We start from the raw sequence: 144,179 nt of genomic DNA on the forward strand, positions 1-144,179 counted from the left end.
GGGAAAGCCTATTCCCCACCCCCAATCCTTACACGGCTTTTCCATTGGGGAATAATTTTGGATGAACCCAGCAGGTTAGGAAGAGGAAGGGAGCTCCAGCCAGGTGCCTTCTCCCTGCAGGGTGCATTCAGTCTTTCTCTTTACAGGGATGGATTCCTATCTCATGCTTAACAGATGAGGAACCTGAGGCTTGAATAAGTGGCCCAAAGCCCAAATTCTTAGAAAAGAACGGTGGGGAGACACTGGAGAGGGAGGGCGGTGTTCCTGGATCTTACCTCCCTCCCAGCTGACAGCTGCACTTCTGAGTCCCTGGGTCTCTCTGCGGGTGTTAAGCTCAGCGGAAGGCAGCTGGCGAGAGGAGCTCGCAGCTCCTCCTGCCGCTGGAGGAGGCGGCAGCATGCTGCTCGGGCTCATCTAAGACCCCCTGACCTGTACACCCACCCTGTGTTGGGGTCTAGAAACGGGGGCTGGACTCTCAACTCCTCCCTAGTCTCTCTCTGCACTCTGACCCACCTGCCCCATTCGCCCTGAGCCCCACCTGTACCCTGGTCCCACAGCTGCAAGTGAAGCAGCTTCTCAGACCCAGCCTGCTCAGCCCTACATAGCCTCTCCCACCGCAAACCATCTCCCCCTTCAGTGCTTTATGCTGCCAGAGATGACAAGACCACCTGTCCAGGTGTCTATGCCTAAAACGGGGGAGTCACACTTACACCTGTCTCTCCCCACCTCCTAGGAGCTGGACCACCCCTCTCTCCACGGATGTCCCTGTCCAGGACTTTTCCTTCTCCAAGCTGTTTTATGGTGACGCTACCCTAGCCTCCAGGTTCTGTCCACCCTCCACTCAGTGGCAGGCAGAGTGATCTTTCTCAAATATAACTATGATCATGCCTCTCCCCAGATGAAAGACTGTGATCCTTGATCCTGAGGCAAGCGCGGTCTTTTAAGTCTTTTAATCATTGTGCTCTTGCTCAGTGCCCCAACTTCTACTGCTGCTCCTCTATATGCAGCCTGGATTCAAACCACTATCAACACACACACACAAATTGTAATTTCCCTAATGAGTCATATGGTAATTCTTCACCCTGAAATGACCTCCCTCCCATTTTGTCCTCCTGGGGAACACCAACACATGATGTTAGCAAAGAACTTGGGTTTTAGAGATAGGGGTTTGAATTTCAGTTTCTTATTCACTTATTCAGCAAATATTTATTGAGCACCTATTACATCCCAGATGCTGTTTTGTTTGCTGGGAATACAAGGGTATATAAATATATACATATTGCCCTTTCCCTCCACAAGGTTATAGTCTAGTGTTGGAGAGAGCCTTTAATCCAAGAACCACCCAGAGAAATGTACCATTACAACTGTGACAAGTACTATGAAGGAAAAGTACACAGCCTTATGAAAGTGTACAATAGGTTGGTTTGACCAAGACAAAATGTCTAGAGAAGACTTCCCTGGGGAAGTCTCTCTTTGGGTTGAAATCACAGTTAAGAAGGCAAAAGAGAAGATACGAGAAGGAAAGCATGGCAGGCAGGAGCAGGTATTTACTAGCTGTGGGATCTTGGGCAAGTTATTTGATCTCTCTGAGCCTCAGTTTCCTCATCTTCAAAATGGGTTGATCATAGTAGTTTAAAAGATAAATGTGATAATACCAAAATCATTCCTGTATGAGTGACTCTGAGCCTCCCCTTTTCCTCTGGCTGTACCGGGGCAGTTCCTTGCCCTAGGCTGCTCTCCAAGGAGATTTCTGCCCTGAGTTTTGTGAAAGAGAGTCAGAAAGTGGATGCATTATTGGACCTGAGAGGCTGGAGGAAGAAGGAATGGTCCCAGAGGAAGAGATTATGTTTGTCTTCATAATAAAGAGCAGAAGGAGAAAAGTGGGAAGAAGGATTGAAAGCTCAAGGTGGGGTTTCCCAGGGAAGTTTGATGTGAATGAGGTGAGGGAACTGGGGTCTGTAGGGAAGTGGATAGTAAGGGACAGGGAAGTTTAGAGGATTACCTGTTGCCTTCACAGAACTTAAGAAATGCAAGAAAAGTTTGAGTTAAGAAATTATCTTCTTGAACATAACACTGCTTGGAGACTGAAACACACGGATCATGGCTTTATATGTTGTATGGAGCACTTACCAATGTTCGTACCTTTCCCTCCTTTTAGATCTGACTTAAACTGCACCCCTCCAGGAAGCCTTCCTGGCTCCTCTGGACTGAGTCGGTATCCTGAGCTCCAGTGGAGCCCTGGGTTGGCTCATAAGGCAGCAGTTGTGACACTATATTGTCACCATTCATTTACATGGCTATCTGACCCTCTAGCCTCTGAACTTCTTAAATCAACAAACTGCATCTTATTTGTGTCTGACTTCCCCAAACCAACACAATGAGTGGGTGCTTGACAAATCTTTGTTGGTGGAGGAATAATAAAAGGGGGGGCTCGCATAGCACAGGGAGATCAGCTCAGTGCTTTGTGACCACCTAGAGGGGTGGGATGGGGAGGGTGGGAGGGAGGGAGATGCAAGAGGGAAGAGATATGGGAACATATGTATATGTATAACTGATTCACTTTGTTATAAAGCAGAAACTAACACACCATTGTAAAGCAATTATACTTCAATAAAGATGTTTAAAAAAAGGGGTGGGGGGGGCTCTGTGCCCAACACTCTGACACTAATGGACAATTCAATCAGCAAAGGTACACACGAGCTCACCACACAGTTTTGCATTGGTTTTTCAGATAGTTCTGACTCCCTGAATTTCATCCATTCATTCATCCAGCAAGCATTTATTAAGGACTTACTACATGGGAGATGGAGGGGAGGCTGTATGGGGTATACAAGTCATAGCCAGGGTAGGTTTGTATAGTGATTATTTAAAACTTCCAGCAAAAGGCAGTAAATTATATTGAGAAAGGGGCATCTTTTTCTAATTAACACAAAATTGTTGTTTGAGCCAGGCTCAAACGTAACTACATCCCAGGCTCTGCCCTAAGCTGGGGGATACAAGAAGAATCAAATATACATTCCTGTCCTCCTGGGGCTTACATTCCCGAAGAAGGAGGAGGTGGAGGAGGAGGAGGAAGGAGGGGAAGGGGAAAAGGAAGCGGAAAGAGAGAGAGTGTGTGAGAGAGAATGACACCTTTGAGCCTCTACCCTGGTCTTTGCAGTTACAAAAGCCTTTTGCTAACACATATCTGAGTTGAGTTTCAGTTGTCACCTACGACTGAAAAAGCCCTGCCCAGAGCAGGGAATAAACAAGGTTCAGTGGTGACCTGAGAACAGGGGAATGAACTGCCCGTTTGGGTGGGCAGCACGGAGAAGGGCAGCATGGAAGAGAGGACACTCAAGCTGGAGGGCGGAACGGAGTCCACCAGCATTCCTAGCAGAGGGAACAGCATGTGCAAAGGCTCAGAGGCATGAAGCTTCGTGTGTGAAAGGACAGATTTCAGAACTCCAAGACTCTTTCCTTTGTTATCCAAAATATCAGGTTTCTCATCATTTTGGGAAACTGACAGTTTTCTCTCTATCCATAAGACCTTGGGCAAGCAAAGTAAATTAATATGCTGCCAGGGTGCTACAGCCCTTGTCTCTTGCATCTTCACAGGGAGCAGTCTGCCTGGTAGGGATGATGGTTTTGTGTAGGCAGTGGCTGCTCTCTCTCACCCAAGCTCTTTCCCACATATTTCAAAAGAGCTGGTTAACAGCTGAAAACCAAGGAGTCTCTTGGGTCAGCCTCAGAACCCAGCCACGTCTGCACAGACTCTAACCAACTAAGCAGCTAATAAATTCCTTCTCTTATTTTATCCCAGCCAGAGCCCTGCCCTCAGAGGATGACAGCAAGTAAGTGATCCTCTCACACTTTTGGCTCCTGCAAAATTGTACTAAGAGGATTTTCTTAGAACATTTTAGCACAAAGGGGGTTTTCCTAATCTGGTTAGCAAATAGTCCTCTATTTAAACTCTTTGATCCTTCTTTTTCTGAAGATATATTTTAAATTGGATTCGCTTCGCTGAGACAAATGGCTAAATCAATGGGCCAACAGCCAGGATTTTGCTGCTGCTGCTGCTGCCGCCGCCTGTTGATGATATCAAAAGAGTCAACTCTGTTTTACACCAAGACGGGCTTAGTTCCTTGGCTATAGGGTACACCCAGGCTGTCAATGTACTCAGCTTGGCTCAGCGGAGCCCAGGCAGAAAGGTAGAGATGAAACATCAGCCTCCATCCCTGAGGCTGGAGAAGCCCCCTCAAGCACACATCCACTGATGGTGACCTGGAGTCCTCTTCAAACCCAAAGGCTGGTCCCCAGGCCCCCACCCCTCTCCCAACTCAGAAACACAGGAAGCTGAAAGCAGCCATTTCTGGCAGGAAAAAATAGCTATCCCAGAAGTTAGCATATTCATGTAGATAGAGGATGGAAGAGGGGTTTGCAAGTCAGACAGTCCCATGTTCAAATCCCTCTTCTCTGACTTACTAGCTGTGGGACCTTGAGCAAGTTACTTAACTTCTCTGAGCCTCAGTTTCCTCATCTTTAAAATGGTAGCACTAATACCTACTATGCAGAGATATTACCATTAAACAACATGCCGTACTTAGGAAATGGTAAGCCCCTGTATTAGTCAGGTTTTGTTACCATAATGCTGTGTAACAAACAGCCCCAGGATCTCAGTGGCTTAAAATAATGAACTTTTATTTGTCGCTAATGGTCTGTGGTCAGCTGGGGAAGCTTTGCCCCGAAATGTGGGTCAGGTTCAGTTTGCTCTTCCACTCTCTCATTCCCAGGCCACTGATATCCCTGGGGCTTGCCTTCTCAGGATGCAGGGTGGGAGCCAAGAGGGTTGCCCCAGCCATTCACATACTTGGAGCTTCTGGTTGGATGGAGCATATGTTAACTCAACTCATGCACCCAGGACCAAAGCAGGTCAGCGGGCGAGCAAGAGCTACGTCCTGTCCACAGGGAAGCCACAGCAATGTGAGGAGGCCAGGAACAATTGTGAGCAAATAATATCAGCCACACGGTCTGCAATAAAGGAAACCACTATAGTTTCATTGTCCTCAAATGGCTCCAACAGCCAACCCCTTCTACCTGTCCCCTCTGCTACCCCCAGTTCAGGTCCTCATCGCTTCATACCTACATGGTTGCCAGAGCCTCCCAACAGGTCCATGTGTCTTGGTGTCTTCTCTCCCCTCCATCTCATGCTCTACCATCGAGATGATCCTCCTAAAACACAGATGAGATGTCTTTCATCAGCTTAAACACACCCCACGATGCCTTGTGACCCACATTATTAATTATTCACCCAACTAACAAAGTTAATCTGTTAATTCCAAACTTCTTAGCACAGACCTTCCCACCTGGTTATCAGCCTCATCACTTGCCTCCCAAGCCTTTCCCAGTAGACCCCACCTTCTACCCACCTCAAATTGTTCCCTCTTCTCCTGGCATGCCTAGTTCTTTCAGGTCTTCTGCCCTTGCCCTGGCTCTCTCCTCTGCCTGAGATGTCCCCACCCTTTTCTGAGTGGGAGCGAACTCCCATTCACGTTTCAAACCCAGTGCCAATGGACCATCCAGATGGTTCTTCCTCAAGACCCCAGGGAGGTAACCATTCAGTGTCGGCGCAGCGCACAGCACCTACCCCTGCTACAGTTCGCAAGCCCACTGTCATGTGATGGTCTGTTCACTTACTGTTTACTTACCTTTCTCCCCCTGCTGTGAACCACCTGAGGTGAAGTCATCTCAGCCTCTTGGAGTCAGCTTGGCTACGAGGAACTGAGTTGACATTTGTTGCATGAATGAACATACTGTGGTTAGAAGGGGTAAGGGCGCACCAACTACCTGTGTGTTCTCTGTGCTGCCCAGACTCCCTTGGACTTCTGGCAAATGGCAATGTGAGCAAAAGTGATGCAGACTTCCTTCCTGGAAGTATCTTAAGAACGGGCATGACTCCTCGGCCTTCTCTTCAGCAATGACCTCGTGAGGGGACGTCAGGGCTGCAAAGATGGAATCTCCCAGGATCCACTAATCTGCATCAGACTCTCCATGAGTGACACATATGCTTCTTTCTCCAGGTGACACTAGTTAGCATGACTAATACACAGACGAGTAAGTGCTGCTCCATTTCTCATGGCTTCAGACTAAATGTTGCTCAGTACCCACAGGGTACCCAGAGTTTGGTTTATAAATACCAGCCTTCACCAGAAGGACTCAGAGTGTCTCAGAGAAATGGTTGATGCCAGAGCTGGGCAGAGAAGGTACCACGCAAGCCTGGGACATCTTGTGGTGCCAGAAAACAAGAGAGTGCTCAAAGAATGATGGAGACATGTGAAAAGGGCACAGCAACCAAGTTAAAGGGGCTCCCACTTGCTAAACCTGGGACAATGTGAGCATCAGACTTGATAATAATAATGGATTATAACCTATTGAATAAAATGAAAATCCATGAATCCATAGTGATAAGAATAAAAAGGAAGGAAGGAAGAAAAGAGGGAGAGAGGGAAGAAGGAAGGAAGGAAGGAGGAAGGAAGGAAGGGAGGGAGGGAGAAGGGGAGGAAGATAGGGAGGAAGATAGGGAGGAAGGATGGGAGGGAGGGAGGGAGGGGGAAGGAGGCTTCCTTACGGTAGAATGACAATTAATAAACATCAAAGGTGGAGAACAGTATGGAGGTTCCTTAAAAAACTAAAAATAGAACTACCATACGACCCAGCAATCCCACTACTGGGCATATACTCCGAGAAAACCATAATTCAAAAAGAGTCATGTACCACAGTGTTTATTGCAGCTCTATTTACAATAGCCAGGACATGGAAGCAACCTAAGTGTCCATCGACAGATGAATGGATAAAGAAGATGTGGCACATATATACAATGGAATATTACTCGGCCATAAAAGGAAACGAAATTGAGTTATTTGTAGTGAGATGGGTGGACCTAGAGTCTGTCATACAGAGTGAAGTAAGTCAGAAAGAGAAAAACAAATACCATATGCTAACACATATATATGGAATCTAAAAAAAAAAAAAAAAGTTCTGAAGAACCTAGGGGCAGGACAGGAAAAAAGACTCAGACATAGAGAATGGACTTGAGGACACAGGGAGGGAGATGGGTAAGCTGGGACGAAGTGAGAGAGTGGCATGGACATATATACACTACCAAATGTAAAATAGATAGCTAGTGGGAAGCAGCCGCATAGCACAGGGAGATCAGCTCGGTGCTTTGTCTCCACCTAGAGGGGAGGGATAGGGAGGGTGGGAGGGAGACACAAGAGGGAGGAGATATGGGGATGTAGGTATATGTATAGCTGATTCACTTTGTTATAAAGCAGAAACTAATACACCATTGTGAAGGAATTATACTCCAATAAAGATGTTAAAAAAGAAAGAAAGAAAAGAAAAGAAAATTTAAAAAAAAAACAAGCCATGGCTAAGAAAAAATAAAATAAAATAAATAAACATCAAAGGAATAAGAGAATTAAAAAATCGCATCTTGTGAATGGATAAAGAAGATATGGTACCTATATACAATGGAATGCTACTCAGCCATAAAACAGAATAAAATAATGCCACTTGCAGCAACATGGATGCAACAGATCATCATACTAAGTGAAGTAAGTCAGACAGAGAAAGACAAATATCATATGATATCACTTATATGTGGAATCTAAAATATGACACAAATGAACTTATCTACGAAACAGAAATAGGCTCACAGACATAGAGAACAAACTTGTGGTTGCCAAGGGGGAGTGGAGGGGAGGGAGGGATGGACTGGGAGTTTGAGGTTAGTAGATGCAAACTATTACACATAGAATGGATAAACAAGATCCTGCTCTACAGCACAGGAAACTATATGCAATCTCCTGGGATAAACCATAATGGAAAAGAATATGAAAAAGAATGTATATATGTGTATAACTGAGTCACTTTACTGTACAGCAGAAATTAACACAATATTGTAAATCAACTATACTTCAATAAAAAATTTAAAAATTTAAAAAAGATGAAAAGAAAATCACATCTTATAACCATAATAGTAATAATTGATTTAGACAAGAATCATCACTAAGTAAAAGTTTGGAGAGGAACAGGATATTTGCATGGTCTCAAAGCACCTCCACTCATATTATTTATTAATTACAAAGAGAAAAAATGGTAACTTCACTGTAGAGAAACCTTAATGAGGTGAACAAAGTTAACACCCCCCGGAGTGGGACAAACAGACACCAAGTGGCCCTCGATGTGATGCACCAAGGACACAGCATCTTCATGTAGCATCCCTGTTCCCCGAGGAAACATCAGACAAACCCACACTGGGGACCTTGAACAACTGACCTGAACTCTTCAGAAGTATCAATGTCACCACAGACAAAGAAGGGCCAAGGGACTGTTCCAGATTAAAGAAGACCGTGGAAGCATGCCAGGGATCGGGGGAGACCCTTTAAAAGATGTTATTGCGACAGTTGGCAAAATGGTCATGTGGACACTACATCAGACAATCATTGACAAGTAGACCATTGACAATCAACAATTATTGACAATTAAGACAGTTGTATGGCAGCAACCTTAAATTTCCTGAATTTGATCATTGGACCGCCCTTGTTCTTAGAGAATACCTGCTGAAATGTTTAAGGGAAAAGGAGCCAGATGCCTAAACTAAACTTCACATGCTCCAGGAGAGGATCCATAACAGATCACATCAGATCAGGCCATATAGGCAGTAGAGACATGATCAAGAACAACTGGTGAATCTGGGTAAAGGGTAGATGAAAGTTCTTTGTCTTACTACTCTTCTGTAAGCTTGAAATGATTTCAAAATAAAAAAAAATTTATGGAAGCAACCTAAACGTCCATCAACAGATGAATGGATAAAGAAGATGTGGTACATATACACAATGGAATATTACTCAGCCATAAAAAAGAATGAAATTATGCCATTTGTAGCAACATGGAGGGACCTAGAGATTATCATACTAAGTGAAGTAAATCAGACAGAGAAAGACAAATATCATATGATATTGCTTATATGTGGAATCTAAAAAAAAAATGATACAAATGAACTTATTTACAAAACAGAAATAGACCCACATATAAAACAAACTTATTACCAAAGGGGAAAGGGGGTGGGGGAGGGATAAATTGGGAATTGGGGTTTAACAGATACACACTACTATATATAAAATTGATAAACAACAAGGACCTACTGTATAGCACAAGGAACTGTATTCGATATTTTATAATAACCTATAATGGAAAAGAATCCGAAAAAGAATATATATATGTATGTATGTATGTATAACTGAATCACTTTGCTGTATACCTGAAACACTGAAAATCTACTATACTTCAATTAAATGTTTAATTAATTAATTGTTTTAAAAAGAAATTTTAAATAAATATATTGATTAAGGGTGCTATCAGCTGTGCATAACAGAAAGCCTGACTATTCGTGGTTTATGCACTAAAGACATGCATAACAGGAAATTCAGAGGGAGCCGGCAAGGGCTGGTGCAAAAGCTCAGTGATACAACTGAGGACCCAGAATCTTTTCATCTTTTCATCCAAACGCTCCACCTTCTCAATGCTGTGGCTTTGTGCCCTTGAGTGTCATGGTCACAGGATGGCTGTTACAGCTTTAGGCATCATCACCAAGTTCAAACTCCAGGAGAAAAATGGGGGGAGACTATGTCAGGGGGACTTTTCTTGATGTGTCTCTCACCTGTCACCAGTGAAGAAAATCTTCTTAGAAGGACCTTATGTCTCCTTAGCCAGAAGGGAACCACGTGGCCACCCCTAGCTACAAGGCAGACTGCAAAATGTTTCCAGTATCAGGGAAAAGGGAACAAACTGCCCATGCTTGGCTTCAACAGACCGTGAGTCATCACCTGAGACTGGGCACTTTGCGTCCCCAACCAAAGTCAGGGTTTTCTTAGCAAGCAAAGGAATCGTTCTGGGAAAGCAATTAGCAGTGTGTGTCATCACTGATATTTGCTAAATACCTCCTTGGTCGACATTGTACTGAACATCAGAGATGAATTAAAGAGATGAAGACTCAGTCCCCATCCCTGGAGCTCACAGTCTGTAATTCCCCCATCACAGCCCTCCATCTGGAGTGTGGAAGCCCCTTCACAGTTCAATTAGGAAGTGGTACCAAGAAAAGGTGACCTCACAAAGTTTATCTGAGTTTTTCCAATAGGAAATAAATAAATAACTTTTTAACCTTCTTAGCCAAATATCAAACAAATACATGTTTTCTTACTGAGTTTTCCATAGTATTGAAACTATCTTCCAGTTCCCCATTTTTGTCTTACAAGATCTTTAAGCATTCATTCATTTATTTTTTTCATTAGACAATGATTATAGAGCTCCTCCTCTCCTGGGACTGAGGACACAGTCCTCAGGAAAAAAAAAACATACATTGTCTCTCCCTCTTGAGGCTTACAGTTAAGTAGTTTTAAAAAAAGGACCACTATTCAAACAATCTGACTCATAATTGTATGATTAAAAGGTACAATAGACACAGTGAAGGAAAGCTTCACTGTGTTGCAAAAGTTCATAGGGACACCAGACCTGGTCTAGGGGTGAGTGAAGACTTCCCTGAGAAACCATTGTTTGGATGGAGATCTGAAAGATGAGTAGGAATTAACTAACTGAAAGGAAGAGGAAGCAGCAAGTGCAAAGGTCCTGGGGCAAGAGGGAACATAACACATTAAAAAAACTAAAGAAGCTGGTCAGTGTGATGGAGCACAGAGGAAAAGTGAAGCACAAGGAAAGTGATATGAGATCAGGCTGGAGAGGTGGTCAAGAAAGACCATGCAGGACCCGGGGCCAAGGTAAGTTTCTCTGTCTCAGCAGTGAGGGGAGGCCACCGGAGGATGTTGGGCAGGGGAGGGATAGGAGCATCTTGGCCTTTCTCAAACACCACTCCAGCCATAGCATGAAGGACAGACTGGTAGAGGCAAGGGATGCACTGGAGAAATGAGTGAGGAAGCTACTTTGGAAGACCAAGATGGAGATGATGGTGGCTTGGAGTAGGTGGTGGGGTTGGAAGTGGAGAGAAGTGGATGGAACCAAGGTATTTGGGGGTAGAAGTGACAGGTGTGGCCACTGATTGGAAATGAGGCATAAAGGCAGTGTAAAGACAGCCCTTGTATGTCTGACTTGAATAACAGACAGAGGCTGGCACAATCTGTGGGGATGGAAAATATGAAGGGAGAAGTGGCCAGAGGAGTGGGATATCTTGAGTTTGGTGTCGGACACATTCAGTATAAAGTGCCTTTGAGACATCCAAGTATGCTGCTGGAAATAACCAGCCTGCAGTTGAGAGGTCAGGCTTAAAATGCAAATTTCAGAGCCAACAGTATCTGTACAGTAGGCAAGCCCTTGGCCATGAACTAGACCACCAAGAAGAGCAGTGAGAAGCCAAGAGGACCCAGTATAGCCCCCCAGAAATTCCAACACCAAATGGCCAAGAAGAGGGCCATAAGCCTGCAAACAGCTCTGAGAAGGGAGGCCAGAGAAATAGAACCAGCCCGGAGGGAGTGTGTCACTGAAGCCAAGACCCGATTCATGCTGTTCACCCGCTCCATCTGCAGACGGGGAAACCAAGACACAGACGGCTTGGTAGTGCCCTGGACCATCCCGCTTTTTCCGGCGTAAAGGGAAAAAGCATTTCCTATGCATGCTATAACAAACTGCCACAAACTTTGTGGCTTAAAACATAAATTTATTATCTTACCGTTCTGGACATCAAAAGATCAAAATGAGTCTTACTGGACTGAAATGAAGGCGTTGGCAGAGCCATCAACAGAGGCCTGAAGGAGACTCCCATCCCTGCCTCTTCCAGCTTCTGGTGGCTGCTCGCACTCCTTGGCTTGTGGCCACATCACGTCAATCTGTGTAATCACATTGCCTCCTCCTCTTCCATAGTCAAATCTTCCTTTTCTAAGGACATTTGTGATTACATGGAGGGCCTGCCCTGATACTCCAGGAGAATCTCCCACCTTAATATCCTTGACTTAATCATATCTGCAAAATCCCTTTTGCCTTCTAAGGTGACCTATTCACAGGTTCCAGGGATTAGGACATGTGGACATCTTTAGGGGGCATTGTCTTTCCTCCTGCGGGCTCTCTGGGCCATGTAGAGGACCAGCGATCTGAGAATTCTCGGAGCAGCACTTGTCGTATGCAAAGAGAGACATCTGGTCCACACTCGGCAGCATCCCTGGAGGCAGAGACCTGAAATTGTCCGTGTAGCCGTAATAAGAGCTTGCTGCCCGCCAGGCTCTATGGTTCCAGCTTTACATGCATCATCTCAGTTCATGCCTTCAGTGACCCTTTAAGGTGTGTCAGGCTATCCCCACTGTCTTATAGAGGAGAAAACCAAGGCTCAGTGAGCGGACGGTAACTTGCAGCAGAGACCTGAACCTGGACTCAAAGCCTGTCCATCTCCCCAAACCACACTTCTGCCACGGAAGTACCATTCGTCAGGGACACATTAAGGGGCAGCCCCGGCTCTCTGTGCACCTGGGAGGGTAGAATCAGGGCCCTTTCCTGGAAGGCCCCACCCCTAACTCTTGCTGGGATCTTGTCCTTTCTTCAGGGTCCAGCATAGCACTCAAGGAACACCCGGATTCTAACATCAAGGACAGAGCCCTCACCTGTTTCTGCAGTTCACCTGTGACCACAGTGCTGGCCATGGTCTTAAACACCGTCATGCCATCATATCACCTTTAAATTGTAGGAGAAATTGCACTTTCGGGGACGGTGCTCAGTCCAGGAAGGTGATCTGCCCTGTTCCTCCTTTGGCTACTCTTTGGCTCTGTGACCTGGTGGACACAGCTGTGGAGCTCAGTCCTGCCGTGAGCAGGCCACGCCATCCCCTGCCAGGCAGGGTGGGTGAAGGGCTGACCGCGGCCGGAGTGGAGCATGGAGGGGAAGCAGGAGCACCTTTCATTCCCTGGATCACATCCCTGGAAAAGGTGAAACCGTTTTTGTTAAGGTCATGTGCTCCCAGGACAGTTGTTAGGACTACGAGAAGATATTGGAGGAAACAGTGGGAAGCATGAGGTGGACATGGAGAAAAGGACATATCAGCGGGTGGGCTTTTTGTGCTAATCCCCCAGCACCAACCAGCACTGCAGCACCTCCCCACTCTCAGGCTTACCCCTCCATGCTAGAGCCCAGGGGCACTTCTGAGCTGAGACTGACTTCAGAGAATACTAGTTAGGGTGGGTCAGCTGCAAGTAACAAAATACCCAATGCACAGCAGGCATCAGCAAACTCCCAGGGTCAGATCCAGCCCACTGCCTGTTTGGGTCAATAAAGTTTTATTGGCACAGCCCCGTCCATTCATTGATGAATCACCTGTGGGTGCTTTCATGCTACAGGGGCAGAGGTAAGTAGTTGCAACAGAGAGCTTATGGTCCACCAAACCTAAAATATTTTCTACCTGGCCCTCTACAGAAAATGTTTGTCCACCGTTTGCTTAAACAACAATAACGTTTACCTCCCATAAGAAGGAGTTCAGAGGACGACAGTTCCAGGATCAGACAGGGGCTCAGCAGTGTATTCAAGGACTCAGCCTCCTTCCATCTCCTTCCTCTGCATATTGGGCTCTTATTCTTGGGCTGCTTGCTTCCTGGTCACAAACTGGCTGCCACAGCTCCAGGCTTGACTTCCTTCCACAACCACATTTAGGCAGGAAAAAAGGCAAACCTCCTCCTCGTCTCTTCCCTATTAGGGATCCAAATCCTTCCAGGGCTATCCTGCAGAGCCCTCTTACCTCTCATGGTCAAGACCAGGGGTCAGCAAACGTTTTCTGTAAAGGACCAGATAGTAAATATGGTAGGTTCTTATGGGCCATAAGAACCTTATGGTCTGTGCAGCATATTCTTTTTTGAATGTGGCTTTTTTAAAAACAACCTTTCAAAAATGTAAAAACCATTCTTAGCTCACAGGCATAGGTTACCCCCACTTGGTCTAGAGCTATTCACATGCCCACCTCCATACCGTCCATACCGATGCCCAGCGAAGGGGAGGAGGGTGTCACTATGCTTGGCTTAGACCAATCACCCAAGACGGGTGTTCTAGAAACATCTGCAAGACATGTAGGCAGCCCTTGCGGCTGTCAGTGTGTCGGGGAGACGGTCAGATCACTTCCTGTCCCGGCGGGAAGAAGCGATTGGCCGCTGGTTCCTCCCTACGGAGGAGAACAGACCCCACCTACAGACCTCCGTAGAACTGGGTGCCCCTGCTTAGCTCCTGATGCAGAGCAGGAAGAGGGGAGCACATTCTAATGCACGGTCTTGTCTGGACTCTTTATTAAGCACCAGGCTTAAAGCGCCCTCTTGTGCCTTAAAGGCGAACGAGGGTCCGCAGATGTGGACGAGAAGCGGGCAGAGAAGTTCTGCCAGGTCTGAAACAGGCCAATCACAAGCCTTCCCGGCGTCTCCCCAACGCCCTGCAATAGTCTGGGGTCGAGAGGGCAGCACATGTGGTCATGCAACCCACGTGGTGAGGCCCTGGGGGAGAAAGAGGCAAAGCCCCACCCTCCCAAGAGAAAAGGATAAGAAAACAAGTAAATAACTACGCAAGTAACGGTAAAGGGCGCCGAGGTGAAGCACAACAGAGGGTCTGTTTAGACGGATGATCAAGGAGGGGTGGGAAGCACTGCAAAAGTCCTGAGGAGCAGAAGAGCTTGGAATATTCAAGGACGTGCACTGGGAGGCGGCTGTGTCTGCAGCAGTGCAGGCGGGGTGGCCGGGGGAGGGGGAGGCCGGGGGAGGGCCTGGCTTGGGAAGAAGATGGAGCTGCAGGGGCCAGATCCTGAAGATCCCAGCAGACCACGGTTAGGAGTCTGTACATTCTTCTAAAAGCAACGGGAAGCTGTTGAAGGGTTTTTAGCAGGTGACTTGATTTGATTTACTTTCTTTAGACAATTAACATACCGTCATCACTGTGGTGTTTCCTATGTTATTAATGCGGCTGAAACACCACACGGGAACTACCATCCCTTTTGAGCATTAAAACACTACACTCATCATTCTCCTGTCTCCTCACCACGGTCCCCTCGGCTCTGCTTTTAGGACAAGCTAATGTCTCGGTCATTCCCCATCAGACCCCACGGAGTGCCCTCCCGTCAGCTGCCCTGACCAAGTTCCACCCCAGCCTCATAACACCCTGCATACACCCTGTTCCTCCAAACCTCCCCCAGGAAGTGGGAGGTGGTGAGGGCACGGGGAAGGAGCATCCTTGTTGAAACTAACTGGTTCTCAGCTTCCCTGTGAGAACTCAGAATTTTCCCAACCCTCCGCTGGGATGGTGACAGCCACATCCTGACACATCGCAGGAACCCAGAGCTATGGATAGAGTACAATCGGGGCATTTTTACCCTTAGGCTACTACCACAACATCTCCCCTCACTTTGGCCTGAAAGTGCAAGTGGACTCAGAAGGAAAGGCACCGGCGCCCCCTGCTGGTCATGCTCTTCCACAGCAACGCTCATAATCCCAGGGAAGAACCAGCTGTTTGCAGCAGTTTCCGCTCGCTCTTCACCCTGTGAAGCTAAGTGTAGCAATTTACAACTGGGAGAAAAGGGAGACGTTCTGTCCGTGGATGCATTGGCCTGTACACACATCCTCAAGCAATTGTTTGAATGATATTTTTACCGAATTGGCTTTCTTTTTAAGATGATATGTCTAATAGAGAGGAAAGGCAATGGGTTTTTAAAAGGCTCAGTGGTCCAGATGCTACAACTTCCTCGTGATGTAGGCGTGGTTAAAGGTTCCCCGCATTTTTTTTCACCGCACCGCGCAGCATGCGGGATCTCAGTTCCCCGAACGGGGATCGAACCCCGTGTCCTCTGCAGTGGAAGCACAGATTCTTAACCACTGGACTGCCAGGGAAGTTCCACCCCCCCCCCCCCCCCATTCTAATAGAGTAGTAACACTTATCCAGTGAGGTCAGCTGGGAGCTGAGACTTCATAGAGACAGACACGAGGAGCTTGGTGAATTTGAAGGATTACGCAGTAAGGCAGGCGAGAGTAGTAATTACTCCAGCTGGGCTTCATGACCTATGTTCCCTGTGGGGAGACAAAGGAGGCTAATCTGACCTCCAGGCAAGGACGACTAGGCAGATGCTGGTGCGGTTTAGTCCAGCAGTTCATAAAAGGTCTTGTGGAAGGGAAATCTTTTCTAAGGCACACCCAGGTGCCACGGGGCTAGTTGTGACCCTGGGTGTCCAGCTCCAAAGGTTTTGCCCTTCCATTCAGCCTCACCAAGAGCCATGGTACCCAAAAATCACGAGCTCAGATCCTGCCTTGACCAGGGTCAGGGATGAATGAGCTCAAGCTGCCAAATGCATAGGCTCTTCCCTGATCAGGTTGCCACAGGTGAGAACAGATGAGAAAGAGATTATCCTGGTAACTTGAGTGCCAAGGGCATCGGTCCCCACAGTAGAGAACCACATGGGAAAACAAATCCATGTCGGGTTTCCTGATGAGCACGGAATCATCCCTGGGGAGCGAGTCGGGTGATGTTTACAGCTAATGGCATTGAGTTACTCCACCTCCGGGATCTACCTGCCGAGGAGGCCACACAGCAGTAGCCTTGACACCCTCCTCCCAACAATGGTGGATGAATATTGCAAGTTCACCTTCTCTGATGACTCTGAGTTCATCTTCCTTATGTTGACTTTCTTTTCTCTTTCTTTCAAATGTTTTATTATGAAATATCTTGTGTATATCAAAAAAGCACAGAAGAAACTATAATGAATACTTTTATACCAATCACTTTGTCTAAGACATCAAACATTTCAGACACTGCATGCACTCAGCTGTTTGTCTCCACTCCAGTCCTGCCCCTGCCTCCCTCCCAGCCCACAGGTAACCACTACACTGAACTTGGGGTGCATCCTATCTTCATGTGTGTTTATAATTTTACTGTGTATGGATGTATCACCTAAATATCAGGAATTGTTTTGCCTGTTTTGAAACATTATATTAATGGTATCATACCAATTATACCTTCATGCTACTTCATTCTTAATTCAGCGTTGTCTTGAGGGATTACCCAGGTTGATACATGTTGTTCTGGCCCATTCATTTTTTTCACTCCTGTGAAAAAATATTCCATTGTAGGAATCGTCCATAATTTACCTATTTATACTCCTAACTGATGGACATTTAGGCTGTTTTCAGTTTTTCCCAATGACAAGCACTATTGCTGTAGACATTTCTGAACACATCTCCTATGTGTGATGAACACACCTCCTATGTGTGATGAACACATGTGAGTGAGGGTACCTCTGGGGCACACACCAAGTGGTATTGCTAGGTCTTAAGGAATATGCACCTTTAGCCCTAGTCAATATTGCCAATTGTTCTTCCATGTGGCTTTATCAATATACTCTCCTACCACCCGTGTATGTGAATTCCCTTTCTTTCACATCTTGCCAACCAACCCTTGCCAATCTGATGAATGGGAAATAGTATCTCATTGTTATTTTAATTTGTATTGCTCTTATTCTAGCCCTGAGATCTGGACACTTGTTAATTGCACACTCTGGTTCCTCTTCTGTGAATTGCATTGATATTAAGGTAATAAATTTTCCTTGGTGCCTAAACTGGTTGAGTCAGGATGCTTAACTACTTGTGGGTCGAAGCTGCCTGGCTGGAATAGCCACCCCTGAGGCTGTGGGCTCTTCTTGTTTAGGGACATCTTTAAGATCACTCCTCAAAAGCCCTGAGCCCAGCAAGGCTATGCTGACTTTTCTGAGCTCTGATGGTGCCCCATGCCCACCCCAAAACCACCACGCCTGGACCAGTTGTTCCCAGCATTACTGTGATTCCCTATATCTCTTTGGCAGGGCCTAAAACCCACAGGCTGAGGCCCTAGGGCTGTACTGATGTGCTTAGAACAGGGGGAAATTAATAATGACCAAAATGGGATCTTTTGGAGAAACTGGCATTCACATGTAGTCATCTCACACAGTGTCGTTTACCAATGTGCACAAAGACTCAGCAGAAGATGCTTGCCATGGTGTCATTTATAATACCAAACAAACAAACAAGCAAGCCACTTAAATGTCTCTAAATGTCCAACATCAGGGTTTCACTACATCAGGAATGGTACCTCCCTCCAAGGAATGTACTTTGAAGCCACGCAAAGTCACATTGCAGAAGAGAACACAATGTCGAGGAATGTCCTTCAGGAGTCTTAACTTGAGGTGCGTGGACTCCTGAGATGCTTCTGGAAGGGAGTTGGCATCACCTGAGATGCTTATTTAAGCATCCAGGACCCCACTGTAGACCAACGGAAGCTGACCTTCTAGCTGGGAAGGCAGGAATCCTAACAGGCTCCCTAAATGATTCTAATGCATTCAGAAGTGTGAGAATCAATGTCGGGGGACCCTAAAATAGTTACAAAGCGTGCTGATGTATTAAGATTTAAAAAGCAAGTTACATGCAAATACAATATATATAAAAGCAATCCCATTTGTGCCTGTGTAAGTGTGTATGTGTCTGTGTGTGTACTAATAGGTACCAAAAATTAACAGCAGTAACCTCTAGATTGCAATTTCTCAACCTAGGCACTGTTAACATTTGGAGCAGAATAATTCTTTGGAGCACAATAATTTGTGGTGGAAACAGTCCCGTCCTGTGTACTGGAGGATGTTTAGCAGCTTCCCTGGCCTCTACCCATTAGATGCCAGTAACGCCCCCTAGCGGTAACAAAAATGTCTCCAGACGTTGCCGAAAGTCCCCTGGAAGACAAGATCACCCACGGTTGAGAACCACTGCCCTAGATGGAAGGTATGATAGATAATGTTTTACTTTGCTTTTAGTCTATCTGCCCATTTCCTACTTTTTCCAAAAATGAATATCAAGTATTTCAGTTATGTAAAAATTTTGGTGTTTCTTAATGTCCCTCTGTCTGTGCTGTCAATAATAATAATAATTATTATTATTATTTTATATATATATATATATATATATATATACACACTGAGATGAAAAGATGTTCACATTAGTACTTACAGTAAGTTAACTAATTTTATTATGATTTTAAAAGAATTAAGAAAAAGCATATACAAAGCGATCCCAAATGTCAATATTCCTTCAGAGGCTTTAAACTTTATAACCTTTGGATATGGCATCCTGATTTTAAGGATATATCTTAAGAAGCAATTCTAAATATAAAAAATGTTTTACATATATGGTGGATTTTTGCAGAGTCACTGATTAAAAACAAAAAGTTATAAACACTCTAAAACCAACAATAGGAAGCAAAGTTAATTACGGTACTCAAAAGAATATAATATAGTATGAAAATGATATTTACAAAGAGTTTATAACAATGTGGGTGGGAAGGTTTGTGCCATATTGTTGAGGGGAAAATGCATACAAAATTGAATATGTTGCATCATCACTGGCAAGTATAACAAAACAACAATGAAAAGAATCCTGTGTGTCCAACACGGTTAAAAGAAACACATCAAGATGTTTAAAAAATGACTGTCAAGATCCTTATCTTTAATTTTGTATCTAAAAAATGACTGTCAAGATCCTTATCTTTAATTTTGTATCTAAAAAATGACTGTCAAGATCCTTATCTTTAATTTTGTATCTATATAAGATGGCCAGTGTTCACGAAGCTTATTGTGATAATCATTTCATGATGTAAGCCAAATCATTAATGTACACCTTAAACTTATACAGTGCTATATGTCAATTACATCTCAATTAAACTGGAAGAAAAAGATGATTGTCAATTAAACAATGGCATCTTAGGGGATTTTTCTCTCTCTTCTGAAATGTCCTAATTTTCTAAAATAAGCATATATATGTTTATAGTGAAAGATACTAAAAATGTATTAAAAAAAACTTTACAAATGAAAATATGCCAAAATTTCAGGTGAGAAATATGTCTTTATATTGATCTATACACAAATTTCCATCCAGACGATAAAAATAACTTTGTTCAAAAAAATGAAATGTATTCAGAATGTACAATATAAACTAAATGTGATTTTAGCTACATTCATCAGCTCTGGGAAAGAAAAAATTTAAAGGTGATTAGACTATGCAGATGGTCAGGAAAAGGTTATATATAGTAACATGATAACAGAAAATATTTTAATGAAAAACAAACTGGATATATTTTTTTCCAACCTGAAATCACATTATTCTAAAACAGAGGATCTCATTTCGAAGGAGATCAAATAATTTAGGTTCGATTAGAATTAACTAACCAAGGGCAGACTTCAGCCATCTCAGATTTTGATCTAACTTGTTTACACTCATCCAGGGTGATGGGCAATTCCAGCTCATGGGAAAAACAATTATCGCAGACAAAAGGCGGCCCTTCTCACATTTGTAAGGCAGTATTTGCCCGACCTCAACATTCCCAGGTGGCTTCAATGAATTCTCTTGTTAGCGCTCTCCTCAGTCTTTGATGTGGACACAGATTATATCTTACAATAGACCTCAAAGAGGGAGGCAGCTGCGTGCATTCGGTAGAAAATAGAAAAAGGCATGGCCAGGTTGACCACTATTATCCAGGGTTCAAAGCCAAAGACAATTTCCTCCAATCCGTTGTCGTACTCGGGGCGGCAGCCAAAGGCGGGAGGGATCCAGAGCTGGAAGAGAAGAGGAGGTGGTCCTAGCAGCCGCCCGGGGGTCCCCCACAAACCCAGGCGCTGACCTGGACTCAGGGAGACCGAGTCACACCTGTCACAGGAATAAGCAGCCCCTGCATGTTTCCCATCTCTATGGAGCGCGTCAGTCCACTGAGCCCCGATCCTGCACGAATGCTCTTCACACCTACCTGGTTCTCTCCATCCCCACAGCCCTCACCTTGGTCTGGTCCTCCGTCTCCCCCTCCCCGGACTGCTGCAATGCCTCCCATGATCCCCTCCACTCCAGTGGGCTCCTTCGATTCCCCTCCTCCAGCCCATCACGTGGCTTCAGAGTGATCTTTACAAAGCGCACATCTGACCTTGTCACTCCTCTGCTGACCACTCACCAGGGCTCCAAATGCCTTCAGGAGACAGTCAAAATTCCCTCAGTGATCGGGAACACGTCCACGTCTCCACATCCCTCATCACGCCCTTCACTCTGGCCCTCCCAGGCTGTGCACAGCTCCCAAATGTGCCTTTCCCCAGCCTTCAGGGTTTTGCTCCTGCCTCTTCCTCTATCAGGGACTCCCTGTCTTCCTTCTTCTGCTAAGTCCTACCTTCTTCCAAGTCCTGAGACACCTCCCCTTCCAGGAAGCCCTCCTTGATCTAACCAGTCAGGCAGGAACTCCCTGTGTGTTCCCATAGCCCCCAGTGTTTTCCTACAGTGGTGCTCCCTGTTTCCCACACCCGTCTTTACATTTCACCATTGGTGCTTGGGGGTCCCAGCCACGTGGGTCTGGGCTGGTGAGTTCTGTGGTCCTTTTTATGGCTTGTCCTTGGCTTAGAGAGGCAGCCCAGGCCCTGCCCACATCCCCCTGATCAGGAGGAGAAGCACATGCCATGGAACCAGCCCTGGGTTCCTGCCACTTACAGACTACAATTTAACATCTCCAAGCCACAGTTTCCTCACCTATAAGATGGGAATACTAACACCTGTCTCAGAGGGCTCAGATGAGAATAAAATGGCAACTAAGTCTGCAAAACATAAAGCAATAACCTATTATTTTTGTTGCTCATGGAACCTACACAGTGGTTCCCCCTTCTCAGCCTCCCTGTCCCAGCTCCTCCTCCTCTACCTCCCCTTAAATTGTTGGGCTCCTAGACCTGCTTCCCTCTCACACTGACATTTCTACAACTTTCTCCACCCCTACACTGTGGCAGGCAGCCTCTCGGGTGACTCCCAGTGGTCCCACCTCCTGGGAATCTTGTGGAGCCCTGTCCCCTTGAGTTGGACTGAATCTAGTGACTCTCTTCTAACCAACAGAATATGACACAAGTCATGGGATGTCACTTCTGAGATTAGGTTACAAAAGGACTCTGGAGTCCATCTTGCTCACCCCCTCTTGCAAGAGAAGAAGCTGGCTGCCATGTGAGCCAGCCTATGGAGAGGCCACATGGCCAGGAACTGAGGGGGATCTCAGGCCCGCAGCCAGCAAGGAAATCAAACCCTCAGCCCAGCAGCCCACCAGGAACCGAATCCTTCCAACAGCCACATAAGTGAGTTTAGAAACAGACCCCCTTCCCCTCCAAAATCAAGCCATGAAATGACTGCAGCCCCAGTGGGCAGTTTGGCCACAGCCTGCAAGGGACCCTGAGAAGAGCCACCCAGCTAAGTCACACTCAGATTCCTGACCCAGAGAAACTGTGAAATAAGAAATGTCTGGGGCTTCCCTGGTGGCGCAGTGGTTGAGAGTCTGCCTGCCAATGCAGGGGACGCGGGTTCAAGCCCTGGTCTAGGAAGATCCCACATGCCGCGGAGCAACTGGGCCCGTGAACCACAACTACTGAGCCTGCGCATCTGGAGCCTGTGCTCCGCAACAAGAGAGGCCGTGATAGTGAGAGGCCCGCGCACCGCGATGAAGAGTGGCCCCCGCTTGCCGCAACTAGAGAAAGCCCTTGCACAGAAACAAAGACCCAACACAGCTAAAAATAAATAAATAAATAAATAATAATAAATAAATAAATAATAATAAATAAATAAATAAAAAATAAAGGAATTCCTTTTTTTAAAAAAAAAAGAAATGTCTGTTGTTTTAAGTTGCCAAGTTTAGGGGTCATTTCTTACGCAGCAATGGGTAACTGATACACGTGGCTTTCATTAACATCTCCATATAGAACACTCGTGGCCTTATATTTCTAGCCCACTGTGTTCTCTGTGTTCTGGGTCCTTAAGGGTCATCCTCCCACGCCAGCTGGTTCTTCCCGCCCTCCTTAGCTGGTTCCTCCTCCTTTGCTCAGTCTCTTAATATTGGCTGGTCCCAGGGCTCATTCATTCCTGGGTCCTCTTCTCTACCCTATACCCATGACCTCTGATGATCTCACCCAGTCCTGGTTGTAAATACCAGCTATGGGCCTACGACTTCCCAATCTAAATCACCAGCCTGGTCTACCCTTGAGAATTGCAGGCTCGTATATCCCACTGGCTACTTGGTTGTCTAAAATGCATCTCAAACTCAACATTACATTCCCATTTCTCCCCGTCTCCTCAGCAACATCTTCCTCCCAGAGGCTCAATCAAAATTTCAGGCATCATCCTCATCTTCTCATTCATTCTCACAACAATCCACCTGCCACCCAATCCATCAATTCTCAATCCACCCGTTTCTCTCCACTCCACCAGCCAGGCCACCACCCCCATCTCTCACCTGGACCATTGCAGTGGCTCCCTGCTTAAGCTCTCAGCCTATAGTCTATTCACCACTCATCACCAGATTAATTATTTATGTAAGATGGTGTCCCTTTCCTGGTTAAACACCCAAGGGCTTCACAGCACATTTAAAATAAAATCTACCTGCTACACGGGATGGCAGAGCCCTCTGTTAGATGATCCCTTACCACCCTCCAACCCAGCTCCCCAGATTGTCCCCCACCCACCCACCCCAGTCACATGCCCTTCCTCCTCTTCTCAAAGGAGGCAAGCTCCTCCCATCCAGGGTTTTGCACTGGGTACTTCCTCTGCCTGGAGCATCCATGGCTCCTTCTGCCATCCAGCTCTGGTCTCTAATCCCACCGCCTGAGAAAGCCCTTCCCACCAACTTGGCCATGTGATCTACCATGGCCATCCAAGCACCAGCTCACGCACCATCCTTTCTTACTTCCCTGCAGGGCACACATCACTATAGGCATTTCTCCTGTTTGATTTTTTGTTGCTAGTCCTGGCATCTGGTTTATAAGCCCCATAGGAGGAAGACCAGAGCTCTGGGGCATGTTGCACCCTCATCACTCACAGCACTGCTGGCCCTCAGTGGGCACACAGAGGATATATTGTCAGGAAGGGAGGGAAAATGAGAAGAAAAGGAAGAGACCTTCAAGATGGCAGAAGAGTAAGACGTGGAGATCACCTTCCTCCCCATAAATACATCAAAAACACATCTGCATGTGGAACAACTTCTACAGAACACCTACTGAATGCTGACAGAAGACCTCAGACTTCCCAAAAGGCAAGAAAATCCCCACATACTGGGGTAGGGCAAAAGAAAAAAGAAAAAACAGAGACAAAAGAATAGGGACAGGACCTGCACCTCTGGGAGGAAGCTGTTAAGGAGGAAATGTTTCCACACACTAGGAAGACCCTTCACTGGTAGGGATGGGGGGTGGGCGGGGGGGAAGCTTTGGAGCCACGGAGGAGAGCACAGCAACAGGGGTGCGGAGGGCAAAGCGAAGAGATCCCTGGACAGAGGATCGGTGCCGACCAGCACTCACCAGCCGGAGAGGCTTGTCTGCTCACCCGCTGGGGCAGGTGGGGGCTGGGAGCTGAGGCTGGGGCTTTGGAGGTCGGATCCCAGAGAGAGGACTGGGGTTGGCTGTGTGAACACAGCCTGAAGGGGGCTAGTGCGCCACAGCTAGCCAAGAGGGAGTCCAGGAAAAAGTCTGGAGCTGCCGGAGAGGCAAGAGACCATTGTTTCAGGGTGCACGAGGAGAGGGGATTCCTCCCCTGTCTGCCCACAGGGGGCAGAGCGCCGCCTAAATGAGCTCCAGATACGGGCGCAATCCGCGGCTAACAGCTCATACACCAGAGACAGGCATGAATCACTAACGCTGCTGCTGCTGCCACCAAGAATCCTGTGTGCAAGCACAGGTCACTACCCATACCCACCCTGGGAGCCTGTGCAGCCTGCCACTGCCCGGGTCCCGTGATCCAGGGACAAGTTCCCCGGGAGAACACACAGCACACCTCAGGCTGTTGTAACGTCATGCCAGCCTCTGCTGCCTCAGGCTCGCCCCGCATTCCAATTATGACTACCATACCCCTGCCTCTCCCCGGCCTGAGTAAGAGCCCCCTAATCAGCTGCTGCTTTAACCCCCTCCTGTCTGGGCGGGTAACAGACTCCTAAGGGCAGCCTACACGCAGAGGCAGGGCCTAAACCAAAGCTGAACCCCAGGAGCTGTGCTAATAAAGAAGAGAAAGGAAAATTTCTCCATGCAGCCTCAGAGCAGCAGATTAAATCCCCACAATCAACTTGATAAACCCTGCATCTGAAGAATACCTGAATAGACAACGAATGTTCCCAAAATTGAGGCAGTGGACTTTGGGAGCAACTGTAGACTTGGAGTTTGCTTTCTGCATCTAATTTGTTTTTGGTTTTATGTTTATCTTAGTTTAGTATTTAGTGCTTATTATCATTGGTGGATTTGTTTATTGGTTTGGTTGTTCTCTTCCTTTTTTAAAAAATATATATATATTTTTCCTTTTTCTCTTTTTGTGAGTGTGTATGTGTATGCTTCTTTGTGTGATTTTGTCTGTATAGGTTTGATTTTACCATTTGTCCTAGGGATCTGTCTGTTCATGTTTTGTTTGTTTTTGTTTTTGTTTTTTTTCTCTCTTCCTTTTCTTCTGAGCCATGTGGCTGGCAGGGTCTTGCTGCTCCGGCCAGGTGTTGGGCCTGAGCCTCCGAGGTGGGAGGACCAAGTCCAGGACATTGGACCACCAGAAACCTCCCAGCCCCATGTAATATCAATCAGCAAGAGCTCTCCCAGAAAACTTCATCTCAACACTAAGACCCAGCTCCACCCAACGGCCAGCAAATTCCAGTGCTGGACACCCCATGCCAAACAACTAGCAAGACAGGAACACAACCCCACCTTTTAGGCAGAGAGGCTGCCTAAAGTCATACTAAGTTTACAGACACTCCAAAACACACCACTGGACATGGCCCTGCCCACCAGAAGCACAAGATACAGCCCCACCCACCAGAACACAGGCACCAGTCCCCCCCACCAGGAAGCCTACACAGCCACTGAACCAACCTCACCCATTGGGGGAAGACACCAAAAATAATGCGAACTATGGACTTGCAGCCTGCGAAAAGGAGACCCCAAACACAGTAAGTTAAACAAAATGAGAAAACAGAGAAATATGCAGCATGAAGGAGCAAGGTAAAAACCCACCAGACCAAACAAATGAAGAGGAAATAGGTAGTCTACCTGAAAAAGAATTCAGAGTAATGATAGTAAAGATGATCCAAAATCTCGGAAATAGAATGGAGAAAATACAAGAAATGTTTAACAAGGACCTAGAAGCACTAAAGAGCAAACAAACAGTGAGGAACAACATAATAAATGAAATTAAAAATACTCTAGAAGGAATCAGTAGCAGAATAACTGAGGTAGAAAAACGGATAAGTGACCTGGAAAATAAAATAGTGGAAATAACTACCGCAGAGCAGAATAAAGAAAAAAGAATGAAAAGAATTGAGGACAGTCTCAGAGACCTCTGGGACAACATTAAATGCAACAACATTTGAATTTTAGGGGCCCCAGAAGAAGAGAAAAAGAAAGGGCCTGAGAAAATATTTGAAGAGATTATAGTTGAAAACTTCCCTAACATGAGAAAAGAAATAGTCAATCAAGTCCAAGAAGTGCAGAGAGTCCCATACAGGATAAATCCAAGGAGAAACATGCCAAGACACATATTAATCAAACTATCAAAAATTAAATTCAAAGAAAAAATATTAAAAGCAGCAAGGGAAAAGTGACAAATAACATAAAAGGGAAACCCAATAAGGTTAACAGCTGATCTTTAAGCAGAAACTCTGCAAGCCAGAAGACAGTGGCAGGACATATTTAAAGTGATGAAAGGGAACAACCTACAACCAAGATTACTCTACCAACAAGAATCACATTCAGATTCGATGGAGAAATTAAAACCTTTACAGATAAGCAAAAGTTAAAAGAATTCAGTACCACCAAAACCAGCTTTATAACAAATGCTAAAGGAACTTCTCTAGGCAGGAAACACAAGAGAAGGAAAAGACCTACAATAACAAACCCAAAACAATTAAGAAAATGGTAATAGGAACATACATATCAATAATTACCTTAAATGTAAATGGATTAAGTGCTCCAACCAAAAGACATAGACTGGCTGAATGGATACAAAAACAAGACCTGTATATATGCTGTCTAAAAAACACCACACTTCAGACCTAGGGACACATACAGACTGAAAGTGAGGGGATGGAAAAAGATATTCCATGCAAATGGAAATCAAAAGAAAGCTGGAGTAGCAATTCTCATATCAGACAAAATAGACTTTAAAACAAAGACTATTACAAGAGACACAGAAGGACACTACATAATGATCAAGGGATCAATCCAAGAAGAAGATATAACAATGTAAATATTTATGCACTCAACGTAGGTGCACCTCAATACATAAGGCAAATGCTAACAGCCATAAAAGGGGAAATCAACAGTAACACAATCATAGTAGGGGACTTTAACACCCTACTTTCACCAATGGACAGATCATCCAAAATGAAAATAAATAAGGAAACACAAGCTTTAAAAGACATATTAGACCAGACAGACTTAATTGATATTTATAGGACATTCCATCCAAAAACAACAGAATACACTTTCTTCTCAAGTGCTCATGGAACATTCTCCAGGATAGATCATATCTTGGGTCACAAATCAAGCCTTGGTAAATTTAAGAAAATTGAAATTGTATCAAGTATCTTTCCCAACCACAACGTTATGAGACTAGATATCAATTACAGGAAAAAAAAGCTGTAAAAAATACAAACACATGGAGGCTACACAATACGCTACTAAATAACCAAGAGATCACTGAAGAAATCAAAGAGGAAATCAAAAACTACCTAGAAACAAATGACAATGAAAACAGGATGACCCAAAACCTATGGGATGCAGCAAAAGCAGTTCTAAGAGGGAAGTTTATAGCAATACAATCCTACCTCAAGAAAGAAGAAACATCTCAAATAAACAACCTAACCTTACACCTAAAGCAATTAGAGAAAGAAGGACAAAAAAAACCCCAAAGTTAGCAGAAGGAAAGAAATCATAAAGATCAGGTCAGAAATAAATGAAAAAGAAACGAAGAAAACAATAACAAAGATCAATAAAATTAAAAGCTGGGTCTTTGAGAAGATAAACAAAATTGATAAACCATTAGCCAGAATCATCAAGAAAAAAAAAGGGAGAGGACTCAAATCAACAGAATTAGAAATGAAAAAGGAGAAGTAACAACTGATACTGCAGAAATACAAAGGATCATGAGAGACAACTACAAGCAACTATATGCCAATAAAATGGACAACCTGGAAGAAATGGACAAATTCTTAGAAAGGTGCAAACTTCCAAGACTAAACCAGGAAGAAATAGAAAATATGAACAGACCAATCACAAGCACTGAAATTGAAACTGTGATTAAAAATCTTCCAACAAACCAAAGCCCAGGACCAGATGGCTTCACAGGTGAATTCTATCAAACATTTAGAGAAGAGCTAACACCCATCCTTCTCAAACTCTTCCAAAATATAGCAGAGGGAGGAACACTCCCAAACTCATTCTATGAGGCCACCATCATCCTGATACCAAAACCAGACAAAGATACTACAAAAAAAGAAAATTACAGACTAATATCACTGATGAATATAGATGCAAAAATCCTCAACAAAATACTAGCAAACAGAATCCAACAGCACATTAAAAAGATCATAGACCATGATCAAGTGGGGTTTATCCCATGGATGCAAGGATTCTTCAATATACACAAATCAATATGATACACCATATTAACAAAGTGAAGGCTAAAAACCATATGATCATCTTAATAGATGCAGAAAAAGCTTTCAAGAAAATGCAACACCAATTTATGATAAAAACTCTCCAGAAAGTAGGCATAGAGGGAACTTACCTCAACATAATAAAGGCCATATATGACAAACCCACAGCCAACATCATTCTCAATGGTGAAAAATTAAAACCATTTCCTCTAAAATCAGGAACAAGACAAGGATGCCCACTCTCACCACTATTATTCAACGTAGTTTTGGAAGTTTTAGCCACAGCAATCAGAGAAGAAAAAGAAATAAAAGAAATCCAAATCAGAAAAGAAATAAAGCTGTCACTGTTTGCAGATGACATGATACTATGCATAGAGAATCCTAAAGATGCTACTAGAAAACTATTAGAGCTAATCAATGAATTTGGTTAAGTAGCAGGATACAAAATTAATGCACAGAAATCTCTTGCATTCCTATACACTAATGATAAAAAATCTGAAAAATAAATTAAGGAAACCCTCCCATTTACCACTGCAACAAAAAGAATAAAATACCTAGGAATAAACCTACCTAAGGAGACAAAAGACCTGTATGCAGATAGACACTGACGAAGGAAATTAAAGATGATACAACCAGATGGAGAGATATAACATGTTCTTCGATTGGAAGAATCAACATTGTGAAAATGACTATACTACCCAAAGCAATCTACAGATTCAGTGCAATCCCTATCATGCTACCAATGGCATTTTTCATAGAACTAGAATAAAAAATTTTACAATTTGTATGGAAACACAAAAGACCCCAAATAGCCAAAGCGATCTTGAGAAAGAAAAACGGAGCTGGAGGAATCAGGCTCCCGGACTTCAGACTATACTACAAAGCTACAGTAATCAAGACAGTATAGTACTGGCACAAAAACAGAAATATAGATCAATGGAACAGAATAGAAAGCCCAGAGATAAACCCATGCACATATGGTCACCTTATCTGTGACAAAGGAGGCAAGAATATACAATGGAGAAAAGACAGTCTCTTCAATAAGTGGTGCTGGGAAAACTGGACAGCTACATGTAAAAGAATGAAATTAGAACACTCCCTAACACCATACTCAAAAATAAACTCAAAATGGATTAAAGACCTAAATGTAAGGCCATACACTATAAAACTCCCAGAGGAAAACAGAGGCAGAACACTCTATGACATAAATCACAGCAAGATCCTTTTTGACACAGCTCCTAGAAAAATGGAAAGAAAAACAAAAATAAACAAATGGGACCTAATGAAACTTAAAAGCTTTTGCACAGCAAAGGAAACCATAAACAAGGTGAAAAGACAACCCTCAGAATGGGAGAAAATATTTGCAAATGAAGCAACTGACAAAGGATTAATCTCCAAAATATACAAGCAGCTCATGCAGCTCAATATCAAAAAAACAAACAACCCAATCCAAAAATGGGCAGAACACCTAAACAGACATTTCTCCAAAGAAGATACACAGATTGCCAACAAACACATGAAAGGATGCTCAACATCACTAACCATTAGAGAAATGCAAATCAAAACCACAATGAGGTATCACCTCACACTGGTCAGAATGGCCATCATCAAAAAATCTACAAACAATAAATGCTGGAGAGGGTGTGGAGAAAAGGGAACCCTCTTGCACTGTTGGTGGGAATACTGATACAGCCACTATGGAGAACAGTATGGAGGTTCCTTAAAAAACTAAAAATAGGGCTTCCCTGGTGGCGCAGTGGTTGAGAGTCCGCCTGCCGGTGCAGGGAACACGGGTTCGAGCCCTGGTCTGGGAGGATCCCACATGCTGCGGAGCGGCTGGGCCCGTGAGCCGCAATTGCTGAGCCTGCGCGTCTGGAGCCTGTGCTCCGCAGCGAGAGAGGCCGCAATGGTGAGGGGCCTGCGCACTGCGATGGAGAGTGGCCCCCGCTTGCTGCAGCTGGGGGGAGCCCTCGCACAGAAGCGAGGACCCAACACAGCCATAAATAAAAAAACAAAAAAAACAAAAAAAACAAAAAAACTAAAAATAGAACTACCATATGACCCAGCAACCCCACTACTGGGCATATACTCCGAGAAAACCATAATTCAAAAAGAGTCATGTACCACAGTGTTCATTGCAGCTCTATTTACAATAGCCAGGACATGGATACAACCTAAGTGCCCATCGACAGATGAATGGATAAAGAAGATGTGGCACATATATACAATGGAATATTACTCGGCCATAAAAGGAAACGAAATTGAGTTATTTGTAGTGAGATGGGTGGACCTAGAGTCTGTCATACAGAGTGAAGTAAGTCAGAAAGAGAAAAACAAATACCATATGCTAACAGATATATATGGAATCTAAAAAAAAAATAAAATAAAATGGCTCTGATGAACCTAGGGGCAGGGCAGGAATAAAGACACAGACATAGAGAATGGACTTGAGGACACGGGGAGGGGAAAGGGTACGCTGGGATGAAGTGAAAGAGTAGCATTGGCATATATACACTACCAAATGTAAAACAGATAGCTATTGGGAAGTAGCTGCATAGCACAGGGAGATCAGCTTGGTACTTTGTGACCACCTAGAGGGGTGGGATAGGGAGGGTGGGAGGGAGACGCAAGAGGGAGGAGATATGGGGATATATGTATATGTATAGCTGATTCACTTTGTTATACAGCAGAAACTAACCCAACATTGTAAAGCAAATTATACTCCATTAAATATGTTAAAAAGAAAGAAAATGAGAATAAAAGAAGAAGAGATTATGGACCTCTTTCCTGAAATCCAGATCTTTCCATCTGCTGTGAAGTTGGCTATAATTCTTGCTACTCAGCCCCTTGAAAGGCGAACTATGCCCCCTTCCTTTGAATCTGGGTGGACGCTATCACTGCTGGACCCATAAAATATGTCAGAAATGGTGCCGTGCAATGTCCACACCCAGACCTTAAGAGACTGGCACTTCCAGTCCTTTGGAAGCCTGGCTCTGGGTCCTGAGCCATCACCTAAGAAGTCCACCTCCCCTGAGACCGCCGTGCTGGAGAGTCCCCACGAATACGCTGCAGCCAGAGTCCCCGCCGAGTCCAGCCTTTCAGCCTCCCCAACCCAAGGCACCAGATCGTGGACTTTCCAATCCAAGCAGCCCATCCAGTAGCTTCAGTCAGTTTCATTAGGAATAGAATTGTCCAGCCAAGCCCTGCCAGAATTCCTAACCCACAAGGTCCTGAGACATAATAAAATGGTTGTTGTTTTTGTCATGCATTTGGGGTCACTGGTTACACAGCAATAGAAAACCAAAATATCTGCCTGTTGGTTATGTCCACTTGGATGTCCCAAAGACCTTACCACTGAATGTGTCCAGTACTAAACTCACGTGCTTCCTTCCACCTGAGCCCCCTCCCAAGCCTGCTCCCCCTCCAGAGACCCCAATCTCCATAAATAGCATCACCATGTACCAGGAACTCAAGGCGGAACCTGGGAGCCGCTCTTGGCATCCCTCTCCCTTCACAGGCTACAACATGGGTGAACCTGAAGGTCCTTGCACCACGTGAGATAAATCCCGTATGATTCCACTTATATGAGATACCCAGAGTCAAACTCATAGAGAAAGAGAGTAGGACGGTGGTTGCCAGGGGATGGGGTGGAGAGGAAATGGAGAGTTGTTTCATGAGTACAAAATTTCAGTTTTACAAAGTGAAAAAGCTTTAGAGGTGAGTGGCGGTGATGGTAGCACAATCATGTGAATGCACTAAATGCTACAGAATTGTACACTGGAAAATGGTTAAAATGGTAAATTTTAGGTTATGTGTTCATTACCACCATTAAAATTTAACTTAATTTAAAAGAATAAAAACACGAATCAGATCTTGTCACTCAGAGCATAAAACCCTTAGATGGTTTTCTGTTGCATTTAGGATTAAGTCCTGGCTTGTGGCCATGGCTTACCAGGCCACGCCTCTCTCCTCTTGCTCTCCAAGTTCTAGCCACGTGGGTTTCCTTCCAGGTCTTGAGCGCATCCAGCAAGCCCTGCCTTGCTCTGCATCCGTGCCTTCCCCATACCTGCTGCTCCGCCCAGACTGCCCCACTCCACGAAGAGGAGGCCTCCCCTGAACCCCAGTGTTCCCACAGCACCCAAACGCTTCCGTCATCACACCCACCACCCTTTACTGTCCACCCCACAGCTGCCAATTGCCCCACGTGGTCGTGCACACCAGCACCTCCAGCCGCTGCCTCTGTGCCAGCTCCTGGTCCCGGACAGAAACAGTTCCTGCCTCTTGTCAGATGCCTTTAGCACAACATGGGGTGAAGTGCAGGGTTTCAAAGTGCTGCCCGTGGAGTTGGCTCAGGTCATCCTAAGACATCAGCCTGCAATGATTTCCGTCCTCTGGCTCACTCCCCAGGGAACGGAGGCAGTGCCTGGGGCCATCAGGGGCAGAGCACAGAGATGAAGAGATAAAACGTGTCCTTCTCCTGGTCCAGAGCCCTGGACCTGGCCTTCGGGTCCCAAGAGACCATCAGTTGCCACTCGATTCTAGTAGAGCAGTACTATTCTCGGTCAAGCTGGTCCAAAAAAGCAAGCCAAGTGTATCACCTGGTGATCAAGCAAAAAACCAACACAGGGAAAGTGGTCTTTCTGAACTCACTGAAAAGAGAGATCTTCATACCTTGGGGTGCATAAAAAACAATACGCGTTAGGGGCTTTCTAGAACCGACTCTGACTTTATAAGAATCTAAGCTGATACACCCCTCTCTGGAATGTAAGCCTTACATAAAATGCAGCCCCATTGTAGTTATTAATATCTCTCTCTCTTGTTTTCCTGTTTTAAGTCCTTTGTTCACTGCTGTACCCACATAGCTCCTGACACAGAGCAGGTGCCCCATAAATGTCTATAAGATGAAAGAAGAGGGCGCACCTAGAGCCACACTCTTCTGGAACCCCTTCTCCCTTCAGAACTCCCCATATCTGTCTGCCGACCTGGAGGGGGACCAAGGTCCAGGTGACCCAAAGCAAGAATCAGATGTTGTTGGCAGACACATGGTCCTTTCAGCTTCAGATGGACCCTCCCAATTTTGTGGCCTTAGGGTAATATCAAAAGTTGCAGTCCCTGGGCACGCACCAACTGATATTAGGGAGAGGAAGCAAAAAAGCCAGTAAGCTTCTGGGGAAACAGAGCAGCCCTGATGATACGGAGGCTGGTAGCAGAGAGTTGGCTGTGATGATGGGCGGGCCCCGTGGGCTGGGGCGTCGTCCCCGTTCCACCAGCCACAGTCACTGCAGATGCCTGTGTGCACCAAAGGCTGCTTCTCCCTCCTTTTTACCCAGACCTGCCATCCTTCTATGTACCTCTAGAACAAATCCCAACAACGCCCAATGCTTTGTATTCCTTTTCCTTCTCCCCATCCCCACCAGCACTGCCCTGGTTCAAGTTCCCAGCATTTCCTACCTGGGCAGCTGTGTGGGGCTTCTGTTCCAGTTTCCCTGACTTTGATCTTACCTCCCTCCATCCTTCCTGCACGTTGCTGCTAGAAGATCATTCTAAAACACAAATCTGAGAGGGTCCTCTACTGCCCTCAGAGTGAAGACCAGACTCAGCCAGGCTTATGAAGCTCTGAGCAAGCCAGACCCGTCTAACTAGACCCTCCATCCTGTTTCCTGCCATCCTGCTTCACGTGTATGGAATTCATGACAAGCTGCTGGTGCTACTCAACTAGGCCATGGTGTCCTTTGCCTCTGTGTCTTTGCACACTGTGTGCCCTCTGCCCCAAGGCTTTCTTTTTCTTGACTTGACCACAGTTGGTAAACTTCCAACTGTTCCTTGAGGCTGAGGCAGACAATATTGAGTGGCTGATTATACATCTTTTTCTACCTTGTTACCGTCTATTATAGAGGCTAGAAAGCAAACCATCCACTTCCCCCTCCTCCCTTGCAGTTAGGGGCGGTCACATCAATTGCAGACATTGCCTGGCACCAATCCTTCCCTCTGTCTTCCTGTCTTGAACCCAGACGTGATGCCTGGTGCTGCTGCAGCCATCCTATGACCATGTGCCAACCACATTCAGTAGAAAGGTGAACAGTGCCTGGATCCTTGATGATAGGGTTCAGCTGCCAGGCCAACCCTGAACAGCCAACTTCCAGAATTCTTGTCTTTAAGACTGAAGATACTGCTGATCAAGCGTTCTGTTATTTGCAGCCAAAAGCACTCCTAATGGAGTCTCTGTCTCACCTCAAGCATCCCCTACTTATTGAAGTCCCTCTTTGAATCCATGCTCCCATTCCACCTTGCAGATAGCCCTGTCCCAGCATTTGCCATATTCACTGTACTATATTTTTTCCTTGTCTCCCTCTCCCACTAATACTGTGATCTTTTTGAGGAAAGAGATTACGTCTTCTCACCTTTAATTCTTAGTTCCCACCCCAGTCCACGGCACACAGATACTCAGTAAGCGGATTTGTAGAATATAAGCCTACGTTCCAGTCTAATATTTTAACCTTACGTTTCAATTATTTTGATTAAAAGCTGCCTTCATTCCTTATTTGAAAATGGCAAGGAAAATAGATTAATCAATATTTTTAAATAAAGAAATAACTTGCAGATTACCGAAATATTGCAGAGGAACAAAAAGGCTGCAATATTCCTTAAGACTCTTCTCTGGGCATTGCCCTGCAGGAAATGGGGGTGGCAGGCTGGGCCCAGGGCCCCTTCCCAGCTCTTCTCCTCTTCCTCTTTGCTACCAACTTCTCTCAGACACATATTTCCATTGGCCGCATGTGGCATCTCGCTGCCCTGGGGAGCCACGTCCCCAGCTGCAGGTCTGCTCTCAAAGCAAGAAGAAGGGAGGGATGTGGCATTGCCATTGCAGACTGTGACCACCTGCAGGGTTCTGATGTCCTTGGAGAGCTTCTCCGGCTCTCGGTGAATGGACTCAATGATGAAGAGGTTCTGGATGTATTTCTCAACAACCACCAGGATGGAGTAGGGCAGGTTGTACCAGGTGTACGGGGGGCGGGACTCGGCACAGAGGATGGCCAGGATGGAGCCCCAGGAGATGAGCCAGGAGCCGGAGGCAGTGCCCACCAACAGGTCTGCGTCCAGTTTGCGGGCCGGATTTTTGGACTCATCTAGTGATTGCTCATCTAGCCTGTAAATCCGGATCCCAGCCAGCCCTGCCGCCCCCATGAGCATGAGCAAGATGATGGCATACAGGTAGAACATGATGAGTGCTGACTCGCTCCTGGTTTTGGAACGCCCGATCCAAATCAGATACACCACCACGACCCCAATGGTGGCAGCCAGTGCGGTCAGGCCCAGTACCGAGCCCAGCATGACCCCGTGAGACCTGAACTGCATCTTCTGATGCTGATGACTGTCAACTTTGCGCCCGATGTTTTTCCACAGGACGTAGAGCATCGTGGAGGCCAGTATCTGATACTCTATGTTGAAAGGGTAGAGGTAGTAGATCCCGTGGGAGATGGCAGAGCAGAGGGTCGGGGGTGTGCAGTTACACAGAGGCGTGTGGTCATCTAAAACTAGGGGGGAGACAGACCACAGGGGAGGGCAATTAGCACATTCAGTGGCAAAGCAGAAAACCACAAAAAAAAATATTCTCACTGTGGATTCATGCTTGGGTTTGCCATTGGATTAAAAGCTTTATTTCATGGCTTTTTGTCATGTTTAATATCATGGCTAAATTGACAGCCATGAATACTCCCCAAAGAGTACTAATTACACGAATTAGATCTTATCCATACATCAGAATATTGTCCAGCCATTGCAAATGGTATTTTAGAAATTTACTTATCAACATATAAAGACGTTCAGAAGATATTGTTGAACAAAAAGCAGCTTGCCAAAGAGGCGAGAGTATGGCTCCGTTTTTATAAATTATAGATATCTTGGTGATATATATATACAGAGAGAGAGAGATAGGGAGATAGACAGACATAGAAGAAAATACGGAAGGACATAAACTAAAATGTTAACAATGGTTATCTCTGGGCGGAAAAATGGCAGGTGATTTTTTTTTTTTTTCAGTAAAAGAAACTTCTATTGAGATATAATTGACATACAACCTTATGTAAGTTTTCCTCTAGATTTGGCTTTGCTGTATTTTCTAAACCTTCTATATGAATATGATTGACCTGTGTGATTTTTAAATTACTTTTTAAAAACAACTTTGTGAGGGAAAATGCCCCTTATCAGCAAAAATTTTCCTCTTGAGAATATCCAAAGCCAGCAAGTGTGGCACGGGACAGCCCCCACCTTCTGAAAGACACTTGGCAATGGTATAAAGGACCATTTCATAACAAGGAGGGGAAAAGCTGTAAGTAAATAATGAAATATGCAACAAAAGCCTTAAAGATGATATAAAGTCTCTGGCCTATAATTCCAATCTATTCTAAGGGACAAGTCAAAAATATAGTCAAAGCATTAGATAAAATTTTGTTGTGTGTTTTTGAGAAAGAAAGAGAAACACCTCAATGTGTAACAATTTAGAAAGTGTTAAATGAATTTTGGTACCTCCTTACAACAGAATAGTAGGCAGCCATAAAAATTATAATTGTGTTTTAACGATACAAGAAAATAATTGTTACAATAACAATGGGAAAAAAGTAAGAACAAATTGTATATCCAGTATTTGTAAATGCATACCACAACCCAGAACTCAGTTGTGAAATCGATTTAGAGGGTAGCAACCAATATTTTTTTTAATGGAATTGCAATGGAATAAAACAGGATTGAATGAATGGAATCAAATACAATAGAAATTTGAGTGTCTCTGATATAGTAAGATTATTATTTCATGTGTACACACATACAGGTATGTATGCATTTGAGCTGCAATGTAAAATCTATTTCTTATTGTATGTTGTAGAAAAAACTGATTGAATATGTACAGTATGACCTCAACTATAAATAAATAAATTGCACAAGACCAAAAAATAACCAGATGTTAACAGCATTTAAGTGCACTTCTGGGTAGGTGCTATTGTGGATTTTTTCTTTACGTTTTGTCATTGTTTTAATTTATGATATATTTTAATTTATGTGATACTACTTATAAAATCAGACAAAGAAGCTTGGTAGTAGCATTAATTACCCTCACTTTTGCAGAACACTGCAATTTTCAATTCATAAGGAGTTTCCCCAACACTTGTAACACAATACAATACAATGCAAAAGACAAGGGAAGTACTCAGGAGAAAAGGTTCAGATTAACAGAATGTTAGAGCTGACAGAGTCCTTTTTTATAAATTAATCTAATCCCATCTTCACCAAGGTCTGTGGAGCCAGATTGCTGGAATTCAAATCCCGGCTCAATCGTCCATTTGCTTTGTGATCTTGGGTTAGTCACTTAACTTCTCTGTGGCTCAATGGCTTCATCCATATAATGAGGTCACTGTTGCCTACCTCAGAGTGTTGGGACAAGAGTTTAATGTGCCAGCCACTCAGAAAATGCTTAACAAAACTTTTTGTTATTGTTGTCACTGCTGTTACTGTTATTGATACCAATGAGGAACTGCGGCCCAAAGAGAATGGCCTTCCCAAGAGTGGGCTGCTGGTTAGGGGTGGTGAAGAAATGTGAGTGTGTCCCCCTGATTTTGTCATCCCCACCCCACTGGTAAGGAAACGGGTTTAAAGTTGCTCTCTGGGACTGAACTGGGTTTGTACAGAGAGGATAGATGTGCATTGCATTAAAGCTGGAAGAACTCATGGAAAGTACATGGTTCAAGTCCCCTCACGTCATAAAAGAGAAAAGGGAGGCTCAGAGTGGTTGAATGGTTTCCAAAGGTCACACAGCTAGAATGTGATGGGAACAAGACCCAAACCTGAGACATCAGTCCCCTGTACATTGCACCTTCCTCTACCCCATGTTCTTCTCAACCCCAGTGTTCTAATATAGAAGCAACAGGTCACAAATGCTAAAGAATTTTGGAAGAAAATGAAGAGTCATGAGACAGGCACTCCAATAGGAACAAGGGGGAATAAAGATGGACCAAAATTATAAACTAAGTAGAGTTAAATAAAAACTTCAAATGAACAAAAAGCAATTAACCACAACATACCATTAGACTTCTATGGATTTTTTAAAGCTATACTTTTAGTAGAAAGAACTGGTAATAGAGGTTTAATTAAAAACACAAACAGAAACAACCACCAATCTTCCACAGTTGTGAACAAAGACATTCATTTCCATACCAAACTGGACCGTGAGAAATGGTGATCAAAATGATGACCCCTGGATCTGACAAGTCCCTGAGTCACTGAAGAAACCTTTAATTATGCTCAGCACACCCTACTTATGGAAGCAGGATGAGAGACTTAGGAGGTTTTGAAAGACTTTCAACAACAGAGGATTGTCTGGCCGATGTTGAACTGGGTGGACCCTGCAGGTCTTTGAAACCCGTACCTCCATCTATGGACATTCTGGTCTCTGCAGGTTTCCAAGCTGTTCCAAGACGGCAGCTGGGCAACTCTTACCACTCACCTATTGTTATGTTCCCAAAGCCCAGGGTGATGAGCCGCTCCTTGTGTTCGTTAAGCTGGTGCTTTGATTCATTCAGGACGCTGTTCGCCCAAAGAAGCAGGTTGGTGAACACTGAGTGGATCACCCCAAACCTGAAAAACACAAGGACTCACTTCCTGAGCAGCCCTGGGAAGCTCCTAGCCCCGTGAGGTGAGATGGAGACATTGCACACATGTACACGGGCACACGCACAAGCTTCCTTCTTAGCAGTGATTGTGATTTCATCTGGCAGCTCAGGCTCTGGGTGGGTCCCCTGTCTGGCTGGGAGAAGCAGTTCCATGGGACCTTCCAAAACCACAGCCTTGGCATTCTGCCTTAATCTTGAACCTGCCAGTACTCAACTCATTGTCTACGGGACAAAACAAAACAAAAAAAATCTGGGTCTTGGAAGCAGGGGTACAGGGATGGAAATTTACTAAAAACAGGCAACCAACCCCACCATACCCCAAACCCTTTCTTCCAAAAGGGAAGAGAACAATGAAGGAAAGATGAAAGGGCTACATCAGAAATCTGGAGAACTGGGTATGCCTTTACTGTTGGGTTGCCAACCCAATGATCATTATCCACCCCCTCTGTCTTACCACTTACTTCTAAAGACACCAAAACAAACCAGAAGCTCACAATCTGGCCTCCCTTGAAGTTAGGCATGGCCACTGTGGCCAGTAGGATGTGAGATGAGGTCTACTGGGCACTACTGAAAAGCTTTTGCTTTCTTGATGGAAGAGATCAGAATGAGAAAAGCCTACTTATTCTCCTTCTCCCCGTTTTTTCCAGCCTTCAATACAGACATGAAGGCTGGAGTTGTGGCAGCTATCTTGTGACCATGAAGCAACAAGCATGGGATGAAACCCTCACCCACTGAGGGTGGCAGAGTGGAAACATAGAAAGATCCTGCTCTGTGACGACACTGTTGAGCTGCTGGAGTCTTGGATAGGTTCAGGAATTAGGCCATATTATTTACAAATAGAATAAGTAGCTGCATTTGGGGTTTGAAAGTTAGGAAGCGATAAGGCTGTTCTAGTCTGACCTCAGAGTTCTGTCCCTGCCTCTGACCACACTGCCTCCTAAAGAAGAAGAAAAGAAATGACATAGAGGGTGGACTCTGGACTCTGGAGAACAGAGGAGGGATCTGGGAGAATATGGTTCCAATGGAGTCACTGTCTGTTTCAAAACCTCCAAAGACTCCCCATGGCTGCCAGTTTAAGATGTATTCACTTTGGTAGCTTCCAGGGTGCTTAACAATGGGCCTTGCATGGAGCAGGTGCAGCAAATACAGGTGATTTGAGAGAGGAATTCCTTGAAACCTGTGTGTAACTGATCACTTCTCAGTTGGAGAGCAGAGGCCCAGAGGATGTAAGCCCCCTCCCCGTGTAACCAAGAGCACCCTTGTCCATAATCTCCCTACAGGAAGAATGGTACAGTTGGGTCCTCAACCCTGACCTTGCCTCTCCTCTGAGTTTTAACCCCAGATGACCCCCTGGGGTTCCCATGAGCAACTGCAAGCAAAGTCTTTCCTCATTTGAACTCCAGCTTCCTTTGGCAGCTTCCCAGTGTCCAGGCACAAGTGGAGAAGGAAACAGCACCTGGGGGTGTCTGACTCAGCTGTTTGCCCATCTGCTTGCCCCTCATGCTTGCCCAGTTGCTATAGATTGTGGCCAGCCTTCCCCGGGACATCTGGGAGGCATTGTATAGAGCCTTTGACAAATGCAGACAATGCTGTTTGCCTCCGGCTGGCTGGCTTTTCTTTTACTTATAATGCACACAGCTCCCCTTTCTTCTCCTCTTTCCTGGTCCAAATGGCGTTGTCTAATCCCAGGTCCACTGAACCTGAGCAGGTAATACCAATGCCGCCCACAGCTGCAGGATGTTCTGCCACAAACGCTCCCTGCGAGCTGGCAGCCTCCTGTTGATTTGATCTGGAAATTGTCCTACAAACTAAAGGCAGGCGTTGTTTCCTCATGCCAAGCTGCCTTTCTCACACTTGGATCCGATAACCCCAGACCACAATAAAGAAGGGTTCTGTGAGCCATTTTCTAATCTCAATTTATGTTTCCAGCTCTCTTTTCAGAACTGCTGCTCCTCGAAACTTCACTCTTGAGAAAAGAAAAGGACTCAAACCTGTAAGAGGAATTCTCACACAGGAGAAAAGTCCTTGTATGCACTAAAAGCACGGATGGTGGAATAGTGGCTCGAAAGATCAGAAAAAAGGGTAAGTCCAGGAGAGGGAAGTTTTGAAAACTCCAGGGCATGGCAAGAAATGTCAATGAATAAAGCAGGCCTGGGATAACATTAGGGAGTGCTGGGGACTGTAGCTAACTGCGCAGCCACCCCCCCATCTGGAGGGAACAACCCCAACTTGGCTCTAGCTCTTTGTTGCCATGCACATTTTGGATTATCAAACCTCCCAATTTTTCTAGAGACATCTAAATCTAAAACTGAAAGGTGGGATTTCCCTGGTGGCGCAGTGGTTAAGAATCCACCTGCCAATGCAGGAGACATGGGTTCGAGCCCTGGTCCAGGAAGATCCCACATGCCTCGGAGCAACTAAGCCCATGCACCACAACTGCTGAACCTGCGCTCTAGAGCCCACAAGCCACAATTACTGAGCCCATGTGCCACAACTACTGAAGCCCAGGTGCCTAGAGCCCGTGCTCTGCAACAAGAGAAGCCACTTTGATGAGAAGCCCACGCACCACAACGAAGAGTAGACCCCACTCACCACAACTAGAGAAAGCTTGCGCACAACAACAAAGACCCAATGCAACGAGAAAACAAATTAAAAAAAAAAAAAAACTGAAAGGTGGTAACTCAAAAATGGTTAACACTTTGCCCTATTTAAAAAAAACAAAAACAAAAACAAAAGAAAACAAAAAACAGGCTAAATCAAGCTATAAGCATATCTAGTTCAAACCACTCACTATCCAGTTTAGGAAAGAGGCCCAGAGACAGGGAGAGACTTGTCTCCAATTGCTCAACAAGCAAGGCCAAGGCAGGACTAGGCCCCAGACCTATAGGGTTCCCTCAGATGAAAAATCCTGGTGGGAAATGTCTGCATACATGGCCTAGAACAGCATTATCCCCCAAAAGATAATGCAAGACACTGATGTGAGCCACATATGTAATTTTAAATTTCTTAGTAGCCACATTTAAAGAATAGTAAAAAGGAACAGGTGAAAATAATTTTAATGATATTTTGTTAATCCCAATATATCTAATATACTGTGATGTCAACTAATCAAAGAGAAAGATTTCACCCAGCAAACCCTGCTGGCCACTGCAGCCACTGTAATGCCATGGAAATAGCAGTAGATTTAAAGTCAGCATTCAGATCCCGCCCAGCTATGCACAGGCGGGCTGCCTGACCTTGGACATTTACTTCATTTCTCAGTTTCCTCGTCTCTAAGTGGGATCATGATCATACCTACTGTCCCTGACAGGACTACTGTGAGAGGTTCTCATAAGTAACACGTGTAAAAGAAAATGCTTTATGAATGGGAAAGCCCATTTCATTCAGCCAGGAGTTCCCAGTAGGTCAAACTACCCAATATACATTTGTTGAAAACATCTCACCCTTTATCCCCACAATCCTACTTCTAGGAATTTAACTCAAGAAAATAACCAGAGGATAAACAGCAAGGTCCTACTGTATAGCACAGGAACTATGTTCAATCTCCTGCAATAAATTGTAATGGAAAAGAAATATACACAACTGAATCACTTTCCTAGACAGCAGAAATTAACACAACATTGTAAATCAACTATACTGCAATAAAATAAATTTTAAAAAAGAAAATCAGAGATGTTCAAAAATATTTTTAGCCAAAGATGTTCATCACAGTACTATTTATGATAACAACAAAAACTTTCAGACAAATTCGATGTCCGACAAGAGGTGTTATGGACTGGATTGTGGCCCCTCAAAATGTATATGTTGAAGCCCTAACCCCCAATGTGACTGTACTTGGATGGAGTATAAGGAGGTAATTAAGGTTAAATGAGGTCATACGGGTGGGGCCCTGATCCAATAAGACTGGTGTCCTTATAAGAAGAGGAGGAGACACCAGAGAGGTCTCTCTCTCCCTGCCCAGAGAAAAGGCCATGTGAGGACATGGCAAGAAGGCAGCACCTGAAAGTCAGGAAGAGAGCCTCACCAGGACCACAACTGTAAAAAGAAAAAAAGAAAAAAATATATATCTATTCACCGAAAAAAGACTGGAAGAAAACAGACCAAAATGTGAATAGTAGTGACCTCTGGGTAGCGGCTGTCTTAGCTGTGGTTGCTATAACAAAACAACAGACATTTATTTCTCACAGTTCTAGAGGCTCAAAGTCCAAGAGCAAGGTGCCAGCAGAGCTGGTCTCTGGTGATGCCTCTCTTCTTAGCTTGCAGATGGTTGCCTGTCACTGTGTCTTCAGGTGGCCTTTCCCCTGGGTGCGCTCAGTGCAGGGGTTGAGGAGGGGGGAGATCTGGTGTCTCTTCCTCTTCTATAAGAACACTAATCCCATCATGGGGAATTAGTGGGACCTAATGACCCTCATGACCTAACTACTTCCCAAAGGCACCACCTAATACCATCACATTGGGGGTTAGGGCTTCAACATATGCATTTGGGGGGGGCACAAACATTCAGTCCATAACAGCGGCATTATGATGATTTTTAATTCCACTGTACCCTTACAAGTTTTATCAGGAAAAAAAGTGATATTTTTTAAAGAATGTCTATGGAATACATGAAGTGAAACCCATGCCCCAGAACAAAATCAGCAAGTGTTCTCCTCAAGCTGTGAGTGGAGCCCAGGCTCACTGATGGAAGGAGGACCAGGTGACCTGGTCCAGCACACAAAATGGGAGAAACTGGATGGAAATCCCCAGCTGGCCACTTGCACTCTGGAGACCCAGGTAAGTCCCCTAAACTGCCACATCCATTTAATGCAGAGAAGAATGGTTACCATAGTTACCCTAGCAGAGCCTAGATTAAATGTGAGGATGGATGTAGAAGTCTTTGTCCTGCCCAAAGGGACAATTAAAGCTGCCTTTGCTGGGTCATCGGGGCCTAGACTTCATTTGTCCCTGACTTATCCATTGGACCCCGTTTGTCCATTCTCCTCCCCTGGAGGCAGAGCAGTGGCGCCTTCTGTCAGGAGGCGTGGCTTCTCGTGTTAAGATGGGACTTAAAGATCACTGCCAAGGCCACTGCTTGGGGCTGCACAGAGGAGAACACAGGCTGCACATTCCTGGAATGACGCTCAGATGCCTGGATATCTCGGCCCATTACCTCTGCATATCACCACCAGTGCCTGGCAGCAGGCTCTGCACACAGTAGGAGCTCAATAGATGCCTCACTCCTTGTCGAAGCTGATCCTTTTTGCCTAATGAGGTTGGTGAAAGTTATTTCTAATTCAATAGTCTATTAAAATAGTTCCAGGGGCTTCCCTGGTGGCGCAGTTGTTGAGAGTCTGCCTGCCAATGCGGGTGACACGGGTTCGAGCCCTGGTCTGGGAGGATCCCACGTGCCGCGGAGCGGCTGGGCCCGTGGGCCACAACTGCTGAGCCTGCGCGTCTGGAGCCTGTGCTCCGCAACAAGAGAGGCCGCGACAGTGAGAGGCCCGCGCACCGCGATGAGGAGTGGCCCCCACTTGCCACAACTGGAGAAAGCCCTCGCACGGAAACGAAGACCCAGCGCAGCCAAAAATAAATAAATAAATTTACAAAAAAAAAAAAATAGTTCCAACCAGTGGTCTTACATAAGTCACTCTCTTAAATAGCAGTTTTCATTTCAAATGGTACTGGGGGACTTTTCTGTTCCTCACTGACAGTTTATATAATGAGGGATCTTTCTAGAAACCAAATAGTGATCCCTTGATTCCTCTGTATGTGTGCACAGAGGCTTTCTTACATGATAATCATACCATGCATTTAGGTAATTCACCCTCTTATCCTATAGATTCTCTCCCTTGACCCTCACAGTCATCTCGAGAGAGAGGTGGGCAGAGATAATAATAGAGCCAACACTTACTGAGTCCTTGTTCTATGCCAGGAACAAGCTCTACATCAATTATTTCATCCAGTCCCCACCAGCCAGAGGCTGGCTATGCTATTATCTCCATTTTACAGATGAGAAAAACTGAAGCTCATAAAGGGGAAGTTTCTAAGACAGCAGAAGTGAAATCCAACCCAAAACACCCTACTTCCAGAGCTGTCCCAGAGAGGCCAAAGCGGAGGGTCCCCTTCCCAGGCCACAAATGAAGGCTTTGCTTGTCAGGATGGAGAGGAGACTCGGTCTCATTTAAAACCCAAGCAAGCTAGTCAGAGTCCAGACTGTTGCTTTTTCGCCACGGCTGACACCGTATCATAACTCAGAAGACACAACGTCCGCCAGCGACCAGGAAACCGAGGGCTTGCAGTGCGCTCAGAGCCGTTTCAGGAGGTGAAATCCGTTACAAACAAACAAAAGGATGTGATCGTTCATTGTAAAGCGCTTTGTAAAATTCACATTTACAGAATAATAAAGTCAGTTCAAACACACACACACAAAAAAAACCCCAATCAAGATGGCAGTGATGAGTTTTGTTCGTTCCAAATGAACATTAAATTCAACACGTAAGCAATTACCCAAGATCTTTACCTTTCCAGTGTTTTGAAAGATTGGATGATATCCTTTGCGTGTCCCCAAAGAAAGTACACCTAAACGGAAATAAAGGAAGAAAAGAAAGATACATCAATGGGAAAGCCATCACTGTATTTGCACCCTTGAGAAGCTATAAAACCTAAGGGAAAGGTGTGAAAAATTTTGGGGAAGTCAGTGCAGTGACCTCCCCCGCCCAAAAATGGCAAGTCACTATCCTCACCTCTGGTGGCAGTGCCATTCCCAGGGGTGTGGGGGGGAACAGTGCTGCAGGGGCACTGCCGTGAGAATCAGAGGGAGGCCTCCGGGTTTAGGAGGAAATAGTGCTGAGTCTGCCGTGGGGCGGGGCTTGGGGAGTGGCAGCATGCCTACCGTAACCCTTGTTCACGTGTTTATGTCATCCTTATCGGGCTTCATTTGAGAAATATTCACTGAACTGTTACTACGCCAGTGGCCGGAAACCAGATTTTGAGTGCTTTAAATGAGGAACAGAATTAATTCAAGCTGGTCTTTTATTTCACTCTGTTATATACGCTGCCCAGGCCCCTGGCCAAGCAGTCACTAGAAGCAACTCAGGATGGGGGCTGTATCGGACCCGTGTGCAAATCCTGGCTCCCTCGGCCTTGGGCAGGTCGGTTTTCCCATCTATGAAATGGGTATAATAGTGAACCTACCTTGGAGGGTGTTGTGAGCAGTGAAATAGGATAATCCATGTCAACTACTTAGAACAGTGCCTGGAGCAGGTACCTTTTCAGTTAAATCTCTCTGCTCTCAACTCGCTCATTTGTGGACATTGAATGAGCACCTCCTCTGTCCCAGGCACTTTCTGAGCTCTAAAAGCATTTGGGGCCTCATTTAAACACAAACGCATGTTGAGCACCTACTGCGTGCCAAACACAGCTGGGCACTTTATAAATTTGTCTCATTTAGCCTTCATTTTCAATTAAGTGCTATAAAAAAGAAAATCAAACAACACACAAGAAATTACACTTACACATACTCTCTCTTCCACATCATTTCACCTAAGATTTACTATCCTGCTCTAGAAAACACTTTCAGGCATGATTCTCGAAACACCTAACAATTTAAAAAACAGATAGCAGTGACTCCTGGTAAAGAGGACATTCAACCCAACAATAGGGAAACACTGAAGTAAATTAGCTTTTATCTATGAATTCTAAGTTAAAGGACCACTTAACTGATGCTTAATAAAGACTACACAGCAACACAAAAATGTTTATGATTTTTTAAGTGAAACACTCAAAACAGTAAATTCTGCACCTTACATGTAAAACTTTGCCAAGAATGTACCCTTGAGTACAAAGAATGGAGGGAACACATAAAAACAGCAACAAATATTTCAGTTAATGGGCTTACAGACACATTTTTAGTCTCTTTTTCAATTTTTTCAGTAATGTTATACTATATTTTTTAAATAAATATTTTTTAATTACCATACAACCCAGCAATCCCACTTCTGGGTACAAATCCAAAAGAATTGAAAGCAGGGTCTCAAAAAGATATTTGTACACCCATGTTCACAGCAGCATTATTCACAATGGTCAAAAGATGGAAGTAACCCAAGTGTCCAACAGTGGATGAACAGATACACAACACGTGGTCCATCCACACAACGGAATAGTATTCAGCCTTAACAAGGAAGAAAATTCTGACACGTTAAGACATGGATGAACCTTGAGGACATTATGCTAAGTGAAGTAAGCCAGTCACAGAAGGACAGATCCTGTATGATTCCACTTGTCTGATTCAAAGAAACAGAAAGTAGTCAAATTCATACAGATGGAAAGTTGAATGGCAGTTGCCAGGGGCTAGGGGTGGTGGGAATCAGGAGTTAGTGTTTAAAAAGGACAGAATTTCCTTTGCAAGATGAAAGAGTTCTGCTGATTGGTTGCGCAGCAATGTGAATATACTTAACACTGCTGAACCAGACACATAAAAATGGCTAAGGTGGCAAATGTTATGGTATGTGTACTCTATCACAATTTAAAAATAAATAGTATGTTTTAGAAAGTAATGTTTTTTATTCTCCCATCATCTAATGTCGCAAATGCACGTAGTAAGTGTCCAATAGGTATAGAAAGATTGATTAATTGACCTACTGACCAAATGCCTTAAATGAGGAAGAAAGAGATCCCCAACCCACCAAGTAACAGTTTTTGAAAACTCACATCTGTCCAGGTCTTTCCTCTGCCCAGAACATTCAATGGCTCCCCATTGCCCTCAAGGTAAAGTCAAAGCTCCTAAGCGGCTGTCAGCCTTGACCAAGCGCTCACTGCAAAGTGTTCTACACACAGCACCTTAATCCTCACAACAACCCCATGAAGGAGGCATTTTTAGATGAGAACCATGAGGCCTAGAGAGGTTAAGACATTTGCCCGAGGTCACACTGCTGGTGTGAGCCAAAGCCAGGTCCATGCTTATAAGCCCTACACTAAACCATGGCTCCAGTCCGGGCCCGTCACCCCTGCTCACCTCCCCCCACGGGCCACACATCTTCTCCCCATCGGGTGGAGAGACTTCACAATCCCAAATGTCCTTTGTAATGGTGTCTGACACACCACACCCCTCTCTCCTTGACAACCACCCCGCACCCCAAAGCTAGTGAGAGGCCCTCCCTGGCGCCCCCTCTGGGCGATTATGTCAAAGCATTGACAGTGCTGACAGAGTCTGTTTTGGTGACTGTCTCCCGCTCTGACACCTCCACAGGGCACAGACCACAGCTTTTCAACCCTGGACTCACAGTACTGAACACAGGGTTTTGCCCCGTGTGGAAGGAAGGGAGGGAGAGCAGAGTGGAAGGAGGGAGGAAGGGGTGCGGGGAGGGAGGAGGAAGGGAGGGAGGGAGGGAGAGAGAGAGAGAAGAGTGGAAGGAGGGGGGGGGGAGGGGGGAGGAAGGAAGTTCTTTCTGGTCCTCTCAGGCTTTCCATATTGTCACTGGCATCACTATAAGACTGTCATCATGGGATTGGACGCCCCTGGAATAAATAGCCAATTAACTCTTGTATTCCTTTACTGGCATTTCCAGAACAAAGTACCACAGACTGGGTGGCTTAAAACAACCAAAATTAATTTTCCCATAGTTCTAGAAGCCGTAAGTCCGAGATCAAGGTATTGGCAGGCTGGCTCCTCCTGAGGCCCCTCTCCTTGCCCTGCAGACGGCCACCTCCCTTCAGCGTCTTCACACTGTGTGTCTGTCCTCCTCTCCTCTGCTCATAAGGATGCCAGTCCTATTGGAATAGGGCCCACCCTCATGACCTTATTTAGCCTTAATTACCTCTGTCAAGACCCTATCTCCACACAGTCACATTCTGAGGTCCTGGAGGTTAGGACTTCAACATATGAATGCAGGGGACACAATTCAGCCCTTAACAACTCTCAAAACACAAGGCGACCCGTTCAAACAAGTCTCCCTGGAAGCTGCCACCCTGTTCCACCGATGTTGCCACCCTGTTCCTCCCGCGGAGGCAAACTGCTGCCAGGCACGTCTCTCACAGATCTTCACTTGTGACAGTGTGTTTGATCTCAAGAAACACCGTAAGGTCACCAAGAGCTGACTGGCAGTCACCTGGGTGCAGAGCGGAGACCACTTTCTTATAAAAGACTGAGATTAAAAATGGCATCCTTGGCATTCGGAGGTGAGAAATAGGTCCTGAAGGATGTTCCTAAATCGGGAATGCAGAAATATTCTGAGCAATAACAGTATCCCTGGACCAAGTTCATGGTCTTTCTGGGTGACTTCTGTGGAGAAGAATCATGGAGAATGTAATATATATATATGCATAAGATTGTGTGTGTATGTATATATATATATATATATATATATATATATATATATATATAAATAAAGAATGTATTCAATATATCTGTAAAAGAATGTGTGTATATATATGTATAACTGAATCACTTTCCTGTACAGCAGAAATTAACACAACATTGTAAATCAACCATACTTCAATTAAAAAAAAGAATCATGGCATCTTGGCTGTGACTTAGGGCAAGTCATTTGTCCCCTTTTCTTCCTTAGTGTGACAATCCGACAGTTGTTCTCGTGGAGTTGTTGAAAGCATTACACGAAGTGAAAATGAAAAGTACTTTGCAAAAGTCCTATAGACCTACTACTTATTACTTTTACTGTTATCTCAACTCTGATAGCCATTTCCAGGGATTTCTGCCAAGGATGGAAGCTACATTGGAGATCCATCTAAGGTTTTTTTCAAACATGAGATTTTTCTGATTCTAAGCTATAGGTTTAAATTATATATCAAATCCTTACTTCTTACCCACACCAAGTTGACCAAGGCTGAGAATGAACCTCTCATTCATTTCTAAAGAATTTAATCCACAAGTAAGCAAACAAACAAACGAACAAAGAAAAGGTCTCAGTGACTCAGAGGAGTGACTGTAATGGCACAAAGTTTCTTTTGGGGGTGAGGAAAATGCTCTAAAATGGATTGTGGTAATGGTTGCACAAACCTATGAATATACTAAACCACTGAAATGTACACTTTAATCAGTGAATTCTATAGTATGTGAATTATATCTCAATAAAACTGTTAATTAGAATTCCCCGGAGCCTTTTCTGGTGGACTCTGACTTGGCAGAGTTTCCTGATTCTTCATCAGTGTAAGTTCTGCCACTTAAGATTCCTATAAAAATGGCCAAGAGGACACAGTCCCACTTTACAGTGGAGGCAGCTGAAGGACTGTTTTATATACCCTGGAATACACTTAACAGGAATCAAGGCAACAAGCAACAAGCAACAAGCATCGTGTGGTTTACCTGCAACAGAGTATGTACCGCGTGGGTAACAGGGAAAACTCCTTCTGTGGCTGATAAACATTCAGAAAATCCAACGAAGTACCCAATTTTAAGGCATCCCAGGATGATGGTAATGACTGCAAACAATGTGATACTACCTAAATTGGGGGAGGGGGAAGGGTAGAAATACACACATATAAGTGTTAATATGCACTAATATCATTTCAAAATAAATTATATTAAACCTTCACATAAATGGTCAAATGATTTTTGACAAGAGTGCCAAGACAATTCAACGGGGAAAGTACATTTGTTTCAACAACTAGTGCTAGGAAACTGGGTATCCACATGCAAAAGAATGAAGCTGGTTGCTTACCTTACAGTATATCAAAAATTACCTCAAAATGAATCAAAGACTTAAATGTAAAACCTAAATCTATAAAAATCTTAAACGAAAACATAGGGGGAAATCTTTATAATGTTGGATTTGGCAATGACTTATTGGATATGACACCAAAAGCACAAGCCACAAAAGTAAGAAATAGGTAACTCGGGCTACATCAAAATGAAAAAAAAAATTATGCATCAGAGGACACTATCAACCCACAGAATGGAGAAAATATTCACAAATCGTATATCTGATAAAGTGTGAGTGTCCATACTCTATACAGAACTACAATTTAACCATTAATAAAAAAATAAAAAATAAACAAAGGACTTGAATAGATATTTCTCCAAAGAACATATGTAAATGGATAATTAATACATGAAAAGATGCTCAACATCACTAATCATTAGGGAAATGAAAATGTAAATCACTATGAAATACCACCTCAGGGACTTCCCCGGTGGTCCAGTGGTTAAGACTCCACGCTTCCACTGCAGGGGGTGTGGTTCGATCCCTGGTCAGGGAACTAAGATCCCACATGCTGTGTGCCATGGCCAAAAAAAAAGAAAAGAAATACCACTTCACATGCATTAGGATGGCTGCTACCCAAAAAAGAGAAAGAAAAGGGGTGGGGGGAGGGGGGAAGGAGAGGGGGAGGGGAGCGAGGGGAAGGGGGAAAGGAAGGAAGGAAGGGAGGGAGAGAGGGAGGGAGGGAGAGAGGGAGGGAGGGAGAGAAGGAGTGGGGAGAGAAGTAAAATAATAACAAATGCTGGCAAAGATGTGGAGAAATTGGAACCCTTATACACTGTTGATGGAATGTAAAATGCTGTAGCCGCTATGGAAAACAGTATGGCAGTTTCTCAAAAATTTAAAAACAGTAACTCCACATGGTCCAGCAATATACCCAAGAGGATCAAAAGCAGGTACACAAAGCATGTACACCCATGTTCAGGGCAGCATTATTCACAATAGCCTAAACGTGAAAGCAACCCAAGTGTCCATCAATGGATGAATGGATAAAGTGTGGCAGGGACTTCCCTGGTGGTACAGTGGTTGAGAATCCGCCTGCCAATGCAGGGGGCAAGGTTCGAGTCCTGGTCAGGGAAGATCCCACATGCCGCGGAGCAACAAAGCCCCTAAGCCACAACTACTGAGCCTGTGCTCTAGAGCCCGCGAGCCACAACTACTGAGCCCTTGTGCCACAACTACTGAAGCCCGCACACCTAAAGCCCATGCTCTGCAACAACAGAAGCCACCGCAATGAGAAGCCTGCGCACTGCAACAAAGAGTAGCCCCTGCTTGCCGCAACTAGAGAAAGCCCACGTGCAGCAACGAAGACCCAATGCAGCCAAAAATAAATAAATAAATATTTAACAAATAAATAATTTTATTTTGTTAATTGCCCTGTTTTTTTTTTTTTTAAAAAGTGTGGCATATCTGTGCAATGGAATATGATTCCGTTTTAAAAAGGAAAGGCATTCTGACCCTTGCTACACCGTGGATGAACCTTGAGGACATTATGCCAAGTGAAATAAGCCAGTCACAGAAGGACAGATGCTGCATGACTGTGCTCCTATGAGATGCCTTAGAATAGCTCAATTCATAGGGAGAAAAAGCAAAATGGTGGCCGCCAGGGGCTGGGGTGAGGGGGAAATGGGGAGTTATTTAATGATACAGACTTTTAGTGTTACAAGATGAAAGAGTGTTGGACATTACAATTGTAATGAATTCACAATATGAATGTACTTAACACCACTGAACTGTACACCTAAATGATTAAGTTGGTAAGTTGTATGTTATGTTTATTTTATCACAATTTTAAAAGTTTTAAATATATATAAAGCAAATTCTACTATTGGCCTCACAAGCTGAAAGTAGACGACAATATTATGTCTTGTTTATCATTGTACTGACCTCATGCATATTCCAGGGTCTGATAAGGGACGTACATTCAACAAAGTTTGGCCAAAACAACACAAGTCCTCTAGAAGGTTTCCCCCCAAAATGATCCATCTAAAAGTGTCACTGTTCTGCTCAAAAATCTCAGTTCTCTGATCCTAAATTCCTGCTCTAAATAATAAAAGTAAGGGGTATAAGGTATACAGGAACTTTTGTACTATCTTTGCAATTCGTCTGTAAAATAGAAAGTTTATTTTTTCAAAATGATAGGGAGGGGTCTAGAGCAGTGGCATGAAAAGGGCTGTGCTAGTGAAGTGAAGTAAGGCAAGCTCTCTGATGGTACATCCAGCATAGTTGACAACAAATAAAACAAACAAAAATATGCATATGAATAAGACTGGGAAGGAATATGCAAAATACATTAAAAAGAAACTCGTAACCAAATGAAAAACAATAGCAAGAAAACCATAATGATGGTGGGGACTTGATCAATGTCACAATCCCTAATCCCCCTTCTGGGCCAACATTAACCACCATTCATACATTCTCTCCCACGAACAGAGGAAACTGGGTCGTGTTTGACATGAGTTTTGGCAAGAGAAGAGAGAAGGGCATGAGCCATAACAGGGAGCTATAATATTACAGCTCTGGCCTAAGAAGCCTCCAGTGAAGAGTAATGCAATCGCCTGGCTCCTTTCCATTGCTCAAAGCATTATAGAAACAACTCTAAGTCACATTTTCTTATATCCTGGAAATGCCCCAGTGAAATCAGAAACTTCGTAAGAGTGGAGAATCAATCCCAGGGCTTTGAAATGGTTTGACAAATGCATGGTTCGTTCTGATTACAAAGAGAAATAGCAAGATGAGGTGAGGCAGCCTGGTTGGGTGGCAAGGGCACAGGCTGTAACTCTGGGAACCTGGCTGTGCCACCAATGGAACATGGGAGCTCAGACAGGTCACTTCCATGCTCCCGGCCTTGGTTTTCCCATCTATAAAATGAGATTGGTCCACAGCAGTGGCTCACAAACTGCAACAGAATCACCTGGAGGGCTTGTTAAAACACGGAGTGCTGGGCTGCACCCCCAGAGTTTCTGATTCAATAGATCTGGGATGGAGTCCCCAAATTTGCATCTCTAACAAGTTCACAGGTGGGGTGATGCTGGTGATCTGGGACCCCACCTTGAGAACCACTGATCTTTGCTACTGACATTTCAAGAGTTGTGACAAACACATCACGTGCCTTCTCACGCTCTTAAAGCCCTTCCTTCCTTCATCCATCCTTCCATCCATTTATTTGTACAACAAATATTTTAGGGACTCATACTATGCATGAGGCATTTTGCCAGGGGCTCAAAGGTAAACAAGACTGCTGGAGAAACAAAAATACACACATATAGTATTGCATAAATTGTGGAGTACACAAAATGTAGAGCGATGAGCTGGCATCAGACTTCTCATCTGCATCGTGGGAAACCAGAAGCCAGTGGAAGAGTAGCTAGAGTCCACTGCAAGGAAAGGACTGCATCTCAAGAACCCTATTCCCAGCCAAGATGGCACCCACTTGTCAGGGCAAAAGACAGAAAGATATTTGAAGGTATGCCAAATATAATTGTTTGACAACTATTTGTTGTTCAACTATGATCCAGGTACTTGGGATATAAAAATGTCAATAAAATAAAGTATCTGTCCTTGATGAGTTTAACATTGAGTGGGGAGGCAGAAAAATAAACAAATAAATAATAAACATAGAAGAACTGTCAGGAAGTGCTAAGCGCATGAAGGAAAGTAAAGCAGGGAAGAGGACTGAGGTTGATGGTGGTGGTCAAAAAAGGATTCTCTGAGAAGGTGACAGTTGAACAGACAAAAAAGGACAGGAGAAAAATATCATCCACATAACTCACCTGAAAAAGGGCTTTAACCAAACAACCAGTGAATTAGGAGAGAGTCCTCTTAATGAGAGAAGACGAAGGGGAGAGGCAACGATAGTGAGCAACAAACTTTGCAACAGAATGAAGAGGTAGATGGACATATAATGGAAGGAAGGAGAGAAGGAAGGGAGGGAGGGTGTAAATGAATGTATGATGGATGGATGGATAGATGGAAGGATGATGGATGGATGGATGGAGGATGAATGGATGATGGATAGAGAATGGTTGGATGGATGGATGGATGATGGATGGATGAATGAGTGAATGGGTGAATAGTCCAGTAGATAAACAGATTAATAGAAAATAAAGCAAGATAAGAGAGGTTAAATCCGAATGGATGAAGATAAACTGTCTGGAAATGTGTAATTTACATGCTATATAAAGACTTGTGATACAGAATAAAATCGGGGATGACTGAGTAGGGAGCAGAGATGAAAAACCTTTCAAAGTTCTCATGGTAAAAGATGGGTACTAGGGGAAAAGAGGGAAACAAATGTATACTCTAAAGGTCTTGTCTCACTGGAATAGAGAGTGGGTGGGAGGATCTTGGAGTGGGAAGCCATGTGTCTTGCTGGGGGAAATGTTGCGTATTTTGTTTTCAGGTAAGAATGGAGTAACATGTGTCTGGTTATGAGAATGAGAAAAGGGAATCTAGCCATTAATGGAATAGAAAAACACAATAAAATGTTCAAAGTGCTCCAAAAAGCAAACATGCGGAAAAGGCAAATGAGGCAACAATATGTAAAATAAATCATTATAATCAACATAAAGAAAAATAGAAATAATAAAGTCTGCGATATAAGTCATTACAATTAGAATGATCTAAGTCTCGCATTAATTAAGGGATGGGAATATTGAATTAAAAACAAAACCTAGCTATATGTTCTTTATACGAAACACACTTTTAACTAAGTGATAATAGTGGAAAATAGAGGGATGGGCAAAGAGGAAGTAGCAATGAAAACAAATAGAAAGGAGGAGCAGCAATATTAATATCAGACCACGTGGGATTTAGGGTTCAATGTAATAAATAGGATAAAGAATCCATCCACCCTTATCACTACACATGAAAAAAAAACATAATGTATGAGGAAGATATAATAATCAAATAACACATATAAAATCATTTTTGTTTTGCATATTTAACTGCTACTTTAAAAAGAGTGGAAGATTTCAGAACTAGACAGATCTAGTAGACATAAGATATGACACAGAAGAATTGAATCACACAATTGATAAACTTGGTTTTATAATACCACCTTGCATATTGATAAAAATCAATTATGCTATAAAAACACAGTACACAGAGTATAGAGGTCAGTACTGACTGCCTGGCTTCAAATCCTTTTTCTACCACTTATTATAGTTGATGACCTTGAGCAATTATTTAACTTCTCTGTGCCTCAGTTTCCTCATCTGTAAAATGTGGATAATAAGATTGACTATCTCCTAGGGATGTAGCAGAGATTAAATGAGTCATAACATGAAAAGCTCCTAGAACAGTGCCCCACAAATAGAAAATTCTGTAAACGAGATGTTATCATCATCATCATCCCTCAACCACAAAGAAACACTTAACGAATTAGAACCAATTAGAAAGTTCCCCAGCCACATTCCTTGAGAATAATCCTAAAATGTCTAGTGTTGGCAGAGGGGAGACTCGTCCTCTGTGTTAGGCTCCCAGATCCCTTCTAGGAGTCTAGAATCTTGAACCATAGGCTCTTAGAGGTGGAAGGTTCCACAAAGTTAGTTTACATCTCCCATCTCATGCAAGGATGCTTCCCAGTGCATCGTGACCAGCGGCCATCTGGTCTCCACCTGGACATGCCCAGGGCTAGGAGTTTCACCCTTCCATCACCAGCTGGTGCTTAGATTACAAAGCTCTTCCCCGCACTGAACTGCAGTCAGCCTCCCAGAACTGCCATCCTCTTCCCTGGAGATTCTGCCATGGTTCACTCATTCCTTCATCCATGCATTCATCCATTTGATGATTCAGTAAATATCAGCTGGCACTTGTTACATGTTAGGCACTGTGCCAGGAGCTCAGGTTATAATGGTAATTACATTCGGACAGGGTCTTTGCCTTCAAGAGCTCACCATCTGGTCAGATCAACAAACAAACTGAATGACACAATCTCCTGCTTGAGAAGTGCTAGGAAGAAAACAGGGTGTTATGAGAACATACAACCCGGAAGCCACACCTGGTCTGAAGGCATCGGGAAAGGCTTCCCTGAAGAAGTGACTCTCGTTTGCTGACCCGGAGCTGAGGGGGGTGGGGCTGCAGCATTTTCCACCCCACCATCTCCGCATCCTCTCTCTCCTGGACTAGACATCCTTTCGCTCCTCCTGGGGCCGCCCTCCTGCAGGCACCCATGTGATGCACAAAGGGGGACGTGACACTCCACGTGCAGCCTGACTTCCTTTCCAATCAATGCCCGACCAGCATCGGCTTTTTGGGCAGCTACATCATGAGGCTGAAATCCTGACATCAGGTTTACATTTTCTACTAGAGCAGAAATCCCATCCCAAAACCCCAAATATGCATGATAATGCATGCAGTTAGGCAAGACTCTCTCACAGTGACCCCAGGCTGGACCTTGGGGATCACCGCTCCCCTTCCTGAGGGAATTGCTCAAAACTCCCTGCATCTTGATCTGCTCCAGAATTTTGCTGGGGGTTGCTGTTATGCTCAGTTCTCTATATTCTGTGTATTCTTTTATCATTTTTAAAATTCAGGGTAGCTTCCTGAGACCCTACATATTCTCCCTAAGTCCACTTAATTCCTAACTGACCTCTCAGCCTCCTGTTTTACTCCTCTGAAAACCAGGTCCCACCCTGCAGATGGAGTGATCATTCTGAAATACAAGTAGGATCACATCATTTCCTTTGTTCAAAACCTTCAATGGCTCCCCACTACCCACTGGACAAAACCAAGACCTGAAGCCTGCAGATAGGGTCCCAGCTAACTCAGATCTTGCTGATATCTCTGGACTCACTTCCAGACTCCAGCAAAAGCAGAAGGTCCTCCTCTGGGATCTTTCCCTAAACCCCCAAACCCTTGCCCCAGGCTACCCTTCTGCCTACCCACCCATCCCCTGCACATCATAACACTGAATCATTTAATTAATAGTAATAATGTATTTCTCTTACTACATGCCACAGGTTTCTCTAAGCATTTTATATGTACAAACTCACTGATTCTCATACAACCCTATGTGATGGTTGGGGGGGGTATCATCCTCCCCATTTTACAGATGAGGAAACCGGGGCAGAAAAGTGAGGCTACATGGGGTGGGGTGGGGTTTGGTGGGGAGCTCTTAGCCATCGTGCTCTGCTGCCCCTCATTGTCTGCACCATCTTTGCCCCCTCCTGCAGCCCTCCATGCAGGGCCAAACCTGAGCATCCTGCTGTCCCCAGGGCCCAGCCAGCGCCTGGCACAGAATGGGAGCTCAGTCCAGACTGCTGAACAAAACCAGACCAAAGTTTCTGCCCCGACATCACAAAAGTTGTCCCCATGCAGTGGGCTTGGCCACCTTCTCTGTTGTTCCCTGCAAGTTCCAAAGATCCCTCTGCTTGATGAAGAGGACACAGACCAAATGGAAGTTAGAGGTTTTGCCTTCTCTGTCGCCTGCTAATATCACACCCTCTGTCCCGAAGCCAGGAACTTATCCCTCTTCTCTTTCTCACTCTGTCCGAATATTTCTGGTGACAGGGGCTCAACCCTCCCTCCTCCTGATGCCCTTTCAGCTTCCTGGTCTAGAAAATAAGGGTGATAAAACCCACCCCAAGAACCGCTGGGAGACTGAAAACATTACGCTAAGTGAAAGAAGCCAGTCGCCAAGATGACTTATTATGTGATTCCATTTATAAAAATGTCCAGTCCAGGTGAGTCTAGAGACATAAAGTAGATCCATGGTTGTCTATTCCTGGGGAGGGTCTGGGGGATGATAGGTAAAGGGCACAGTGTTTCTTTTTGAGATGATAAAATGTTCTAAAAATTGACTGTGGTGATGGTTGCACATCTCTGTGAATATCCTACAAACCATCGGCTTGTGCACCTTAAATGGGTGAGCTGTAGACTATGTGGACTACATCTCAAGAAAACTATTGTTTTAAAGAAAGGAGGAGAATTGCTAGGCACACTGACATGGGCTCACTATACCCATAGCAGGGACAGAGCCCAAGGAAACGAGGAGTATCTGGAGAGGCTGTGTCTGCAGAGGAGTGAGGTGATCAAACTGAGATGAGCGTGCATTCTGAGGAGGGAAACAAGGTGAAGCCCAGACCCGTGTTCATGAACTTGCTGCATCTGCCCCGAACTCAGCAGGGTAGGCTGGAATACCACGGTGACCCACCCTGACCACCCCCTCCTTGGCCACACCAGACGCTGCCCCAGGACTGCACACCAGGTTTTGCCATCCTGTCAATCATCCTCCAGTGGCTTCTGTGAGTCCTGGCTGCACTCCTAGACTGTGGGCTCCCCTGGGTGCAGGGGCGGTTGCATCCTCGTGTCCTGCAGGCTTCATCCTTCCCCTCTCCCTCCTCTCCTGCTCTCCGCCACCATCCCGCATGGCACCCCGCCTCTCTTCACACGTGCACTTGGAACCATTTCTTTTAGCAACCTTCACTTTCTCACACGTTGGACCGCCTGTTTCTAAAACCCATCACTGTGTCCCAACCTTTCTCTCTACAGCCTGTACAGCCACCTGTCCTGGGCAGATCTTACATAAGCAGCTCACTGTCTGCCCCTTTACTTGCAGCCCCTCACTGTGTTCCTTAACACAGTGCTCTGAGCAGCCCTTTTCCAAGGATGGTGCACTGGACAGAGATGTAATGTGTCGTATACATGAATGTGCCTCATTTTAAGTAAAAAGCACTTTGTAAAAATCTGATCTCATAAAAGTAGATTTGGGGGTGATTATTCACAAGCACAAAGAAAGCCTCACTGTGACAAACAACTGGGACAATGCGTCTAATGTACCAGCATTCCAAACGCACTCAATAAATGTGGCTATTAGTCTTACTGTTGTCATTGCCATGATTTTGTGTTAATAACACTTCTCTGGGCTTGAGACAGGCCAGAAACAAGGAAAAAGACTACCTTCACCACTGCGGTCTTTTAAGAGACCAGAAACAGAACAGAAACAGGACCCTGGTAATTAACAGGAAGAAATGGCTATTCATTAGGTTTTCCTGTCACTGGACACACGGGACTGGCATGAGATATCCCAGCTGCTGCCATCTCTTCCAGAAGAAATCAATCTCTTTACTTAGCAAACAGAGGATCTGGATGAATAATCCATCACTTCCACTCATTTTTAAAAATTGGTCAATATTTTTTGTTCCAAAGAAAGTCTTCACTTTCTCACACCCAGTAGGTGGGACAGAATGTTTTCCTGCTCAAAGAAATGCCTCACAGCCCGTAACAAGACCCAAAAACTTTCTCTGGAAAACCTCAGTGCCCAGAATTCCACAGGTTGGCTCTTTCTCAGAGCCCCAGACTTCTAAGACATCACAGAAGCCAGGGCAGAGCTAAGTCAAACCTGTTTTTTCAGCTAGGATTCCAGGGAAATCCTCAGTCCCTGCTGGGGCTGAAGGCACTTCCCTTGGCATTATGGCCTCCTGGTGTACTTTGGGGATAATTAGGCTCTTGCTTCTTTGATAAACTGCAGCTTATTTACAGGGATAGACAGTGCTTTGCAAACAGCTTTCACTCGACCTCTCCCAGCTCCTCCCTGAGAGGTGGCCAGGATTCTTATTTTACTGATGAGGAAACCAGGACTCAGAAAGGCGAAGGTAGCAGAGCTGAGACATCAAGCCAAGACTTCCAGGGTCAGCACCACTTCCATGATCCACATAGCTCACTTGAATAGTTATATTATTATGTGGTAACCTGCTGAGTGTCTAAACAGCCACACCCTTTACTGAACACCTACTATGTGCTCTCCTACACTGCCTCATTTACTCCAGCTCTACCTGGTGTCTAATGGACATCTCAAATGTAACACGTCCACCAGAGGAATCCTGATTCTGCATCCCCAGCCTTACTCCTCCTTTTGTCTCCCCAGTCTTGGGAAATGGCACCACCATTCACCCATTGACTGGGGTCCCAGTGCTTAGAGTCTTCCTGGGAAGAGGGAGAGAGAGAGGAGGGAAGAGTGAGGAAGAACAGGGTGGGGGAGGGAGAGAGGAAGGAAGGGAGAAAGGAGGGAGGGAGAGAGGAAGGAAGGATGAGGGGAGGGCAGGAGAGAGAAAAAGAGGAAGGAGGGAGAGAGGGAGGGAGGGCAAGAGAAAGGAAAGGAGGGAGGAGGGGGAGGATGGAACAGGGAAGGGTAACAGAGAAAGGAAGGGATGGATGAGGAGAGAAGAAGAAGGGAAGAAGAGAAGAAAGAAGGAAGAACAGAAGGATGGAGTAGGAAGGAAGTGAGGGAAAGACCAAGGAAGGATCCTGCCACTACAGGAAAGCATAGGTCAAAAGCCTCTGTATGCAATATTTTTTTAGCCTGTTTAAGTCAACAACCTCAAAATAACATTTTATTCTTGTTTCCTTGCTTGTTTGTTTGCTTGTTTGTTATGACACTGGATTCACTGTCATTTATAGGGTCACAAAACCACGAACCTCCCTGAAACAACCACTTTCAGAGCAGGAATCTGGGCCACGCTGCAGTTGTGTGCAGTTTTTCCAAAGGCAAGATGAACTAGACACAGTCCCTGAGCCTAAGAAACCTAAAATCTCATCCAGATGACAAGGCTTATATCCACTAGTCGTAAGACAAGGCAGAAATTGACAAGCGCCAAAGAGCTCCACACAGAGAGAGCCGTGGCAGCCCATGGGAGTGAGGAGTACTTCCTGCCAGGTGTGTAGAGAAGGTGTCATCAGGGCAGACCTTTGAAGGGAGTATGGGTGGGAGGGAGAGTGACTGTGTGCTGGGCGCCCACCCTGTACCCAGCAGCCACTGGTCCTACACGTGTGTGATTCCCATTCTACACATGCTGAAACTAGGGGAGTGGGAAGACTAAGTAACGTGCCCAAGAGCATGCAAGGAAAATGACAGCCACACTCTAGGAGAGACTTAAATTCAGATCGAACATGAGAATTCAAGCAGCGACCTGTGATGGGTCTGGACCACACAGAGTGAAATGTACCCGGCCCCTCCCATGAAGATTTCTCAGGCACCCGCTTTCTCCACAGACTCCCCGCCACCTCCTCCCTTCGACCTGCATCATGTCTATCTCCCTTCCAAGAGTGCAGGGTCCTTGAGGAGGGGAGGGTTCCTGTCTTGACAACGTTTCAATGTGTTGTGAGTACCTAGCAAGTGCTTCTATTCCCCGCTGCCTGAACATTTATGCACTCATTGATTACATCATTCATCTCAACCGCATTTTCTTAGCACCCACTCTATGCCAGGCCCTGAGTTGGCTCTAGGACTAAGAGATGAGCATCTTAGAGTTCCCCCAGTGTTGGTAGAGGGGACAGAAGTGTCAACAAGAAGCACAGTGCCTTCCCAGGGCGCAGTGAGGGGTGAAGGAGTGCGGTCAGAACCCCAAAGGGTGAGAGAGGGGGTCTGAAAAGCATCACTGGGGAGCACGGGGTGGGGCCTGAGCCCTATCTCGTAAAGCAAGGAAGGTGGGAGGCATTCCAGGAGGAGGGAACAGAATATGCAAAGGCAGATAAGCATGAAATATTGTGAAGGGAACTAAAAGCCTTTGAGACTGGAGCACAGAATGCGGGCCAAGGAGCGGATAAAACTAAAGAGGCCATCTGGGCTCAGATCTTAGAGGGCCTTGAATGCCAGGATAAGGAGAGTGGCCTCCATCATGGGGTCCGTGGAACCACGGCAGGGCTTTAAACAAGGAAAGATGTGAATAGGTTTGTGTAATCGTAGTTCCAACGATGGGATGTAAGGCAAGAGCCTGGAGGCGGAGAGAGGAGACTATGGCCATAATCCAGCCTTAACAAAGAAAGAGAGAGAAGGGAAGGTGGGCGGGGGCGGGCAGAAAAGATGTGCAGGAAGATGGAGGCAGAAAAGACTAAAGGAGAGAAGTCCAAGGAGGAAAGGGCACAGAGCTGCTGTCGGGCTGCGGCTAGCGGGCGAGCAGGCTGGGCTCGCTGGGCACTCACCCGCCGGCCGGTTCGCTGCTTCGGGGACTCACCGCGGAGCCAGCGCGCGCCGGCGTGCGTGTCCTTGAGGCGGCTGGGGCGGCGGTGCGCGGAGCTGCGGCCCACGTACCACAGCATCCAGAGCAGCTGCAGCAGCATGAGCGCCGTGAGGAAGCACAGCAGGTCGCTCTTGCCCACGCCCGAGGCGTGCACGGCCCAGGCCAGCAGGAACAGCAGCCCCGCCACGAACACGTTCAGCCCATACTGGCTGCTCAGCGCCTCCGCCAGCTTCTGCGGGAAGCTGGAGCGGATGGCGCCCCGACGAGGGGCCGGGGACTGCGGGGGCCCCGGGGCCGGGAGCTGGGGCGGCGGGCAGGCTGCGGGCCCCGACGAGCCCCTGTCCGGGCTGCTCCGAAACGCCTGGGGAGAGGCAGGCGCCCCCTGGCCCTCGGGCATCATTGAGGGACCCGCACTGAGTCTAGTCCCAGGGGTGGCTGCGACCCGGGCCCCACCCGCTGCCCCTGTCCCCTGCCCTAGCCCCGACGCCCTCTGCCAACCAGCTCGCTGTCCTGATCACCCTCGGCCGCCTGATCTCCCGCCTTCTGGCCCCTGCCCTCGGTCAAGGTACCCACCCGATCCACTTACCACCTTTCCCCCCCACGCCGACCCGGGCTGACCCGGGCTGACCCCGGCTTCTTCGCGCTCCCCAATTCGCACCGCCCACCTTCCCTCCCTCCTCAATGTCCGGGGCAACACTTCCGCCCACTCTGGACCCACGCGGGCCGCTCCCCGCTCCTGGTGCCTCGGCCTGGGGCCAGCCCTGCCCCGACGGCCGCGTGTCCTCCCGCTCCCCGACCCGCGCCCCCGGCCCACCCGCTGTCCTCAGCTCTGTTCCCTGAGCCGATGCCAGCTGACGCAGTCCTGCCAGGATGACAGGTGCCTCCCAGAGGTGGGATGGGGGGCAAGGTGTCGCCCTGAGCCGGCCCGAGGGTGTGGGCGCGGAGGCGTGGCCGCGGCGGAGCGGCGCGTCCGGGGCTCCGCGGGTGAGTGCGCTCCTCTCGTGCCCCTGAGCGTCTCCGTAGCGGACCACGGAGGTCTAGGTGAGCCCGGACGAACGCGTCCGTGTGCGTGAGTGTCTGCCTGTCCTCGTCGCTGCGTATTTCTACGGTCTGTTTTCTCCGTGCGTGTTGCTGTGTCTCTCTGGAGGTCAGTCTTTGGGTGTGTCTGGTTGGGTCTGGGAGGATGGGAGGGGGTGGCAGCTCCTGTCCCTAGATCTATGAATAGGGGGACGGGGTGTCCTTTTCGTTTGTGTCTATGTTTGTCTGTCCGTCTGGTGTACCTGTGTGTCTGCCAGGAGATGCCCAGATGCGGACAAGACAGGAGCCACTTCCCAAGAAAAGAGATCATCTCTCTCCCTCCTCCAAGGGAATGGGGAGCTACTTCTGGACTGAGCTGAGCTGGGGCTGGGGGCTGCCAGGGATCCTCCCTGGAACCGGGGGAACCGGAGCATCTCCCTCTGCTCCCCCAGGCCCCCCAAGCTGACCTGGCCCGTCAGAGTGCCCCTCTCAGGAGGTCTTAAGGGCTGGCATGGCTGAGATCAGGGCTGGAGCAGGAAGCTGGGAGTGAGCCGCTGGGGGATGGAGCCCAGGAAAGGGCAAGCAGGGCTCACAGCCAGCCACTTGTGCAGTAGTATAGGGCTCAGCACCCAGGAGACACCCTTTCCCCCTTGGTTTAACATCCTGCTGTTGCCGTTCTGAAATTCTTAATTTCTGAACAGGGGGACCCACATTTTCATTTTTGCAGTGGATCCAGCAAATTACATAGCTGGTTCTGATTGCCAGAGGGTTCTGGCTGTGAGGGAGCCCTGGGCTGGGAGGGAGTCAACCTGAGGACTTGCCATCATTCACGTTTTCACTTTGTTCACTCATTTATGTGGTCCACACTCATTTATACTACACTGAATCATTTCAGGCTCTGTTCTAGGTGCCAGGAATTCAGTTATGAAAGACTGCCCTCACGGAGCTGACATTCTGGTGGAGACACACTCAGTGGATAACTATTTAACTCGCTGAGAAGCTAGAGTATCAAACATGAGACTCAGCCCTGCCTTCCAGGAGCTCATGACCCAGGACTGCCTAGGGCGGGAGGGTTGGGTGAGCCCTGAGTCTGCCAAGAAGGGTGAGAGGTTCCTGGAGGAGGCACCGCCTGTACAGTTGTTTTTGTGGGAGTTTTTTAACAACTTAATTGGAGTATAATTGCTTTACAATGGTGTATTAGTTTCTGCTTAATAACAAAGTGAATCAGCTATACACATACATATATCCCCATATCTCCTCCCTCTTGCATCTCCCTCCCACCCTCCCTATCCCACCACCTGTATACTTTTGATAGGAGTAGGAGCTGGCCAGGTGACACGGGGCAGGGAAGAGGAGGGCATTCCAGAGAGACGATGAAGCACGTGCACAGAAATGAGCGTGAAAAGGCAGGTGAGGACCAGGAAACGTGTTCATCAGTATGAAGCTTAGAGTGTGCCCTTCAGCTGGGTGTCCCCAGAGCCAAGCCAGGTGGGTGCTCAGTACATAAACCAAAGAGTTAATGAATGCACAAGTGGATGGAGGCTGTATGAATAAGTGAAGTGTCGTCTTCTCATCAGATCAATGGGAGGTGGGACTCGGGATGTGTTTCCCCCCCAGTGCTCTAGCCCGTGACCTTGCTTCGTTTTCCTTCTTAGCACACAGCGTTACCTGGAATGTGTGTATATCTGGGGCCTGTCACTCCCACTGTAATGAAAGCTCTATGAGAAGGATGTGGCCTGTCTTGTCCACTGCTGTACTTCCAGCATGTAGAACAGTGGTGCCCAGCACATAGTAGGTACTCAATAAATATCTGTTGAATTGTGTCCCCCCAAAAGATGTTGAAGTACCTGTGAATGGGACCTTCTTTGGAAAGAAGGTCTTTGCAAATGATCAAGTTGAGGTCATTAGTGTGGGTCCCAATCCAATGTGACTGCATCCTTATAAAAAAGGGAAATGTGAAGATAGACACATACAGAGGGAAGAGGATGTGAAGATATAGAAAGAATGTCACCTGCAAGCCAAGGATTATCTGAGACTACCAGAAACTAGGAGGGGCCTGGAACAGCTTTTTCCCTCTCAGTCCCCAGAAGTAACCAACCCCTCCGACACCTTGATCTTGGATTTCTAGTCTTGAGAATTGTGAGATTATAAATTTCTGTTGCTTAAGCCATCCAGTGTGGTCTTTGTTAGGGCAGCCCCAGGAAACTAAGACACCCAGCTTATTCCTTCTGTGGTCCCCTGGGGACCTGTTCACCTCTCCATCCCTCTATTTCCCGCATGGCATAATCTATTTTTTAACTGTCTTTCCTACTCTGAGCTCCCTAAAGGCAAGAACTACATCTGGTTCATTCTGTTCTCTAAACCCAGCATGTGTTTTTTTCTTTTTATCTACTGAAAAATGGGTCCTAAGCACCTCTCATGTGCCAGGTATGGGACCAGGCCTGGGGGCAACAAGACGAAACCCACAGTTTATGCCAAATGCCACAGGAACCTGGGAGAGAGAGAGCTTAGTTAGTGTCTGACAAGTGGCCAGGGCTCCGTGAATGCCCCAGAGTTCCATAAAAACCACCTCTGCTTTTATTTCACTCTACAAGTTTACAAAGCACATGCACATCCGTTATCTCTTTTTCATATGTCAGCTCAAGTCAACACGAATGCGGAGGGAAAGGCAGCACCAAGTGGTGGTTAAGGGGATGAGCTCTAAAGCCAGGCTGTGAGGTTTGATTCCTGTCTCCATCACTTCCTGCTGTGTGACCCTGGATGGGTTACTAAGACTCACTGTGCCTCAATTTCCTCATCGGTAAAAGGGAGCTCTTAATAGTAACCACTCTTACAAGTTTCTATGAGGACAAAATGGGTCGATACATATGAAGCACTTTGGAAGGTGCCCGCCAAATACAATGTACCTAAGACCCTTTGTTATTTACTGAGCACCTACTATGTGTCAGACCCTGAGCTGACGCTGTGTGGCAGAGGCTGCCAACTGTCCATTAAACACATGCTCCCCTTCCGGAGCATAGAGCTGTCATAGGGAAGTGTCTGCCCAGCCAGGGACTCACTTCCCAGTGCAACTTGCATCTAAGTGGACCAAATGACTAAGTTCTGGACAGTGGGGTGAGGACAGAAGTGACACACACACTCGGGGGCCCTAGCCCATGAAAAACCCCTACACAATCCTCCATTTTCTCCTCCCCCCCTGCCCCCCGCCACCAGCCAGATGTTGACACCAACACCCAGGGCAACCTTGGAGCCTCATGCTGAAGACGGCGGAGCCTGTCAGCCTGAGCCCCCAGTGACCGGTGAAGCACATTCTCCCTGCTGAAACTGGACCTTACATGAGTGAGACATGAGCTCCTATTGTGCTAAGCCACTGCAATTTGGAAAGGTATCTGCTACAGCAGCTAGCATGACCCTTAACTCGCTTAGAATACAAAGATAGATAACACACAATCCCCATCAGAAAATCAGGTGGGACTCCCTGGTCTGGGCTACCTCGATTCTTTTTTTTTTTTTTTTTAATGAGGATCTTGAATCAGATGCATATGTTTGATTGATTGATTGATTGATTTTGGCTGTGTTGGGTCTTCGTTTCTGTGCGAGGGCTTTCTCCAGTTGTGGCAAGCGGGGGCCACTCTTCATCGCGATGCGCGGGCCTCTCACCGTCGCAGCCTCTCTCGTTGCGGAGCACAGGCTCCAGACGCGCAGGCTCAGCAGTTGTGGCTCACGGGCCCAGCCGCTCTGCGGCATGTGGGATCTTCCCAGGCCAGGGCTCGAACCCGTGTCCCCTGCATTAGCAGGCAGATTCTCAACCACTGCGCCACCAGGGAAGCCCTCGATTCTTTTTAATAAGCAATGAAATGTAAGTTTCTGGACACCAAAGAGAGAAACTGAAGTCTGTCCCCTTTCCTCTCTACTCAAGACAATGGGAAAAACTGATTGAGAGATTTACCCACGCTGCTTTCTGCCTTCTGTGGATGACATTTTTTCAAAGGTCTGAACTGCACAGGAACCTCAATGTCTTCTGATTAATCCCAGCTCAGCAGTGGGCAGACATGGGGGCGTGAGAAATGATGGGCTCTGATGGCATCCAGGCCCCTGGCGTTCACCTCTGGAGCACGTTACCCCACCCACATTCCACGGTGAGAGCTGGTCGCAGGGCTCACCTAGTTGTAAGGGGCTGGGAATGCCTTGACCAGGCAGCTGCTCTACTGTGACAACTCAGCGCCTCTTGGATGATGCTGAGAAATGCTGCCCTGAAACAGGGGCTCCCCAATTTCAATGAGGATGACAGAATCCCCAGAGGGGCAGAGGCCAACCAGACGTGCTTAACTGCCACAGATAACACGGGCACAGTTACTCTGATAGGCAACAGGACCCGAGTGCCAATTAGCAGATTTTGCCCCACTTATGTTTGCCGGTGGCTACATAATCCCAGAGTTCCTAAGAATAAGAGAGGTGAGCAGTGTATTAGCTTCCTAGGGCGCTGCAGCAAAGTACCACCAAGTGGGTTCCTTGACAGAAATTTCTTGGCTCACAGTTCTGGAGCCTGGAATTTGGAAATCAAGGTGTCGGCAGGGACAGGCTCTCTCTGAGGGTTCTAGGGAGGAGCCTTCCTTGCCTATTCTAGCTTCTGGTGGCTGCCGGCGATCCTTGGCGTTCCTTTGCTTACAGTTGCATAACTCCAATCTATATCTCTGTCATCACATGGCCATCTTCCCTCTGTCTGCGTCTGCCTCTTCTCCTCTTTTATAAGGACACCAGTCATATTGGCCAACCCTCCTCCAGTATGATCTTGTCTTAACTTACATGGTAATTACATCTGCAAAGACCTTATTTCCAAATAAGGTCACATTCACAGATATCAGGGGTTAGGACTACAACATAACTTTCGGGAGGCATAATTCAACCTACAACAGGCAGCCTATTAAAGCATTATTGGATCTATATAACTGGAAAATCTCTACAGAAGGTAAATAGAGACCTATCTTGAATCATTATGCGAGAGAGTCAAAAACTCTCAATTCCCACACCTGAGCCAGTTCACAGACCTGGAACCCTTGAATGAAGAGGGGGCTGGTCTCCTCGAGAAAAAGCTCTGGAACGCTGGCACAAATATACTGGGGATCTTCCTCCAAGGCTCCCCAAAAGGACATATAGCATTACAGCAAGGTGATCATTCACTGGGGAGAGGTCCAAACCAGGTCTCCTTTTCTTAACCTTTTCTTTTGAAATAATATTAGATTTAAAGAAGAGTTGCAAAGATAGTATAGACTTTCCTATTTACCCTTCCCCCAGCTTCCCCTAAGATCTTACACATCATGGTACCCTTGTCAAAATGAAGAAATTAACACTGATGTAAAACCATTAACGAAACTACAGGCTTTATTCGAACTTAGCTACTTTTCCCACTAATGTCATTTTTTCCTACACAGATCTTTTGGAAAACACTAGATATGGGCTCTGAGTGGATGCTAAGTCCTGAGGATTGGTGGAGTCCATGGTCATTTCTTTTGCTGGGAAATAAATCCCTTGATCAGAAGCCAAGCACACCCTGACAATTTTATATGAATCTCCCTGAGTGTACGGATGGGAAAGCTAGCAGAAGCACCATGGGAAGGAAAGGCAAATACATCTTCAGGATGTGTGTCTCATCCAGGAAGGACAAGTCTCCACCCCCTCCACGACGGAAGGGGCGCCATACAACCAAACACCCACCAGGCAGGTCTCCCCAGGGAAAGGGGCCACATCGGCAGCTCCGCGTTGACCTCTGCTCCTGGCATCTGTTCCAATGTGACATACTAAACCACCCAACTTAGTAGTAAATAACAACCATCATTTTGTTGCATTTTGTGGGTCAGAATTTGCAGAGGACACACAGCAGGAATTGTTTTTTCTCTGGTCTACAATGTCTAGGTCCCTCCCTGGGAAGACCTGAACAGCTGGGGTGACTCAATGGCCAGGGCTGGAATCATTTAAAGGTTTCCTCACTCACATTCTGGTGCTTGGAATAGGATAACCCGAAGGCTGGGCTCAGCTGGGACTCTCGACCAGAGCACCTCCACGTGGCTTCTTTATGTGTGGCTTGAACCTCTCACAGCGTTGCATCTGGGTTTTGAAAGGGAGCATACCAGGAGGGAACATCTGGCAAGCAAGCATTCCAAGAGAACTAGCAAAAGCTGTATGGCCTTTACCACCTAGCCTGAGAAGCCACATAGCATCATTTATGGCATCCTATGTTGGTGAAAGCTGTCATAAGCCCACCCAGATTCAAGGGAAGGGGATAAAGATTCCTCCTCTCAATGGAAGACGTTTCCAAAATTTTATTTTTTCAGATCATCACAGCAGGTTCTGCACTCAGCACTCTGTTAACCACATCAGCCTTGGAGAGGAGATTTCGGTGTTGCTGAGCACATGCATGGCCTCCATTCCTGCCACCGTGTACCTTGTACATGGGCCCGTAGAGCAAGCACTGGGGTGGCTAGGCAACGAGGCTGACGGACTCCCACAGAGCAGCCATTTCATCCCGCTGCTCTGTAGGGGACGCCGCTGGTGAGCATTCACATGAGATGCAAATCTTCATACCCTGAATCCATTCTGAGAGGTCCATCCACACACTTTTCCCCAAAACCTCCTTGTAACCAATCTTCAGATTTTATTTCCAAGTCACTGAATATCTAGACAAACTGGTAGCCTGTTAGCAACCATCCATGAGTTCATGTATATTTGTACTCTGGACGTCCCTCAATCCAGACAAAGTGAACAACCCTATGTACCACTCAACATTCTGCCCACTGGGAAGACTTTCCTTTACCACCCTTCCCTTCAGGGATCCCTTTGGGTGGGGCTGTAATGCTGCAGCTGTCCACGTGGTTGGACATCATATCATGATGGTTGGTGGTGTCATATCACATAGAGCCACCCGTAAACTAAGCCTGAGCTTTTTCTCATCAGTCATGAAAAAAACCCCATGAGACCATAGGTGTGAATTAAAGGAAAGGAGACAATGCAGGAGGAGTGGTTTCAAAGGAACCTGAGCCACCTGTGCATGCAACTTATTCATGGTTTTCAACCCTGCTCAAGTTCAAGTCTTGTACATCATTCCTACTCAACAACATATCACTGCTGGGCATGCCCAACCTTGTGGTTTGGTGGGTCAGACGACTCCAGTCCATGCCATAGATGGACGTTCAGTCTCTACCAGGGCTTAGTAGCAAGTGAGAAGTTATTTCTCAAAAGGGAGATAATAATCTACAGAAGAAGGTATGGATTTGCTCTAAAATCCTTGTGGTCTGTGCTGTGACCCTCCTAGTGGTTTGTGCTAGAGTCTCCAACATAAGACCACTATTTGCCACAAACACTTCAAGTGCCATTGGCTTTGTTGGGTTATAAGATCCAAGTGGGAGAATGTGTGCACTACAGCCTGGAGATGCTTCCGAGCCTTCTCTTGCTCCAACACCCACTCAAAATGGGCAGCCTCGTGAGTTCCTCAGTAAATAGGTCAAAGTAACACACTTAGATGTAGTCTATGTTGCCTCCAACGTCTAGAAATCCCCGTAAGTATTTGCCTCTTTTTTAATGGGAGGAAGAACAAGGAGCAGCATCTTGTCTTTCATCTTGGAGGTGATATGCCAACACGTTCAAGATCACTGAACCCCCAGAGACTTCACCAAAGTTATAGCCTCCTGAATTTTAGTAGGTTTTCTCGTCCACCCTGTTTCAGATAAGACATCTAAAGTACTGGCTGCTTCCTGCTCATCAGATCCAATGACTGTAGATCATCAGTGTAGTGGACCAGTACGATGCTGTGTAGAATGTCAGATAATCCAGTTCTGTATTATGGGAGATAACAAGACTCAGGTAGCTCTGAGGCAAGGCTGTGAAGGTGCACTGTTAGACCTGCCTGGGAAAAGCAAAAATGGTACAGCCTCCACTATTATGGGATCCTATCATTCCAACTGCTGCTAGGGAGACCAGTTCTATAACAGCATTCCTGCCTCAGCATGGCCTACAGAGGACAGTCACTGTTGACCAACTCAATGATGCCTATCCCTTCTTACTGGCATATTTCTTATCTCCATGATAAATGGAGAGCCTTTGGGGTCCTCCAAAGATCAGCTGGTAGGTTTTCTAATCTTACGTGGTGGACCCATTTGAGCACGCCCACTTCCCTGAGTCCGTTGATCCCTTCCCCTACAATGTGTCATGGCGATCCTGGCATCTCTACTTTGTTTAATGTGGGCCATGACTTTTTCCAAGTCTCCAAGAACCACAACAGCAGTGAATTAGAACCACCTCTTCAAGCCCTTGCCAGGGTGTTAAATCCTGTTTCAAAAGGGAGCAACCACACTGACAAACTCTCCCTTAACCAATGTTATAGTCTGCTTTTAATAAAGCACCACCATGATTTACTCCCAGGCACAGGCTCCTGAAGTATTTGTCAGTATATGTCATTCAGGTCCTGAAGCACCTTTGCCATATGATCCCTCTCTCTACTTAGCAGGCCAGCACATCCCCAGTAAGGCTATGCAAGCATTTGATCCAGAATAATGGATGGGTGGCCAGGAGGGACATGGGGACAATTCTGGAGGTGACCAAGCATTGCTTTGTAAGGTTCCTACCGCCTCTGGGGCCTCAGCATGGTCTTCAAGCAAGGAGTGGCTCTATCACCCAGTAAGGGAGAGGTGGCCCTTCTGTAGGTCCAGAAGGTTCTGAGGAATCTAGGAGTGCAAGGTTCTCAAGTGCATTTCACCAGTTATCCCCTTCCCAATTCTCAAATTCCTGCTCCTTCCCGATCAGGGCTCTGACTCTGGTGGATGATATTTTCCTAGACTGAGAATTCAGCCTTCTCTGCTACTCTGCCACTCTCACAATTCAGTTCTGTGCTGATCCCTAGCTATGTCTACCCTCCAGCTGCAGGAGGTAAAGATTTCTTTAAATGCTATCAAGAAGCTCTTCTGGGACTTCCCTGGTGGTCCACTGGTTAAGAATCTGCCTTCTAATGCAGGGGATGCAGGTTCGATCCCTGGTCGGGGAACTAAGATCCCACACGTCATGGGGCAACTAAGCCCACACACCGCAACTACTGAGCCCGGGCGCTACAACTAGAGAGCCCATGCGCCTCAACAAAGAGCCCGCGTGCCGCAACGGAAGATCCCTCGTGCCACAACTAAGACCCGACACAGCCATAAATAAATAAATAAATAAATAAATAAATAAAATATTTTTTTAAAAAAAGCAGCAGCAGCAGCAGCTCTTCTACTTCTCACTCTCTGAGACTTGTTCTAGTGGAAGAACCACCGGCTTCCACTAAAAAAAGGATGACACAGAGGGCAGAATAGAGCCCAGAGGGTAGAGCCTAAAGCTCTGCACAGTCCTAGGAAGCAGCACTGGTCCCTAATCAAGAGAGGGAGACATACGCCCAGCTGGCTTTCAGAATTTTTAGGGAACAGAGGCCACGTGCCTTGTTACCCCTCTCTGAACGGGAATGTTATTGCAAGCACCCTATGTCTATCTCACCCCTGTATGTTTGGTGTGTAATTGGCAGGTAACTTACCTTTAAAGGTGTGCAGATTGAGAGGACCTTGCACCTGATGAGGCACCTTTTATTGATTTAGACGATGAGATCCGGGAGCTCAAGCCTGAACCTGATGCTGTAATGGGATGAAACTTCAGTGATTCCTGAGGATAAATGACTTTTGCATGTGGAGGGAATCTAGAGAATTTATGAACAGAGATTAGACTGTGGCAATTTTCAGTTTTCTTTTTTTTTTTATTTAAATATAGTTGACTTACAATGTGTTAGTTTCTGTTGTACAGCAAAGTGAATCTCATATATACATATAAAATTCTTTTTCATATTCTTTTCCATTATGGTTTATACAAGACATTGAATATAGTTCCTTGTGCTATACAGTAGGACTTTGTTGTTTATCTATTTTACATATAGTAGTGTGTACCTGTTAATCCCAAACTCCTAATTTATTCCTCCCCCATCCCCATTCCCCTTTGGTAACCGTATGTTTGTTTTCTACGTCTGTGTCTGTTTCTGTTTTGTAAATAAGTTCATTTGTATCATATTTTAGATTCCACACATAAGTGATGATATCATATGACATTGATATTTGTCTTTTTCTGTCTGACTTACTTCACTTAGTATGATAATCTCTAGGTCCATCCATGTTGCTGCAAACAGCATTATCTCATTCTTTTTTTATGGCTGAGTAGTATTCCATTGTATTTATACACATCTTCTTCATCCATTCATCTGTTGATGGACATTTAGGTTGCTTCCATGACTTGGCTGCTGTGAATAGTGCTGCTATGAGCACTGGGGTGCATGTATCTTTTAGAATTCAAGTTTTCTCAGGATATATGCCCAGGAGTGGGATTGCTGGATCATATGGCAACTTTTTTTTAGTTTTTTAAGGAAATTCCCTACTGCTCTCCACAGTGGCTGCTAGACTATGGCAATTTTAAAACACGACCTCCAAATTTTTTGGTACTCCTCCTTGAGGATGGGGCAAAGCCATGCCCCCTCCCCTTATATAGGGGATCTGTGACTGCTTGACCAGTAGCATAGGATGGAAGTGACAGTCTCAGCTTCTGAGCCCATGCTTTAAGCAGTAGCTTCCATTTCCTGTCTCTAGGAACACTGTGGTAGGTGGAGTAATGGCCCCAAAGACATCCACACCCTACTCCCTGGAACCTATAAATATGTTGTGTTACCTGGCAAAAGGAACACTGAAATGAAGTAAGGATTTTAAAACACGGAGATGATGTTGGGTGACCCAGGTGGGTGGGCCCAATGTATTCACACGGACCCTTAGGAGTGAAGGAGGCAGCAGAAGAGTTGGTCAGAGCAATGTGGCAATGGAAGAAGAGGCAGGAGCATTTCAAAGTATAAGAGGGATGTGTTGACCCACTGTCCTAGGCTTTGAAGATGGAGGAAAAAGGCTACACAAGCAAGAAATGCACGTGGCTGGTGTCTCCAAGCTGAGAACGGCCCTCAGCTGCCAGCCAGCTGGGAAATGGGGATCTCAGGCCTTCCGCTGCAAGGGACTGAATTCTGCCAACGGCCTGAAAGAACAAGGACGTGGACTCTCCCCTAAGAGCCTCCAGAAAGGGATGTAGCCCTGCCAAGACCCATATTAGACTTCTAACCAAGGAACCGTGAGATAATCAATTTCTGTCATTTTTAGCGCTATTGGTGGCAATCTGTTACAGCAGCAACAGAAAACTAACGTAAAAGCTCACCCTTGAATCCCAGCTACTATGCCATGAGGAAACCCAAGCGGCCCATGAAGAGGTCCAGGCGGAGTGAAATTGGTGGCCAGCACCATCTCGCCAACCACAAGGGAACCACCATGGAAGTGGACCGTCCAGTCCCAGCTGAGTCACCCCATGCATAACAAGCTGTTCCTATCAATTCCTGCTCAAATTTCAGATTCCTGAGCAAAATAAAGGGTGGTGGTTGTCCTAAGGCACTTAGTTTTGGCGTGGTTTGTTATGCAGTGATAGGTGATAACCGGAACATACAGACAGATGCACGTGGAAGTCAGCCCAGGGTATGAGAAGGAATCCCAGGTTTTGTGGTGGCACCATGACAGGGGTGGAGGATTACGAGGAGTCCCGCTGGTCCTGAGAGAGAGTGGGGATCAGGCTGAGGGCTGGGCGTGCGGGAGCAAGGGAAGCAGTGAGCTGAATGAACTCCAGGGTCCACTCCTACTCCTGAGTGTGGGCTGGGGAGGGGCCAAGTTCCTGACATCCTTTTGGACTCTATTTTTATACATAAGGGAACATTATACACACTCTTTTGCGTCCATACGTCATAATACAATATTTTTTAATGAGGAACACAATTGGATATCATGAGCCTAGAGAATTCTTCGGTGGAGTTTTGCTGTAAAGGGGACCCAAAAAGTGGTTAATAACTGGAGAAGCGTGAGGGAGCCCTATCTTGGGTGTTTGTTTGAAGATGGTAAATAGCACAACACATTTGTATGTGGATAGGAATGATGCATCTCAAGGCATCATGAATATACCCAAAGTGAGGTATAATAAGGTTTGCCAAAGCTACAGCTCTACTAAAAGCTAGGTGCTCACATTGCTTTAGAAATAAAATAGCTACACATTACATTTCTGCCAAATTGGGAAAATCTCATTCCTCAACTTCAGAATTGAATCTGAGAGACTTAGAAGAGATCTTTGTGGCCTTTTTAGGAATAATTCACTCTTCTGTTCAACTCCCAATCTTCCCTTGACCAGAGCCTGCAATTTGGCTTCTTTCAAATTAGTCCTTAGTGTATGCGAAATGTTCCTGATTGTTATTTATTTTTATGAATTCTATGTAAACATCTCTTAAAATCTACCAAGCTCTTTCCCACCTCAAGAAACACTGAGCTGAATCAAAGTCTTTAAAATATTTTTAAGTGAAGGGCAGTTATCCTAACTGTGGCCACAGAAGAGGGCATCTAATAACCCCTATTACCTAGGACCACCCCGCCCCACCTCCCCAAATGATTCTACTTATAAAGATTTGGCTCTTAGCTTTTCCCTGGATTCCTTTCCAATGTATTTCTCTTTTGCTTAAGCATAGCCAGAGACCTTTTCTTGTTGTTGTTGTATAAAACCAAAGAACCCTGAGACAGCCAGCATGTTAAATGCTATTAAGTCTCCTAGATAGACCATCGCCTCCCAAGCTAGGTCCCAGACACAGATTTGGAGGGAGCCTCAATCTGGTTTTTACCCTAGGGAGCTAAGTTCGATTCTGCTATCTCTGTGTTCCCTGACAATTCGAACATTCTAGCTTCTGCAGAGACGTCTCTGCCCAAAGTGATTGGAACAGGATAGTTCTGGAACGAGGCTGCACGTTAGAATCACCTGGAGGACTCTTCACAAGACAGCCTTGTCACCAGCTGCAATGGGAACCTCTGAGCAGCAGGCCTGAGGCAACCAGTGTGCAACCCGGGTGGAAGACTCGGTCTTGACACTTGGGACTGTCAGTCAGGGACATTTTTAAGAGCACACACTTGCTTCTACCATATCCCTGACCTTCACGATACACATTCACAACTGTTAATTCCGTTATTCATTACTATTCTGAGTGGATGCTCCTTCCACAGGCTTGTTTAGAAGCAGCAACAACACTGCTTGACACAGTTTTTATTTAATAATTATAACAAGGGCTTCCCTGGTGGCGCAATGGTTGAGAGTCTGCCTCCCAATGCAGGGGACGCGGGTTCGAGCCCTGGTCTGGGAGGATCCCACATGCCGCGGAGTAACTAGGCCCGTGAGCCACAACTACTGAGCCTGCGCGTCTGGAGCCTGTGCTCCGCAACAAGAGAGGCCGCGACAGTGAGAGGCCCGCGCACCGCGATGAAGAGTGGCCCCCGCTCGCCGCAACTGGAGAAAGCCCTCGCACAGAAACGAAGACCCAACACAGCCAAAAATAAATAAATAAATAAATAAATTTTTTTTAAAAAAAATAATAATTATAACAATAGGAAAAGACCCACAAATAGTCTGCACAGCACTTATTTAATGGGCACAGGGACCAGGCATGATCCTGTTTAAACAAATTTATTCAGATGTCTCTTTGTAACAGAATCATCTCCCTACCACCCTAGCTATACCACAGTATCAGCACTTGGCTAACTGGATTCTAATGACTGTATTACACAGAAAATCCCAGCCTTAGGTTTCTATCCAAGTATCAACAGTAAAACTACTTTTCAAGAAAAGAAAAATGGAAGGAAGGGAGGGAAGGAAGGAAGGATTTCTTGCAGAATCTGCCCAAAGACTTTGTGGGAGTTGTCACAGGGGTACGTCCCTTGGCCCCCCACAAGTTCCCTCCGGAGGGTCTGAATCAGTGCTCTAATCCTACTTCCTGGGTTTGCAACCTCAGCCTTGCACTGGACCCTCACGTCACTGACTGACTTGGCCACCTGATTCTGACCTTCGCCAGACTTTGCTCCTTACTTTAAATGACTCTCTCCACACACCCTCACATGCATATGTACACAAACTGGGCTTGATTCTGTTTACCGATCATGCCTGACTCTTCCCATTCCTGCTCTTTGATCTACTTTGTCTTTCATTCCCTCTCCATTACCATTTATTGAGTGAGCACCTACTGTGTGCCAGGCACTGTAGTAGGTGTTTCATAAACATTATTCTTATCACCCACAACCCAACAACACAGATATTGTTCCTGCCTCACAGCTGGAGAAAGATTAACTGCTACTCAAGGTTAAGATTAACTACTACTGCAGGGTGTGATCTGAGCCAGACACAAGTGCTGACTGAAACATATCGTCACCTGAAGCCCCTTGGGGGTGGGGAGCGCAGAAACCAACATAAGGTACTTAAAATGTCACAATGCTTACGATGTTTAGATTTAATGTAAACATATTTGCATTTGAAAGTGCAAATACTGTCTTCCATTGGTCTTTGAAAAGCAGAGTAGCCTTCTCTAAAAAGAAGCCTTATTTCTATAGTGAAAGTGCTAATAGCTGAAGACAGAAACAATTCCAAAGTCTGTATTAACAAAACCCACAAGAAAGTTATAGAAATACTTTATTTAAATATTAAGAAAAAAATTACACGTACTTAAGATGATTAAAAGTTCGTATATTAAACAAGTGCTAAAAACCCAGTAATTTACACAGTGATAAAATCTTAAGTGATGGGAAAACACAAAATCCTTTCAACTGGTCCTCCTCCTAACAAAACTATTATAAAAATGGTATTATATAGGAATTGCTGAAGTTGGGTTAAAGGCACATGACACTATCATTCCTTATACACAGCCAGTCATCTCATACACTGAACTGCCCCCCCTTAAATGGAAGAGTGAACAACATCTCTACACTATCCGGAGTACATTATGCATCTCTAATGAAAATTCATTTAAATTTTTACACCAGCAGTTTCTCCAATGATCCAAACAGATTAACACTGCAAATTAGTTATTTCTGTCTTGAATAGAATATTTCTACTTTGAATCTGAAAAATTCGATAATGAGTTTAGGAATATGCAAATGAAATGTAATTTATTCTGATTTCAACTACAGAGCTATAAAGTTACAATTCTTCCAAGGAAACCATTCACTTCATAGATGCAAAACACACTGTAGCTTTTCCATCATGTCTGCGGTGCTTTCAGCTAGCAGGATGTTAATCATTCACTTTAAACTGACATGCCCTTACACCTGAAAGAAAACCCAAGCGAGACATTCTATCTCAGGCTGTTGGATTTAATATTGAAAAGCACAGTTCAATCTCCCTGCCTACAACACTCTCTGGCTCTCTGTTAGCAATTTTAAGTTGATGTCGGCAATAAGTCAAAAGCTCCTGAACACGTGGAAAAACTCAATACTGAACAGCCAGAAATTCAAAGGGGACAGGGTCAGATGAGGGAATGTTCTTGTGGCGACAGGTCAACAGGGACAGAGGACATACTGTGAGAGTCCAAACGGTCCTAGACACAGCACAACGTGTGGAGGGGCCTCTGCACATCAGCATGTGTGTGCTAGCAGCTATTTTCAGACTAGCAACAATGAGAGGACATCCATTTCTTCTTTACCTGGTTATAGGGACTTTCCTTTAAAACTCCAAAGGGAGAACATGCTGTCTGCGAGCTGAAATGTCAGTTTTCTTTTGCACCCCAATAATTGAGTGCATTAACTTTTTCTTCTCTAGGCCTCAGTTTCCCAAGTTTACTTCTCTGGGTCTTAGTTTTCAAGTTTACTCCTCTGGGTCTCAGTTTTCAAGTTTACAAGTAAGTAAACTGACATATGGAGTAGATTTTCTCCAAGTTCTAACATAAGCAACATGAAGAGAGGGACCGTCTGTCTTTTTCACCATGTCCCTAAGCATGTACAGTGAGTACTCTGAACACATACTTATTCAATAAATGAGTTATCTGACAATTAGCAAATAGACCCCATTGTGAAGGCAGCAGGCCCAGGGACACAGTGGTCTCTGGGGAAGCAGAAATTCTATAAATGACATGGAAGGAAAAGGCTGATGTGCATCCATCAGATTTTTATGAGGCAGCCAGGACAGTTAGAAAACAGGCTTTTCTTCTCAACTGGGTAAAACTGCCCATTCTTCCCATATTCCCATTAACTAAGAACGATCTAGCCAACAGTCATCTGTATAGAAGTAGATGGAAGTCTACTGCAATAGAAAATGGATCAATGTGTGAACTTATCCATATTGGAAGGTGCAAATACTCTCTTCATGAGATCTAGGAAGGTCAGGGTGCCTTCTCTAAAAAGTAGTCCCTTAGAACTAAATTATGCAAATGGGAAGGGATCACAGTCCCTTCTACCTCAGAGTTCAATGGATGAACAGCTCTCGTGTAAACATGACTGAAATAATTTACTAGTCTGCTATTGCTATGTCCACTGAAAATTACCATGAAAGACTTTTTCAAATGCATTCATTATTAGAAATACCATTCCAGAAATCTTACCTTTAGAAATCATCCAAGGAGTGAGATCAACATTACAACCCCCATAAACTGGGTAAACAACAGCAGTGGAGTGAAAAATGACCACACATGCCATAAAGCAACATTGAAGCTGAAAAGAAAAGGACAAAATAGCCACACAGTTCACAACTATAGCTATACTCTATACAACTATATTCTACTGTAGAATCTAGATTTAAAGGACTCACTTTTACCCGGTTTGGGAAAGTTCATTCAGCCAGTAACTTTCTATATATAAATCATGTTTCTCAGATATGTGATTTAGCCAATATTGGAAATATCACAATTTCTTCACAAAGTACTCAGAACTGGAATCACTAAAGCTCCTCTAACGAGAGCTGGTCTGGCTTAACAGAGACTTCAGTCTCTTAACATTAGTATCTGTAAAGGAACACGAAACAAAATGACTACAGCCTGCTTTTACTATCTCACACACTACCAAACTATAATGGTAAAAAAAAAAAAAAAAAAAAAAAAAAAGACGGTTAAAGTATTTTTCTGTTAGAAACAGAATGAAAAAGTAATCATTTATAAGCTGCTATTAAACTTTCCATTGAGAAAAACACTATTCCTGTCACCAAGGTAAGAATAACACACTTTCTAAGTGCAATGATTTTTATGAACGGAATTTTTAAGAGCAGAAGTTAATAAAGGAAAATTATAGTCAATTAAATAAGTGTTTCAGATAGTTAATGACTAACATAATACTTTGAGAAGTAGAAATTTAAATAGCTATAATCCTACTGTTCTTAAAAATACAATAACATTTCTGGGGGTGACATTAGCCTTATAAGAAATTGTAAAATAAGACAACTGTCTACACTCATCACCGAAGGGTTAATAAAAACCGCATCACAATGTAACATATGTCAAACACCCATAAACTTCAACTACAGAAAATATATAATAGAAAAAATACATTTAAACTGAATATGTACAAAGGTGTGTGGTTTTCCCCAAATTAAAATGCAATTAATATAAAGAGAGGAAAAAAACCTAAAAGGCCATACACAATATTCAGTGTAGTTTTCTCTCTGGTTGGCAGGATCATGGGATTTACTTTGTATTTTTCTGTAATTTACAGATTTTTCTTTAATGAGCAAGTTATAAAATACTTTTAAAAACATAAAAAAAACTTTTCATTGAGAACCTCTTAGCTTATGAAAAATGTTAATTGTTGCACTATTTATAACAGCAAAAGAATAAAAAAAACAGGGAGCTGGTTAAATAAATCATGATATGTCCATGCAGTGATAATGATGTAACTGTTAAAAAGAATAAGACACATCTATATGTACTAGTATGGAAGAATTCCAAACTCAATTAAAAAAAAAAAAAATGATCACTCTGGAAAACAGTTTGGCACTATTTACTAGAGTTGGAGGTATGCATACCCGATGAGCCAACGATTTCCCTTCTAGAGATATGCATATATGTATGCATGTACATATACATCCAACAGAAACACACACAGGCACACAAGACATGCACAAGAATGTTCGTAACAGCATCACTCATAATAACCCCAAACTGGAAACAATCCAAATGCTATCAACAGCAGAACAGATAAACTGGGACTTGGTTATAAGACGGAATGCTGAACAGCAATGAAAACGAGCACCTGTTATGCACAATATGGATGAATCATACATCATGTTGCATGTAAACAGTCAAATGTAAAAGAACACATACTATATGAACCCATTTCTATAAGAGATGCAAAAGAAAGCAATTACCATGAAGGTGGGGACAGTGTTTACCTGCGGGCAGGAATGAAGGTAGAGTGACTGGGAGGGGGCACGGAAGGGGTCAGAGGGGGCATGGAAGGGGTTAGAGGTGGCCAGAACAGATCTTTCTCTTGACCTCGTTAGGGTTTACACCAAGGCTCACTGCATGATAATTCAGCTGTACATCTTAGATTCTTCCACTTTTCTGTCTGTATTATACTTCACAATGAAAATGATTTAAAAAGCAAAATGCAATACACATATATAGCATGTCACCATTTGTATTTTAAATAACTAAATATATAAGTAAAGAAAGATACTACTGAAAAGGGAATCAAGGAGACTGTTTTCCCATTATTCCCTTTTTTTTTCCCCTCTTGAATTTTGTACCATGTACATCATTACCTGATCAAAAAAATTTTCATTCCAAAGGTAACTTACCAAATTCCTGCTACAATAAAAGTAGCAGTTGTAATAGGTATCAGCGTTGGATACTTGATATCATAATCTTCAATTCCACAATACCATTCCAGATAGACTATGCAGTAAAATGCAATCGATAAGCTAACAAGCAACAAGGCACCACCAAACAGAAACCAACTGTAGAGACAAAAATAATACTCTTCTATTATCCTCTTTTACATCCTCTGCAGCCTAATAGTAAATAATCTTTTTTGACACATCTTAAATGTGACATAGGCTCATATCGTTGCTGGCTTACCATATCAATGGCAGTGACCCTACTTTTGACAGTGCATGTATCTGACAAAGGTTTTGTAAGTTTACCCTTGAATACAGGTGATTTGAATTTTGAGTCCTGTCCCATAACACAGGGCCCACCAGCCAGGTATGACTCAGCCCTGCTACTAGAGAAAGGAAGCATCTTAACTTACTGAATCAGAATTTCTATGCCTATCTTTAGAAAGATGTTATTTGCAATTTTGCTACAGACTGTGTGCAGCATACCTTGGGTCTCGACAATATAAACTACTTATAAAGGCTCTTCAGATACCTGAAGCTGACTAGAAATTCAGTGATTGTTAAGCAAATATGTACACAAAAATAAAGTGGTTTAAAAAAAAAAAGTGCTAATTGACAGCACTTAACAAATCAGATATCTTAAAAGTTTTCATTAATAGACTAAATATCTATTTCTAAGAAGAATATCAACTGGGGTAGGGGCAGAGGGACCCACAGTTACTCAATCCCAGCTTGCAGAAAGTCTTGATCTAATAGGAGATGGGTAGGTAAGGATGAGAGTGAGATACATGAAAGGATGAAAAAGTAAGACTTTAAACACACACACACACACACACACACACACACTTTCATAAACTAACCGACAAAAAATGACGTTTTCTTTAAACATACAGGAAAGCTAGCGGCTTTCTGGTTGTTTCTGAAGTTTTGAGTGTGAGAGTAATAAAGATTTCAACAGATACCATCAACTCCTCCAAGTTAAGCAGGGTTTCTTGAAATACTGAAAATCCATTTGGAAGGAGTTAATTCATACTGCCTCTCGTAAAAGATTTCTAAATGACACCCTCCCGTTCCTAGAATATCTCCAGTCCTCCCCCAAGGGACAGTGGCTTTTTACTCCTTCTAACTCCACACAAGACCTGGCTCAGTGTGTGTAAGAAAAAACTCATCAGCCCCTTCCTTCCAGCCCCTGCTGGTCATGGGAGGAGGCCAGATTTGGAAAATCAGAGGAATGAACCCTTTTCGAGAAAGCAGAAGGCAGCCTGCACGTACTGTCTGTGGGTAGCGCTCTCCCGCCACAGCCGCCCCAACTCCCCGCTGCTCAGCGAGGCCTCAGCAAGAATGCAACACTACTCTACTCAAAATCCTCAGCCTTCGGCCATGTGTTTCTGTCTCGTTTCCTCTAAGCTGACACTTCTTTGAGGACAGGCCTATGACTCCCACTTTCTTTTCATGCCCCCCAGTCCTGGTCCAGAGGCTGAGTCCAGGCTCTGTCACACACCACCGGTGGGCTACTGGGTGCCACTACTCCTGTGGGCGCCCCCAAACACCTTACAGTGTAGTGAGCTATTCCTTACCTCACCATCTCCTTTAACTACTAAGAATACTTAGTATTCTCATATACAAGGATACATAGGACACAAATGGAAAAATCCTCTCATCTCTCCTGAAACCTCAAAAAGGCCTACCTCCTGAGGTTGGGCTGGACTGGGTGCCCCTTCTAGGTGCACCCACGGCATCCCGCACATACACTCGTACACGCAAACAGTACGCACCACATGACTTACTCATCTATCACAGCCTAAAATGAGTTGGTGGAGGGTGAGAAATGTGCCTTGTTCATCACTGTCACCATAACTGGATACGTCTCAGGCTCTCATGAGATATTTCGTGAACGAAGCAGCAGGTGCTACTGATGGTGCCTGAAACATCCATCCCTTCTTTTCCCAGCCCAAGTTCTAGACCAAGTGAAAGACACAAAGGAACCAGACTGATAAAGACCAACTGTCAGCTTTTTTACTGATGGAGCTACAAAAAGAAGACAGCTTTGGTGAATGGTGACAACGTTCTTCCTCACACTGAGACCCAGAAACAGACTTACCCACTGGGTTTCAAGTCACAGTGAAAACCTAGAGACCTTCTCATGTCAGGGTCGCCCCATAAAACAATGGTGCAGAAAAACAGCCCAGAATCTGTGCTTCCCATGGGCAGCTGGCTCCCACGAGGAAGAAGGTGCTGAGCGATATGTCTGGTTCTTCATCCCAAACCCTATCAGGAGCTCTAGCACCTCCCAGGGAAGGAGCCAGTGAGGGGAAGGGCCAGAAGATGGCAGTGTTTAGGGAAAGCTCCTGCTTGTGGAAGTAAGGAACGGGAACAAGCTCTCTCCCTCCCATAGTTTACATAACATCCCCTCCCCCCGTCCCCCACCTGCTTTCCCCGGACCACCTGCTCCCTTACTCTCCTCAGGCACCCCTCCAGCAGTCACTGCTCTTCCTGAGGGCCTCTGCGGGAGAGACTGTGTGTCCCCCAATCCCCAACGATATCACCGGATCAAACAGTCCCGTCTGCACCTTTCTAGCCCCGCTGGTACTTCCAAACAATTACACTTGCACTTTAAGCAAACCACCCCTCTCGATGCCAGCTCCAATGCTCACCAACACCTCTCCCTCTTTTTCTGTTACCTAGGGGCCTCCAGAACACTCTCCAATGTTCAGTGAGGACTCAGGAGTGTGATGAACAACCTTCCCCTCCACGTCAACTCCTGGATTATACTACAGAGATTTCAATCCTCATGAACGATGGACTATTTGACATCCTGCCTCAAAGCTCCTGACTCCTCCCACCAGTGACCTCAACTCTAATTCAATCACAGCCTATACATGTAATTACCTTGTTGGCTGTAACTATTCTCTGAAAACGAGCTGAGACCCAATTCCCACCCACCACACAATTCTCATTCCCTCCTCCCAGTGCTCGTGTACTTGATCTTCTTAAAGACCTTCAGTCATTCTCTCTGCATGGTTTACAAATGGATTAGGTCCTTCTTAAATTCACTACCGTCCTCATCCAGAAAACACCTGTGCTGAAAAAGCCCAATGAAATAATTTCCAGCCTCACCCACTCTGCGGTATGTGCCCAGAATACACACTCTCTTTTTCAACTCTGCGTCACCAGCACCTCCAACACCATGCCCGGCAGAAAGTAGGTGCCTACTAAGCGTTTGAAGAATTCGGCTCACAAAACGTGAAAAATAAAACACACGTGTTTAACTTACGAAGCAATAAAGTTTTCTTACCTATTGGTGTGAAAGTTTTCTTTAACGGCTTGAAAGAAATCAACATAATAGGTCACAGCAATGGATGCCAAAATCCAGAATCCAGAATGGATATTAAGTCTTGGAAGAGGTTTCTCCTTTTTCTCAACAGGTGTAGAGGTTTCTGCAAATAACAGAGAGTTCAACTTATGAAGTAACCATTAACTTCACAGGAAAAATTATACCTTTTTTTTTTTTGGCCACGCCGTGCCGCTTACAGGATCTTAGTTCCCCAACCGGGGGCTGAACCTGGTCCCTTGGCAGTGAAAGCGCAGAGTCCTAACTACTGGACTGCCAGGGAATTCCCCCTTTTTTTCTTTTTTTTAAATTACACCTATTTTAAGTCAAATAAAATAATTTCCTGGAGCTTTCTAAGAACCACATTCTCTCCCATTACAGTACCAATTTCTTCTGTAAAACCACCAAAATAGGTTTATATTTTTAGAAATAATTAAAAGGAGCCTGCCATAAAACCTGTCCAATATAGTCAACTTTTTTGCCGCTAAATGAGTTTTGCAACCAAATTTATTTATATAGTCTTTTGGAAAGAATAATGTCATCTGGTAGTATAGGAATTTTAATGCTATGCTTCATATATAGTCTAGGAAAGTGATTAGTCCTGTTAATTAAGAAAAATGCAAGTGGCAAACATTAGAACACAAAATGGACTTGATTTTCCAAAAACACTACTTAAACTACATATTTTAATTTTTTAAACAAACACAACCTTTTGGGGCAGCTCAAAAGTGGAAAGGGCACACTGGAGGTCCAGTCCCAACATGGTACTGTCTTAGACAGGTGATGGACAAGTCAAATTCCTTCCATTCGGGACCCAATCTGAAAGAATGGGTCAAATGGGGTCTAACAAGTTCCCCATGTGACTGACATGCCCTCTCTCTCAGTTCATGTGAGAACCACTAGTATGTAGCCAAGGTTCCCGAGCTTTTAGCTGACCATCAGAACTCCTGGGAAGCTTATTCATAATACAAATTCTGCGAGACACCCTCAAAATTTAGAAACCAGCATGCCTGCGCATGATGTTTTCTGCGTTTACTTTTTAAAAATAATAAATACACAAGATTTACAACATACAGGACAAAAAGATCTAAGGTGAAACCTCTCTCTTTATCCTTAACTCCAGTTCCCCAGCCCCAAAGCAGCTACCAGTAATAACGTCTACTGAATTCTTGCATATTCTATGCATCTACAGGTAAACACACACAGCATGTTATCTGGTTTGAACACAAATGGTGGCATACTATACGTTGTTCTGCGCCTCCCTCTGAAAAGCATCCACATTGGTACATAAAAGTCTGCCTGCTGTGTCATGTATAAACAGCCAAGTGTATTTAACCAGCTCCCTGCTGACGGACAATTAGATGTTTCCAGTCGTTCGCTATTACAAGCAAAGCTGAGATGAAAGACTTTGCACACACGCCCTTGTGTACTGCTACGAGTACTCTCCTCTGTTAGGTTCTTAGAAATACAATCTGTGGATATTTTTTATTTTAATGGATATTGCCAAACAGGAATCCTAGGAATCCTGAAGACCAAGATGCGCAGGGCTACCTGATCTCTAAGGGTCTTTTACGATAGTAAATACCCGACTTGCAAAACTACTTGGTAAGCCTTGAAAAAACGAAACCCGGTCCCTCCTGACTGGGTAGGGCTGCGGGAGGCCCGCGGGGCCGGCCGTGTCCGGCGCCTCGCCTCCGGGAACCTCGGCGCGACTCGGAGCGCGCCAGGGCGGGGGGTGCCTCACCCGGCCCGGCGTAGCCCTCGCGGTCCAGCTGGACCTCCACGTCCCGCGGGAACAGGTATCTCCGCCGGAGTCGCTCCCGAGCCTGTAGAGCGTCCATCTTAGCACCTCCCAGAAACTGGGCGGTAGTGACGTCAAGCCCACCGGAACTTCCGGTATCGGTTCGCCGGTGGAGGGAGGGATTTCCTTTTGTGAAGGGGAGAGATTTTGTTGTCTTCGCGGTTTTAGTTCGTGAGAACGTACGGAGGGTTTGGCTTTGCTATCTCAGTGCTCAAATCCGCAAACATGATTTGAATTTCAAAATATTTATCCTTCCCCACCTAAAGATATCCAGTTTGTTCCGAACTACGGAAGCCCAGAAGGGTCAAGCTTACCGATGCCGGCGAATGCGCGCTGGCGGGTGTGCGGGGCCCTACGGGGGCACTTCGTTGCTTTTGTGCTCTGCGTCCTGAACCCCGTGGCTCCTGTATGCCCAAAGCATCTCAGCCCCCAGCTTCTTTCTTCCTCCTCGTTCTCAGGAGTCGCCCAGCTAGACTTGAAAGAGTCAGAGGCCACCCAGGAGGAGGAAAGGACCGCTGGGCGGGGCCCGGGAACCTGTGGTGGAGTTTGGGGCTGGCGCTGACCGCTCGGGTGGGCTCAGGCAAGAAATAAACCTTTCTGGACCTGTTTTCTCTTCTGTACAACGGGGATTATACCTGCCTCATGGATTTGTTCTGGGGTTTTAAATGTGAAGCACCCGTATGTGGTTCGTGTTAGCCCCCTTCTTACGGCTTGTGAGAAATTGCCCCCAGCCAGAAACGTGAAAGCTAAATTTGTACTTTCCCAGAAATCCGTCAGTTCCCATCACTCACGCTCATAAACTGAAAAAGACTGTGTCACTAATTAACAAGTTTTCCTCCATCAGTAATCCTGTTTGCTACTCTCCTGCCTCCTTCCTACCGTGTCATATGTTGAGAAATTTTGTGCTTAACCCTTCAAACTTTTGCTGAGTACCTACTGTCTGCTAGGAACTGTTAGGCACCATGCGAGGCAATGGAGATAAGATGGATAAGACATGACGTTGCCCTTGAGGAGCTCCTGGGCCAAAAATGACCACAGAGACCTAGTACAGTAGAAAGCAGTATTTATAAATGTATGGAAGCGTTTCATTAATTCAGTCAACAAACATTTGAGCAGCTACATCTGCCTAAATGCTGAGGACAGGGGTAAGTTAGAATCTAGTGGTGGAGGCAATTTCCATCCAATGCCATAACAGAGATACTGCATATGGGGTTATGGGAGCATCGAATAAAGGGCAGCCCTTCATTCTGCTGTGGTACGTGGGGACCAGGGAGAGTGGCTTGAGGTAGGTTGAATACAGGGATAGATAGTCCAGAAAGCCACCCAGGAAGTAAAATCTGAATTAGTAGGCACTCTTTAATATCTCTATGTGTTGTGAGTGTTTGCAGAAGAAATGCAATAAATATTCAAGAAAAGAATGCCAAGTTTCTACAGGTTTATTTCTTCAGCCCTTGTAGCAAACCCTTTGGAGCGAAGGATTTAACAACTGGGTGGATCATATGGCCTTTCTACACAATACCTCCTTTTTCCTGTTTTGTTTTTTTCTTTTTCTTTTCAGACTCCTAAAGAACCAGGGTTTATCTCTTCAAAGCTAACTGGGGTCTTTGCCCTCCCTTCTCCTTTTGCTTGTACAGGGTTAGAAGCCTTGTTAACAGGAAGTGAATTCCTCTTATCAAATACAGTCTTCTGTTGATTGTCTCCTTGTAAAAAGGTCAGTGCTGGGTCTCCCTTGTAATTGAATATTCCCGAGAGCATCGCAACCATTCCAGGGTTTCCATATGTAGTATGTTCGGGTCAGATCAGTTTCCCCTTTGGTGGTTTCAGGGCCTTTGTATTTGGATCCGAATGCCTTTCAGCTTTTTCTTCCCCCCTGATATTTTAAATGCACTTCTTGCAGACCATATTGATGATACTTAAAAGCAGGTTGGAAGAAATCCGGTATTTAATGACCACATCTTCATTGCTAGGGCCCATTAAATAAGTTCTTCAATGTGTGTGTTGTGCACCGAAATGATAGATGTATGATATCAGATTGCTACCAACCAAGAAATTTCATTTTGACTGTGGATTACTTTTGGGGAAAAAATAAATTTGACTGTGACCTTTGCTGGCCTTCCCTTAGCAATGTGGTTAAATCCACAGTGTTTATAGACTATTGAATCCTGGCTCCATCAATCTGGATTCCTTGGGCAAGTTATTTCATTGTTCTAAGTATCAGTTTCCTCATACGTGACACAGTGGGTACCAGAGTGAAGATAAGTGTATACCAATTGTTTAGGCTAGTGCCTCGCACGTTTAAGCAGTGGTAGTTATTAATTGGCCTTGCCAGGCTTTCTGGATTTGGTTCCTGCTTACCTCCTCATCAATTATTCCCTTCTCCTTGGGTTCCAGTTACTCTCTGTTGCAATTTTCCTTTTGCTTGTGCTCTCCCAGTTGACGGGGGGCTACAACCATGTCATAGCTGCTCCCCAATGCCTTGCAAACACCTGGCACATAGCAGGTGATAAAAGAAATTTTTACATATTGAGATATAGGGAAAACATTCTGACTTCTACATGAGTTAACTTGAATTTTATGCTAACTAAAATAGCCTGTTTGTGGCCTATCAAACCTACTTTGTACATCTGTTTTATTTTTTTTAATTAAATTATTTATTTATTTATTTTTGGCTGCATTGGGTCTTCGTTGCTGCGCGCGGGCATTCTTTAGTTGCGCCGAGCGGGGGCTTCTCTTCGTTGTGGTGTGTGGGCTTCTCATTGCGGTGGCTTCTCGTTGCGGAGCACAGGCTCTAGGTGCGAGGGCTTCAGTAGTTGTGGCACGCAGGCTCAGTAGTTGTGGCTCGTGGGCCCTAGAGCGCAGGCTCAGTAGCTGTAGCGCACAGGCTTTGTTGCTCCGCGGCATGTGGAATCTTCCCGGACCAGGGCTTGAACCCGTGTCCCCTGCATTGGCAGACGGATTCTTAACCACTGTGCCACCAGGGAAACCCTGTACATCTGCTTTAATTATTAAAGAAAAGGGCACATTGACCAGATGTAAAGAATGTCCATTTTAAAAATAAAGATTAAATGCCCCTCTTACTGGGACGCCAATGCTGGTCCTCCTTTGATGATAAGACTCCCTTCCCAGGTGCCAAGGCCATTACTGTATGTGCTGTATGTGTATGCATTGGTGTTTTTTTGAAACCTTGAAGAAATGTATCCCTGACTTGTTTAATGTTCTTTGTTCTGACAAGATATAAAACTGTGCTGAAAACCTGCTTCTCCAGCGCAGTTTCTTAGAGTAATCTGGGAACCAGGCTTCCAGGCTAGTCCTCAGTTTGGCGCAAATAAAACTCTTTTCTAATTATTGATTGTTTGTTGATTGTTTTCGTCGACATAGGAATTCCATTACCCGGTTTTCACTTTGACCCTTGGTCACAATTAACTCTGATCTTTGGTGTAGACATCCCTTCCTCTGAGAAAACACTTTTCTCCCTTCTGTAGTACTCCTGCAGTGTTCTCAAGAGGCTGACCGTGCCCTAGGAGAGGGCACATTACCCAGACCAGACCTGTCAGTCCCCAGGACTTAGGCTAGAGCTGTTGGGAAGACCTCTCTGAGGTCAGTGTGGGCTTGTCACCATGGAGACACACAGAGGAGCCCACCTTAGGAAGGAAGCTCTGAGATGCAAGCCAAGCCAAGCAGTCTCATAGCACTGTTTCAACCCCTGAATCCAGAAACCCTACTTAAGCTAGTTAAGAACATGAACTCTGGAGCCAGCTGCCTGGCCAGCTGTCATTACTGGTTCTGTCATTACTGGCTGTTTCAACCTTGGGCAAGCCACGGATCCTCTCTTTTGTCTACAAGATTGGGTAAAGATTAAAACTACTAATACATGCAGGGATTGGTTCAAGATGGCAGAACAGAAGGACGTGCACTCACTCTTTCTTGTGAGAGCACCAGAATCACAACTAACTGCTGAACAATCATCGACAGGAAGACACTGGAACTCACCAAAAAAGATACCCCACATCCAAAGACAAAGGAGAAGCCGCAGTGAGACAGTAGGAGGGGCACCATCACAATAAAATCAAATCCCATAACCACTGGGTGGTGACTCACAAACTGGAGGACAGTTATACCACTGAAGTCTGCCCACTGGAGTAAAGGTTCTGAGCCCCATGTCAGGCTTCCCAACCTGGGGATCCGGCAATGGGAGGAGGAATTCCCAGAGAATCAGACTTTGAAGGCTAACAGGATTTTATTGCAGGACTTCGACAGGACTAGGGAAAACAGAGACTCCACTCATGGAGGGCACACACAAAGTAGTGTGTGCATTAGGACCTGGGGGAAGGAGCAGTGACCCCACAGGAGACTGAACTAGACCTACCTGCTAGTGTTGGAGGGTCTCCTGCAGAGGCGGGGGGTGGCTGTGGCTCACTGCAGGAACAAGGACACTGGCAGCAGAACTTCTGGGAAGTACTCCTTGGCATGAGCCCTCCTGGGGTCCGCCATTAGCGCCACCAAAAAGCCTGTAGCCTCCAGTGCTGGGTCCCCTCAGGCCAAACAACCAACAGGGAGGGAACTCAACCCCACCCATTAGCAGACAAGCAGATTAAAGTTTTACTGAGCTCTACCCACCAGAGCAACACCCAGCTCTACCCACCACCAGTCCCTCCCATCAGGAAGCTTGCACAAGCCTCTTAGATAACCTCATCCACCAGAGGGCAGACAGCAGAAGCAAGAAGAACTACAATCCTGCAGCCTGTGGAACAAAACCCACATTCACAGAAAGGTAGACAAGATGAAAAGGCAGAGGACTATGTACCAGATGAACGAATAAGATAAAACCTCAGAAAAACAATTAAATGAAGTGGAGGTAGGCAACCTTCCAGAGAAAGAATTGAGAATAATGTTAGTGAAGATGGTCCAGGACTTTGGAAAAAGAATGGAGGCAAAGATTGAGAAGATGCAAGAAATGTTTAACAAAGACCTAGAAGAATTAAAGAACAAACACCTAGAAGAATTAAAAAACAAACAAACAGAGATGAACAATACAATAAATGAAATGAAAAATACACTAGAAGGAATCAATACCAGAATAACTGAGGCAGAAGAACAGATAAGTGACCTGGAAGACAGAATGGTGGAATTCACTGCCACAGAACAGAATAAAGAAAAAAGAATGAAAAGAAATGAAGACAGCCTAAGAGACCTCTGGGACAACATTAACACACCAACATTCACATTATAGGGGTCCCAGAAGGAGAAGAGAGAGAGAAAGGACCTGAGAAGATATTTCAAGAGATTATAGTCAAAAACTTCCCTAACACGGAAAAGGAAATAGCGACCCAAGTCCAGGAAGCGCAGAGAGTCCCACGCAGGATAAACCCAAGGAGAGACACACTGAGACATATAGTAATCAAACTCACAAGTATTAAAGACAAAGAATAATTATTAAAAGCAACAGGGGAAAAACGACAAATAAAATATAAGGGAACTCCCATAAGGTAGGCAGCTGATTTCTCAGCAGAAACTCTACAGGCCAGAAGGGAGTGACACAATGTATTTAAAGTTATGAAAGGGAAGAACCGAGATTACTCTACCTGGCAAGGATCTCATTCAGATTCAACGGAGAAATCAAAAGCTTTACAGACAAGCAAAAGCTAAGAGAATACAGCACCACCAAACCAGCTCTACAACAATGCTAAAAGAACTTCTCTAGGCGGGAAACACAAGAGAAGAAAAGGACCTACAAAAACAAACCCACAGCAATTAAGAAAATGGTAATAGGAACATACATATCGATAATTACCTCAAATGTGAATGGATTAAATGCTCCAACCAAAAGACACAGGCTCGCTGAATGGATACAAAAACAAGACCCATCTATATGCTGTCTACAAGAGACCCACTTCAGACCTAGGGACACATACAGACTGAAAGTGAGGGGATGGAAAAAGATATTCCATGCAAATGGAAATCTAAAGAAAGCTGGAGTAGCAATACTCATATCAGACAAAATAGACTTTAAAATAAAGGATGTTACAAGAGCCAAACAAGGACACTACATAATGATCAAGGGATCAATCCAAGAGGAAGATATAACAATTCTAAATAAATATGCACCCAACATAGGAGCACCTCAATACACAAGGCAAATGCCAACAGCTATAAAAGAGGAAATCGACAGTAACACAATAATAGTGGGGAACTTTAACACCTCATTTACACCAATGGACAGATCATCCAAACAGAAAATAAATAAGGAAACAGAAGCTCTAAATGACACAATAGACCAGATAGATTTAATTGATATTTATAGGACACTCCATCCAAAACCAGCAGATTACACTTTCTTCTCAAGTGCACACAGAACATTCTCCACGATAGATCACATCTTGGGTCAACAAATCAAGCCTCAGTAAATTTAAGAAAATTGAAATCATATCAAGCATCTTTTCCGACCACAATGCTATGAGATTAGAAATCAATTACAGGGAAAAAAACCATAAAAAACACAAACACATGGAGGCTAAACAAAACGTTACTAAATAACCAAGAGATCACTGAAGAAATCAAAGAGGAAATCAAAAATACCTAGAGACAAATGACAATGAAAACATGATGATCCAAAACCTATGGGATGCAGCAAAAGCAGTTCTAAGAGGAAAGTGTATAGCAATACAAGCCTACCTCAAAAAACAAGAAAAATCTCAAATAGACAATCTAACCTTACACCTAAAGGAACTAGAGAAAGAAGAACAAACAAAACCCAAAGTTACTAGAAGGAAAGAAATCATAAAGATCTGAGCAGAAATAAATGAAATAGAAACAAAGAAAACAATAGCAAAGATAACTAAAACTAAAAGCTGGTTCTTTGAGGAAAACAATAGCAAAGATAAATAAAACTAAAAGCTAGTTCTTTGAGAAGATAAACAAAATTGATAAACCTTTAGCCAGACTCATCAAGAAAAAGAGGAAGAGGACTCAAATCAATAAAATTAGAAATGAAAAAGGAGAAGTTACAACGAACACCACAGAAATACAAAGCATCCTAAGAGACTACTACAAGGAACTCTATGCCAATAAAATGGACAACCTGGAAGAAATGGACAAATTCTTAGAAAGATAAAACCTTCCAAGACTAAATCAGGAAGAAATAGAAAATATGAACAGACCAATCACAAGTAATGAAATTGAAACTGTGATTAAAAATCTTCCAACAAACAAAGTCTAGGACCAGATGGCTTCACAGGTGAATTCTATCAAACATTTAGAGAAGAGCTAACACCCATCCTTCTCAAACTCTTCCAAAAATTGCAGAGGAAGGATCACTCCCAAACTCATTCTATGAGGCCACCATCACCCTGATACCAAAACCAGACAAAGATACTACAAAAAAGAAAATTACAGACAAATATCACTGATGAATATAGATGCAAAAATCCTCAACAAAATACTAGCAAACAGAATCCAACAACACATTGAAAGGATCATACACCATGATCAAGTGGTATTTATCCCAGGGATGCAAGGATTCTTCAGTATACGCAAATCAATCAATGTGATACACCATAATAACAAATTGAAGAATGAAAACCATATGATCAACTCAATAGATGCAGAAAAAGCTTTTGACAAAATTCAACACCCATTTATGATAAAAACTCTCCAGAAAGTGGGCATAGAGGGAACCTACCTCAACATAATAAAGGCCATATATGGCAACCCCACAGCAAACATCATTCTGAATGGTGAAAAACTGAAAGCATTTCCTCTAAGATCAGGAACAAGACAAGGATGTCCACTCTCTCCACTATTATTCAACATAGTTTTGGAAGTCCTAGCCATGGCAATCAGAGAAGAAAAAGAAATAAAAGGAATCCAAATTGGAAAAGAAGAAGTAAAACTGTCACTGTTTGCAGATGACATGATATGATACAAAGATAATCCTAAAGATGCCACCAGAAAACTACTAGAGCTCATCAATGAATTTGGTAAAGTTGCAGGATACAAAATTAATGCACAGAAATCTCTTGCATTCCTATACACTAACAATGAAAGATCAGAAAGAGAAATTAAGGAAACAATTCCATTCACCATAACAACAAAAAGAATAAAATGCCTAGGAATAAACCTACCTAAGGAGACAAAAGACCTGTATGCAGAAAACTATAAGACACAGATGAAAGAAATCAAAGATGACACAAACAGATGGAGAGATATACCATGTTCTTGGATTGGAAGAACCAATATTGTGAAAATGACTATACTACCCAAAGCAATCTACAGATTCAATGCAATCACTATAAAATTACCAATGGCATTTTTACAGAACTGGAGCAAAAAATCTTAAAATTTGTATGGAGACACAAAAGCCCCCGAATAGCCAAAGCAATCTTGAGGGGAAAAAAAAAAACCGGAGGAATCAGACTCCCTGACTTCAGAGTATACTAAAAAGCTACAGTAATCAAGACAATATGGTACTGGCACGGAAACAGAAATATAGATCAATGGAACAGGATAGAAAGCCCAGAGATAAACCCATGCACCTGTGGTCAACTAATCTATGACAAAGGAGGCAAGTATATAAAATGGAGAAAAGACAGTCTCTTCCATAAGTGGTGCTGGGAAAACTGGACAGCTACATGTAAAAGAATGAAATTAGAACACTCCCTAACACCATACACAAAAATAAACTCAAAATCGATCAAAAAGACCTAAATGTAAGATCAGACACTATAAAACTCATAGAGGAAAACATAGGAAGAACACTCTATGACATAAATCACAGCAAGGTCCTTTTTGACCCACCTCCTAGAGAAATGGAAATAAAAACAAAAATAAAGAAATGGGACCTAATGAAACTTCAATGCTTTTGCACAGCAAAGGAAACTATAAACAAGACGAAAAGACAACACTCAGAATGGGAGAAAATATTTGCAAATGAATCAACAGACAAAGGATTAATCTCCAAAATATATAAACAGCTCATGCAGCTCAATATGAAAAAAACAAACAACCCAATCCAAAAATGGGCAGAAGGGGCTTCCCTGGTGGCGCAGCGGTTGAGAGTCTGCCTGCCAATGCAGAGGACACGGGTTCGAGCCCTGGTCTGGGAAGATCCCACATGCCGCGGAGCAACTGGGCCCGTGAGCCACAATTACTGAGCCTGCGCGTCTGGAGCCTGTGCTCCGCAACAAGAGAGGCCGCGATAGTGAGAGGCCCGCGCACCGCGATGAAGCGTGGCCCCCACTTGCCGCAACTAGAGAAAGCCCTCGCACAGAAACGAAGACCCAACACAGCCATAAATAAATAAATAAATAAATATTAAAAAAAAAAAAAAAAAAATGGGCAGAAGACCTAAATAGAGATTTCTCCAAAGAAGACATGCAGATGGCCAAGAGGCACATGAAAAGCTGCTCAACATCACTAATTATTAGAGAAATGCAAATCAAAACTACAGTGAGGTATTACCTCACACTGGTTAGAATGGGCATCATCAGAAAATCTGCAAACAACAAATGCTGGAGAGGGTGTGGAGAAAACGGAACCCTCTTGCACTGTTGGTGGGAATGTAAACTGATACAGCCACTATGCAGAACAGTATGGAGGTTCCTTAAAAAACTAAAAATAGAACTACCATATGACCCAGCAACCCCACTACTGGGCATATACCCTGAGAAAACCATAATTCAAAAAGAGTCATGTACCACAATGTTCATTGCAGCACTGTTTACAATAGCCAGGACATGGAAGCAACCTAAACGCCCATCGACAGACGAATGGATAAAGAAGTTGTGGTACATATATACAATGGAATATTACTCAGCCATAAAAAGGAACAAAATTGGGTCATTTGTAGAGATGTGGATGGATCTAGAGACTGTCATACAGAGTGAAGTAAGTCAGAAAGAGGAAAACAAATATCATATATTAACGCATATATGTGGAATCTAGAAAAATGGTACAGATGAACCAGTTTGCAAGGCAGAAATAGAGACACAGATGTAGAGAACGAACGTATGGACATCAAGGGGGGAAAGCGGGGGGGCAGGGTGGTGGTGGTGGGATGAATTGGGAGATTGGGATTGACATATATACACTAATATGTATAAAATAGATAACTAATAAGAAACTGCTGTATAAAAAATTAATTTAATTTAATTTAAAAATACATGCAAAGTGCTTAGTACAGTGCCTGGCCCATAGAAAGCTCTCAATAAGTCATTTTAAGTGAAGTATAGTTGATTTACAATGTTGTGTGTGTTTCTGGTGTACAGCAAAGTGATTCAGTTATACATATATGTATTGTGTATATATATATATATATATATATATATATATATATATTCTTTTTCAAATTCTCATCCATTATGGTTTATTACAGAATATTGAATATAGTTCCTCCAATAAGTCTTAGCTGTTGTGCTTATCCATCGCTGAGACTTCACAGATTTCTGAGCCAAAAAAAAAGGATTTTTTTTTCAAACGAATGCTAATTTGAGTGGGTTTCTGTTACTTGCAACACTGAGGCCCGACCAATACCACCCTATTCTCCCGTTGTACCATGTACCTGCCCCCATTGGTCCCTAGCTGGACTGCAACTGCCTCCAAGAGTGACTTCACACATGTGAAGCCCTTAGAAAAGCGCCTGACATGTGAAAAATGCTCAGTAGATGTTAATATATATCACTTGGGATACTGTAACCAAAAGTGGGGTCCAGCGGCTCGCTGCTCAAAAGCCAATAAAGAGGCAAGGTTGGTGGAAAGGAAAGCTTGCTTTATGTCAGATGCCGGCAACCGGGGGAGGGGATGGGGCAGACGGCTGTCCACAGGCCGACTGCCCCCCACGCACACAGTCAGGGGGCAAGAACTTTTATAGGTGGAGGGAGGGGGCTACGTGCAGAAACGGCACAGTCAGCTCCGACAGTCATCTGGAAACTGGTCACGCAGTGGTCGGATCAGCGTCATCTTGATTGTTTTAAGTACAGTTGATCTTCAGTTCCAGGGTCGGTTTGTTCCCATTTATTGGAGGCCAATTCTTGGAATTATAGGCAGGCTGAGGACATGGGGCAGCTTATGTCATGGCTACAGTCTGGTCATCATGTAGTTAACTTCTACCTGGTAGGGGTTTCAGGATCTACAAAACAGCTCGCAGGATATGGCTCAGAATATTATCTATAGCCCTTGAGGAGGAACTAAATGTCCTCAATAAAGCAAGTCTTCCGGGGAGCAGTTCAGTGTTCAGCCTCTCAACACCGGCCAGGATGCACGAGATAGGTCAACAACATCAAGAAGCGTTTATTCAGCATGTATTGGTATGTGGTGGTGCTAGGTTCCGTTCAGATCAAAGAGAACACTCTAGACATGGCCCTTTCCTAGCAGTACCTTGCAACACACACAGAATGATAATGATCCCCGTCAGTGCTATGGGCCTCTTTGGTTTACAAAGACCTTTCAGCAACTCAGTGAATTAGGTAGGGAAGGTATGAAAATTATTTCCATTTTAGAGGTGAAGGAACCTCAGAGAGGTTAAGTGTCTTGTCCAAGGTCACACAGCTCGTAAGGGTCAAAGATCCATTTCAGAGCAGGAATCGCACACTCAAAGGGGTAAATGAAGAAGGTTCAATGAAAGGATTCTTTAACAAGCTAGGGGCAGGGCTAAGGGAACTGACAGTGAACTAGGAAGCAACCCTGAGTGTTATGGGTTGAACTGTGTCCCTTAAAGATGCTTTGTTGAAGCCCTAGCCGCCAGTACCTCAGAATGTGACCTTATTTGGAAATAGGGTCATTGCAGATGTAATTAGCAAAGATGAGATTATCCTGGAGAAGGGTGGGCTTAATCCAAAGTGACTGTTGTACTTATATGAAGAGGAAAGACACAGAGAGGCAAGGGGACAATGCCCTGTGACCAGGAAAGGCAGAGACTGAAGTGCTGCATACACTGTGAGCTGAGGAGTGCAGAGGAGCTCGGAGGAGCGCCAGGATTGCCAACCAGCCACCAGAAGCCAGGAGGGAAGAATGGATTCTCCTCCACAGGCTTCAGAGAGAGCTCCGCCCTGCCATCACTTTAATTTTGAACTTCTAGCCTCCAGAACTGTGGGAGAATGCATTTCTATTGTTTTAAAAAATAAATAAATAAAGCGAGTCACATGAATTCTCTGGTTTCCTGGTGCATCTAAAAGTTATGTTTACACTATGCTGTAGTCTATTAAGTGTGCAATAGCATTATGTCTAGAAAAAGCAATGTATTTACCTGAATTTTAAAATGCAAGACAAAAAATTACAATACTAACATGAAAGATCACCAATCACAATAACAAATATAATAATAATGAAAAAGTTTGAACTATGGCGAGAATTACCAAAATGTGACACAGTGACACAAAGTGAGCAAATGCTCTTGGAAGAATGGCACCGATAGACTTGCTTGATGCAGGGTTGCCACAAACCTTCAATTTGTAAAAAGTGCAAGTGTCTGCAAATTACAATCAAACGAGGTTTGAGTGTAAGTGACTGAACTACCCGTTTGGCAGTTTAATTGTAATTGCTGAGTAAATACCTAGTTTCCTAGAGTGTAGAGGTCTCTGCCAAGGCTCACAGCTAGCAAAGTGGAGCTGGGATTTGAACCCATGGAGGTTTAGGCTCCCAGCCTAAGCACTGAGCTGCCGTGCTAATGACTCAGAGCTTCTCAGAACAGAAGGTGTGGAAAAGTCAGAGTGCCCGGGAGGGCTCATTCTTGCCGAATGCTGGCTCCCTGGTGCCAGACTCCCTCATCCTGTTAGAAACCCAGAAGGCAACATGTGGTGACCTGGTTGCCCCTTTCCTACCCAACCCATGGCAGGCATTGCTAATAGAAAAAAGCATTTCTTCCCCTTCCTAAGAGAGGGATAAGGCCTCAAAGTCCTCAAGAACACCAGAAAGCCACCCCCAATTAACTGGAGTTGATAGGTCAGATACAATCTATCTGCTGTTATTAGCTTGAGGGCTTGGGACATGCCAGACAACAGTACAGAATGCTAGCTGGAGACTGCTTTTGTATCAGTAAGAATCTTCATGTCATTCCCTAAAAGACCCACTTCACTCACCTAGATGAACTGAAAATCACTAAAGTAAATATGCAAACATACATATATTAAACAGAATCCATAGGGAGACCCCCCTGCCAACCTTAGGAAAATCAAGGTGTTTCAAGGTCGTATTGGTGGGCAAATCCTGATCACAGAGGGTCAGCTGGGCTCTGTGACCTCCCCTTGGGCATCACCTCCACCAGCACGGCCACAACTCCTGAGGAACCTGCAGGCCCTCAGGTTAAGGAAACTGAACAAGGGGGAGAAAACACCAGCCTGGCAACGGAGAGGGGGGTGGGGGAGGGATAAATTAGGAGATTGGGATTAACATATACACACTACTAGATATAAAATAGATAACCAACAAGGACCTACTGTATAGCACATGGAACTATACTCAATATTTTGTAATAACCTATATATAACCTATATATACAGGTTATTAACATATATATACATATAAAACTGAATCACTGTACTGTACACCTGAAACTAACACGATATTGTAAATCAACTTAAAAAAAAAAAAAAAAAAAGACTGGCAACGGAGAGCAGAACTGGCTGCAAGGGAAGGGCGGCCACACCATGAAACCCAGCATCAGGCTGGATGAAACTGGAAGATGGGTATTAGGGACCTACACGCAGTACCTGCCACCACGACAATGCTTTGGAACCACCGCCTCTCCTTCCAGACCCACTATTCTCAAACATCCTCAAACAGTAGAGCACCAAACACTTTTGGGGGAAATCATGAAATATGGATAAATTAAGCAAAATATAACCAAGTGCTATAAAAGTTTATGCCAGCTTTCACAGCATCTAAACTAGAATCAAGTGGTGACAAGGGCCAAGAAGCTTAAGAAATTTTATGCAGGGACACTTTAAAGTTGAGAAAATTCTATTACCTTAAACTTTTTCTAAAACTGAGAGATTGCCGTTTCAATTTTAGCTGTAAAATACCTCTCTGTTCAGGATAAAATTGGTTGGAGCAGAGCCATCATATTGCCTTACAATTAGTATCCCGATGTAAACTTGATGCCAGATCCCAAGAGCAACGGTGTTCAAACTACCCAGTAGGACTGAGTCTTTTACCTACCTTTGATCTAAAATGGAGAAATCTAATATATGGATGACCACAGGCCTCCCACAGAAGTTGGCCTGAGGTCACCAGGAAGGTACAGCAGCACAGGTCATATTTCAGCAGCTCACAATACTGGCTCTGTGGCCAAACAATGGCCTGACCTTCCCAGCGATGTCTGACCTTTCAACTCTGACAAACACATGTATTTACTCAGCAATTACAATTTAAGCTACTAAAAGGGCAGTTTAATCACTTATATCAAAGGGAATAAATTAAAGCTTCCCTGGATCCCAGAAGAAAAAAAGCTACATTAGCCTTTGACCTCTAAAACAAAGAAACTTCTCTTTTTCACCAGGGCATACAATGGTTTCTCCGAAATCCTCATTGTCTGTAACCAAGACAGACAGAAGGAAGGTTCAGCCCCAAATTGCAAGTTGAAAAATCTAAAATCTAAAAGGACAGTCGTAGAGTATCTAAGTGGTTGTCATTTTTTAAGCTGAGGGAAATTGCTATTCTGATCTATTTTTAACATCATGCGAGACTGAAATCTGAAAACTTGGAGATGATATTTTCCAGTTTTATAATCTAGTGGTAACCCCCAGGGATTATACTTGACAGCATTGAATTTAACAGCTATTTAGAGGAGCTGGATACAGAGATAGAAATTTGAGAAATATTCAATTTCAGCGCATTTTGGGGCAAAATAAACACATATCCCCTCACATACTGAGGGTGGCAATGTAAACTGGGAAAAGCACCCTGGAAAACAGTTTGGCTGTATCTATTACAGCTGAAATCCACCTGATGACTCAGCAATTCCACTCCAAGGCAGGCACTCAGCAGAAATGAGAAAGTGTATGTACCAGTGTATGTGTAGATGTTGACTTCCTTAGACATTCAGCTGCCCTCCCCCGCCCCCACCCCACAGGAAAAGCTGAACATCTCATTGACAGTAGAATGGAGAAATACTGTACAGCAATAAAGACAGCATAAACTCCTGTTACAAAGCAACATGGATGAATCTCATGGAATCTTTTTTTTTTAAAATATATTTATTTATTTATTTATTGGCCGTGTTGGGTCTTCCTTGCTGTGCGTGGGCTTTCTCTAGTTGTGGCGAGCGGGGGCTGCTCTTCGTTGTGGTGCGCGGGTTTCTCATTGTCGTGGCTTGTCTTGTGCACAGCACGGGCTCTAGGCGCGCGGGCTCAGTAGCTGTGGCTTGCGGGCTCTAGAGCGCAGGCTCAGTAGTTGTGGCGCAGGGGCTTAGTTGCTCCGTGGCAGGTGGGATCTTCCCGGGCCAGGGCTCGAACCCGTGTCCCCTGCATTAGCAGGTGGATTCTTAACCACTGCGCCACCAGGGAAGCCCTCTCATGGAATCTTAAGTGAAAGAAGCCAGACACCAAAGGGTACATGCCCTATGATTCCATTTACATAAAATTCAAAACCAGGCTAAATCAATCCATGCTGACAGAAGTAAGGATATGCTCACCCTTTGGCTAAATAGTCTATTTCTTTGATTTGGGTAGTAACGGCATTTAAGTGTGTGCACTCTGTGAAATTCTTTGAGCTGTCCATATGCAGGTTTTTATGTTTCTGTATGTATAGACTTCAATAGAAAGCTTTTATCAAAAATACAGGTTTGTGTGACAGTCTTATGGCTGTATCTGTATCTTGAAAAATGATTATATATAACTGTAAACTAGAGTATTACTTCAGAATTAAAGTGGATTTCTACATTAAAACATGCTGCCTTACTGCCCGGTTTGGCCACTGTGGTTCTTTTTGCTTTAACAGTCCAGTACCTTGGAAAGCCGTGTGCTGGAAAAAAGCAAGGTATCTAGAGGAAGTGGCCTCTCCCTGGGGCCAGTGCCTCAGACAATCCATGGTAGACAGCGCAGTCTGGGCAGACTTCACACACTGGAAGATGAAATATTATCAGATACTTACTATGTGCCGGACACCTCGTGTACAATATTCTAATTTCACTCTGTCTACCCTAGGAAGGCAGTATAATAGACAAAACCCCTGAGGTTCAGGGAGGCTACGTAACCTGCCCTTGGCTAATAAGATGAAGTCAGATTCAATGTCAAGTCTCATTCTGGCACATGGAGCCCTGTTTAGCATTTACCATCTCCCACTGCCTCCCTTGTGGGTGGGAATGAGAGTCAGGGTGAAAGTAGGTGATGCTGCCGAAATTCGGCCTCTGTTCACCAGTGACAAATAGAAACGCAGCCACGGTTTTGGGTGAAGTAGAAAAGAATAGCTTTATTGCTTTGCCAGGCAAAGGGGGCCACGGCAGGCTAACACCCTCAAAACTGTGTGTTCCCCACTGGAGGTGTAGTGAGGAGTCTTTCAGTGTTCAAGGAGCAGCGCATGATCAGCTCATGGACATTCTTCTGATTGGTTGGTAGTGAAGTAATCAGGAATCAGCATCATCAACTTTCAGGTTCCAACAGGTTTGGGGTCTACGTGGCTTGTGGGCAGCATACAGTTAATTTCTTCCACCTGGTGAGAGTTTTAGTCTGCAAAACAGCTCAAAGGACATGGCTCAGAATATTATCTACAGTCCTTGAGGAAGAACTTGACTTTGTTTAAAGGTCCCTGACTTTGTTTAATGGCTAAAGTATGATTATTTTGTCCTGCCTGTTTTCCTTTCTTTCTGCATTTTCTCACTTCTCTGATTAAATTTATTCTTTGACAAAAGTTTTTCTAAGACAAAAGGCAGGTGGAGGACGTGGGTGGGGATCTCTTCCGGGAAAGCCTCACAGGGTCCTCCTTACAGTGAGGTGGCAGGAGTAAGAGAAAGATGACCCGAGACCGCAAGGAGTTAGTAAATACCTGTCACTCAATCCAGAGGGCCAGTAATAACCTAACGGCCTCCATCCCCACCCTAGGCGGAATGACTCCCTCCCCCGCTGGGTGTACCTTACAACTGGTTCATCTGCAGGACTTCTTACTGTGCTTGCCTTGAGGTTGTCTGTTCCCCTCTCCCTGAAGACAGGGCAGAGCCTGGCCCAGGGTGGGCACTCTGGAATTATCTCATTAGTCCCTGTGATTTAGAATGGTTTCAACAACAAGAGGGCTTAGAGCAGAACTGCAGGCTCTAAGTAAGGGTACTAGAGGATTCAGGTCCAAACATATGTTTGTGAGGAAAGGCAAAAATCAGTGCACACAACTTCCCAACAGAACCTCCTTCATTGTGAAATCCCACTGCATGCTTATGATCAATGATTCCTCTTCCGAACCTGAAAGGGGCGAGGTTCTCACGTGTACCAACTCTTCTGCCAAAATCCAGCTTACTTGAGACAGAATGAGGATTAACTACACAACCCACCTCCTGCCCATGTGTCATTTAGGAATCAACATAAAGTAACACTGCTGTACCTAGGAAATGAGAAATACAATACACTCTCCTTGGCCAAGGAGAAAAGAAACTTAGAAGGCCTATTCTAGCCATCTTGAAAGCTTAATTAGAAGAAGGGATAAAGGCTGAATGTATGCTGAGTTCCAGTAACCACAAAGTACTGGTAAGTACATATAAAATGCCTTTTCTCTTATCTGAGTATAACTGATCTCTAATTTCCTTCCACAAGGAAGGAGTTATAATCTTAAGAGTGCTATGGTGTCATGGTTCTATATCCAGGTAAAAGTCAACAATATACAATTATCTACTTTATGCTGGAGTCCAGTTTTATCACCGAGACAGGGCAGGGGGCACCACACACACACACACACACACACACACACACACACACACACACACACACACAAATCAAACAAAAAAACACCTAGGAGGATCAGTTTTCAGTGGTGGAATAAAGAACTATACATGTTTTCACCAATGGAGTTGAACTGAATAAAACTACTGATTTCTTAAAACTTTCCTTATTCAACTGCAAAAGTGCTATCTAAAAGAAAACAATCTATACCAAAGATTGCTTCTTCTTTTTCTTTTTCTCTCCAACTCCTAGAAATCTATTTCGGAAAAGAGAGGAAATTCAGGCTGCTTTGATAGTGGGTTGGCCAACAAGTCTGTTCAGGGTAAGATGTTATGGAAAGACCCGAACGAACTTTTTGGCCAACCCAATACTATCAAAGTAAATTGTTTTAATAGGACCTAGTCAGCTCAAGGTTTAACCCTGAAAGAAAAATGACATGTTTAGAAGGATAATACAATAACTTTTTAAGGATATTCATAAAAATTTGCAGACCTGTTACAATGCGATTAACCTTGACTTTTATTAGTTTATTCTTATAACCACCCTGTGAGGTGGGTTTAAACAGAGAACTAAGAACAGGGTCTTTGAAAGCCTCTTTTTTCTTACTTCACACTGAGGTAACAAACCACTCGTACCTGCCTGGAGCAAGATTAACCTGGGGGAACTTGAGTGGTTTTGCAATTTTTAAACTCTCTCCACCTAAATGCCCCCTGCCTTCAGCTGCTTGAATATTTAGACTTCTGCATCAGCACAAGTCTGACTGTCACAGCCAATCAGAAGAAAGGGCAGCCCTGGGTTCACTCCTGCTTGGCCTCCCTTTCACTGTTCTGAGCCTCAGTTTCCTCATCAGACTGCAAAATGCCTTGTGTGTCTGACATAAAGGAGGACCCCAGCCGACAATACATCTTAATCTTTTGGTGGGCAGAAGAATACAGCCCATCTTCTCCCAAATCCTATTTGTAAACAGCATCACAGAAAATGGCCAGTGCACACAGTTGACAAATACCAGGAATGCCAGAAAGGAAGGTGTCCAAAAAAAATTTTTTTTAAGTGTGTCAAAATGCATGCCTGGCAGGTTTGGGGAAACCCAAGTGCCAGACCCATCAGACCAGCATAGGGACAGGCGGAACATGGTAGAATTAATTCAATCTTACACTCAACTTAGACAAAATGAAGCTGTAAAGCCCAAAACAAATGTCATTAGATTGGTTCCAAATTCCCCAGAGTTCCAGTCTCATCTGTGTTTGAGTTCAAGTCAGGCAGGCAATTGCCAAAACCAAAGGGTGGTCTCTGTGCTAAGACCTTGGGAAGGATCTGTAGATTGTGCTTTGCAGCCAGAGCCATGGGACAACTACAGGCATGGCGAGCCGTTCCTGCCACCAACTGCAGTTTCCAAAGAAGGGACCTGCCCATGACACTGACCATCAGAATCGCCACCTGCTGGCCTTGCTTCGTCCTCGCAGAGCTCAAGGGAGCTGAGTGGCTACCTCCTCCAGCCCAATGTTCTGCTAGCATTCTGGAACAGCCTTAAACGCATGACAGTAAAACTGACGGAAAAATAAAAACCAACACAAATCCTGAAATACTGTGGTGCTTGTAGCACCCACAGGGAGTGGTGCTGTAGCCCCACCCCCATCCCCGGAGGATGACGGTGCTTGCTTCAGCTCCCTGGAGAGCTGCGACAGGGACGTCCTGGACTGGACTCAGGGCTCGGCTTTGTCCCGAACTATGTGTTCTGAGTCAAGCTTCACTTTCCCACTTTTTCCCCCTTGCTTCCAAAACGTCTAAAGCCTCTCGTGGCTCAGAAACTGTTCCTGCTAACAGTAGTCATGGCAACCACTGAATGGGTGTCTCTGGGCTTAGGTATGGTGTTGTGAGCTTTACACAAATTAGTCCCTTCACTCACAAGCCAAGAGGCACCTTTACTGTTCCACTGTCCAGATGAAAAGAGTGAGGTTCAGAGCAGTTACCTATGAAGGGACCAAGCCAGGGCCTGACTCCAGGCCTGATTCTAAAGCCTGGGTCCTCACTGCTCCTGACACAGTGCCACTGAGTCCCGCCATGACACAGCAGCACATCCCCAAATCAGAACAGAACACAGTGCAAGTCTGGGAGGAAAGCTGGCTCATCTGGGACTCAGAGGCTCACAGCGTATCTCTGTCTGCCCTGTTGCCCCCCTGCTCCTGTTAATCCCCCCCCACCAATCCTTTTAACACTTGTTCCATGCCCCATTCTTGCTTTCACCTGTAGTAAGAGGTATTAACGATGATAGTTAACACTGGTTAAAGGGGTGATTCTTACCACACACACCAGCTGTGAAGGGACTTGTGGGCAAAACCTACTCAAATATCAAAGAGTGGCCTGGCTCTCCTCCTGCACAATAAACTAAGATTTAGAGGACCAGTTCTGAAAGCATGTCAATCCAACTGGAGCACCGAATAATGGATTCAGTTTCAAACGAGCTGGTTCCCTATACCTGGTCACAGGCCACACCCCAAAATCTAGTCACCGACAAATCTGCCATCTTTGGCCGAAGATGGACTGGGCCAGAGCGGATGGGCCAAACTGTTACAGAGAAACCCCCTCTAAAGAGCAGAACTTCTGGCTGGGCAAGGATTATGACACACAAAAGACTGTTTCGACTGTTCCTGGATGAAATACTACAATTCACATGTACATTTAAACCACGCAAAAAACTAACCCACAAAACCCTCTAATTGAAAATGTGTAGAAGTGATGTAGTTAAAACAACTGCTTCCTAGTCTGACCAAGTTATTTTTTGACCTGTCACATTTAAAAATATTTTCACTACAACAAATTTAGAACTTGGGACAAGAATATATTTTATTTTCTCATATAAGTTCTACCAAAAATATATTTTTTTAACTTAAAAATACAGCTTTGGAAAGCAAAATTTGAGTTGTTATAATTCATTACATGTTTTACAAACAGTTGTGAAAGGAAGAGATCAATGGAATGGATTCGATTTTTAAATATAAAAATGTTCATTTTAAAAGCTTGACCTTGTCCTTTAATAATTTCAAGGTGGGGTTCTTGCTGATTTTCTTGTTAAAGATGACCAGGAGTTCCTCTTCAGATTTGTGATGTTCATTTGTCACTGCATAATACTGAGCTAAAACCTTCACAAAGAAAAACAACTGTCAAATGGGTGTATTTGTCCTGAAAATTGACCTACAATGTTCTTCCTCTGACCCACAATAAGGCCGACAGTGACAAATGAAAGAACCCAGGTGCTGGTTACACAAGGGTGTCCTGCTCGTGGCAATTCATGTGGCTGTACACGTGTGAGCACTTGGCTGCATGTTTCAGACACTGATAAAAAGTTACAATGAGAAAAAAACATTGTTCTGCAATAATCAAAAGATAGCAACATATCTAGAGCAGTAATTTTCATATTTAATGTAGGCACTGTTCTGGCTGAGGAAGTGTGGATGGGGTTTGGCTCCATCCCTTCCCCACAAGCCCTGAGGGGCTAAAAGGAGCAACTTGAAAGTCACTGAGACACACACATACACACTACAGCATTTCAGATTTAGAAAAACAGAACAAAACTGTACATTTTAAAATAAAGAACTGATTCTCCCCAGCTTATATATACCTGGTTCATACTTCATACCTTTTTCCTTAGCTTTTTGATTGTTATTTCGTTGTCTGGGGCCCGTTTCAGAACTGCTTTAATAGTTCCCTTCCAGTTGAATTTACCTACGATATAGAGAATTACATGTAAAACACTGTATTTTGTTGTACTACCAAAAGGGTTAAGAAACCATTTCTGCACCATCTATTTGCTGCTACCCAGGAATGAAGAAGCCCAGAACGGACAGGATGCCACAGTACCGTGCTGCAGACACCTGACCCGTCCAATCACAGTGGCCTAGGAGCGCTGACTACCATCCACAGAACTCATTCTTAGAGCGAGCAGGTTAACTAAGTATCATTAAGTACCACCATCCTATAAATTCCTATAAAAAGATAGGACTTGTATATAATGAACTTAAGATTTACTAAGGATCCACTAAGATCAAGGGGCTGTCTAAGCACAGTAAGCAAGGCAAAGATGAGCAAAAGGAGCTGAACCTTGAACCAGAGAGGACAGCCACAAATAAGTACCGTCAGCAGGTTAGGACTCATCTACGGAACCTCTGCTTCTGGGAAGATGAAGACATGTAGGCTGAAGATACATAATGCTAATGAAAGAAATCAAAGATTTAAATACACAGAAAGACATGCTATGTTCATGGCGTAGAAGACTCAACACAGTAAAGTGATCAATTATCCCCAGATTGATATACAGGTATAATGCAATTCCTACATAAATCACAGCAAGATTTTTTGCAGATATAGGTAAGATTATTCTAAATCTTCAAATTTTGAAAAAGAATAAAGCGAGAGGAATAAGCCTACCCAATTTCAAAACTTTGGATATAACTACTCTAGTCAAGAATGTGTGGTGGGGTTCCCCTGGTGGCGCAGTGGATAAGAATCTGCCTGCCAATGCAGGGGATACAGGTTCAATCCTTGGTCCAGGAAGATCCACATGCCGCGGAGCAACTAAGCCCGTGCACCATAACTACTGAGCCTGCACTCTAGAGCCCGTGAGCCACAACTACTGAGCCCACGTGCCACAACTACTGAAGCCCGCGTGCCTAGAGCCCGTGCTCTGCAACAAGAGAAGCCACGCAATGAGAAGCCTGCACACCGCAACGAAGAGTAGTCCCCGCTTGCCCCAACTAGAGAAAGTCCACACACAGCAACGAAGACCCAACACAGCCAAAAATATATAAATAAATAAATATTAAAAAAAAAAAAAGAATGTGTGGTGGAGGGACGGCTACACAAACCAATGAAACAGAACCCAGAACAGAACTACACAAATATGCCCAATGGATATTTGACAAGGGTGCAAAAGCAATTCACTGAGGGAAAAGACAGCCTTTTCAACAAATGGTGTGGACCAACTGGACACTGATGAGCAAAGAAATGAACCTTGAACCAAGTCTCATACCTCATAAAAATTAACTCAAAATGGATCATGGACTTGGGTGTAAAATCTAAAACTGTAAGACATTTTGGAAAAAACAGAAAAAAAGTCTTTGGCATTTAGGGCTGGCAAAGAGAGTTCTTAGATGACATCAAAAGTATCATCTCTTAAAGGAAAAACTGATAAATGAGGCTTCATCAAAATCAAAAACTTCTGCTCTACAAAAAGATACTGTTAAGAGGATAAAAAGACAAGCTACAGACCGAAAAAAAACTTGCAAACCACATATCTCACAAAGGACTAGTATTTAGAATATATAAAGAACTCTCAAATCTCAACAGTTAAAAAAAAAAAAAAACAATCCAATTAGAAAATGGGCAAAGAACAAGAACAGACAATTTAATGAAGAGATAGACAAATGGCAAATAAGTACATGAAAAGATATTCAACGTCATTAGGGATATACAAATTAAAACCACTATGAGCTATTACTACATACCCATTAAAATGGCTAAAATAAAAAATAGTAACACCAAATGTTGGCCAGGGTGTGGGGAAACTGGACCCCTCACACATTGCTGGTGGGAATATTAAATGGTACAGCCACTCTTGAGGAAGCTGGCAGTTTCTTAAAAAACTAAACATGCAACTACTGTACTATACAGCCATTGCACTCCTGAACATTTATTCCAGAAAACATGACACATGTCCACAGGAAAAACTGTACATGAACTTTATTCATAATAACTCTGAACTGGAAATAACCTAGATGTCTGTAAACAGATGAATGGATAACCAAATTGTGGTACATTCACACCAGACCACTGCTCACAATGAAGAGGAATGGATTATTGAGATGTGCGGCAACCTGGATGAATCTCCTGAGAATAATGCTGAGTGGAAAGAGCCAATCTCAAAAGGTTACATACTAAATGATGCCATTTATGTCACATTCTGAAACTATAAAATTATAGAAATGGAGAGGTAAACGGAGAGGTAAATGGAGGTAAACGGACAGTGTTGACCTCTGGGGTAAAGGAGGGGGTGGGGAGAGAGGAAAGTGGGTGTGGCTGTAAGAGGACAGCAGGAGGGTCCTCGTGGGGATGGGAACGTTTGTCTCTTGACTGTACCAGGTCAACAGCCCAGTGGAGTTATGTCCTACAGATGTGTGAGGTATCAGCCTCGGAGGAAATGGGGTAAAGGCTACAGAAGGATCCGTAAGTCTGTATTATTTCTTACAACTGGACGTGAATCTACAATTATATCAAAACTGAAAATTTAACTTAAAAAAAAAAAAAAAGAAAGAAAAGCTTCACATAAAGTTACAAGCTAAGAAATCTAACCCAACTTGGGCAGTTACTGAAGTTCTGTGAATAAAGTCTCGATTCCCATCGGGTCCTCAGGCCTGTCCTTGACTGGCAGGACCCTAGGGAGTGCTCTAGGCCTGAGCAGTGGGAACAGCTCTGCGGAGGGGGCAGCATTTAAGAGGAACCTTGGAGCTGACAACTGCGCACTCTGGCTGAGGGACGGGGTGGCCGTGGGGCTCCGAGCGCGGGGACAGCAGGGACAGACTCAGAGACGGGAGGAGGAACAGCCAAGGCCGGCTGGACCTCAGGGTACTTCTCGGAGAGGATGAGAGGCAGGGACAAGGAAGCAGGGAGAGCGAACAGGGCCTCAGAACCAGGGTTTATTTTAAGCTCCAAAGATAACACATGCTTCCAATCCAGACAGCTTTACATTCTATCCTTAAAGCTGGACAGACCCTGTAAGACCAACTCACACAGCTCTCCCTCATTACTTAGCAGTCACACCCTAGAGAGCGGATTTTGCTTCAAGTTCTTCCACGTGCCTCTGGAGGGCATGACCATCAGACGGGCCCAGCTCTCCTCCTCCTCCCCCAGCCTAAAGAGGGCAGAGCTTCCAAATGATGGCAGCCATACCTTTTGCAGGAGCCTCATGGTTTTCCGGTTCTCCGTTCTCAGAATGTCCCGGGAGCTTAATCTTTTTCTTCTTAGAATCTGCTTCAACTAAGTAATTAGAAAGATTTAAAAAAATATTTCACATTTATACTAGCAGCTACCATTTAATGAGAGGCCTACGTGGCCAGGCCCATCACATCCATCACCCTGCTCATTCCCCAAGCACCCCAGCCCCGTGGGGTTTCTCCTCCAAGGCAGATGACAAAATGGGCAGTTGCGAGGTGATGGCACCTGCCCAGACTAAGCCCAGGACACCCTGATCCCAAACCTTATGCTCTCTGCCTTACGTGGTTCAAAAGGCAAGGTCTAACAGATTTTAGATATCCCAAACTCACAGCTTAAAAAGTATTTAACAAACCCTGGGGGGGCTTCCCTGGTGGCGCAGTGATTAAGAATCCACCTGCCAAAGCAGGGGACACAGGTTCGAGCCCTGGTCTGGGAAGATGCCACATGCCGCGGAGCAACTAAGCCCGTGCGCCACAACTACTGAGCCTGCGCTCTAGAGCCTGTGAGCCACAACTGCTGAAGCCCGAGCACCTACAGCCCGTGCTCCGCAAAAAGGGAAGCCACCACAATGAGAAGCTCGTGCACCACAACGAAGAGGAGCCCCCGCTCGCCGCAACTAGAGAAAGCCGGCGCGCAGCAACGAAGACCCAACGCAGCCAAAGATGAACAAAAATAAATAAATTTATAAAAAAAACAAAACAAAAAACAAACCCTGGAGTATAAGCTAGCCACAAACCTTCCGAATGCTTCCGCTTTCTTTTCCCTAGACTGGTTTTTGTCTCCCCTTCCCGCTCCGCGCCTCCGTCCACCGCCCCGTCCTGGGTGCGCTCAGCCTTGCTCCTCTTCCTCTGGCTCTTCTTCCCTGCAGCCTCCTGCTCGGCCTCCTGTCCTGCTTTGCGCTTCTTAGGCTTCTGACTCTTTGAATTCTCTTGGTGGTTTTCTAATTTTTGTTCTTTCTTTTCCTTTTTTCTCTTCTTCTGCCGTTCTTCCTTCCTTTCTCTCTTATTCTTCTTCGTCTCTGCTGGCTCTTCCATGCTGTCATTTGCTTTGGAGGACGCGACCTTGGCGTTGTTCTCTGCACATGGTTTGGCCACTTGCTCCAGCGGCTGCTGATCTTGCCCCTTACTGACTGGTTCCTTATTATTAAGCAAAACCAAGAAACACATAAATACTCATTCCAGACACATATCATCTCATGTATCTACTGAATAAATTCTTCTAAGGAAATTGTTATTATTTACCATTTTATAACTGTGACCCCCCCCCAAAAAAACAGTTAACATGTAGCAGTAAATACACAAAAATGGAAAAAACTACCCCCAGCCCACATTCCTCTCTGCACTTAACATTTTCATTCCACTGGAAAAGTGAAGAATCCGTATGTCACGTAAAAGCCAGACCTTTAATTCTGGCTCGCTATTTGTCTTTTAGGTAGAAGACGAGCATGTAGGTGTGGCAGAAACCACCAGATTTATGCATCTGCAGATCTGGGTTTAAGTTCCAGCTCTGTTCATTACTAACCAGGTAACTCAGGGCAAGTTATTTATCTGCTCCAAACCTACTTCCTCATCTGTGAAAAGAAAGCTAGTGATATCTACCTGATACAGTTCATGTACGAATAAAATGAGAAAAGCGACGCTCAATAAAGCAGCCAGATGTACGGGAAGAGTTCTGTAAACTACTGAGTACTAGGCAGAGGTGCTGTTATCATCATCAGTGTTTAGATTGATGGTTACCCTTAGCGGACAGTCAGGGACACCTGGACAGAGTATAAAGTGGCGAGTAAGGAGCCATGGAAATGTGAGCTGGAATAAGATAAACTTCCCATTTACTGCACCACCTTATTCAAACCAGCACACAGATTGTTTTTAAAAATGACTTCAGCAAAGCCAGCCCCACTGCCTGCTGTCCTCTGACTATAAATATGCTGCAGTCTCTAGGCCTGCCCTTTCTCGAGAGAGGATGTGGAGCAATTCACTGAACTGCTCGGGGAGCCCTGATGCATCTGGAGGGGCAGGGCCAAGGTCAGTGCTGGCGGCTCTGGGGCTGCTGCAGGTGTGGTGGACAGTCTGAGGCCAGGGCCCACGTTCCATCCCTGTTAGTTACCGGCCAGGTGACTGGCACAAGTCACCGCAGTCCTCCTCCTTTGAGAGGCGAGGTCACAAGGGGGGAATGCTGCCCCCAAGCTGGACCAAATGAAGGCCTGGCTTTCACTGACAAACGAGAACTCTACTGAGCTCCCGCCTCAGGTGACCCTTAATGCCCAGCCCCCGGCTCAGAGTAGCATTTAAGATATTAATACTAAAGATTAAACTAAATAGTTGGAGTGTTCTCAGCAGCAGTTCAGAGAAGTCAAGTCGTCCATGTACATGCGGGGGAGGCAGGGGATGAGTTCAGAAAGGATCTCAGGAGGAAGAGGGACACCCTGTCCTACAAGCTCCCTCCTAGGGTACAGTGTGTAGCGAGCATGATCACACCAGGGTCTGAGCGCCGCAGCCCCGAGACTGACCCGTTCAGCTAAGTCTCCAGGCGCTGCCTCGCCTCCACTTCCAAACCAATCCCCCAGCTGCTGGGAGAAGGTGGAGAGAGGGAGGGGAGAGAGCAAGGAAAGGAAGGAGGGAGGGAAGGAGAGAGGGAAACACACATTCATCCGCCCAGCAGCTACTCAATAAATGAGTGAACAAATTCACTCCCCATCTACTTCCTACTTCATTCCAGGCTCTCCTCCAACGTGGTCACCTCAGGGACGACTTCACCGACTCTCTCCTGACAGAGCGCCCTCCTTTACTCTCTGCCCCGTCTCCTGCCTCCCATTGCTTCCTGGCCCATATCACCACCTGACACCATAGCAGCAACCCTTATACTCAGCTGTCTGTCTCCCCCACTAGAATACAGCTCTGGAGGGCAGGACTTGGGCCAGAGGATGGCTGCGTCCACAGTGACCAGGTGCGATGCGCACCAGGGTACAGAGAGTGTTGCAGCTGAGAAGAATATAAAGCCTCCAGCCCAACACCTCCGGGGCCTCGGAACTGTTTGCACCACAATCTCTAGGCACGTGCTGGGACATTTACCGTACAAAGGCAGTGCAATAACAAGCCTCATTTTACAGAGCTCAGAGTTTACCACGAGCTGCTTGCTGGTTATTTTATTTAATTCTTAGTATGTTCATGGCTTTAAAAAGGAAAGTGGAAAACACTTCTTTTTTTGAGCTCTGGAGTTAAACTAAGTAATTTTAAACTTTTGATTCTTAGTTAAAATGTAAATAACCTTTAAAAAGCAGGTGCCACATAAATGCCAATTAAATGATTGGTATTAAGGTTTCAAAGGCCTAGTTTGTATGTTTAGAGACAAACGCTAGATATACTGCCAAGAGAAAGTTTCATTTTTATCCCAATTTGTGGCCAAAACTATTCTCTCTACATAAAAAAGCAAATCAATTGCTGACAAGGTGACTAGAATAAAAGACCAGACAGATGCCACTGTTTTTTTGAAACACTAACAATGTGTCTCCAGATGGGACTTAAGCCCCAAGTAGGAGCTAAGTGCAACTGAATTAATGAAAAAAATGTTTAACAATGTAACCAAGAATGTGCCTACAAGATATCAAAGTAAGACTCTGCATGTATATTCCACATCTGGGGCCTCTCTGATCAAACCATTTTGACTGAAGGTGGTTGACTCATTCACTCCAACGACTTCTCCGACCAGCAGAAGGAAGGAGACCAGCACTTACCAAGTGCCCCCTACCTGCTGGGCATGATCTGGGATGCCTGTATACCCTCATTTGCCTTCTGTGACCCCTCACCCCACACCTAAAAGAATACCTAGTCACCCTCTCTGTCCTCACCCTGTTTATTTTTCTTGGTGGCATTATCACACCTGAGATATTTTCTATTTTTTGTTTGCGGCCTGACACACATCAGGTAAGTACTGAGTATAAATACCCACTTTTATTTAAGATAAGGAAACTTAGGCTCAGAGAGGTTAAATAACATGCTCAAGATCAAACGCTTGGCAAACAGCACAGCAGGGATTCAAACCAGATCTGTCAGAAACCCAAAGGTCCCGTTCTTTCTAACACTTCCCACTGCCTGATTTCTAAGCGGATCAATTCATGTTAACTGGTACCATTATCAAACATTGGGATTAAATACCTTTCTCTGCACAATAAGGAAATCTTCTCTGCAGTGCACTGTTTATTCCTTCCCATTAATGAAGGCACAGAGAGGCTCTCTGAAAAAGAAGGCTGTCCTGACCTCCAAAAATAAGACATTCCCATTTCATTATTACCAATCATTTTTGCCACACTACAAGTCTAGAGTGAGATCTGACTTACATTGCTGGAAGCTTCAGAAAAGATATTCCACACCTGTTCCAGGATGGATTCATTATGAACTTTTAAACTGTTCTTCATCCAATTCTGTATGGAAAAAAAAAAGAAAAAAACCCACTTATCCCATATTTTGACAGGTATACATAAGCTGTCACCAATAGGCCCATAGCCCTTCCATTCAAGGAAGTCATATCAAATACATACCTGAAATTTCGCCCTTTTCCTGGGAACGTTGTCAAAACCACTAATTTGCCCTAAAAGTTCCCTCACTTTGGGGCCGACACTGGGTCTTTTTATTAATTCATTAATTTTCTACAAAAAAGGAAGATACAACAAAAACAATAAATAATTGACCGATGAGTTTCATGAAAGTCAAACTAGAGGGTTCACACTTCACGTACAGATTTTGTATTAATGTCTATGCTTACAAATTCAACATAGTACTGAAAGTCCAGAGCGATTAGGCAAGAAATAAAAAGCATCTACATTGGAAAGGAAGAAGTAAAATAATCTCTGTTCGCAGATAACATAGTCTTATATGGTGCAAACACAAAAGATTCCACAAAAAGAATCTTCAGGACCAATTAACAAGTTCAGCAGTTACAGGATACAAAATCAACACTCAGAAATCAAGTTGCATTTATATACACTAACAGTAAACAAATTGAAAAAGAAATTAAGAAAACAATTCCATTTATAATACCATCAAAAAGAATAAAATACTTAGGAACAAACTTAACCAACCAAGGGGGTGAAATACATATACTGAAAACTACAAAACACTGCTGAGAGAAATTAAAGATACAAATAAATGGAAAGATATCCCATGTCCATGAATTGAAGACAATATTATTAAGATGTCAGTACTACCCAAAGAGAGCTACAGATTCAAATGTAATCCCTATCAAAAAATGAAAAAGTTCTGGAGATAGATGGTGGTGATGGTTGCACAACATTGTGGATGTACTTAGTTGTATATACTTTAAAATGGTAAACTATATGTCATGTATAATCTATCACAATTTTTAAAAACAAAGAAAAAAATATAAAAAAACCAAAAGTGATCAAAAGAATAAGACAAAAATGGATATTCTAGGGACTAGGGAATAAATCTAACAAACAAACATGACATAGCAAGAACAGAGATGAAAAATAATTAAGTGATCTAGAGAAAGGGCTTATGGCAATCACCGTGAAGGCAGAGGAAAAAGGTAATTATTAAAGTTAGGGAGATGGCAACACATAAGAAAGATGGTCACTTATGAACCAACAAATAAAGACAAATAATGCAGCTAAACAAATATAGTGCAGGAAAGGGTCCCTGCATTAGGGAAGAACTGCAGCTACATATAAACAGACCAGAAAAAAACTGACATAGGATACAAAGAGGATAAGGCACCCAGGCAGAAAAACAAATCAAGAAAGCATGAACAAGGAAGAAGTCAGGCTAGCTCAGCACTGGCCAGAGCCGTGTGCGGAACCAGACGAGAAGCGCACCGGAGACCAAGTTTGGAGGAAAACACTGTGATCCATGCCAAATAGGGTATTTCTCCCTGACCCACTATCCACTCTCAGTGTATAAGCACAGAGACATCTGGAAGGATGCTCGGTGAACATTAACACTGATGGGATTCCAAAATTCAATCTTTAAAACTGGAGGGTTTAAGGATTTAAGGAAAAGAATAAATACTCAAATCCATGTCTGTTGGACAGGTCGCAGCAGGACCCGTGCACTCTCGGAGCAGACCACATTCGGTCTTAGGTGTCTGCTAATGACGCCAGCTAGGGAGCTAGAGAGGACTCAGATGGGGAGCGGACTGATGCACCAGGACAGAATCTGGAACAAAGTCCTCGGATCTCTAATACAGTGGCACGGCTGCTGAAGCCTGACAGTTTAGAACAAGGGTGGGCAAACCTTTTCTGAAAAGATTTGAGGCTTTGCAGACCATTCAGTTTCTGTCCTAACTACTCAGTGCAGTCCTTGTAGCACTAAAGCAACCATAGACAATGTGTAAACCAATGCGTATGGCTGGGTGCCAATAAAACTTTACAAAGAGGCGGTGGGCCGGATCTGACCTGTGGGCTGTAGTTTGCTGACCTCTGCTCTAGAGGATTTCATTCAAGATGTGATGTCAACAGGCACAGAACTCACACACCAGGCACCTCCAGCTCAGGGGCCTAGGAATGCCATCTGGTGCTCAGGGAGAGCAGACATAGGGCCCCAAAGTGTGGCTGACGGCGGCCAGTCCAAATATCTCAGTTAAGACAAGGGGTCTCACTAGCTTCTCAACCTGCACTGGCAGACTTTGTTAGTCCTCTGTGAACCGATTTTCCCTCCCAGGAGTTTTCTAACTCAGTAAGCTGGTCAATACCAGAAAATTCACATTTAAACTCTGTCATCAAAGAGAGTAACTATTTATTTGATTTCCAGGAAAATACAGAGTTTCCACACAGATGACATTTGTCTTTTCATTCTCCTACCTTCCTTTCTGAATCTTTCCTCCTGCTACTATTCTGTAAATGGTGAATAACAAACTGGAAGTTATACCTCAGTAAATTAGGGATTTCGTTGCTTTTGCCACTTTTATAATGTATGTTTTCATTTTATTTTAGAAGTAGAAAATTCCTCACATTTATGAAAATGTCTCTGTTTTGCCCGACTCTGATGACAGACATCACAGCTTAACATAGTTTGAGTTATAAAAGTTGCATCATCACTAGATGCAGATACAGATTAGAAAGCTTCCGTTTGGTTTCGTAGCCAAGGGAAAGTCAGTGAGAATTTGGAAATATTTTTGCAAGAAATCTGCAAAACGTGTAGATTAAAGACAAAATACACTGCAATTGCACTGAAAGAGAAATAAAGAGCTCTACCCTAAGACGTTTCTGGATCTTGCCTGCACGGATGATACATTTATTCTCGGTTTCTTAGGTGTCCCAAGAAAGTAGAAGATGTCACATGAAGCTTCTTGATGAATTAGAAAGATCTTACAGGGCTTCCCTGGTGGCGCAGTGGTTAAGAATCCACCTGCCAATGCAGGGGACACGGGTTCGAGCCCTGGTCCGGGAAGATCCCACATGCCACAGAGCAACTAAGCCCATGCGCCACAACTACTGAGCCCGTGCGCCTAGAGCCCATGCTCTGCAACAAGAGAAGCCACGGCAATGAGAAGCCCGCGTACCGCAATGAAGAGTAGCCCCCGCTCTCCGCAACTAGAGAAAGCCCGCGTGCAGCAACAAAGACCCAATGCAGCCCAAAATAAATAAAAATAAAAATAAATTAAAAAAAAAAAACAGTTGAAGTCTTAAAGAAAAAAGAGAGAAACAGTCCAAGTAAAATAATAGTAAAAAAAAGAAAAAAAGAAAGACCTTACCTGAATCCATGCCTGCTGTTTAACATCACCTTTGTGGGTTTTACCTTCATACCCTTTGCCACCATACTTCTGATCTTCGCTTATGCATTTCACGTGGTTTTTATAGTCGTCACCCCTTAAAATGAGAAAGTTCCACCGTTAGATTGTTTCTCAAATCGGAGTCTCTGTCTAAAGCTAGCACGCTGCCCCAGCCTTCTGCCGTCCACACTTACATTCACATCTGTGTTCTGCACGGCCACCCCACCTCTTTCATTTACTATGCTGGTAACCTCCTGGTCACATCACATTTTCCTTCTTCCCAACTGTTCAAAACCCACCACCAAACTTTCCACCCATTTTTATATACAAATGTCTTAAAATCAAATTGATAGGCAGCAATTTTTTTTTTAGTCATACGTGAATATATACTAAATAAAAAAGAAAAGAATTCTCTGCAACAGGGTGGCTTTATCTTAAATTACAAAACCTGTAGGACTTCCTGGTAATATAGTAGGCAATCAATAATCAGTTGTAGACTAAGTTAAAAGGTGGTGTAAAATGGTGGTATCGGTCACAAAAAAGATCTCGGAGTCTTGGAAAAAAAGGAAACTCGATTCTGTCTCAAACGATCTTTCTGAAGCTCTATAGGGTCCTCAAGGAAACGTTGGGAAAAGGTTGAGGGCAAAGTCCCCTAAGGAGAAACAACCCAATTTTCACCTGTTCTATATATCCTTCCTCCTAGGATTAGGTATGAACGAAGACTTTAGCAGTTTCCAAACTTTTTTTTTTTCTTGTTTTAAATATCACTGCTTTAGAAAGAAATTAAAAGGAACTGTCAGCAAATATCCCCCAAATGCCATAGAGGCCATTAGGGCAGATGCACCAAAAATGACCTTTTTACCTGAACCCTCTGAAGCTGAAGGGAATCAGTACGAGGCTGAGGTTGGCCAACTGCAAATGACCCTCCCGAAGAAACAGTGGACGAGCAAGATCCGTCCTGCCCCCTCCCCTCAGTCTTCCCCTTTCCAGAGACCCCCTCAGTGGAAGCACCTGACACATGGGGGGCCAGGACCTTCACTGCCACCATCACCGCCGATTTTCTAGGGAGGGCCGAGCCTCTTCTCCCAGATAGCTCCTCCACTGTGAATTAATAAATTCATTTTCCGGTCTATAAATCCATTTCTTCACTGTGATCAGCACACCACACCCCTGAAACCTTACTCCACGTGGTCACCTCCCTGGGTCTGGTAACGGTGCCAAGGACACAACAGCAAGTGTCACAGACTGATCAGATTATGACCGAACCCATAATTCCCTTTCCCTGAGTCTTCTCTTTAAATCACCCTTAAAAGGCAAATGGTCTTGTAAGGTACTTTTAATTTCTTTCTTAATTTCTTTCCTCAAATTTGCCTCTTGCTTATTCTTTTTTTTTTTTTTTTTTTTTACTGCTTTGTGGGACCAGGGGTTCCATAACTGGTCTGGACCTTTACTATGGATCTACCTGAATTCTGTGGAACTTACCAGAAGTCTTTACCACAGTCAATGCAGGAAAGACATTCACAGTTTCTGCAAAGAGCCACATGCTTTTCTACTTGTACTTTCTTCACTGATTCACCACATGCATTGCATGTAAAAAATACCATTTTTAGCTAAATGATTAAATATTTTTTATCCAAGACAGGTTTTAAGTCTTATCCTAAAAAAAAATCAAAAAGGAAAAAAGATAATTATCATTGTAGTCTGAAACTTCTTTTCCAAATATATGATTCAGACAGCTAGCTTTTCACATGAAAACAACAACACAACAGAATCAAAGTTGATTCGCAATCTACATAAACCTCTACCACCACATAAGTAAAATTATAATCAACAATAATAATATGGCTAACATTTGTTGAGTGCTTACCATGTGCTGGGCTCTATTCTAAGAGCTTTACGCTAATGAACTTATTTAATCCTCACAGCAACCCTATGAGGTAAGGACTATTACTGTTCACAATTTACATGAGGTATTGGGACTCAGAGAGATTAAGTAATTTGCCCAAGGTCACACAGTAGCAGAACCAGGATTTAAGCTTCACAGGCTGTCTCTAGAGATGAAGAGTTTGGGGGGCGTTAAATGAAATATCCTACCTTTCCCAATAACTTAAAGTGCATACATGAGTTCTCTTTCTCTCTAATGCCTCTAGGTATGCGCTGCAAATTATTTCAAGTCCCCAAATACAATACGAACACAGCAAAAGGGGAACTGAGAGAGGTTTAGAAAGTGGAGGAGAGGCCTAAAAATAATTTCTATAAGCACAGAAAGCACTCATATAGGCATAACTATGTACCCACCAGAGGTTAAAAATGAGGGTGTGCCTCTCAGTTTTAATGGACAGGAGTAGGGGTGGCTCCCTGTCAGATCAGTAAGAAAGAAATGGGACCATATTCAGGTGTCCCAATGCTGGGTGCTGCATTACTGGAGGGTGTTCCCAAACCCAAGTGTCCCGAGCACTGCCCACTGATTAAGTGGGTCCACACCTACACATAACTACCATTTTAAAAGTTCACGGAGATGCTATTGTGCTCAAGAAAACACGAATTCACCTAAAAGTGTGACAGAAGTCATAGTAACTTTCCAGGGTTATATAATGTTTTATCACTAGATTCTAAGAGTATTGTCATTTTACATTATAAATAAGTTTCACAGCAAAAATATTGAGAACAATTGTTTAACCCAGCACTTTCTTCCTCATGGTGAAGGTAAGGATCAAGTAAAATGATACAATTTGTTTCAGGATAAGACTTCATTTGAGAATCCTTCAGCACAAATGAGTGACTCCTGGGTCGTGGAAAATTCTCATGCATGAAATCACTGTCTCTCCTCCACTCCCACGTTCTGAGTCACTGCTGGAGAGGACATACCTAAGCAAGGATCAGGGCTATTCCCATCCATTCAACCCTGAATGGAAATGTACATCCTGGCTGCAACTCCAGGGTTTACAGAGGCCCAGCTGGTCTCTCTTGGGGGTCTCTTGCCCCACGGAGCACTGTCCGATGTCAGTTTGCCTGATGTGCTACACACAAAACGCGGGTCCCTGACCCCAGGACCCCTTCCTCAGCTCACCATCAGGGTCACATGTGGTCAGCTACAGCCTAGCAGAGAATCCAGAGGAAAACAAACCTGACTGTTCTGGGATGCACACCAACAAAGACCATCTTCTCATCTGATTATGGTAAAGACGTGTGAAACAGTCACAAGTGCTGGGGGGCTGGCATCACTTGGACTATGACCCATTCCCCCGAAGCCAGCATTCTGCACCCCGCAGAAGGATGACGGATTACTGGCAGGCAACGGAGCAGTCACCCTGCCTCACGAGGAGAGAACAAGGCCAGAACAAAAGCCAACACCACACTGTCAAATAAATAGTCTCTAGCGGCACTCTGGTCTAAGAATGAGAGTAAACCATTAATTAAGCACCAAGAAACGGACTGTCATCGTACACACAAGGTAGAAGCAGCTGCGATGAGCCAAATTATCTGCTGGAAAATTTAAAAGTACTTTCATAATGAGATTCAACAATGAAAAAAAATACCCTCTCAAACTGAAGCTATGGACTGGCGCTTTCCAACCTTCATTTTTGAGGTCTATTCTGTATCTTAATCAAGGGGGAGAGGGGAGGGGAGGAGGCTCAGGCAGGCTTTGAGATCCAGCTGGGAGGTGCCGGCTGCAGTGGAAGGTCAGGAATTAAAGGCCTGAAGATGACCGCTGGAGACAAAATTTATCAACTCAAAGAAGCCAGTGATGTTGACAAAAAAGATGCTCGGAATATCTGTGTAAAACACGTTTTATCTCTGGGGATTAACCATACACAGTGTAAACATCAGTTCAGGAGAGGATTAGAATTTGGTCACATGTCCATCGGAAAAATACTCCTCCAAATGTTTTCATTTGGTCTTTTGTGGCATATGTTCGCATTTAGAAATTTGTTGCGATTCTTTAAAAGGTAGAATGTGGGGCTTCCCTGGTGGCGCAGTGGTTGAGAATCTGCCTGCCAACGCAGGGGACACGGGTTCGAGCCCTGGTTTGGGAAGATCCCACATGCCGCGGAGCAACTAGGCCCGTGAGCCACAACTACTGAGCCTGCGCGACTGGAGCCTGTGCTCCGCAACAAGAGAGGCCGTGACAGTGAGAGGCCCGTGCACCGCGATGAAGAGTGGCTTCCGTTTGCGGCAACTAGAGAAAGCCCTCGCACAGAAACGAAGACCCAACACAGCCAAAAATAAAAATTAAAAAAAAAAAAAAGGTAGAATGTGTAGCTTGCACAGAAAGCCAGAACTCAGTCTCACAGTGCCTCTGGATTTTTAGAGCCATCACTGCATTTTTATAGTTGATGAGCAATGGGGGCAGTGTGGCCACCTGCTTGCTAACGAGATAAGGTCTGTAAGGAGCTTACCCCTTTCTTTTATGCAGTAAACACTTGCCTGTGTGCCTGTGTGGGGAGAGGAGGGAGGGGCTGCAAAACAGCAAGCTCAAAACCACCCTAACTGCACAGCCTGCCTGGCAAGTCTGAGTGCAGGGCTGACAATTTCGGAAGTGCAAACGCTACAAACTTACAAAAAGACACCCTGTGAAAATTCAGCTCCTCTAACTGAAGATAGCACTGCACCTCCTGAAACAAAAGACTCAACTCATTCAAACTTCACAAGACTAAATAAATGTGGAAGAAATTTAAATAATTAAACTTTCAAATGATGTTTTTGGTAAATTTGTAACATTTGTAGCTCAGAGGTGAGAAAAGCTAAAAACATGCTGCATTAAGACTTTTAGGACACCTGTCTACTGGGTTCAGGTGCCCTATATGTCATGACCGTCCATTTAAAGGAAACCTAAGTCTTTAGCCTAAAGCCAGGCCACACTGGGCAAGGGGACCACCCTTGTCACAGCAGAGTATGATGGGTATTGGACAGTAGCGCTGAGTTGATGGGCAACAGACAGCACCAGTACGGGGCCGGGAACTTGTGAAGCAATCCAGGCACCTCAGTCTCCTCTTACCAAGACGGTGGCCGAGTTCTGTTGACCTGGGCCTGGAGTCAGGGCCAGAGGATCTGAGCTGGAGTCCACATCTGCCAAGTGAAAACTAAATGAACTTGAGGTACCTAAACTTCGCAGATTCTGCTTATCTGTAAAATGGGTCTATTATCTATCGTAGAGCACTGTGTGGAAAGTTAAATAACCAGATGTCAATGATGGATCCTTATCCAATGGTATAATTTCTTGTGATCTATTAATCTGCACATCAATGACATGGCTCCCAGTCCCCTCCAAACACATGCTTCTTTAAATGTGACCCTCAGTCTACCCATCCATCTTCATAAACTCTCTCTAGTCTCCTATAGCTCCCCACCCCATGGGTGCCCACGCTACTACCCTGTTCCCTGATGACATGAACTCAGGTTTGTTCTGGGATTGTATTTGGAATGATTTTTTACCTTCTTCCCTACACATTTTTGTATCGTTCATTAAAAAAAAAAAACTATTCTTAAAACATTCCTTCGCATACACACAGACCCAAACCCCACTGCCACCATCACACACCGAAACAGCCCACCTGAGGGGCCAAGCTGTCAACAGCCCCCAGTGAGCACTGTGACCTTGAGCACTCAACCCTCAGAACTTAAATTCTCCCATCTGTGAAACAATGCCATCAGGTCAACTAGACCAGTCCTGAGCCCCCTGGGGGGTGGCGGGGAGGAGGGAGAATTCCAAGAAACAAAGGGTATGGTGAAAGGGAAGGACAGACAAGTACAAACTGTCCACCATCACACCTAAACCTCTGAATGTGGGGTGATGAGGGTCTGGATGTGCACTCAGGGAGGACCTCTCCCTTGCTCTGCAAAAACTCTAGGAGGCAGGTACACCCATCTCCACTGGACAGATGAGCCAGCTGAGGCTGGGAGAAGCTGAGCCGTGTCTCTCTGCCTCCCAGTTGCAGTCTCACACCCTCCCCACACACTACATCACCAGCACGGGTTTAAACACTGGTGTAATAACTATCTGTGCAAGCCTACCTGTCAGGCACTATGCTAGGCACTGGTGGGGAAGGCTGGGGGAGCTCTTTGAATAAGTCCCAGATGGGCCCTCTGCAGGAAAGGCAGCCTTGCACTCACTCACACCCCACCTCATGCCCCTAATCTCTCTTCAGAGGCAGGGGTTGCAGAAGATCCTGACATTTATTGAGCATCTACTATGTGCCAAGCCCTATCATAGGCGGTTAACACCTTTGGGCTCATGTAATCCTCACAAGAATCCTCTGAGTTAGATTCTATATTATTCCCTTTTGACAGACCAGGCACGAAGTGGTTCAGTAACCTGCAGCAGGTCACACATCCAGTTAGTGGCAAACCTGTTTTCACACCCAGCTATTCTGGCCCTAAGTCCCGGGCTCTCAAACACTATGCCCTAAGGCCTCCTCCTTTGGGATCCAGCTCCCCAAGACTCAGAGAAGGCAAGCGCCTCATCCCCAACATGCCGCAAGCCTTGCAGCCCAGTCCAGCGGTGACCAACCATCCTGCAGGCAACCCCCTCTGTGGGTTCCCGGCACGAGGACCTTTCCATTTTAAAACCGGGAGGAATTGGTCATCCCAAATCCGGGACTCCTTCCACTTCCCCAGAGTACGAATGGGACCTGAATGCATTTCCTCCTTCCATGCGTATAAGCCAAAGGAGAGACTCTCTAACGGTAGAAACGCAGGCATCGGCCACAGCGCGTCCCCCTCCCCACTCTCTGAGCCCCAGCCTCCTAGGTCGGACCTCTGGGCCACCGCCCCTCACCTCTCAGCCAGCGCCCGCCAACGGTTTCAACCGGCCGCGAGGAGCACGTGGAATCGCCACCGCCCGCCCAGCAGAGCCGCCACCTCCCTCCAGAGCTTCCCCCAGCAAAACTCTTCTGCGCCTCCCCGCGCGCCTGCGCGCCGCGGCCGCACCTCCTGGCGGAAGTGACGCAACCGGAAGCCGGAGTGGGATCCTGCTGGCTGAGGGGGCGTTGTCGGGGCGGTTCGGCTGCCGGCGGAGCCCGGCTAACGGCGCTGAGGGCGGTGGCGGCGGCAGGCGAAGAGGAGGCGGCGGGGCGGGGAGCGGCCTCCGAGGGGAAGGTGGGCGCTGGGCCAGGAGGCCGGCCTCGCGAGGGCGTGCGGGTTCGGCGCGGTGGGAGCACCCCGGAACCCCGGCTGGGCTCCCGAGGGCCGGGCAGGGCATGGAACCACCGCCGCGCTCGCATCCCCGGGCACCGCGAGGGTCAGTGGAGCTGCCGGGTCAGGCGTGTTAACCCACGGCCGCGCGGTGCTCTGGCTCAGAGATGAAGACCGGTCCGGGGCCTCGAGCGGGGCCTTCCCCTTCGTGCAGCTCCCCCGGCATGGAAACCCCACCCGCGTCCCCTCCCGGCCTCCTCCGGCTCGTTGCTGCCGGCCGCCCGGGCACCGCCCGCGAGAAGAAGCGGGTCCTTCCCCGCCCCGGCTCGCTGCATCACGCTGTAGTTGATAATAGTGCTTAAGACTACAGAGCTCCTAGCCCCCCAGCCCCACTGGCGTAAGACCTCTCCGTGCCTCGGTTCCGCGTCTGTAAAACGGGTGTAATAACGGTTCCTACGTGGTGGGGTTCTTGTAGGATTTCATGAGTTGGTGAATGCAAAGCACTCAGCAGAGTGCCTGCGGCTTAATCGCTTGGCTGCTCTTCTCAGCCCTTAAGACAGGTCGCGCACACAGCGGTGGAGACTAAGTGTGTGTTGCTTCAATGAGTGAATGAAGGTTGAACGGGGTTTGAACAGAGAATTGTGAGAAGCATTAGGCCTAGGGTGGGGCTGTGTGAGTGATAAGGAGGCTTTCATTCTGGAGGTGAGCAGGGTTGGGAATGGAACAGAGGGTGTATGTGAGGGCTGCTATAACAAAATACCGCAACCTGGTGGGGGCCTTGAACAGTAGACATTTATTTTCTCACAGTTCTGGGAACTAGAAGTCCAAGATCAAGGTGTCAGCAAGATAGTAATCTATACTATCTTGGTATAGATTTGTAGCATTTAGAACAGGAGGATACCTTAGAGATTATCTGACCCAATGGACCCCTCCACTTTCACAGATGAAAAAACTGAGGCCCAGAGTCTCCATCCATCCCGAAACCATGTATTGAGCACCTACTGTGTCCAAGGCACTCTTCTAGGTACCAGAGATACGCTGATCAACAAGACAGAAGATTTTTTTTACCTTGTGACAAAGTGAGTTAGCTGCAAAGATATAGAGAGCCCCGTGCTTGTATCACAACACAGCGCCTGTGTTGCACGTGTTCATCCTCATGTGTGCTGTGCTTTACTTTGGTGCTTATCTCTGGGGTCACCTGGACAGTCAGGTATAGGTAGTAGACTGAAGAGGCTACTGACTTATTCCAAGGAAGGCCTTTGAGCTATTGCATGTAACTTGGAGTAGTGGTTAAGCATGTGGACTTTGGAGTCAGATTCCCTGGGTTTAAATCCCAATTCTGGGGCTTATTGATTACCTATTACTTATTAGCTGTGTTTGTCCTCTGTAACTCTGGTCAGGTTATCTATTGCTGTGTGACAAACTATCCCAAAACTTGGTGACTTAAAAACTGTTTTATTTTACCTCACAGTTTTGTGGGGCAGGAATTCAGGCAGGGCTGTGCTGGGTGGTTCTTCAGCTCCACATGGTATGGACTGGGAGTGGTGATCAGCTGGAGAGGCTGGTGTGGAGCATTCACTGTGGCTTTGCTCCCATATCTGGTACCTGGGAGGGAATGGCTGGAAGGCTGGGCTCAGCTGAGCCCTGCTCCTGCCCCATGCGCTCTCTCCAGCTGGGTGTCTTACAGTCCTGCTGTTGACGCAGGCCTTCCAGAGCCAGTGTCCAAAACATGGAAGGTGGAAGCTGTCTGCTTGTGGGGCTTGGGCCCAGAAATGGGCACAGCTTTACACCCTTCCTTTTACCTGTTCTGTTGATTAAGGTAGAGGCTGTTCAGATTCAAGGAGAGGAGACCTAGATCTCACCTCCCCTTGGGAAGAGGGTCAGAGAAGTTGTGGACCTCTTTTATCCACCAAATGCCTCATCGTCCTCATCTGTAAAATGAGGCTAATAGTATGTAGTATCTATTTTACAGTTATTCTGAGGATTAAATGAGTTAATATGTGTAAAGAGCTTCAAATACTGCCTGGCATAGAGGAAACATTTGATAAATATTTGTTGTTATTATTATTGTTGCTAGGTACATGATACATTATTATTCATAGCTGTTATTCATAGGACACATAAGAAATACAAGATGCAAATTCTTTTTCTGGAGTTTTTTATAATCTTATTGGGGAGGCACAGGATTGACATCATGAAGCAATTAGAGAACTATACGAAGTAATATAGAATAGTTACAATTTTTACAGTCAAAGTAAACTGTGGAATGGTTCATAACTTTGCATGTCACTTCTCTGTAGCTAGAGAATGTCTAATATAGATTCAGAATATTTGCTGTATTTTAACATTTAAGTCTTTGGAGGAAGGTTCTATGTTGTGTTTTTAATGTCCTTTTTCTCATGGGCATAAGAGCATGGGCCCCAGGGTTTAGGAACCAGGAGGTGAGATGATGGGAGGTGAGATTTGGAGATTCTGAGTTGAAGGGTCATACAGTTGGAGATGTTCAGCAGAAAGTTGGACATTTGGAACTGGTGGCTGGAGCTAGAGTTTCAAATTTAGGAATTGTCTGCTTAGAACAGGTGAAAGCTACAATAGATGTGATGGTGACGGGAAAGAGAAGGGGGCCCAGGTGCTGAATCTTAAGGGACATTAACGTGTGGAGGGCTCACAGGGGAAGAAGTGCAGCCTGGAGATGGGACAGATCAGGGACATAGAGAACCGGGAGCCTTCTGGGCAGGAGGAGTTCCACAGTGGAGGTGGCAGGCTGCATCACCACCTGTTGTGGGAAAGCTTGGGGGGAAGGGACTGAGGGCAGGCCACTGTGGGGAGTCTTTCAGCACAGTGAGAAGGGCGGCAGGTTGTAAGGTGGAAAAAGGAGTGGTGAGAAAGTAAAGTAGGATGTGTAGATTGCTCTTTCAAACATGTGAGAGGGGGGCCTGTGATGACTAGATATACCTGGGGGAAAGGTTTGTTGTCCTGTTTTGTTTTGTTTTGCTTTTTTCAACACGGGGCCATCTTGGCGTGTTTATAGGGACTGGTGAGCCAGTGGAGGACAGAGTGGAGCACTGAAAGGGGTGATGAAGCAGAGTCCTGGGGGGGAGGAGAAAGGAAGTTAGCTTTGGAAGGAGAAGGCGCACTTTATCCTTTGAGGTGAAGGGATTGAGGGGGGTGAGGGGGAAATTTGGAATCACAAAAAGAATTTAAAGGCACTCAGGCTATAGTAAGTTATTCATGGAATCAACCTTAGTGAAGTCAGGGTCACAGTCATTTTTATGGAAGAGGGAGACAGACGTGGTGGGAATGAAGAGAATGGAAAGGATTCAGAAGCACTACTGTGGGGAATGTAGACGGAGTTGAAAAGAAACAAATAGAAAACATTACTAACCATCATTAACCAGCAGCAGAGATCAGCTAGCGTGCATTTTAGTGGTTGAGTATCTGCTGTGTGCCAGGTGAAGGTGGGTAAGATGGTACCTTCAGAACTCACAGCAGAGTTGGAGACACAGGTGATAGGACATAATGACAGGTTATCTTACTGAAGTATTTATGCGGTAAGATCGCACAGATGTGACCCCAAAGTCAGACTTGAGGAGGGAACGGTGGGGAAGAAGAAACGTGGCCGGAAAGACTTCAGGAGCAGGTGACAGCTCAGCCAAACCCTGTTCAGAGAGTGGGCGTTATCTGGAAGGTGGGAGAGTCATTTGTAAACAAAGTACTCCCAGGACAGGAAGTATCAGAACCAGAGACTTTTGAGGAGAGAGCAAGGCAGAGGTCTGCAGTCCACCTGCTTCAGAATCACCTGGATGCGTACTGCAGATGCCTCGGCCCCAGGGCTCTGCATTTTAACTGGCTCTCTACGTGTTCCTTCTAGATAACATGAGTTGAATTTTTAATACATGCCAGGGGCTATTTTAAATGTTCACGTGGGTTCTCACAATTATCTCAATAACTGTGAGATAGGATGGGGAAAGTAGGACACAGAGAAGTCATTTGCCCAGTCATATAGCTAGTGAGTAGTGGGCTAGGGGTCCAAAACTGGCCAGGAACACAGCTTGTTTGGGGAGCTGCAGGTAGTTTATTTTGGAGGGCACACCTGGGATTAATAGGAAGTAAGCCTAATAATGATAATAATAATAACAATAATAGAAGTAGAGGCCATGTTAAAATGATTTTGCCTTCATGGTTTAGTGACTTTTTCAGTAATGCTTATGTATTGACAATGAAAGCAAATAAAGCAGGTGATGGCTTTTTAGTTTTTACTACCAAACTGCCATTTTAACTTCCACAGTCTCCTCTCAGTCTGACTCCATCTCTCCCCACTTTTCCTCTTCCAAAAATAATCTCTTACTAGACTGAGCTCCTCGTCGTCAGAGCCCGTGTCTTAACTCATGAAGTATCTAGCTCAGACTGTTTGGCTTCATTGTCATGTACTTTTGTGTGTGTTTCCTCCCCTAGAATGTAAGCTTCAGGAGGGTGGGGACCTGGGGTGTTTTGCTTACCGTTGTAGCCCTTGAGCCTGGCACAGAGGAGTCAGTAAGTAGATGTTGAGTGATGAAATTTTTTGTATCCATATAATGGCTTCCGTCTCATTCAGAGTCAAAGTCAAGGTTCTTAAAAGGCCCTGCAAGGCTCTACGTGGTCTGGCCCTCTGCTTGTCCTTCCCCTCCCTGCCTCTCCCCTCCCCCAGGTGTCAGGTCCTCCCTCTCCCTTGGCTTCAGCTGCCTACTCAGCTCCGGCTCAGACTTCATGATTGCCAGTGTTTCTGTTCCAGGACCCCCGGCTCATTCCCGTTCCTTCCTCAGGTCTCTGCTAAAGTAGCGCCTTGTCAGAGAGGCTGGAGGGACGAATGGATGAAGGTGCTGCTTTGTGGTACCTCTCTTATTGCCATCTTATGGTGTGTGTTCATTTATTTTGGCTTGTGTCTTATCTCCCCAAATAGGCTTGTAATTTTCCTCAACTTCTAGTTCAATGCCCCGTATACAGCTGCTCAATAAGTATTGATTTCATCTTATCCAGTTGGCCATTTCCCAACCTCATAAGTGTTTATATATGTATATTTTTTCATTGAAGTAATCTAAGTAGAAATGAGAGACGTGCATGTAGTATTAGCATGGTCATATTCTAGGTTTGCACTGCCAAATATGGTGACTATTTAAGTATAAATTACATTACACATTCAGTTCCTCAGTCGTACTCACCACATTTCCAGTGTTCAGCGGCCATATGTGGCTCACGGCTGCTGTATTGAGCAGTGCAGATAAGGAACACGTCCATCATTGCTGATGGTTCTGTTGGACAGCATTGGTCTAGATGCTTCAGAAGCTATGTTTTTCACTCGTTTTTTTTAACTGTTGTGACAGGGAATCATGACAGTGAAGCACAGATCAGCCACTGGGTTCAGGTGCCATTTGATTTCTGGTGATGGTGTCAAGAATCACAACTTATCCATGTCCTTTGTCCTAGGTCTCCTGGATGGTGGAGCATGGACCCAGTTGCTACTCACAGCTGCCATCTCCTCCAGCAGCTGCACGAGCAGCGTATTCAAGGCCTGCTTTGTGACTGTATGTTGGTGGTGAAAGGAGTCTGCTTTAAAGCACATAAGAATGTTCTAGCAGCTTTCAGCCAGTACTTTAGGTACATATTTTAGACTTTGTTCTTCCAATTGTATGGAGAGAAAGCTCTTCTAGAATGGAACTATTTTGACTAAATTTTATTTTCTCCTTGGATTTTACTCTCCTTATCTTTTGTAGCACATTGTGGGTTTTTTGCTGTTGTATTGAATATTTAGAGTAACCTGAGAGGGAAAGAGCCTTTTAACTAAAATATATTTGGGGCACTTGAAACTATTTTGGCACTTTGTCTTTGATTTTAATAGTTCCAATTAATGTCCGTCTTCTGTATACATTTCTTATCCTTTCAGGATAAAAAGATTGAGGAATAGAATTTCTGGTAAGAACATTTCTGTGATAAGAAATCAGAGCATTCTATACGCTATTTTTTTTTAATTAAAACATTTTAGTTTTTGTTTCTCATTTGACTATTCTAAGAAAACAGGTTTGAACTCAATTTACTTACCCCTGTAATCATTTTTGCCTCAGTGAAAGATTTACTTATAAATAGTAATATCAAGCAATAGTATTTCATTTATTTTTAACATTAGATTAAGTATTCTACATACATTTTCTGATTAACTAGATTTATCTCTCTTTAAGCACTAAAGCTTCTTTTTCAGTACCTTTTTTCCCCTAAAATTCATACTATTTTACTGCTCTAGTAAACAACATATGGAACAGGATTTACTCATTCCTTGATAATCCGGAATCATCAAATTAAATCCCAGCTGTCATATATGCTACAAGTTTTATTATAGTGGATTGGCTCACTGAGGTAGGCAGCACTTTTTGCCCATGTGCAAAATGGTCCCCTACTTGGGCTTTGCCTCTTCTGTTTTCATAGAACAGTTAGGTTTAGATGTTGTGATACATTGGCTATTTTGAGTTTTCCCCACTCTACTTCTGATATGTACTTTCCTTAAGTACATATTAGAACAGAACTGAAGGCTGTTTGGGGGATGCAGGTGATTGCATTTGATAAAACGTCTTTAACAAACTTGCAAGACAATTTACCTGACTCAACTTGGTAGTTTTACATGCGACAAATTCATTCACCTGTGAACTTGACTTGTGCCCAGAACAAAGTGCCTGGGCTTTATGGTGCCTTTTCCCCCCATTAACTTATAGGGCTCTCTCACTGCTGGTTTATGGACCATTAGGTTGCTGAGAAACATCTGACAGCCAGATAAATTACCGCTTAAAAAATGAGTATCTATCAAGTACCTAGAGTAGTCAGACTCCTAGAGACAGAAAGCAGAATGGTGGTTTCCAGGGGCTGAGGGGATGGGGATAATGGGAGTTATTGTTTCACGGGTATAGAGTTTCTGTTTGGGATGTTGAAAAGGTGCTGGAAATGGTTAGTAGTGATGGTTGTACAACAATGTGAATGTACTTAATGCCACTGAATTTATCATATGAACCATACTCAAGTGTTTGATATTATGTGTATTTTGCCACAATTAACAAATTGAAATTTTAAAAAATGAGTGTATATCTAGGGTTGGTTTATTATAGCTATTTTTATTTTCAGATGTTTTTAAGACAGATATGGAAATATTTTTGTATGTGTTTTATGGTCTGAGATATGTACTTTGTCAGACTAAACACAAAGTATTGAAAAATGTGTGTTCTTTAGTTTTCTATACTCTGTTTGCAATTAGTAATACATTTGGATAATTACATTTTGAAAAAAAGAACAATGAGTATATTTCAACATTTTATGTTGAGATTTCCTTGGAAGTTTGGATATTCAACACACTGATTCAGTGCATCCGAATTGCTTTATTGGATGGCTTGCCAAAGCCTGTTAAAGCATACTTAATTTTAAAATCTTGGCATTTATAGAAGGATAGTAATTTTGAATATTAACATGAATATTATTTATTAAAAAAAGCTATCAGAATGTATGAACTGTTAACACTGTAAGCAGATATCCTTTCTTTTATCAGGAGCCTCTTTCAGAATTCTTCAGGTCAGAAGAATGATGTTTTTCACTTGGATATTAAAAATGTAAGCGGCATCGGGCAGATCCTGGACTTCATGTACACATCGCATCTGGATCTTAACCAGGACAATATACAAGTCATGCTGGACACGGCACAGTGTTTGCAAGTTCAGAATGTTCTGAATCTGTGTCACACATTCTTAAAGTCAGCCGGTGTAGACCAGCCACCCGGTCTGTCTTGTCACAGTACATTCTCCCTGCAAAGTGCTTTGACTCCTGACGCTAATTGTGTTATCAGTGAAAACTACGCCCCTCATTTGCTGCAGGAGTGCTCAGCAGGTGTTCAGCAGAGTAGAGTTGTGGATGAATCACATTCACATGCCCCAACCTCAGTTGGTCTTCATACTTCCACAGCTGAAACCTCAAAACAAGCCCCTGATACATTAGATGGCAGCTGCACAGAACTGCCTTTCAAACAGCCAAACTATTACTACAAGCTCAGAAACTTGTACAGTAAGCAGTACTATAAACAAGCCACCTGTCCCAGTCATGAGAGAATAATCGAGCAGCCTTTCACTTTCAGCACATCCTCAGACCTTCATGCCGCGGAACACCAGCCCTGTGCTGTTGGTCCCGCCGAGTGTGTCCTGGAGTCCTCCGAGCACTTGCCTTCCAATTTCCTGGCCCAGCCTTTGAGTGAACCTACCCCAGACCCTGAGCCAGACAACGCAAGCCAACAACCTACCAGACAGATGAGGCTCAAGAAGGCCATTCACCTTAAGAAGCTAAATTTCCTAAAGTCACAGAAATCTGCAGAGCAGACATCTGAACCCAAATCAGATGACAGGTTAACCAAGAGGATAGAATCTGCCAGTGAACATAGTATAGAGAAAGTTAACAGCCAAAGTGCTGAAGAAAAAGAAAGTGAAGAGCTCATCAGTTCTGAGAATTTTAATTGCATGAATGAGATGGAGAGGTCTGAAGACACTGCGGCCCTGGAAGACCAATCCCAGACACTTCAATCTCAGAGACAGTATGCGTGTGAATTGTGTGGAAAACCTTTTAAACATCCCAGCAATTTGGAGCTTCACAGACGGTCTCATACAGGTACACTGATTCGGTCCCCACAGGCAAAAGGAAAGGAAATAATGCAGACGATCAGACACCACTGCCTGCTCCTGTTTTTGTAAGAAGTTTTGCTATTGCTTGATGACATCATTGATATTTACCCAAAAAAATCAAAGAGTGTTAGCTATTTTTTATTTTATATTTTTGGTGATGCCTTTTAAAGAATAATCTTCAGTTCTGTAAATGCTTTCATAGAGCCAGTTTAAAAGGATGGTACACTTTTCATTTTAATTTTAATTGCGGTTGTATATGGGAAACTTTCCATCTCTAAAGTATGGCAAATTATTTTGATGCACTCAGATTTTCAAATTAATTCTAAAACAGATAAGCAATATTTAGTTCTCTCTTTAGAATTAGATTGTTTATTTTTTAAAAGCATAATGTAGGTTAATTCAGACTGAAGTAATTTAGTTTGAGTAATCCTGAAAGCTTTGGAAGGTCATTTGAATACCAGATTTTAAAAATTGTGATTTGGGAGGCAGGAGGCAAACTTTTTAATAAGGATCAGCTTTAACCATTTGATATTTTCAAATGAAAATCCTTCCATCTGAACATTGGATTTCCAAAGTTTTGTTACCTTAACTCATACCTTAGTTCATGTAATTCATACCTCCCCTTTCCAAAATGTTTATTTTTTCCAAAAGCTTTAAAAAGAAGTGTTATACAGTATATATACATTATGTAATATACATATATATTACTTTCCTTCCTGCATTTAAGCATGATGACTCTAGTACACATTACAAATTAATGGCAACTATCTTAGAGGCATGAGAAGGAATATGTTATAGGATGCTTCTAAAGTAACTGCTTTTCAAGGTGCTTGTGTAATTGTGACCATTGATGTGATGTTCTGTTATCACTTTTGATTCCCTGTTTGCTTAGGTGTTTACTACCTCATTGCACTGTTGAGACTGAATTAATATTTATGAAAGCCCTTTATAAATTTTGGTGTATTTGAATATAAAATACTATCATTATTATTACTCCATATGAAGGCAGTATCATGGACTCAGTTTTGCCCTGTAAAAACTTAACTTAGGTCATTCTGTAATTTTCTGGAGCCTAATGATCACTATAATTTTTATTTGAGAAACTTACCTATTTAGCTTTAAAGGAAACAAAAATTGTTTGTTCTGCAAGAACATCTCTGGATAACAGTAGTCCTACAGTTATATGGCACAGCCGCTTCCCGGGACATAAATATATTGAGAAGGGCAGCAGTTCTCAAAGTATGACCTGGGGAACCCTCTCAGGGGGTCATTGAGGCCAAAACTCTTTGTATCATAATGTAGGATGCTCCTTGCCTTTTCCTTCTCCTTCTCCTTCTCCCACAAGTGTACAGTGGAGTCGGCTAAAAGCTGCAGGATCTGTGATGAGGCCTTCACTCTGGTGGCCAGTGAAAAATGTCTAGTCGTGTGTTTCAAAAATCACTCCGTTTTGATTTCTGATATGGTCTGTACTGCCAAATACAGCCCATATGGACAAGAGCTCTTTAGGGTCCTCAGTTGTTAAGAGCGTAAAGGGGTCCTGAGAACACAAAGTGTGAGAACCACTGGAGTAGGGTTGTTAACCCTGGTCACTTGAGAGTCTTAGGAACTAGTGATCTCTTTTTTCAGACTCTCATATCTCATAGGGCGGACTTTAACGTAACATCTATTATCCCCATAACTTCAGACATAAATGTAGTCCAAAATACAGCATCTATATGATTATAATTACAGTTGACCCTTGAACAACGCAGGGCTGAGGGGCGCTGACCCTCTGAGCAGTCGAAAATCCTAGTATAACTTACAGTTGGTCCTCCATGTACTGGTTCTGCCACATCTGCAGACTCAGCCAACTTCCATCATGTAGTACTGTAATATTTACTATTGAAAAAACCGCATGTATGAGTGGACCTGTGCAGTTAAAACCCTGTTGTTCAAGGGTCAACTGTACTTGGGGTCAAAAGCTCCCCCCTTATCATTGAGGAAGCCATTAAACAGTTTTTAGGAAAAGATCAAAATAAAAGTACCTTAGCAGAAGCCCATAAAGCTGGCACACCCCAGCAATACAGTAGGAAGGGAAACATTTGTGTTATTTTTTTAAAAGGCTCTTAACGAAAGCACTTGATTTGAGGGGAGTGGGAAAAATGGAAGGTTCTTGGTCTTCACAGTCTGTTTATTAGGGTTCTAGAGGTGTTAAAGGCAGTACCTGAAGTATGTTTTTAAACAGATCATTTTCTAGAGACTGTCTTCAGAACTGCTGTGGTTTATTTGTAGTAGAGTCCATTCTCTCCATCTATTCTGTACCAAAGTTAATTATTCAGAGTTGCTGAAATCAGAGGGGGCCAAGCAGTCAGCAGGGGAACATGTCTCATAATGGAATCTTCTTTTCCCCTGTCAGCACGTTTCAACCAAAGCTGAAAGGCAGTGGGGAGGGGATTTTTCCCATCACACTTTCAGGAGATCCCACTCTGCTTTGGGCTTTCCCAGGTTCATACCTCGTGTGGTGTGAATGAGTCACCCTGGTTCTGTTAGGAATCGGTGGTCATTGCAGGAGTCAGGCTGAGGACGGGTGACCAGGTTCATGCTGTTCAGCCAGAAAACTCACATTTGATTTTCAACTGAAGGGAAAGTCTGTGTCCAAAGCCTAAATATGGTTTGAATGCAGATAAATACGTTTGATTTCAACACAGGTGTAAATTTGGAGAACAATTTAATTTTTTAGAGAAAAGTAAATATAGATTTCACTTTTATCATCTCTGCCTATCATCTAAGGGTGAGAGAGATGATGAGGATGAGGATAGAGGCTCCCCATTTTCATACTCTGATGATGAAGTATGTAATGCTGTGGTTTGAAAGGTGGGACAAAGGAGACACTTTAAACATTTTAAACAGAAAACTACCCTGCAGATGTTACTCATGGTTTTACAAGTTGTTGTTTTGTTTTGTTTTGTTTTAGGTGAGAAACCTTTTGAATGTAACATTTGTGGGAAACATTTCTCTCAGGTGGGAATACTTTTATTTATTGTTAATAATTGGAAACCTGAAAGCCAGTGTTTATTTTTATTACAGATAAGACATACTTTTTGACTTGGGAGAGAAGCCTCTGATGATATCTGTAACTTAAAAGACTTCAGACTAAATCAAGAAAAAATAATTTTCAAGAAAAGAAATTTCTAGTTCATTGGGCGGAAAATACTGTTTTTTATAAGTGTGTGAACTCTCACAATACCTTTTTCCCCCATTAAGGATGGGTCCATTTCTAGTATATTTCTTTTCTTCCACAAGTGATGTAAACCATATTGAGCACCACTTGGGGGCTGTAGATTGTGCTGGGCTGGATCCAAGACAAATGTCCTTATTCCTACTGAGACACTAGATGTTAGGATGTTGGAGAAAAGACCAAACACATTCCATTCCCTGCTTTCACTACCATTACACATGTATTCTCTCGCTCAGCCGGCATGTGTTGTGTCCTCCTATGGGCTCTGTACTGATCTGGGCACTAGACGTAGAGAAACCTAGAGATTGAATGTTCTAGAGAAAATTTTGAACATGATAGAATGGCTGTAGGATCCTGCTTTTCCTTCTGAAATGGAAGGTAACTCTTCCCCTGCCACGTGCCGGGCATTGGCATTCCAGAAGCTTCTCGCAGGGGCCCAGTGCACAGTCCTGCAGAGCAAGCAGTCACCCCACAACTGTTTTACACACACGTGCTAATCCTGGAGTAACAGCATGTGCAAATGCTGTCTTACTGGGGAAGGACCTAGGGGCTGGGCCTCAATGGAGGACTCGAGCCCTCGAGTCTGGAGGGGGTGGCCCCGCGGAGCACGGGAACGGCAGGAGCGCGGCCCCTGCTTTTGTCACATCCCCATGGAGCCGGCTCTTCCAGTTTACCCTTCATCAGTCTCCCACACACCCAGACCTGCCATCTAATTACTTCTCACTCTTCCTACTGGCTGCAAGCAGTGATTCACCTCATCCTAACGTGTTCCTGTGTATTACTAGTCCAGGCAGGGTCCGTGCACCCACTGAGTGTTCAGTAAGCTTCTGCTGAACTGAGTGGAGGGGTCGTTGCTCTACCTGCCTCTCTAGTTGAGGCCTGTGCTTCTTCCTACCAGCCTCACCTGGGGGTCAGAGCTTGGCCTCTAGAGCCAGACAGTATGGATTTGGATCCAGCCTCTGGTTTACTGCTCTGACCTTGGACAAACTACCTAACCATTTGGCACTCAGCTTTCTTATCTATAGAGCAAGGGTGTGAGACCCCTGACCCCCATAGTGTGTGAGGAGTCAGTGAGTTCATAAGATGATTAGCATCACACCTGGCTCATAGTGAGTCCTCAGGACACATCACTAGTCCCTCTCCTGTTGCCATCACCTCCCTTCTCTCTCTGTCCTCTCTGCTCTTGTAGACCAGTCTTCCTAAGGTGCACTTTTCTCCACCCCACATCCCACCATTTTAACCTTTCTAGTTTTGGTGTAGTGGGAAAGCGTAAAACCTGGATTAATGACCATTAATAATTAGCAATCTCTACTCTGGGCCTCATTTTTCTAATTCTTAAAAATAAGGATAATACCACCTCATGGGACTATTAGAATTAAATGAAAAAATGGACATGAAAGTCCTTTATACGTTTACATTGTGATAACAATTTAGGTTCTGTCCTTTTCTTGCTTGGAACCCTTCCTTGACCTAACCAAATAAAGTGTACCCAGACATTCAATCATCGAGTCTGCCTTCGGCCTTCTCTCCTGGCGTTAATGCCGGGGCTCACCCTCAGAGATTCTGACTCTGTTGGTTGGGGCTGGGGCTTGAGTGTTGGTACTTTTTAATACAGTGGTTTGGATGGCAGCCCTGTCCACTGCTTCAGACCTTGTCCTACACTTTCCTTCTGGAGTCCCACCAAGGGCGGCCCTGTCTGATAGACGCTACAGAAATCCTCCTCTTCTGTGTTGGTGTCTGTATGTTTATCAGATTTTTATGACTGTAAAGTTATATATAGTTATAGTTTACAGATGTATATTGCTGTTTTATTTCATAATGAAATAATGAAATTTTTGTGAATAAGCTCTGCCATGTGCTAGGGCACAAAAACAAGTAAGGCTTCAAGGAGCTTTGTGTTTAGAGGAAGAAACAGTTGTATAAACTGATAAAGCACAATGAAACGCTGCAAGTGCCGTGACACTTGTATAGGCAACAGTATGAAGAGGAGAGTAGTCATTTCTACCTGAAAGCTGGCAGGGGGCGGGGTGAGCACTGAAGACAGGGAGTCATTGATCAGCTTGGAGTCTCTGGCATTCCAGGTGGAGAGAGCAGTGGTGGTGTTTACACACGGATACTCAGTAACCTGTCCTTCATTTCCCATACGAACTGGAATACGTGTGGTTACAATGGACTGGAAATATTTTCCTTTCTGGAAGATTTAGAAAACAGACCTACCAATAAGAATTAATCTTTTATGCTGTGTAGTATTTCATAGTGTTAGTCTCTTTTTATAAAAAGGTCAGCCACAACCTTAATAATGAGTCAGTAAGCAGTTTGAGACCTCAGCTTTAAAAAGCTGTGATAAGCCTAGATTGTGACAACAAACCATGCACGTATTAATATAATTCTGGACACTGTACGGGCCTGGATCTCAGCAAGTAAGAGTCACGCGGTGCTTCAGAGTATGAACGAGGCTCCATTTGGAGCCACGTGTCTCCCGAGTGGAGAACCTGGGCCACTTGATGCATCCAGGGGAGAAAACTAAGATAGTGACAGGTCTGGAGTGCCTGTCACATGAGAAGCAGGAAAAGGGAAACAGTGTATTTAGCTGTCTTTGGGGGAGAGGAATGGAGACAAAGCATTGTCTCTCCAAGGAGGCAGAATAGAAACACTGAGCAGCTGCTGCAGAAGGACAGGTTCTGAGAGGCTCGGTGCCCTCCCAGCAGCTCCTGTGTTGTGTCCAGGGCATGACTGACGGGATACAGCATCCCGTGGGAGGCTGCTTAGACACATTCCAGGGCACTGATGTGGCCCGATGCCAGGGGTGGCAAAGTTTCATACCATCCATGGTGAAAATGCAAAAAATAAGAATATTTTAATGACCTTTTTAAAAATTTTTAAATTTTCAACTCTGAGGCGATATTTCCCACATTTTCAGTGTTAAATGTCCTTTTATCAATGTAATGATCATTGTTCTTTAGGTGATATCTGTATGTTAGTCTCCACATTTTTTTGGTTTTGTTTCAAAGTCTTAAAACTTCTAAACTAGATTACTTTTAAGATCTGAGTTCTCTTTCTCTATAAAGTTTTACGGTTCTCTATTTTTATATAAACAATCAGCAGCCACTAGAAGAGTACTCTGACAGAGAGTCTCTGCTTGGTTTGATCATGTTTAAATACTGAGGTTCAGGTACCTATTAGAAGGAGTTTATTTTTTAAATTGCTCAACAAATCAGGTGTTAACTTCTTTTCTACAACAGAGTTTTTCACTTCAAAGTTCTGACAGCTCCATCCTAATTTAAAATGGTATCCACTTAGAAAGGGTGGAACTTCCTTTTGTGCTAATATTTTTCAGCCCAACAACAGCACAAGCTTTTGAGTCCACAGACAAAGCTGAATCAGAATATTCCATCCCAGCTATAGGGGCTGAGGCTGCTTCCCTCCCAGAGCCTCTGTTTATTTCCTGTAATGTGTGAATTATACTTTATGAGGACATTGTGACGACGCACTGAAACACTATTTGCAACTGCTTAGCAAAGTGTTCCATTCATAGTAAACTCTTAATAAATGAGGGCTACTAGTATTAGCACTTAGTGGAGTTTTCATGGATCCAACTATCGATGATTTCTAAGATGTGTAACTAGTAATAAAGCATAGCAAAGTTTACCAAAAATAAAGACTCTTGACTAAAGGGCAAATAATCTGGGCCCCACTGTGCTGTGTAATTTGGTATAAATTATCTGAATGCATTATTGGATTTTTTTGCCTGAATCTTTCCATTATTTAATCTACTTTTATACCATTTATCAGACTAATTTGTGCTCCTTTATTTGGGGGAATGATAATTACTTTCATTAGACATGTCCAGTATTAAATAGCTAAAGAAACATCTTGTTTTACTGTACTATAATATTTACTGTACTATAATATTAAGTGGAAGATTATTCAGTTTGAAAACAATTGTTTACTTGTTTACTTTGAAAACAAAAGTAATTGTTTACTTGTTTACTTTGAAAACAAGTAATTGTTATGCTATATTTAAAAAAGAAAGATGCAGCATTGCTAAGAATCAAATCAGAATGCATTTCAATCATAATACATAGTTTACAAAATAGCTTAAAACAAGAGGGATCTAATTTAACTGTTGAGCAGATGGTGCTATTCAAATTGTTATTTAAATGACAAGCTTTTCTGAAATTTGGAAATGACTGATTTAAAGCCGTCAGTGGTGCATTATCTCAACTCCAGTGAACTGGTTCCTGGACGGCAAAGTGACTGCTTGTCATACTGAGAATTCAGCACAAGCTAGTTTATTCACAGAAACTTGCACGCCCTCATGTAAGACAAGAGTTTAAACTCAGACAAACTAATATTAATTTCTGGCCTACCATGAGCAACTAATTTATTTATCTGAATCTCAGTTTTACACCTAGAAAATAGAGATAATAATACCAATTTCTAAGAGTAATTTAGTTATACTGTACTTGTAAAGGCCTGAGTAGACCAAATATCTATTGCTGTTGACATTTGCTGTTTTATTACTGTTATTAATAGTCATTCAGTTAAAAGCTGGGTATTTCCCAGTGTTTTGCCAAATTCTTTCTCTTTGGTTATCTAAAATAAACAAGTTTTTTTCTAAGCTATATTTATCATATTCTGAAATGTAGTATCTAACTTAGTGTTTCCCAGAGTCTGATAGACATAAAGAATCTTCTATGTTATATAACATAAAAGCTACAGACAACAT

The 144,179-nt window shown here is 44.4% G+C and overlaps 4 protein-coding genes and 1 long non-coding RNA gene across 11 annotated transcripts in view; 1 reads left to right on the forward strand and 4 right to left on the reverse strand.

Annotated features, from left to right (window-relative positions):
- Window positions 1–4,696: 4,696 nt before the first annotated feature.
- LOC114238959 (uncharacterized) lies at window positions 4,697–6,369 on the reverse strand. 2 transcript variants are annotated; one of them, XR_009008433.1, is made up of 3 exons: window positions 5,688–6,369; window positions 5,126–5,211; window positions 4,697–5,010 (listed from the first exon to the last, which is right to left on the reverse strand). It is a non-coding gene; the product is annotated as an uncharacterized LOC114238959 (long non-coding RNA). The 2 variants fall into 2 exon arrangements; XR_003624185.2 differs by having other exon boundaries at window positions 5,122–5,211.
- A 12,721-nt stretch (window positions 6,370–19,090) lies between these two features.
- OTOP1 (otopetrin 1) lies at window positions 19,091–86,147 on the reverse strand. Its single transcript, XM_007190956.3, has 6 exons — window positions 86,021–86,147; window positions 50,653–50,789; window positions 45,853–45,911; window positions 39,188–39,318; window positions 35,299–36,227; window positions 19,091–20,623 (listed from the first exon to the last, which is right to left on the reverse strand). The coding sequence occupies exons 1-6, from the start codon at window positions 86,064–86,066 to the stop codon at window positions 20,453–20,455; spliced, it is 1,473 nt and encodes a 490-aa protein (XP_007191018.1). The 5' UTR covers window positions 86,067–86,147; the 3' UTR covers window positions 19,091–20,452.
- TMEM128 (transmembrane protein 128) lies at window positions 78,581–87,911 on the reverse strand. The gene is made up of 5 exons (XM_028168692.2): window positions 87,801–87,911; window positions 86,021–86,162; window positions 82,687–82,845; window positions 80,501–80,609; window positions 78,581–79,232 (listed from the first exon to the last, which is right to left on the reverse strand). The coding sequence occupies exons 1-4, from the start codon at window positions 87,895–87,897 to the stop codon at window positions 80,510–80,512; spliced, it is 498 nt and encodes a 165-aa protein (XP_028024493.1). The 5' UTR covers window positions 87,898–87,911; the 3' UTR covers window positions 78,581–79,232; window positions 80,501–80,509.
- Window positions 87,912–108,534: 20,623 nt separating this feature from the next.
- LYAR (Ly1 antibody reactive) lies at window positions 108,535–127,348 on the reverse strand. Of its 2 annotated transcripts, XM_007190958.3 has the most exons (10): window positions 127,200–127,340; window positions 125,421–125,491; window positions 121,904–122,078; window positions 120,404–120,518; window positions 117,234–117,341; window positions 117,033–117,116; window positions 113,433–113,832; window positions 112,652–112,738; window positions 109,347–109,432; window positions 108,535–108,849 (listed from the first exon to the last, which is right to left on the reverse strand). In XM_007190958.3, exons 3-10 carry the CDS (start codon window positions 122,023–122,025, stop codon window positions 108,715–108,717), a joined length of 1,137 nt encoding a protein of 378 aa, XP_007191020.1. In that variant the 5' UTR covers window positions 122,026–122,078; window positions 125,421–125,491; window positions 127,200–127,340; the 3' UTR covers window positions 108,535–108,714. The 2 variants fall into 2 exon arrangements, with proteins under 2 accessions (XP_007191020.1, XP_007191019.1); XM_007190957.3 differs by lacking the exon at window positions 125,421–125,491 and having other exon boundaries at window positions 127,200–127,348.
- A 49-nt stretch (window positions 127,349–127,397) lies between these two features.
- Window positions 127,398–144,179, forward strand: part of ZBTB49 (zinc finger and BTB domain containing 49) — a 23,743-nt gene continuing 6,961 nt past the window's right edge. The window contains exons 1-5 of one of the 5 annotated variants that reach the window (XM_057547389.1): window positions 127,609–127,661; window positions 132,358–132,449; window positions 133,019–133,189; window positions 135,117–136,219; window positions 139,187–139,233. In XM_057547389.1, the coding sequence (XP_057403372.1) occupies window positions 132,406–132,449; window positions 133,019–133,189; window positions 135,117–136,219; window positions 139,187–139,233 (1,365 nt within the window). In that variant the 5' untranslated portion in view covers window positions 127,609–127,661; window positions 132,358–132,405. The other 4 variants (XM_007190959.2, XM_057547391.1, XM_057547390.1 and 1 more) reach the window with 4 other exon arrangements.

This window comes from Balaenoptera acutorostrata, chromosome 5, assembly GCF_949987535.1.
Source record: "Balaenoptera acutorostrata chromosome 5, mBalAcu1.1, whole genome shotgun sequence".
Lineage (NCBI taxonomy): Eukaryota > Metazoa > Chordata > Mammalia > Artiodactyla > Balaenopteridae > Balaenoptera > Balaenoptera acutorostrata.

Coding starts and splice junctions, on each gene's coding strand:
- OTOP1 (XM_007190956.3), bottom strand. CDS start 86,066: ATGTTGATTTCTTTCAAGCCGTTAAAGAAAACTTTCACACCAATAG. Junction 45,912..50,652: donor CGGTACATACTCTGTTGCAG/GTAAACCACACG, acceptor ATTTCCGTTTAG/GTGTACTTTCTTTGGGGACA. Junction 39,319..45,852: donor TCTTTCAAAACACTGGAAAG/GTAAAGATCTTG, acceptor TGTGTTTTTCAG/GTTTGGGGTGATCCACTCAG.
- TMEM128 (XM_028168692.2), bottom strand. CDS start 87,897: ATGGACGCTCTACAGGCTCGGGAGCGACTCCGGCGGAGATACCTGTTC. Junction 86,163..87,800: donor CGAGGGCTACGCCGGGCCGG/GTGAGGCACCCC, acceptor TGTTATTTGCAG/AAACCTCTACACCTGTTGAG. Junction 82,846..86,020: donor GAAAACTTTCACACCAATAG/GTAAGAAAACTT, acceptor TTGTCTCTACAG/TTGGTTTCTGTTTGGTGGTG.
- LYAR (XM_007190957.3), bottom strand. CDS start 122,025: ATGGTATTTTTTACATGCAATGCATGTGGTGAATCAGTGAAGAAAGTA. Junction 117,342..120,403: donor AACAGCAGGCATGGATTCAG/GTAAGGTCTTTC, acceptor CCTTTTTTGTAG/AAAATTAATGAATTAATAAA. Junction 117,117..117,233: donor GGAAAAGGGCGAAATTTCAG/GTATGTATTTGA, acceptor TTTTCCATACAG/AATTGGATGAAGAACAGTTT.